A 144179-nucleotide genomic window follows, 5' to 3' on the forward strand; every position below is an offset into this window, starting at 1 on the left:
ATCCTGGGGTAGGTTTGGGAATCTGCCCTGAGCCACGGACCTAGCGGGGTGGGGGCTGGGCAGACAGCAGCGCACCCGTCTGCACCCGGCCAGGCGCTGGGGTGGGGGCCTGGCGTGCGCTGGGCCTGGGAGGAGCACCTGGTGCCCGGCAGGGGCCACCACACCCACCTCCTCCGCCTTCCACGGCCCGCCAGGCCACAGGGCCACCTGAAGCCTTAAACGCGGAGGAGGGAAAGGCCCCGCCTCCCACTTTCCAGCGCTGCCTGGGCTTTCCCAGGTGGGCCCGGCGCCCCCAGCTGCACGCCCGGCTGCGGCTTCGGGAGCCTCTGCCCGCGGCCCGGGGCGGGGCAGCCTTGGCAGGAGCTCCCGAGACCCCGCACCCCTTCCAGGGGGCCGTGGGGCCCAGCGCACCCCCAGCCCTGGCAGGGAAAGGCCGCGGGGCTGAAGGCTCCGCTCCCAGGGACCCCTCAGGCCTTCTCCCCAAGTTTCGCCCGAGGCCCGACCTCCTGGGCCCGCCTCCCGCCCCATCCCCCACCTGCCCGTCCACCCACCTCCCCTCCAACCCCCCACCTGCCCCTCCACACGCCAGACCCCGGCCTCTCCAGCGCCCCCCCTTCCCCGCCCCTCTCCGTCCTCTCCCCATCCCGGTCCTCCCGCCCCGCCCCGCCCTCGCCCGCTGTCCGGCTGCGCCCCCTTGTGGCCGCGGGGGGACGAGCGGAGCCGCGGCGCGGGGCCGGGGGTTGGGGGCGGACGGGAGGGGCGGGGCCGGGCTGACAGGGGAGAGGAGTGGGGGCGGGGACGGGGCGGAGAGGGGAGGGGAGTGGGGGGCGGGGCGTGGCGGGGGCGGACAGGGGAGGGGAGAGGGGTCGGGGCCGGGGCACCCCGCGGTCCCGGGCGGGCCGAGCCTGACACTTCCCGCGAGCAGCATCGTGAGGGTCCTTGTCATGAGTCGCTGAACGTGGCTGGCGGAAACAGATCATGCAGCGCGTGCTCGTGGTCCGCGGGGACAGCGCTAACACGCACTAGCTATGCTGGTCGTCCTCGTGGGGAAACTGAGGCACACAAAGCAGTGAAAAGGCCAAAGCAGGCCTGGGACTCAAACCCTGGACAGCACAAACCAGAGCCGGGCCTGAGCCCTCGTCTGGCCTGAATGTCGGCTTAGACCCACCTAAATGTGACACAGCAGTAACTACTGTTGACGACTGAACTGACAGACGCTTTGAATGTCAAAGTCTCAGGTAACAGTAAAGGCAGACACGTTTTTAAATGCAATTACTGTCAGTTTAGCCAACGTTGAGGGGACTCAGAGTGGTGAGCAAGTTCCTGATTTTAGGTAAATTTCCTAGTGACGGGGGCTCGGCCTGCTCAGGGTCAGCCAAGTCCCCCCAGAACTTGAGACTGAGCCCGGGCTTTGGGTGCCTTGGACGGGTCTGGCGAGAGCTTCGATCACAGCTTCTGTCGCTGCTGGGGACAAGAGCCAGTGCAGCCCTAAATGGCCACGTGTGTGCCCGTTGCAGGGCTGGAGTCAGGGCCAGGTTGGTACCCCTGTACCCTGGGGATGGGATCCGCGCTGGCCCTGCGGTCCTTCAGGTGGGGAGGCAGGCACTGGCCTGGGACAGTGCCCTCCCCTCCCGGGAACATGCAGCCCTCCCTGGTTGGCAGAGGCTGCTCCATTTGCAGCGTTCGGTGAGAGGGCAGAGGCCAAATAAGTCCGTGCGGGCAGCGGGGTGGGCAGAGCCTTGGCCTGATCCCTGCCACAGGCTGGCTGGAGGTCCCTTGCCTAAGAGACCTGAGGGTCACACCCCCTGGGCCAGAGGCCTGGCTGCAGGGGAGGTGCAGGGATTTCCTTCCCCAGGCTGCTTGGGGCCCGGAGACCAACAGGGGCCGGGACCTCGGGCGCCCGCAGCCTGCTTCCCTGGTCTTGGAGCAGTGTCTCCGTCTGTTATGGCAACTGTCCCAGTTTGCCCGGGACCTTTGGTGCTAAACTGGGGGCTTTCCCCTTTTCCCCCAAGTTCTGCAACACGCTTAGAAGCAGGTCCTTACTCACCTCCCACACTTGACTACAGATGTAACTGTAGGTGACAATTTTAGTATTTTGCCACTATTTGCCAGTCCTGTGGGCAAGGAGCACCCAGGACCTCGGGAAGCAGGGTGTGAATGCCCTGCAGGTCGGAGCAGAGAACCTTTTCCAGACACCCAGAGATGATTCAGAGAGCCTGTGCCTGGGGTCCTGCCCCGGGACCGGCCCTGGGTGTGTCCAGGTGCAGTCAGGGAGCGCAGAGAGGGCTGTGGATGTGGGGTTGGCACAGGACTTCCGCCCACAGGGCGGGGCAACTGCAGCCTTTACAGAAGGCTGGGGTTGCTGGGGTCACCAAGTCCTAACCAGGCCTGACCCTGCTTAGCGTCCGAGATCAGCCAAGACCGGGCGCGTTCAGGGTGGTACCGCCGTAGACAAGGAAGAAAAGGTGGTGCAGAGCTGGGGAGAGTGAGGGCACGCTGGGGCCCACATCTGAGAACAAAAGGCCGTCACCGCTCTTCTGCCCGAGGTGGCCTTGGTGGGGGCAAGTGGAAAATGACTTTTTCGCGCCCAGTTCTAACCCAAGCTGGTTTCCAGACCCAGAGCCCACCCAGGGAAGGGGGACCAGGGTCCCGCAGCAGTTTCTGCAAGGAGAGCGCGGGGTGACTGGCAGACCCGGCCCCTGGCTCACCTGCGGACCCCCGTGGGCCCTGGGCGAGTCTCTCTGCAGGAGAGCGGTGGGAGGGGTGCAGCTCTGCCGTGGGGGCTCCTCTCACGGGTAGTTTTTAAAATAGCAAATGGGCCATGAGCACGGGCACCCACGCCGCCTCCCCACGCCTGAAGGACCTGCCACCCCTTGTGAAGGCCCTGGCAGCCTCCTGGTGGGGGTGACACAGTCTTAATAATGTATCGGGGTGTTGACAGCCTGCTGTCTGATCCCCCAAGTAAAAGGAGTTTGGAAATAAGATGCCTTCCCCCAATTGTCTGACCCTGTCATCCTGGACACCTATGGCAGACCGTGTCCTGCAGTCCCAGGAGTCCCCATCATGTGCTCTGTGACACTGGAAGGATGACTCGCCTGTTCACCTGTGGTTTCATGTGTCTGCTCCTTTCCTGTGCAGCCTCGGGCACATAGGAAGGAAGGTCAGGGTATGGCAGGGCCCTCCCGAGGCCTCCCCAGAGCCCGCCTGGCTGCTGATGCCTGAGCCAGGTGCGCAGAGGCCACCCTGGTCGGCGGCACTGCGGGTCCCTACCCCTCCCGGGGGGCAGGGGGGGCGCCCTCCACACCATGATGGGGTTCCAGGCAGACGGCAGCCAGGGCTGGACAGAGCACCTGGACAGAGCAGCTGAGTCCTGATTGGTCAGTGCAGTTGTGTACTGGTTAGTCAGTGCGGCTGAGTTCTGATTGGTCAGTGCGGCTGCGTCCTGATAGGTCAGCGGAGATGAGCCCTCATTGGTCAGTGCGGCTGAATTCTCATTGGTCAGTGCAGCCGCTTCCTGATTGGTCAGAGCAGCTGTGTCCTGATTGGTCAGTGCAGCTGAGTTCTGATTGGTCAGTATAGCCAAGTTCTGATTGGTCAGTGCGGCTGAGTCCTGATTGGTCAATACAGCAGCGTCCTGATTGGTCAGTACACTTGTGTCCTGATTGGTCAGAGCAGCTGTGTCCTGATTGGTCAGTGCAGCTGAGTTCTGATTGGTCACTAGAGCCGAGTTCTGATTGGTCAGTGCAGCTGAGTCCTGATTGGTCAGTAGAGCTGAGTTCTGATTGGTCAATGCGGCTGAGTCCTGATTGGTCAATACAGCTTCGTCCTGATTGGTCAGTACACTTGTGTCCTGATTGGTCAGTGCGGCTGAGTTCTGATTGGACGGTGCAGCTGAGTCCTGATTGGTCAGTGAAGCAGAGCTCTGATTGGTCAGTGCAGGTGAGTCCTGATTGGTCAGTAAAGCTGAGTTCTGATTGGTCAGTGCAAGCCAAGTCCTCATTGGTCAATACGGCTGAGTTTGATTGGTCAGTGCAGCTGCGTTCTGATTGGTCAGTGCAGTTGTGTCCTGATTGGTCAGGGCGACTGAGTTCTGATTGGTCAGTGCAGCTGAGTCCTGATTGGTCAATACGACTGAGTCTGATTGGTCAGTGCAGCAGAGTTCTGATTGGTCAGTGCTGCTGATTCCTGATTGGTCAGTGCAGCGGAGTCCTGATTGGTCAGTGGAGTCATGTCCTGATTGGTCAATGCGGCTGAGTTCTGATTGGTCAGTGTAGCTGAGGCCTGATTGGTCAATACGGCTGAGTCTGATTGGTCAGCGCAGCTGAGTCCTGATTGGTCAGTGCGGCTGAGTCTGGTTGGTCAGTGCAGCTGAGTCCTGATTGGTCAGTGCTTCTCAGTCTGATTGGACAGTGCAGTTGTGTCCTGATTGGTCAGTGTGGCTGAGTTCTGATTGATCAGTGCTGCTGCATCCTGATTGGTCAATACTGTTGAGTCTGATTGGTCAGTGCAGCCGAGTTCTGATTGGTCAGTGCAGCTGAATCTTGATTGGTTGGTGCAGGTCAGTCCTGATTGCTCAGTACAGCTAATTCCTGATTGGTCAGTGTGGCTGAGTCCTTATTGGTCAGTGAGGCTGTGTCCTGATTGGTCAGTGAGTCTGGGTCGTGACTGGTCAGTGATGCTGTGTCCTGGTTGTTCAATGTGGCTGTGTCCTGATTGATCAGTGCAGCTGAGTCCTGATTCTTGCGTGAGTCTGAGTCCTGGTTGGTCACTCACACTGAGTCCTGATTGGTCAGTGATGCTGAGTCTTGATTGGTCATTGAGGCTTAGTCCTGATTGGTCAGTGAGTCTGAGTCCTGATTGGTCAATGTGTCTGCATCTGATTTGTCAATGTGGCTGAGTCTGATTGGTTAGTGGGGCTGAGTGCTGATTAGTCAGTGAGGCTGAGTTATGATCGTTCAGTGATGCTGAGTCCTGATTGGTTAATGTAGCAGAATCCTGATTGGTCAGTTCAGCTGAGTTCTGATTGGTCAATGCGGCTGAGTCTGATTGGTTAGTGTGGCTGAGTGATTGGTCAGTGGTGCTGAGTCCTGATTGGTCAGTGTGGCTGACTACGATTGGTCAGTGACACTGAGTTCTGATTGGTCAATGCGGCTGTATCTGATTGGCTATTGCGACTGAGTGCTGACTGGTTAGTGCAGCTGGGTCCTGATTGGTCGGTGGGGCTGTATCGTGATTGGGCTGTGCAGTGGTGTCCTGATTCGTCAGTGCAGCTCGATCCTGATTGGTCAGTGCGGCTTAGGCCTGATTGGTCAGTACAGCTTAGGCCTGATTGGCCAATGCGATTGAGTCTGATTGGAGTGCAGCTGAGTCCTGATTAGTGAATGTGGCTGAGTCCGGCTCTCGAGCCGGCCCTGGGCATTCACGCAGGATGCCTGAGCCCACTCAGAGATCAGGCTTCAGGACAAAGTGAGGCGTGAGGACCGAGCGCAGGTGCAAGTCCTGCCCTTCATGAGGATTGCCTTCTGGTGGGAGCACAGGTGCGAACACACAGGTAAGCGATATCACACTCTGGGGGATCAAGTGCCCTCCCACAGTGCCACAGGCCTGGACACTGCTGCCTTCATCCCCACTGGGCTCAGACACCTGAACTGGCCTTGCCCACCAGCTCACGGGCCTTCCCTGCTCAGAATAGGCCCCATGGAACCCACAGCCCAAAATGAATCTCCCTGGACCTTCTTGGCCACTCGCCTGCCTGAAACAAAACCTGTAGAAATGTGATCCAACATGTCACAGGCAGAGGGACAGCTGCCATGGCAGCATCAGAGCAGAGACACCAACAAAAGGACTGGAAATTGGGACGCCAGTGAGGTGACAGCAACCTGGGCAAGGAGCCTGTGAGCAGGGTCAGGTCCTGTCCCTAGGACCACGTTCCTGTCACCAGCTCCAAGGGCCTGTCACTATGACCAGGGGCCTTTCACTAGGACCAGGGACCTGTCACCATGACCAAGGGCCTATCACTAGGACCAGGTTCCTGTCATTAGATCTGAGTTCCTGTCACTAGGACAAAGTCTTGTCACTAGGACCAGGTCTCTGTCACTAGGACCACGTCCCTGTCCCTAGGACCAGGGGCCTGTCACCAGCACCAGGGTCTGTCACTATGACCAGGGGCCTTTCACTAGGACGAGGGACCTGTCACTAGGACAAAGTCTTGTCACTAGAACCAGGGATCTGTCACTAGGACCAGGTCTCTGTTACTAGGATCATGTCCCTGTCACTAGGACCAAGTCCTTGTCACTAGGACAAGGTTTCTGTCAGTAGGACCACGTTCCTGTCCCTAGGGCCATGTTCTTGTCCCTAGGACCAGAGGACTGTCACCACGACCAGGTTCCTGTCACTAGGACAAAGTCTTGTCACTAGGACCAGGGGCCTGTCACTAGGACCAGGTTTTCCCATGGGGATAACCCTTCCCTGTGGATGAAGACACTCTGTGACCTTGGCATCATGACCTTTACCCCTAAATCTTCATAACTCAGGTTCTCGGCTCACCCTGCGTGTCTCTGCCTGGCAGCAACCAGCACCCTGTGTGTGGGTGCCCTGGCCTGGGCCCCTCTCACCGACCTCTTCCATCTACGGGCAAAGCGTCAAGCACCTCGAGGGTGCCGTAGCCCAGGGAGCTGTGCGGGCTGAGCTGTGTTGCCAGACCATTGAGAAACGGCTGGGCGGCTGCTGTGCTTGGCAGGAGCTTGTGTCTCCCGGCTGGTGACAGCCCCAGGCCCTGCAGGTGGGCAGGGCTTCTTAAAGCGGGTCTTCCTGAGCCACTGCTGGGCGCCCCCCCTCCAGGGGCTGCCGGGTCCTACGCCCATCCGTGGTTCTCCCCTCAATGCTCCAGCCTCCGCAGGGCTGGCTTGGGGGCTGTGGTGCCGCCGGGACCCTTCCGATCTCTATCCCAAGCCCTGTCCAGGGTAGTGCCCTCCACCCAGAGGGGCAGCAGCCTGCGGCCCTCCCGGAGTCCCTGGACCCTTCCTGGGCCACCTCACATCGTGTCCTCACCTCGGAGCACACCTTGAGCCCATGCTGCTCACCATGACCAGGTGTGGCCGCAGACCGAGGGAGGACCTGCTGAGACAGACCCCACTCCTGGGCAGGCAACACCAGGCATCTTGCCACCGCTGCAGGCAGGGATGGCCTGTGCGTCCTGGAGACGAGGCGTCCCGAGGATCGGACGAGGCCTGGCTCTGCACAGACCGTGGGTTCACCCAGGCCCTGGGGACAGGGCCCCTCCAGCCATCGCCCTCGGACTTAGAGCCGAGTGAAGGACATGCCTGTGGAGGCCCTGCGCCTGGCAGGACGTGACTGGATTCTCAGAGGCAGCCTCCCCAGCCCAGAGTGGGCAGAAGGAAAAGAAGAAGGGAAGGAGCTCCGGCTCCTCCGAGTCTCCAGGGAGGCAAGTCCTCCCAGGGCCCCAGACAGCCTCTCCAGAACATGCCCTGGGCTCCATGATGGCCTGGTCCCTGGAAGCTGACAGGGGGCGGGGGAGAGGAGACGGGGACAGGAGGGGAACAGCCCCCAGCTAAGTCCAAAGCCAGCTGCAGCACCCGAGAGGGAGGCCGGGCCCTGGGGCAAGGGGAGGCACCTGCCTGCCGCGCTTGAGCCACGGCTGCTCGGGGCTCTTGAGACCCCTGGTGGTCACAGTGAGGCCTGGGGACAGTGAAATGGAAAGACCACAGCAGTCTGGAGTCGGAGGAGGGAGGCTCCCTACTGCCCTTGGTGGGAGCAAGTGGCCGGCACCCCTGAAGAACTCACCTCCCTGTGCTGCGTCCCTGAGCCCTGCACTTCCCGGGTCCCCAGGGCCCGAGTGAACAGGCCCAGGGGAACAAAGACCGTTCAGAGGCTGTGGACGCCCCAGACGGCACCAAGCTCCCACCCTGGGCGTTCTCAGCTCTTCTGTCACAGTCCAGTCGAGCGCAGGGGCCCTGGGGCGGTTGTCCATGTTTCCAGTCACAGCAGGGCAATCCTCCGCCTCTCCTCGGGACACTCCATGTGAGTGGCCACTTGTGGCTGCGGCCGCTGCCCCAGATAGGGAGAGCTTCCCCGGGCGGCACAGAGCAGCACTGGCTGTCTGTGCCTCCCCCGCACACCCAGCAGGAGCCACAGAAGCTGGAGCCACTGTGAGCCACAGTGCTGTCCCCGCACCCTGCGGGCACAGGCCACCCAGGGACCAGGCACGGCCGGGCTGCTGAGCTCTAGCCCAGCCCAGGTGCCCGGCCTCAGGCTGCTCACTGGCCCAGAAGGTCGCTGGGACGAGGTCTCTGACTCCAGTGACGCCCCAGCCCCTTGAGGGTGCCAGGTGTGCCTGCCCTTCCTTCGGGCAACCTGGAGGCTGGAAAGGACGAAGCCCGGCAGGTCTCCTTCACTGTTCCCAAGGAAGTGAGAGGAAAAGGGCGGAGCTGGTGTCCGGAGCAGGTGTCCCCAGGACATCTGCATACTCCCAATGACAGCCCTCGTCAGGGAGCACACCCTGCGACCCCACTGCTTGCCAGAACCAGGTGATGCGCGGGAGCCAGGCAGCCTCTGCCGGGCACCACGACCATGCAGCCCACTGCCAAGCGAGCGAGGTCCGTGCCCTCAGGGGCTCCAGTAGCTCCCGTGCAGCCCCAGCAGGGATGAGCTGCAGCCTGAGCGGGAGGTCTGGGGAGGGTGCATGGCGGGGCCGGGCTGGCCACGGGTATGGACAGCTGGGGGAAGGTCTGCTGGACGCGTGCCTGCCGGGAACAGAAGTTGTCTAAAAAGGAGTCTGAAGGAAAGAGACTCATTCCAGAGACCCCGCCTTCCGTGTGATAGGGGGGTTGTTCCAGAGAGCACAGGGAAGGCTCAGGTCACACAGCGGAAGTTCTCGCCCAGGCTCCGGTCAGGTTCATTATACAAATGAGGGATTCACTGGCTTGGTCCAATTGGTCAGTGAGGCTGAGTCCTGATTGGTCAATGAGGCTGAGTCAGATTGGTCAGTGCAGCTGAGTCTGATTGGTCAGTGAGGCTGAGTCCTGATTGGTCAGTGCAGCTGACTGTGGTTGGTCAGTGAGGCTGAGTCCTGATTGGTCAATGAGGCTGACTCCTTATTGGTCAATGCGGCTGAGTCCCGATTGGTCAGGGAAGTTGAGTCCTGATTGGTCAATGTGGCTGAGTCTCATTGGTCAGTGAGACTGAGTTCTGATTGGTCAATGTGGCTCAGTGAGTCTGATTGGTTAGTGAGACTGAGTCCTGATTGGTCAATGTGGCTGAATCCTGATTGGTTGGTGTGACTTAGTCCTGACTGGTCAGTGCAGCTGCGTCCTGATTGGTCAGTGAGGCTGAGTCCTGATTGGTCAATGCAGCTCAGTGTGAATTGTCAATGTGGCTGAGTCTGATTGGTCAGTTAGACTGAGCCCTGATTGGTCAATGCGGCTCAATCTCATTGGTTGGTGCGGCTGAGTCTTGTTTGATCAGTGCAGCTGAGTCCTGAGTGGTCAGTACGGCTGTGTCCTGATTCGTCAGTGCATCTGACTCTGATATGTCAGTAAGGGTGAGTCCTGAATGGTCAGTGAGGCTGAGTCCTAATTGGTCAATGTGGTTGAGTCTGATTGGTCAGTGAGGCTTAGTCCTTATTGGTGAGTGAGGCTGAGTCCTGATTGGTCAATGCGGCTGAGTCTGCTTGGTCAGTGAGGCTGAGTTTGATTGGTCAATGCAGCTGAGACTTGATTTGTCCATGCAGCTGAGTCCTGATTGGTCAATGCAGCTGCATCTGATTGGTCAGTCCAGCTGAGTCCTGTTTGGTCAATGGAGCTGAGTCCGATTGGTTAATGCCGTTGAGTGTGATTGGTCGGTGTGGCTGAGACTGATTGGTCAGTGCATCTCAGTTCTAATTGCTTAATGCATGTGAGCTCCAGACGTGCTAAAGCTGAGTCTGATTGGTCAGTGCAGCTGAGTCCTGATTGGTTAGTGTGGCTGAGTCTGATTGGTCTGTGGGACTGATTCCTGATTGGTCAATGTGGCTGAGTCTGATTGGAGTGTGGCTGAGTCCTGATTGGTCAATACGGCTGAATCTGAATGGGTGGTGCAGCTGAGTCCTGATTGGCCAGTGAGGCTGAGTCTGATTGGTCAGTGAGGCTGAGTCCTGATTGGTCAATGCGAATTGGTCAATGCTTTCCAAGAAGCCCAGGTGCATCCCAGAGCAAAACTCAAGAGTATTCGTAGCCTCATAAGAACACTTGGCACCCAACAAGGTAAAATCCACAAGGTCTGGCATCCAACGAAATGTCCGAGCAAGCAGAAAAATATGACCCCCATACTAAGGAGCAGTCAATAAATTGAAAGCAAACCAGAACTGATACAGATGTCAGCAGAGAACAAGGGCATTAAAACAGCTGTCATAACTGCATCAACATGTTCAAAGCAGAGGTATAGAAGATGTAAATAAAGAAGACCCAAATGAAACTTACATAAATGAAAACTACCTTGTCTGAGCTGAAAAATACTTGGGAAGCAGGAGGGATGGCCTGGCCGCTGCACAGCCTCCAGCTCTCCCAGGTTGGGGTTTGCCCTTGCTGTGTCCTCACAAGGACAACGCTTGGATTTACTTCCTCTTTGACAGAACCACGAAGCAGGCAGCGTCTGCACTGTGGGGAGGGCACTGTGGGGGAGGCACGGCTGGGGCTCCGGGTCAGGTTCCCGGCTGGGGCTCTGCCCTGCCCTGGGCTCCTGCATGGTCGGTGCTGAATCGTCCCGATGCGGGCCTGGTCTGGCCCTGCCTGTCCCTGGGGCTTGGACAGCTCCAGTGCCAGGGGCTTCTCCCAGCCATGTGCTGACCACACAGCAGCTTCTGGTGTCTGTCGGCTCCCGCCTGGGCCGCGGATGGGGAGGACGCAGCAGGGACTCGCACCCACGTCTGAGCAGCCTGTGGGGGAACTCCTGGGTCACCTGGTGAGCTTCTCGCCAGGTGTGCGCAAACTCCTCTGGCGCCTGAGCAGGTGAACCTCTCCCTGGCCTTTGAAGGTAACAGCACAGCAAACCCGCAGCTCAGCTGAGAGGCCGCTTTCTGGTCTGGAGGCGTCAGGCACAGGCAGCACCGTGGGCTCGTGGGAAAGCTGAGTGTGACTGGCCGGCAGGGGCTGCTGAGAGGCTGTGGTCTCCTCTGTGCTCCTTGCAGTGCGGGTAACGTCTGCCCGATGGCGGGAAGTGGGGGGGCGGATGCCCCGGCCTGGCCATGAGGTGGCAGATGGCGCCAGGGTGGGGGGCAGAGGGCGTTGCCGCTGGGGCCTCAGCTGCTGGACCACCGGGTCCCTGCCCTGGAGCTGTCCCCTGTGGCTGAGTGACCAGGGGCGAGCAGGGCCCTCCTTGGCTTCTGACTCAGTCTCTCTGCATGGGGTGGGGGGGAGCAGTGGCCGGACGGTGCTCCGCTCTCGCGCTCTGCACACGGCAGGTGCCGGTGTTCCCTTCCTAGATGGCTGCAGCGACAGCATCCCGGGAGGAGGCGGCCACAGCTCAGCTGGCGTTGCCCTCCGGCCCCGCGGGGGTGGGGACTCACCGTGAAGCCCTGACTCCCCCTGGGCTCCGGGGAGGTCGTGTTCTCTTGACCCGTGGGAAGGGCTGAGGCGCCCAGGCAGAGCTGTCGCCCCTGCCTTGACCCGCCACTGCCGAGTCTGTGTCGGCCCCGTCGTGGGGGACCCGGTGGAGCCGTCACCGAGGTTAGCGTTTGCGCGCGTGGGTGAGACGGTCCCTCCCTCTGGGACTCTGCGAGTTGGTCTGAAAACGCAGGATCGTTGTATGGGGACAGGGCATCGTTCTTGTCATCCTCGTTGTTTTGTGCAGATCCACCTTTCCAGCTGGTTAATGTTTTTTTGCTTGAAGAATTTCTTTTAGTTTTTTTTTTTTTTTTTTGGTAATGAGAATCTGGTGGTGATAATTTCTTTCATTTTTTGGTCTGAAAAAGTTATTTTATTTTCTGTTTTGATGGTATGTCAGATATACCATCTGTTTGCTCCTGCCCTCTGGCATCACGCCCTGTGTGAGAGGATGCGGCTGCCAGTGAGTGAGGCCTTTCCATGCCCAGACCTGAGACCCCGAGGGTGAGTGCGACCTTCCAGTCCCAGCCCTGGGGACACTGCCTTGCTGTCCCCAGCCGCCTGCTAAGGGGCGGCCGGTCCTCAGAGACCCGGGAGGGGCTCGGTGTGGACATTTGGAAATGGGGAACCACAGTTTCCACCACACTGAGGTCCCTCACACCCAGGACGTGGTGGCCACGGGTGTGACTTCCACCCGGTGGCCTCTCTACCCTAATGGGGTATCAGCCTCTGAGCTGGACGTGGGTCTGGCTTAGCCTCTGGGAGGAAGTTCGTTGTCATCTCTGTTTCACTGGCAGGGTGTGCAGGTGGTTGTTCATAAACGTAGTTTCCTTACAGTAATTTCGTCCTTCCAGGGAACGTGCCGTCGCAGCACAAAGTCCTCTGTATCCCGCCTTCAGAGTCTCCAGCGTCATTGCTGTGTGAGGTCTGCGACTGCACGGTAGGTACTCCCATGTGTTTCACCGTGTGTTTTGCAGCAGCCACACGCTCCCCGGTCATCACCGTTAACCCCAAATCAGGAAACACACCTTTCTCCCTGACAGTCCAATCCACCAGGCCCACTTCACCGCCTTCCTCAACTGGGAGAAAAATGTGTCTTTCCCTTCGGTTCCAGTTTTCTTTTTCTGGAACTGTTTCTGAGACTGACCCTCAGTTTCCCAGCCTTGGCAGATCTAAAGAGCAGAGATGACTCCAAGGCTGGTCTGGGCAGTGCTTCCTCCTGAGCAGACGCAGACCCCACATTCCGGGCAGGAACACCCTGTGTTTATGCCATGCTCTCTCAGTGCAGCCCCCCAGGGGGAGTGCAGATCCCCCCCACACACACTGGTGGTCTCAACCTGACAAAGGCAAACAGCGCTTTACAGACTCAAGTCTCGTCATGTCGCTCTCCTGGTTTATAACTTTGCCAGTGGTTTCCTACTGGCCTTGGAGAAACAACGCAGGACTGGCCATGGCCTCCAGACCCTGAGCGGTCCTGCCTGCTCCCCTCTCCCACACAGTCTACCCCAGCTGCCTGCAGTCTACTCTGCTTTCACTTTCAGGGACACAGCCGGTTTTTGGTGTCTCAGGGTTTTTATTCAGGTTCCCTCAACGCATCCACCCAGTGGACACCCTTAGCAAATTTTCCAAGGGTTTGCCCAGCTAGAGCCTTAAAGTCACAGCAGTTTGTGGTATCTAACAGTAGAAAAGTTGATAATGTGATTTTTCAAAAGACAAAAAAATTCACTATTTAGTGTATCATTTGTGAGACTCAGCTTCAATTTATATATAGACCAAGGAAACAGTTTATATTTTAGATAACTAGTGAAGAAAAATTAAATCTCACTGCCAAATGAAAGGCAAATGGCCTAATTGAACATGGAAATTTCATAAGAATTTACTGAACCCCATGTTACCTTGCTGTGTTCTGTAGCCGTGTGTGTGCACACGTGTGTCCACCAGTTGTGAGGTATCTCAGGTTTGCACACTTATGTTTACATCACCAATCAATATGACAAAGTCCTAGTCCATACTATGACAATGTATATAAATATTGGAAAGCAACTTTTAAAATTTCACCATTTTTACCACTTGTGAATATATAATTCAATGGAGTGTCATACATTGGCCGTGTTGTGCAACCATGTATGTATTAATAGTTCCAGATGTTTTTTTTCTGCCTCTGAAGGAAACTCAGAGCCCATTACAAAGTCACTTTCCTTTCCCTGTCCCCAAGTCCCTGGCAAGCACTAATCTATTTTTCATCACCGTGGATTTGCCTGCTCTGGACATTTCATACAAATGGACTCATATAATATGTGGCCTTTTGTGTCTGATTTCCTTCACTTAGGACATTTTCGAGGTTCATCCATGTTGCGATATACATCAGTACTTCATTCCTTTTTTCTGTATGATTAAATACATATAGCATTCACCATTTTCACCATTTTCACCATGTTTAAGTGGTGACCGTGTGCTTCTGAATGGGAGATTCAAAGCCAGTCTTTGTTAAACTAGGGAGTGTACTCTTAGACAAAGACCAAAACCATTGGTTACTTTTGTATGTTGCCAGCTTATTTTGAATTTGTATCTTTTTTTATACCAGCAGCACTACTAAGAAGATGTTATTCACTTCTAAAATGGATGAATTATCATTATTCTGTGTGAGGAGACTATCTTCTGTAGGGTTTATGGCTCTTGCCATAAATCTTCAATGTACAAAGACCTCTATAATATATCTTACAATAAGGGGTACTTCTTTGTGACAATATCAAATGTTAATTTGATTAACATTCATTTTATTTGAGTACATACTATGATTTTTGATACCTTGTAATGGCACTGGTTCTGAAAGTAATCAAATGTTTTGGGTGAATTTGAGGAGTTTACATGATACTTATGGTTTCCTCAGTTTAATGTTTATTTTACCATTATTTTGTCACTGGGATAAAGAATAAGGGTGTTTCGGCTCAGTTTCATGCAAAGACTTCACTTTTAAACATTATTTTGCCTAAAATTAGCATAATGATGCTTTCTAAAGAAATGTTTTGTAGACCGTATTTCACAGCAAAATTTCTAAATTTGTAAAGGAATTATTACAAAAGTGGACAAGGATTGGCAATTCTTTGTAAAGAATTTGTGAATTATATATAAATCTCTTCTAACATTTAATAAAAGTTTATTTTAACCTAAAAAAAAAACACTTTAAGTGTGACCGTCATCACATATATAACATGCCTCTGTGGGTTGTCATCTTACTTCTTGGTGGTGTGTTTGGATTCCCAAAAGTTTTTAATTTTGAGGAAATATTTTCTTTACTTGCTGTGCTTATGGTGTCAGATCTAAGAAGCCATTGTTAAACCCAATGGTATGAAGGTTTGTCTCCGTGTTTTCTTCTAGAGTTTATGTTTTTATCTCTTACATTTAGGGCTTTGGAGCATTTTTAGTTAAATTTTTCTGTGTGATGTGATGTAAGGGTACAGTTTCCTTCCTGTGCATGTGGATAGTTCTCTAACGTCACTTGTTGAATTTAGTGACCTCGGACCTTGTTTACAATCAATTGACCGTAAAGGTATGGAATTATTTCTGGACTGTCAGTTCAGTTCCATTGATCTATATGTGTACCCTCATGCAGGTATCATCCTGTTTTGATTGCTGTTGCTTTGCAGTAAGGTTTAAGATTTAAAATTGAGGAGTGTGAGCCTCCAAGTGTGTCTTTCTGTTTCAAGAAGATTTTAGTTATTTGTGTTCCCTTAAAATTCCATCTGAATGTTAGGATCAGTTTGCCCATTTCTGCCAAAAGGCCGTTTTGGTTTTTTGTAGGAATTGCATTGAATTTGAGATCACTTTGTGTAGTATGGCCATCTTCAAACACATTCAGTCTCCAGTCCATGAGCATGGACTGTCTTTACATTTATTTAGATATTCTTTAATTTTTTCAGTAGCATTTTGTAATTTTCGAAATACAGGTTTGCACCTTGGTTAAGTTTTTTCCTAACTGGATTATTGTTGTTGATGTTATTCAAATGGAATTTATTTCTTAATTTTATTTCCCCGTTGTTGATTACTAGTGTAAAGAAATAAAATAGATTTCTGTGCATTGATATGTTGTTCTGTGACTAAGCTGTATTTGTTTGCTAGCTCAAATAATTTTTTTTAATTCCTTAGGATTTTCTATACTTAAGATCATGTGATTTGGAATCTGTGAATAGTTTTACTTTCCTTTCACATATGGATGCCTTTTATTTCCTGTTCTTATGTAAATATTCTGGACAGAACTTTCAGTACAATGTTATTTTTTATTTCAAAATGCTAATTAAGGTGGTACAAGTGATTTTTTTACATGGATGTCTTGTATGATGCTGAAGTCAGGGGTTTCAGTGTGTCCATCGCCAGAATAGTGTTCATTGTGGGCAAGTTTTTATCTTACAACAACTCTCCCTCTCTCCCCCCTTATAGGTTTTTCATGTCCTTTATATCACTTTGTGCCCATGTATATCCATCTAGTAGCTCCCACTTATTAGTGAGAACATACGGTTTTTGGTTTTTCATTCCTGAGATAGTTCACTTAGGATAATGGTTTCTAGTTCCCTCCACATTGCTGCAAATGACATTACTTCAGTCCTTTTTTTTTTTTAGACAGGGTCTTGCTCTGTTTCCTGGGATAGAAGGCAATGGCATGATCATAGCTCACTGCAACCTCATACTCTGGGGCTGAAGTGATCCTCATGTCTCAGCCTCCTGAGTAGCTGGGACTACGGGGACATGACAACATGCCTGTGTTATTTTTCTTTTTTCTTTTCTTTTTTTTTTTTTTAGAGACTGGGTCTCACTCTTGCTCTGGCTGGTGTTTCCCTCCGTTTTATGGCTGAATAGTACTTCATGATTTATATACATATATATATATTTATATACATATATATATGTATACATACACACACACACACACATACACACACACATATATACACACATTTTTGTCCCCTCATGAATTGAAGGGCACTTACGTTGATTCCACATCTTTGCAATTGTGAATTGTTCTGCTATAAACATTGGAGCGCAGGATAAAAATGACTTCATTTCCCTTGAGTAGATACCCAGGAGTGGGATTGCTAGATCGAATGGTAGGTCTACATTTGTTTCTTTGAGGACTCTCCATTCTGTTTTCCATAGAGTTTCTACTAATTTTCAGTCCCACCAGTGTATCAGCATTCCTTTCTCTCTGCATCTGTGGCAGCATCTATTGTTTTTGGACTTTTTAATAATGACTATTCTGATTGGGGTAAGGTGGTATGTTATTGTAATTTTAATTTGCATTTCTCTGATGATTAGTGATGTTGAGCAGTTTTTCATATGTTTCTTGGCCATTTGTCTATCTTCTTTCCCAGAATGTCTGTTTCAGTCTTTTGCCCATTCTCGGATGAGGGTGTTCATTTTGTTCTTGCTTATTTGTTTGAGTCCTTTGTAGATTCTGGATATGAGTCTTTTGTCAGATGTATAGTTTATGAGTGTTTCTCCCATCGTGTAGGTTGTCTATTCAGGGTGTTGGTTATTTCCTTTGCTATGTACAAATTTTCTAATTTAATTAAGTTCCATTTATTTATTTTTGTTTTTGCTATTTGTCTTTGGGGTCTTGGTCATAAATTCTTTGACTTGGCTGAAGTCTCAAAAGTTTTTCCTACTTTTTTTCTAGAATTTTTATGGTTTCATGCTTTTCATTTAAATCTTTAATCCATCTTGAATTGATTTTTGTATATAGTGACAGAGGGATCCTGTTTCCTTCTTCTGCATATGGATATCCAATTTTCCCAGTACTATTTATTGAATAGGGCTTCCTTTCCTCAGTGTATGTTTTCTGCTTTGTCAAAAATCAGTTGGTGCTAGGTAGATGGTTTTATGTCTGGGTTCTCTATTTTGTTCCCTTGGATTAGTCTCAGTTTTTTACACCAGTACCATGGTGTTTGGGTTCCTGTAGCCTTGTAGTATAATTTGATGTCACGTAATGTCATACCTCCAGATTTGTTGTTCAGTATAATGTTGCATGCAGAGGTGAAAGTGAGCATCTTTGCTTTGTCCCTGATCTTAGCGGTAAAAGCTCTCAGTCCCCACTATTGAGATAATGTTCACTGTGTGTTTTCCATAAATGCTTTGTATCATGCTAATAAAATTGCATTCTATACCTAGCTTGTTTGTTTTTTAGATAAAAAAATGGTGTTGTATTTTGTTTAAAGCTCCTTCTGTAAGAATGGATATGATGATGTGATATTTTTCCTTCATTATGCTAATATGGTGTAGTACATAGGAGATAGTAGAAAAAAACTTTGTGATACAATATCTGAATAACAAAAAATGAAGTCTATTTAAAAAATCCAGGGCCAGGCATGGTGGCTCATGCCTGTAATCTTAGCACTCTTGGAGGCTGAGGCAGGGGGATCACTTGAGGTCAGGAGTTCGAGACCAACCTGAGCAAGAGTGAGACCCAGTCTCGACAAAAACTAGAAAGGAAAATTAGCCAGGTGTGGTGGCCTGTGCCTGTAGTCCCAGCTACTCAGGAGGCTGAGGCAGGAGGATCCCTGGAGCCCAGGAGTTGGAGGTTGCAGATAGCTATTATGACACCACTGCACTCTAGCCCAGGTGACAGAACAAGACGCTGTCTCAAAGAAAGAAACAAACCAACAAACAAAAAAATCCAAACTGTATTGTATAATCTGTGGCTTTAAATTGTTTTGTTTTAAATCTTAAAGGCTAAATTAAATATGTAAAGAGAGTGTTATGAATATAATATTGACCAAATTAACTGATAGAAATGGAAACCAAGAGGAAATTTAAAATACAAAACGGGTCATTTTTTGTTGCTTTACACTTTTTATTATCTCAGGGAATTTAAAAATTTTTCATCTGAGCCCTGAGAACAGCCATGTTAGAGGCCCCAGGGGGAAAAAAAAATTCATTTATTCTAGGCACTTGGGATACATCAGTTGAACAAAACAGACGAAAATCCCAGCTTCTACCAGTGAAGACAAGAGAGACACTAAAGGATAAACATACAAAATAAATACAGTCATACCTCAGTATCTTTAGGGTATTGGTTCCAGGATCCCCACCGATACCAAAATCTGTGGATGCTGAAGTCCCTTATATAAAATGGCATAATATTTGTGCATAACTTATATATATCCTCCTGTATACTTTAAATGATCTCTAGATTACTTACAATAGCAAATGCAATGTAAATGCTATACAAATAGTTGTTATACTGTATTTTTTGTGTTATTTACATTTTTTTCCCCGAATATTTTTGATCTGCATTTAGTTGAATCTGTCAATCCCTAACCATAGATCCAGAAAGCTGACCATAGAGATTGCTGCCAGGTGTGAAGTGTCATGGGAAGAAAAGAAAAAGAATGAGGTGGGGGGATGGAGAGTTGGTGTCTGGCGGTTGCAATTTTAAATACCTGGCTCAGGCTAAGTATCAACGCTAAGTGACATTTCCTTGTGAGAGGATATTCCAGCTGCTGTTTCGACAATGAACAGAGTAGATGATGGGGAGGGAGGCCCTGTAGTTTAGTAGGCCACTGAGGTATAATCGAGATGCTGGAAGTAGCGCAGGTGAGAACCAGTCTGATTTATTTTGGAAGTACAAGCAATGAGCTTTCTTGGCAGATTGGAAGTGAAAATGAGAGTGTGAGAGGAACCAAGGATGACGCCAAAGTCTGTGGCCTGAGCAGCTGGAAGGATGCCCTGACACCAGCACCTGGCTCTCTCTGTCCTTTTGACCACAGGCAGAGTTTTGCGGGTACTTTGGTGGAGTACTGGCCGCTAGACTGGGACGCTGTCACGTGTCCCGACTTCTGGGACATATGGGATCCGGCCAGAGGAGTCACAGAGGTCTGGGGCTCCAACAGTTTTCGCATTGCAAATGCCAGCTGGGGCTGGGCCTGAAGCCAGTGAATGACAAAACGATTCTGTTACATTGAAAAAAACAGTAGTTGGAGGGTTTCAGGACCTCGAGGTCTCACCTGCCACTGACAGACACCTCGCCCCCCGCCAACCCGGCACCCCACTTCCTCGTCAGGGCGCGGCCGACGCCATCCGCAGTCGCCTGCAGGCCGGGCGGGGAAGAGGCTCCCGCGCGCTCCCGCCCAGGGTCGGTCGCCATCTTCCGCGCGCTCTTTCCCGCGCCGGCTCCACCCCCTGCTGCCGGCGGGCGGCTCCCCTCAGAAGCGGCTGGGCGTCGCGGGGGTGGGGGAGCCGCTGCCGCCCATCCCGAGGCGGGGCCCGGCAGGGGCGGGTCCGGGGCGGGTCCTGGCCGGGGCGGGGCCGTCATGGCGGCCGCGGCGGTTGCGTCACGAAGCCCCGCCCTCCCGCTGCTCTCGGGGCGCGCGACGCCTCTGGCTGCGCCTGCGCACGAGTCTGGGCGGGGTGGAGGGAGCCGGGAAGCCGAAGCGGCGAGCGCGCAGGGAGCGCAGCTGCGGGCGTGGGGGCGGCGGGAGCCGTGAAGCCGGCCCGAGAGCGGGGCTGCCGGAGCGGGCGGCGGAGGCAAACGCGACGGTGAGTGCAGCGCCGGCCCCGTGCCTCGCCCTCTCGGGCCCTTGCGTGGTGGCCTGAAGCCCCGAACCCCGGTCCCCGAGGGCTCCGCGGTGAGGTGGCCCGGCCCTGCCAGCCACGCGCTGCGGGCTGCGCCTGCGGCTCCGCTTCCAGGTTTGGGCGAGGTCTCCTTCCCGAGGACCGCCCTTTGGGTTTCGTCCGTTCTCTCTGAGGAATGGACGCGAGCTCAGCTCGGAATTCAGGCAGGCGGGCACTGAGGTGGCCGAGCGCCCGCCGCGGGGACACGGGAATGCGCACCCCTCCCCCACTTGGCGGGTCTGGCGGTCGCGAGGGTGGTGCGAGGGGCGGGCGGGGACGCCGGGGTCCCCAGGTGCGGGTTGGCGGGGCGGGGACCCGGCTCCGGAGCCCCGACTGTCGCCCGAGGTGCCCGGCGCGTCCCGCTCGCCGGTCCCGCCGCGGAGCTCGGTGGGCTCGGAGCGAAAGTCCCGCCGCCTCGTCGGAGGAGCGCGGGCGACTCCCGCAGGTGGTTTCACCGGCTGTGGCTGCGGGTTGTGACTTTGGTCCCGGGCGTGGTGGGTAGCGGCTCGCTCTGCCACTTTAACAGCTGAAAAAGCGCCCCAATCCACTGACTTAAATATGTGCAAGAAACAGTGTTAAGATTCCTTATTACCTTGCAATTATTTTAAATGATGAGGCTTCGTAGAGGAATTTGGTGGTGGTGTGCAGCTTAAAAAATTTAAACGTTAAAGGGCTTGGAATACAGTAGATGCTCCTTAAAATATTCATTGAACGAATGAATCTGGAAACATCAGACAAGGCGGGTCTCACATCTAGTAAAATTTAGGCACATACCCTTTTGCCTAAGATTAAGGAAAAAACGTTGGCAAAAAACATGTAGTTTTGTTTATATGCTTGTTTTTGATTTTTACCCAATATATGCATACTTTGGAACAATCAGTTGTTACTCTCAGTGCTACTAAGATAGAAAATAAGTTTGAAATGTGAATTTTTTATTTTGAGAAAAGTTGGTATACATTGTCTATTTCTTAAAAACAGGCTTTATATCTCATTTTCTTTAAAAATAATGGAGAACATAAAGAGGCACTGGGATTGTATTTTGAGACCCGGCTTTATTTTTCATTGTGAATAAAGTTGTTTGTGTGTTTTTGAGGGACTGCTATGGTCTTGAGTTTCTTTTCCAACAAGGGAGAACTGTAAATTGAAGGAGAGAAAAAAAAACCCTAATGTTGCACTAATACAGTTAAACATTACCATTTACTCAACTGATATTCATTAAACATCTATTATGTGCTGAGATCTGTTTTGAGTGCTGTTTCTGGGGATGAACAAAACTCACAATAATCCTTTTTTTAAATGAGCATAAAGTTCTTTCTTATAATCGATGTTGCAAGTGGAGACTGTGTTAAACCCCTAGTGCCTGCTTTAGGTTGGGAGAGATGGCAGGTGAACTGCAGGAACTGTAAATTCCTAACAGTCTATTTAAAAGTTAATAAGTAGCTTAATAGGACTAAGATTATTGGGTTACACTTCCATATTGTCTGTTTAGTAAAATCTATCTACATTTTAAAAAGAAGGGAGAAAGATTTAACAGACTAGTGTTTTTATTATCTCTGTCTTACAAGAAGATTTTAGTACAGCATATTTATTGAAAGGTACTTCTGGTTCTGTGTTCTGTAAATAATCTTTGCAACAACAATATTTTCTATGTTTAAATATCAGTGATGATAAACATCGGATTCCTTTTCCATAAGAAACGTTTTTAAGTAAAGCACCATTTCAAGAATTTTATTTTGTCCTTTTCTTTACTATTTACAAACAAATACAGTATTAACTTGATAGTGCTGAAATTGGAAGGATTATTAATAATAACTTGTGGTTCCATATATGGACTTTACCTGTAGTTTTACAACTGATAAAACTGCTTATTAAAAGGAGGATGAAATTTTTAGTATTGCATTTATTCTAAGGTTGCATTGCCTATTTTTTATCTTATTTATGTATGTTTAAAAACAATATTTGGCCTCTTCAGAAGTCTGAGTTAATGCACTCCAAAGCCAATGTTGATCTTTACAAAATAATGTAGATTTCAAAAGCTAATGCAAAAAAAATTAGTATTTAGGTGGACCCTTTTGACTTGTCAATGCTTATAATAGTTTATACATTGTTGAAAATAATGTATACATTCAAATAGAACTTTTAGATTTTAGACTTACTGGCTATTAGTGTTTTATGATGTTCCTAGGAATAATAAGGAAAGGAATCCCTCAAATTTTAGTGGTAGAGGGTTGTGATAGTTCTTCTTTAAATGTGTATTCCTTGGAGGAAGAAATGGATATTTCTTGACAATTTACCACTGTCAGTCTGGTGTTGATAAGAAATCTAATAGTGATGATAAAGAACAATGTAAGCAGGCTGTTATATGTTAAATAAAAAGTGCCTGGCATGTTTTTTTTGGATAAGCACATCGTCAGAATTCTTGACAATCAATAGCATTGAGACATGTTAAAATAAGTTTTCCAAGAAATCAGAATTCATAATGAATATTTTTTGTACTTTAGAAAACTGTAAATGTTTTTAAAGTATTGTTCCTGTGTTGGAGTAGTTCATAATGTTTTGAGGCTAAGTAAATTCCAGGATTAACCTATTTTATAATTGTTGGAATATTTGAAATGTTGGTGTTTTCTTCATCGAGGTAGATGTGTCTGCTGGGGGGGGGGTGGTTCGTTTTTTTGTTAAGACCCTTCAGAGTGATCTAGAAGGAATTTCTTTTCTCTCAGATGTAATTAATCTAGTGATTAAGAATGATGCTAATGTGGCATTTGCAGCTGTGCCCATGTTTGCCTGTGTAGATTTTGAGAGTTTATCAATTAGCATTTATAGAAAACATTTTTGAATTTTAAAATTTTTATTTAAATGGTATATAACAAATTTCTCACGTTTATTCTCTAGGTTGCTATTACATTTTTAATTCCCAGTTGTCTTTTTAAAAAACATGAAAATGTTTAGGTTTCTCATCTGTTTTAGGATGAATCTGGGATTTTTTAAGGTTTTATAAGATTTTTCGCTCAGGGTGAAACATGCTTATTGGTTTTGATTTGTTGTACTTTTTTTTTTTTTTTAATTTTAGAGACAGGGTCTCACTCTGTCACCCATGCTGGAGTGCAGTGGCATGACTATCACTCACTGCAACCTCAGACACCTGGGCTCAAGGGATCCTCCTACCTCAGCCTCCCGAGTAGCTGGGACTACAAGCTTGCACTGCCATGCCCAGCTAATTTTCAAATTTTTTGTAGAGCCAAGGTGTTGCTATGTTGCCGACACTGGTCTGGAACTCCTAGCCTCTGCATCCCAAACTGCTGGGATTACAGGTATGAGCCATCCCACCTGGTCTGTTTTAGTGTTTTTTTATCTCAGTTTTTATGAAACAAGTATTTTAACATTTTGTTGAATGTTAAATGTTAGTAATGTTTTAGGTCTATGTCAGAATGGGACACGGTAGGTTCCCTGTGTATTCTTGAGAGGAAGTGAGTAAAACATGTGCTTATCCTTAATGCTTAATTGCTAGTTAGGTGACAGCATTTTTTCTGATTGTTTCTTTCATACTACCTGGAAAAACTTGGAATTTAGCATATTAAATATTAACTTGCTGCCTCAATTCAAAGCTTAAGTATGCTTGAATCTTTCTGTAATACTACCAAATTATGAATGGACTAGAATTTAGTTGAGACTGCTCTGTGACTGCATCCAAATGGGGTTTCTGAATTAAAATGCCAAGAAGACTTGGTAATAAATTGTCTTTATTGTCTTTATCTTGACAAAAAGTTATTACATTCTAAAAAGAAGCCCTTTTGATGTCATTTTACCCTTTGAGAAATAATAGAGTGACAAATTGACATCTAGGTTTCTTTTTTTATGCAGTGTCAAATAACGAGGAGACTCTCCTTACAATCTTATTGAACATGTTTCGTGTTTTTCTTAAAAATTTCATTAATACAGGAAAATATTATCACTATTTTTATGAGTAATTCTGAGTTCTTTGAAAAACAAGCAATTAAATCTCAGATTTTAGGAAGTTATGCTTCCTGATAAGGTGGGTTAGGGTAATGTGCTTTCATTAAGCTACTGTCCAGTTATATTTAAAATATTTCATGAATTTAGGTGTTGTAGACTCTTAGAATTGATTTGGACCTTCGATACTGTCTAATGTGACATTTGCCCAAATATAGAAATCCTTTTAGTGTTCCTGATACTTAAAAACCTCTAGTGATTATGAATTCACCACTTTTCTAGGCATCCCATTATCTTTTGGGGGATGGTTAGACTTTCAGGTGGTTCTTCCTTTTTTTCAAACCAAAAATTGCCTTCCTTAAACTTCTACATAGTAGCTTTGGTTCCACCTTCTTTGGCAACTCATAAGAAGTCTGCTTCCTGTTTCTTGTACTATGCTGAGGCCTACAAATATTTGAAGGGTGTCCTTTTTTCCCCTGTGCTTTTTGGTAGCCTAAATCTCTCTTGTTTCCTTATATCTTGCTTATGTGACGTAATTGTCAGACTCTTCCATCTGCTTTCTCTTCTCTGGATACATTCTAATGAATAATGTCTCTTAAAAAATGACACCCAGGCCGGGCGTAGTGGCTCACGCCTGTAATCCTAGCACTCTGGGAGGCCGAGGTTGGGGGATCGCTTGAGGTCAGGAGTTTGAGACTAGCCTGATCCAGAGCGAGACCCCATCTCTACTAAAAAATAAGAAAGAAATTAACCAGACAATTAAAACTACATATAGAAAAATTTAGCTGGGCATGGTGGCACATGCCTGTAGTCCCAGCTACTCAGGAGGGTGAGGCAGTAGGATTGCTTGAGCCCAAGAGTTGGAGGTTGCTGTGAGCTAGGCTGACACCACGGCACTCTAGCCCGGGCAACAGAGTTGAGACTCTGTCTCAAAAAAAAAAAGAAAAAACAAAAACCACCCAGAACTGGGTGCCATATTCTTGAATTTCTGAATCTGAAATTCTGGGGCTAAGTTCCCACCATGATTTGGAGGTGTAGCCAGGAGTGATAACCTCTGTAATGTAAGTGCCCTGGAGGGAAGGTACAAGATATGTTGGAAGAGTGCCTGGACAGATTTGGGGATTTGGGGAAAGCTTCCTGAAGGTGATGGCCATATCAAGTTTTGAAGAGTAAGCCAGGCAGAAGGGAACAGTAAGTGTGATGTCCTATAGGCAAGAGAGAGAGAGCCTGGTGTATCTGAAGAACAGAAGGAAATTGGGAACGATTGAATGACACAATTATGGGGCATCAAGTGGTAGAGCCAGTAAATGAAAAGTGGGGATCAAATGATAAAGGCGCTTAGAAGTCATATGAGGCCAATGAACTTTTCCTGAGGACATTAGTCAGGAGTAACACGATCTGACATTCATTTTAGAAGTATCATTCTAGCCAAAATGGGAACAAATTGGAGGAGCAAGGATTAGTTAGCACATATTATGGGTTTTTTTTGTTTGTTTTTTGATAAAAAGATGAAGGTGGTACCTAGAACTTGATTAGTGGCTTGTAGGGTTGGCAAGAAACAGATTGGAAAAATAGTTGAGATAATGTAGTTGTTTGGCTGTAGGTTAAGGCAGAAATTAAGGATAACATCTTGTTTCTGCCTTGGAAAATGGGGTAGATGAGAAGGAATTTATTGAAAACAAACGATTGAATTAATAATGTTGAAATCCACTAAGTCTCCTTTTTGTCTATGCTAAATTATACTAGGTTTAGAGTGCTATTTTTGCAATATCCTTTCTTTGTGATCTGTAGTCATGTTTCTGATCCTTAGCATTGAGATATTATACTTTTGGAAGAGTTATTTTCTGAAGAGAAATATTGTGGCCATAGTTTTCAAACTTAAAGCATTGAAAGGAGGGTCCAGCTTTTCATATAAATCAGACTTGTTACCACTTATTAATATGTAGTCAGTTACTTTGTTTTAAACATAAAATTATACATTTAAAGAGCTCAGTTTGATAAATTTTGACATATGTACACATCTGTGCATTCATCACCACATTCAAGATATCGAAAATGTCTGTCACCCCCAAAAGTTTCTTTTCAGCCCTTCGTAGGTCCTCCTTTTGTTCACCCACCCACATTCCCAGGCAATTAAGCTGATCTGCTTCTGTCACTAGAGATTAGTTTCCATTTTCTAGAATTTTATATAAATGGATTCTACGGTATATATTCTTTATGTAGCTTCTAGATTATCAGATTGAAAAAACAGTAGGTATGGGGTTCAATACTATGCACTGGAGATCTTGGAATGTATTGCCCTTGGATAAGGGGAGACTACTGTATTGAAGAGATTGTCCTTGCTCTATTTTGTGTTCTCGGCAACGTTTTTGAAAATTAGTTGACCATAAAGTTGTGGGTTTATTGCTAGGTTCTGTGTCCTGTTCTATCGGTCACTGTGTTTGTTTTTATGCCAGTACCATACTGTTTTAATTATTATAGCTTTGTAATAGATTTTGAAGTCAGGTAGTTTGATGCCTCCAGCTTTGTTTTGCTCTGGATTGGTTTGGCTACTTGAGGTCTTTTTCTTTCTTTTTCTTCTTCTTTTTTTTTTTTGTTGAGACAGAGTCTCACTCTGTTGCCCGGGCTAGAGTGCCATGGCGTCAGCCTAGCTTGCAGCAACCTCAAACTCCTGGGCTTAAGCAATCCTCCTGCCTTAGCCTCCCGAGTAGCTGGGACTATAGGCATGTGCTACCATGCCTGGGTAATTTTTTATATATATATATATTTTAGTTGTCCATATAATTTCTTTCTATTTTAGTAGAGATGGGGTCTCGCTCTTGCTAAGGCTGGTCTTTAACTCCTAAGCTCAAATGATCCACTGGCCTTGGCCTCCCAAAGTGCTAGGGTTACAGGTGTGAGCCACCATGCCCGGCCCCTCCTTCACTCTTCAACAAAGCACATGTTGAGAGAAATAACCAAATGAAGCCATCTGCATCTCTTCAGGATTGTTCACTTTGTGCAAGTTTAAATTTGCTATCAGGTATGATGAGGCACAAAATATGAGGGGTCCCTCCAGCTGAGGCCCTGTCAGGTGAGGTCTTTTCAGGTGAGGCCCCTCTCAGCTGAGGCCCCTTTAGGTGAGGCCAGTTTCAGTCCTTTTTCAGGAAAGGCCCCTTCAACTGAGGCCGCTTTCAGGTGAGGCCCCTCGCAGCTGAGGCCCCCCCCTAAGGTGAAGCTCCTCTCAGGTGAGACCCTCTTACCTGAGAACACTCAGCACAGGTCCCTGTCAGGTGAGTCCCCTTTAGGTGAGGGAAGTCCTTCCAGCTGAGGGCCCTTTCAGCAGAGGCCCCTTTTACATGAGGCTCCTTTCTGATGAGACCCTTAAAGGTGAGCCCCGCCCCGGGTAAGATCCCTCTTAGGTGGGGCCCTTTCAGCTCAGGAAACTCCCAGGGGCCTCCCCGATTTTCTGAAAGACACAGGACAGTGAGCCCATCTGAGTTTGAATTTCCAGATCCTGCTCTGAAGACGCTGAACTTGCAGTTTAACTGGTTCCCCAGCAAGGCCAGGAGGGAGTGCTCGTCACGTCACCCCCCATGAGCACCGAGGGCTGCAGGGCCGGTGGGGGCCGGCAGGGGGGCGGAGCACCTTCATGTCCCACAGCATTGCTCCCGGCTTTGCACTGGGCGGGAGAGGACGAGGTGCCGCCATGTTAGCATCGCCCACAGGTGCCACCTCCCTGCTGCCTGCCGGCCTAGCCTCAGACCCAAAGCGTGTGCGACCTCCTTGTCCTCACTCAGACGTGAGGCCCCAAGGGTGAGTTCAACCTTCCTGTCCCAGCCCCACGGGCACCGCCTTCCTGTCCGCAGCCCTCAGAGACCTGGGAGGGGCTCCGTGTGGACATTTGGAAACGGGGAACCCACAGTTTCCACCACACTGGGGTCCCCACACCCAGGACATGGTGGCCACGGGTGTGACGTCCACGCGGTGGCCTCTCCACCCTAATGGGGTATCAGACTCTGAGTGGGACGTGGCTCTGGCTCAGTCTCTGGGAGGAAGTTCGTTGTCATCTGTGTTTCACTGGCAGGGTGTGCAGGTGGTTGTTCATAAACGTAGTTTCCTTACAGTAATTTTCTCCTTCCAGGGAACATGCCATCGCAGTGCAAAGTCCTCTGTGTCCTGCCTTCAGAGTCTCCAGCATCATTGCTGTGTGAGGTCTGCTACTTCACGGTAAGTACTCCTGTGTGTTTTACCGTGTGTTTTGCAGCAGCCACACGCTCCCAGATCATCCCCGTTAACCCCAAATCAGGAAATACACCTTTCTCCCTGACAGTCCCATCCACCAGGCCCACTTCACCGCCATCCCCAACTGGGAGAACAATGTGTCTTTCCCTTTGGTTCCAGTTTTTTTTCTGGAACTGTTTCTGAGACTGTCCCTCAGTTTCCCAGCCTTGGCAGATCTAAAGAGCAGAGATTGCTCCAGGGGGGCTGTGGGCAGCGCTTCCTCCTGAGCAGCACAGGACTGGCCATGGCCTGCAGACCCTGAGCGGTCCTGCCTGCTCCCCTCTCCCTTGCAGTCTACCCCAGCTGCCTGCAGTCTACTCTGCTTTCATTTTTAGGTGCACAGCAGGCTTTTGGTGTCTCAGGGCTTTTATTCGAGTTCCATCAACCTGTCCACACAGTAAACACCCTTAACAAACTTTCTAAGGCTTTGCCCAGCTAGACCCTTAAAGTCACAGCAGTTTGTAATATCTAACAGTAGAAAAGGTGGGTGATGTGATTTTTCAAAAGACAAAAAAATTTCTTTTTTTCTTTCTTTCTTTTTCTTTTTTTTTAGACAGAGTCTTGCTGTGTTGCCTGGGCTAGGGTGCCGTGGCACCAGCCTGGCTCACAGCAACCTCAAACTCCTGGGGTCAAGCTGTCCTTCTGCCTCAGCCTCCCAAGTATCTGGGAATACAGGCATGTGCCACCATGCCTGGCTCATTTTTTCTATATATTTTTAGTTGTCCAGCTACTCTCTTTCTATTTTTAGTAGAGATGGGGTCTCCCTCTTGCTCAGGCTGGTCTCTAGCTCCTGAGCTCAAACGATCCACCCTCCTTGGCCTCCCAGAGTGCTAAGATTACAGGCGTGAGCCACCGCACCTGGCCCCCCCAAAAATATATATATTATTTGATATATGTAAGAATCACCTTCGATTTATATATAAATCAAGGAAATATAGCTAAACAGTTCATAATTGGGATAATCAGTAAAGAAAAATCTCACTGCCAAATGAAAGGCAAATGGCCCAGTTGATCACGGAAATTTCATAAGAATTTACTGAGCCATGTATTACCTTACTGTAATTCTCTAGCTGTGTGTGTGCGCATGTACGTGCACACCAGTTGCAAGGTATCTCAGGTTTGCACACTTACGTTTGTCTCCCTTTGGTTCCAGTTTTCTTTTTCTGGAACTGTTCCTGAGACTGTCCCTCAGTTTCCCAGCCTTGGCAGATCTAAAGAGCAGAGATGACTCCAAGGCTGGTCTGGGTAGCGCTTCCTCCTGAGCAGACGCAGACCCCACATTCCGGGTAGAAACACCCTGTGTTTATGCCATGCTCTCTCAGTGCAGCCCCCCAGGGGGAGCGCAGATCCCCCCCACAACACACTGGTGGTCTCAACCTGACAAAGGCAAACAGCGCTTTACAGACTCAAGTCCCGTCATGTCGCTCTCCTGATTTATAACTTTGCCAGTGGTTTCCTACTGGCCTTGGAGAAACAACGCAGGACTGGCCATGGCCTCCAGACCCTGAGCGGTCCTGCCGGCTCCCCATTCCCACACAGTCTACCCCAGCTGCCTGCAGTCTACTCTGCTCTCACTTTCAGGGACACAGCCGGTTTTTGGTGTCTCAGGGTTTTTATTCAGGTTCCCTCAACGCATCCACCCAGTGGACACCCTTAGCAAATTTTCCAAGGGTTTGCCCAGCTAGAGCCTTAAAGTCACAGCAGTTTGTGGTATGTAACAGTAGAAAAGTTGATAATGTGATTTTTCAAAAGACAAAAAAAATTCACTATTTAGTGTATCATTTGTGAGACTCAGCTTCGATTTATATATAGACCAAGGAAATAGTAGCCAAAAACAGTTTATATTTTAGATAATTAGTAAAGAAAAATTAAATCTCACTGCCAAATGAAAGGCAAATGGCCTAATTGATCATGGAAATTTCATAAGAATTTACTGAACCCCATGTTACCTTGCTGTGTTCTGTAGCCGTGTGTGTGCACACGTGTGTCCACCAGTTGTGAGGTATCTCAGGTTTCACACTTATGTTTACATCACCAATCAATATGACAAAGTCCTAGTCCATACTATGACAATGTATATAAATATTGGAAAGCAACTTTTAAAATTTCACCGTTTTTACCATTTGTAAATGTATAATTCAATGGAATGTCATCCATTGGCTGTGTTGTGCAACCATGTATTTATTAATAGTACCAGATATTTTTTTTCTTCCTCTGAAGGAAACTCAGAGCGCATTACAAAGTCACTTTACTTTCCCTGTCCCCCAAGTCCTTGGCAAGCACTAATCTATTTTTCATCGCCGTGGATTTGCCTGCTCTGGACATTTCATACAAATGGACTCATATAATATATGGCCTTTTGTGTCTGATTTCCTTCACTTAGGATGTTTTCGAGGTTCATCCATGTTGCGATATACATCAGTACTTCATTCCTTTTTTCTGTATGATTAAATACATACACCATTCACCATTTTCACCATTTTTAAGTGCACTCTTCAGTGGCATGAACCACGTGCACACTGTTGTGTAACCATCTCCACCATCCGTCTCCAGAAGTTCTTTCATGTTCCCCAAGTGGAACCCTGTACTCCTTAAACACCTACTTCCTATTTCCTCTCCCCCAGCCCCTGGGAACTACTCCATCTACCTCATAACTAGAGCATACTCTGTTTGTCCATGTGTGCCTGGGTTGTTTCACTTAGCACGATGATCACTCAAGATTCATCTGTGTTGTTACATATGTCGGAATTTACTCATTTTTAAAGCTGAATTATGTTTCACTGTGTGGATGGACCACATTTTATCTGCTCATCTGTCAGTGGACACTTATATTGCCCTTTTGGCACAGTGAATAATGCTGCCATGAACGTGGGTGTGCAAGTCCCTGTTTTCAGTTCTTTTCAGTATATACCCAGAAGTGGAATCACCGTGTTGTAAGTTAATTCCATCCTTAATTTTTGAGGTACTGCCATATTGTGTTCCATAACAACTGCTCCACTTCAGTTTTCTCTTTCCCTTTGATGGCTGAATAATAAGCATATTAGGTTATGATTTATCTACTTTTGCTTATCCATCCATCTGTTGATGGACGTTTGGGTTGTTTGCACCTTTCGGCTATTGTGAACAGAACTGCTATAAATATTCACGTACAAGTTCTTGTTTGAACACTTGTTTTCTAATCTTTGTGGTGTATACTTCGGAATGGAATTGTTGAGCCATGGTAATTCTACTTATAAATTTTTGAGGGGAACATTCAACTATTTTACACACAGGCTGTACCATTTTATATTTCTGCAAGCAGTGTTTAAGGGGATCCAGTTTTTCTGCATCCTTGCCAACACATATCTTTAATGTTTTTTAACAGTAGCCTTTCTAGTGTGTGTGAGTGGGTATCTCATTGTGGTTGGAATGTGAATTTCCATAATAACTCATAATGTGTACTATCTTCTTACGTGCTTGTTGGCCATTTGCTTGTCTTTTTCTGTGCAGTGTGTATTTTAAGCTCTTTGTCTGTTTTGTAATTGGGTTGTTTGTCTTTTTGCTGTTGAGTCTTAAAAGTTACTTATATACTCTTTATAATGGACCCTCATCACATATATAACATGCCTCTGTGGGTTGTCATCTTACTTCTTGGTGGTGTGTTTGGATTCCCAAAAGTTTTTAATTTTGAGGAAATATTTTCTTTACTTGCTGTGCTTATGGTGTCAGATCTAAGAAGCCATTGTTAAACCCAATGTTATGAAGGTTTATCTCTGTGTTTCTTCTAGAGTTTATGTTTTTATCTCTTACATTTAGGGCTTTGGAGCATTTTTAGTTAAATTTTTCTGTGTGATGTGATGTAAGGGTACAGTCCTTCCTGTGCATGTGGATAGTTCTCTAACGTCACTTGTTGAATTTAGTGACCTCGGACCTTGTTTACAATCAATTGACCGTAAAGGTATGGAATTATTTCTGGACTGTCAGTTCAGTTCCATTGATCTATATGTGTACCCTCATGCAGGTATCATCCTGTTTTGATTGCTGTTGCTTTGCAGTAAGGTTTAAGATTTAAAATTGAGAAGTGTGAGCCTCCAAGTGTGTCTTTCTGTTTCAAGAAGATTTTGGTTATTTGTGTTCCCTTAAAATTCCATCTGAATGTTAGGATCAGTTTGCCCATTTCTGCCAAAAGGCCGTTTTGGGTTTTTGTAGGAATTGCATTGAATTTGAGATCACTTTGTGTAGTATGGCCATCTTCAAACACATTCAGTCTCCAGTCCATGAGCATGGACTGTCTTTACATTTATTTAGATATTCTTTAATTTTTTCAGTAGCATTTTGTAATTTTCGAAATATAGGTTTGCACCTTGGTTAAGTTTTTTCCTAACTGGATTATTGTTGTTGATGTTATTCAAATGGAATTTATTTCTTAATTTTATTTCCCCGTTGTTGATTACTAGTGTAAAGAAATAAAATAGATTTCTGTGCATTGATATGTTGTTCTGTGACTAAGCTGTATTTGTTTGCTAGCTCAAATAATTTTTTTTAATTCCTTAGGATTTTCTATACTTAAGATCATGTGATTTGGAATCTGTGAATAGTTTTACTTTCCTTTCACATATGGATGCCTTTTATTTCCTGTTCTTATGTAAATATTCTGGACAGAACTTTCAGTACAATGTTATTTTTTATTTCAAAATGCTAATTAAGGTGGTACAAGTGATTTTTTTACATGGATGTCTTGTATGATGCTGAAGTCAGGGGTTTCAGTGTGTCCATCGCCAGAATAGTGTTCATTGTGGGCAAGTTTTTATCTTACAACAACTCTCCCTCTCTCCCCCCTTATAGGTTTTTCATGTCCTTTATATCGCTTTGTGCCCATGTATATCCATCTAGTAGCTCCCACTTATTAGTGAGAACATACGGTTTTTGGTTTTTCATTCCTGAGATAGTTCACTTAGGATAATGGTTTCTAGTTCCCTCCACATTGCTGCAAATGACATTACTTCAGTCCTTTTTTTTTTTAGACAGGGTCTTGCTCTGTTTCCTGGGATAGAAGGCAATGGCATGATCATAGCTCACTGCAACCTCATACTCTGGGGCTGAAGTGATCCTCATGTCTCAGCCTCCTGAGTAGCTGGGACTACGGGGACATGACAACATGCCTGTGTTATTTTTCTTTTTTCTTTTCTTTTTTTTTTTTTTAGAGACTGGATCTCACTCTTGCTCTGGCTGGTGTTTCCCTCCGTTTTATGGCTGAATAGTACTTCATGATTTATATACATACATGTATATATACACACACACACACACATACACGCACACATATATACACACATTTTTGTCCCCTCATGAATTGAAGGGCACTTACGTTGATTCCACATCTTTGCAATTGTGAATTGTTCTGCTATAAACATTGGAGCGCAGGATAAAAATGACTTCATTTCCCTTGAGTAGATAAACAGGAGTGGCATTGCTGGATCCAATGGTAGGTCTACATTTGTTTCTTTGAGGACTCTCCATTATGTTTTCCATAGAGTTTCTACTAATTTCAGTCCCACCAGTGTGTCAGCGTTCTTTTCTCTCTGCATTTGTGGCAGCATCTATTGTTTTTTGACTTTTTTTTTTTTTTTTTTTTTTTTGAGACAGAGTCTCGCTTTGTTGCCCAGGTTAGAGTGAGTGCTGTGGCGTCAGCCTAGCTCACAGCAACCTCAAACTCCTGGGCTTAAGCGATCCTCCTGCCTCAGCCTCCTGAGTAGCTGGGAGTACAGGCATGCGCTACCATGCCCGGCTAATTTTTTCTATATATATATATTTTTAGTTGTCCAGATAATTTCTTTCTATTCTTAGTAGAGACGGGGTCTCGCTCTTGCTCAGGGTGGTCTTGAACTCCTGAGCTCAAACAGTCCACCCGCCTTGGCCTCCCAGAGTGCTAGGATTAGAGGCGTAAGCCACCGTGCCCGGCCCTGTTTTTTGAGTTTTTAATAATGGCTATTCTGATTGGGGTAAGGTGGTACATTATTGTAATTTTAATTTGCATTTCTCTGATGATTAGTGATGTTGAGCAGTTTTTCATATGTTTCTTGGCCATTTCTCTATCTTCTTTCCAAGAATGTCTATTTCAGTCTTTTGCCCATTCTCGGATGAGGGTGTTCATTTTGCTCTTGCTTATTTGTTTGAGTTCTTTGTAGATTCTGGATATGAGTCTTTTGTCAGATGTATAGTTTATGAGTATTTCTCCCATCGTGTAGGTTGTCTATTCAGGGTGTTGGTTATTTCCTTTGCTGTGTACAAATTTTCTAATTTAATTAAGTCCCATTTATTTATTTTTGTTTTTGCTATTTGTCTTTGGGGTCTTGGTCATAAATTCTTTGACTTGGCTGAAGTCTCAAAAGTTTTTCCTACTTTTTTTCTAGAATTTTTATGGTTTCGTGCTTTTCATTTAAGTCTTTAATCCATCTTGAATTGAGTTTTGTATGTAGTGAGAGAGGGATCCTGTTCCCTTCTTCTGCGTATGGATATCTAATTTTCCCAGCACTATTTATTAAATAGGGCTTCCTTTCCTGAGTGTATGCTTTCTGCTTTGTCAAAAATCAGTTGGTGCTAGGTAGATGGTTTTATGTCTGGGTTCTCTATTTTGTTCCCTTGGATTAGTCTCAGTTTTTTACACCAGTACCATGGTGTTTGGGTTCCTGTAGCCTTGTAGTATAATTTGATGTCACGTAATGTCATACCTCCAGACTTGTTGTTCAGTATAATGTTGCATGCAGAGGTGAAAGTGAGCATCTTTGCTTTGTCCCTGATCTTAGCGGTAAAAGCTGTCAGTCCCCACTATTGAGATAATGTTCACTGTGTGTTTTCCATAAATGCTTTTCATCATACTAATAAAATTGCATTCTATACCTAGCTTGTTTGGTTTTTAGATAAAAAAATGGCGTTGTATTTTGTTTAAAGCTCCTTCTGTAAGAATGGATATGATGATGTGATATTTTTCCTTCATTATGCTAATATGGTGTAGTACATAGGAGATAATAGAAAAAAATTTGTGATACAATATCTGAATAACAAAAAATGAAGTCTATTTAAAAAATCCAGGGCCAGGCATGGTGGCTCATGCCTGTAATCCTAGCACTCTGGGAGGCCGAGGCGGGTGGATCACTCAAGGTCAAGAGTTTGAGACCAGCCTGAGCAAGAGTGAGACCTGGTCTCTACTAAAAATAGAAAGAAATTATCTGGCCAACTAAAATATATATATAGAAAAAATTAGCCGGGCATGGTGGCGCATGCCTGTAGTCCCAGGTACTCGGGAAGCTGAGGCAGGAGGATCGCTTAAGCCCAGGAGTGTGAGGTTGCTGTGAGCTATGATGATGCCAAGGCACTCACTCTAGCCTGAGCAACAAAGCGACACACTGTTTCAAAAAAAAAAAAAAAAAACAAAGGCATCTGGATGTCCTTGGCCTGAAGCCAGTGAATGACAAAACGATTCTGACTGATACATTGTAAAAAACAGTGGTCCGAGGGTTTCTGGACCTTTAGGTCTCACTTGCCACTGACAGACACCTCGCCCCCCGCCACCCTGGCACTCCATTTCCTCGTCAGGGCGCGGCCCACACCGCGCGCAGATGCCATCCGCAGTCGCCTGCAGGCCGGGCGGGGAAGAGGCTCCCGCGCGCTCCCGCCCAGGGTCGGTCGCCATCTTCCGCGCGCTCTTTCCCGCGCAGGCTCCACCCCCTGCTGCCGGCGGGCGGCTCCCCTCAGAAGCGGCTGGGCGTCGCGGGGGTGGGGGAGCCGCTGCCGCCCATCCCGAGGCGGGGCCCGGCAGGGGCGGGTCCCGGGCGGGTCCTGGCCGGGGCGGGGCCGTCATGGCGGCCGCGGCGGTTGCGTCACGAAGCCCCGCCCTCCCGCCGCTCTCGGGGCGCGCGACGCCTCTGGCTGCGCCTGCGCACGAGTCTGGGCGGGGTGGAGGGAGCCGGGAAGCCGAAGCGGCGAGCGCGCAGGGAGCGCAGCTGCGGGCGTGGGGGCGACGGGAGCCGCGGAGCCGTCCCGGGAGCGGGGCTGCCGGAGCGGGCGGCGGAGGCAAACGCGACGGTGAGTGCAGCGCCGGCCCCGCGCCTCACCCTCTCGGGCCCTTGCGTGGTGGCCTGAAGCCCCGAACCCCGGTCCCCGAGGGCTCCGCGGTGAGGTGGCCCGGCCCTGCCAGCCGTGCGCTGTGGGTTGCGGGCTGCGCCTGCGGCTCCGCTTCCAGGTTTGGGCGAGGTCTCCTCCCCGAGGACCGCCCTTTGGGTTTCGTGCATTCTCTCTGAGGAACGGACGCGAGCTCAGCTCGGAATTCAGGCAGGCGGGCACTGAGGTGGCCGAGCGCCCGCCGCGGGGACACGGGAATGCGGACCCCTCCCCCACTTGGCGGGTCTGGCGGTCGCGAGGGTGGTGCGAGGGGCGGGTGGGGACGCCGGGGTCCCCAGGTGCGGGTTGGCGGGGCGGGGACCCGGCTCCGGAGCCCCGACTGTCGCCCGAGGCGCCCGGCGCGTCCCGTCCGCCGGTCCCGCTGCGGAGCTCGCTGGGCTCGGAGCGAAAGTCCCGCCGCCTCATTGGAGGAGCGCGGGCGACTCCCGCAGGTGGTTTCACCGGCTGTGGCTGCGGGTTGTGACTTTGGTCCCGGGCGTGGTGGGTAGCGGCTCGCTCTGCCACTTTAACAGCTGAAAAAGCGCCCCAATCCACTGACTTAAATATGTGCAATAAACAGTGTTGAGATTCCTTATTACCTTGCAATTATTTTAAATGATGAGGCTTCGTAGAGGAATTCGGTGGTGGTGTGCAGCTTAAAAAATTTAAACGTTAAAGGGCTTGGAATACAGTAGATGCTCCTTAAAATATTCATTGAACAAATGAATCTGGAAACATCAGACAAGGCGGGTCTCACATCTAGTAAAATTTAGGCACATACCCTTTTGCCTAAGATTAAGGAAAAAACGTTGGCAAAAAACATGTAGTTTTGTTTATATGCTTGTTTTTGATTTTTACCCAATATATGCATACTTTGGAAAATCAGTTGTTACTCTCAGTGCTACTAAGATAGAAAATAAGTTTGAAATGTGAATTTTTTATTTTGAGAAAAGTTGGTATACATTGTCTATTTCTTAAAAACAGGCTTTATATCTCATTTTCTTTAAAAATAATGGAGAACATAAAGAGGCACTGGGATTGTATTTTGAGACCCGGCTTTATTTTTCATTGTGAGTAAAGTTGTTTATATGTTTTTGAGGGACTGCTATGGTCTTGAGTTTCTTTTTCTACAAGGGAGAACTGTAAATTGAAGGAGAGAAAAAAAAAAACGTAATGTTGCACTAATACAATTAAACATTACCATTTACTGAACAGATATTCATTAAACATCTATTATGTGCTGAGATCTGTTTTGAGGGCTGTTTCTAGGGATGAACAAAACTCACAATAATCCTTTTTTAAAATGAGCATAAAGTTCTTATAATGGATGTTGCAAGTGGAGGCTGTCTTAAACACCTAGTGCCTGCTTTAAGTTGGGAAAGATGGAAGGTGAACTGCAGGAACTGTAAATTTCTAACAGTCTATTTAAAAGTTAATAAGTAACTTAAAATGGCTAAGATCATTGGGTTACACTTTCCTATTGTCTGTTTAGTAAAATCTATCTACATTTTAAAAAGAAGGGAGGAAGAGATTTAACAAACTGGTGTTTTTATTATCTGCGCCTTACAAGAAGATTTTAGGACAGCATATTTATTGAATGGTCTTGTACTTCTGGTTCTGTGTTCTGTAAATAATCTTTGCAACAACAATATTTTCTGTGTTTAAAAATCAGTGACGATAAACATTGGATTCCTTTTCCATAAGGAACGTTTTTAATTAAAGCACTATTTCAGGAATTTTATTTTGTCCTTTTCTTTACTATTTACAAACACAGGATTAGCTTGATAATGCTCAAATTAGAAGGATTATTAGTAATAATTTGTGGTTCCATATATGGACTTTATCTATAGTTTTACAACTGATAGAACTGCTTATTAAAAAGACGATGAAATTTTTAGTATTCCATTTATTCTAAGGTTGCATTGCCTATTATTATTTTATTTATATATGTTTAAAAACAATATTTGGCTTCTTCAGAAGTCTGAGTTAATGCACTCCAAAGCCAATCTTGATCTTTACAAAATAATGTAGATTACTATTTTTTTTGCAGTTAGCTTTTGAATTTTGGTGGACCCTTTTGACTTGTCAATGCTTATAATAGTTGCTGGATCGTTTCTGTCAGCGTATAGATAATATATGCAGCATATAGATACTGCTATCTCCCATCTTTAAAAAACCTTGTTCACATCTTTCTTTAGTTACTACTCTCCAGAAAAGTTGACATTTGTGGTCTTCAGTACTCCCTCTCTCTCTTGGATCCACTACAGTGAGGTTTTTTTTCTCTTCCATTCTACCATAGCAGCTCTTTTTTGAGGTTACTAGTGACCTCTTTGGTGAATTCTAATGTCAGTGAATATAGCAGCAATAACAGCATTTGATGTGGTTGATAATGTTCTCTTGTTTGAAACCTTCTTCCCTTTGCTTCTGTGATATTACTGCTTATTTTCAGTTTCTTTTGCTGGTTCCTTTTCATCACTCCAACTTCTAAAAAATGAGGCAGTGTTCCAGGTATATATATTTAGACCTCTTCTGTATTTATATTTAGTCCCTTTTGATCTCATCTAGCTAGAATTATATATTTCTAACTAAAAATTTTATCTTTAGTCTGAATTTCTTTCCTAATCTCCAGACTTGTATGTTCGTCTGTGTACTCAACATTTTCAGCTAGATGTCTAATTTAACTAGACATCTGGATCCCAAATTTAACATGTCACAACTGAACAACTCGTCGCCTCCTTCTTCTCTCCCACCCCCTCCAATAATAGTTTCCATTCCATTCTTCCTCATCTTTTAAATGTCCACTCGCTCTTGCAGTATCTCTGGCCCCAAACCTCATAGACATCTTGACTGCTTTCCTTCTGATACTCCCATGTCTAATTCAAATAATTATCATGAAAGTACATTCTTTGTGTACTTTAAATGCTGCCATAACTATAAATGGAACCACAATTTGCTGCCACCCCTGTAAGCAACCATAATCTCTTGCTTGTGTTATTTTCATAGTCACTAGTCTCCCCACTGCTTCTGTACTTTCCTATTCTCAACCCAGCAACCAGGGTGATCCTTTTAACATGAAAGTCTGATTATTTTACTCTTGTGTTCAAACTGTTCAGTCGCTTTCTATATCCTTGAGAGTAAAAGCCAGAATATTTGCTGTGCCTATGAGAGCCTCTGTTGATCTATACCTCCTGCCTTTCTGGTTTTGTGTCCTACACAATCAGGTTTCTCCCTGGCTTCCTCTACTCTGGCCCCCAGGCATCCTCCAGGTTTCTTGAACCTGCCAAGCGCAGGCTTGCTTTCATGCCCTCAGGGATAGAGCATTGTTTTATTCACTGCAGAGTCCCCAGGACCGTGGCCTCTTGATGGGCACTCACAGTTCCTGAATGAATGGCTGCTTGTCTTGTTACTCATGATTCTGGTTACAGCCTATATGCATGTTTCCGTAACAAAAGTATTTGAACTTCACCTAAAACTGTATAGTCCTGTAAGAATTAAGTAGAAACAAATTTAGATACAAGAATATAAAGTAAGTTTCAAGTCAATTTTTGTGTATGGGAAGTGAAAATACACAGTGAAATGGTAAGGAACAGAGGAGATGGGAAAGGAATGAAGAGAGCTAAGGCAAATGAAATAAAGAAGAGGAAAACCTGGTTTGGAAATAGGGTGACAACATGTAAAAAATGTATTTTGGGCTTGCCCCATATTTCTTTTAAGTTACATTTCTTGAGTTCTGAGTGTTGGTGATTTTCATGGACTAGACACTTCAAGTTGGACTATATGATACCCTTCTTTTTATCAGGGATGTAGGCTCAGGTGAGATCAGAAGCCAAAACTTCATTGTTCTTCTGTGTTTTGCTCAACTCTTTTTGTTAAAGAAAAGGAGAAATTACTGAGAAAGCCTAATGGTATTCTTAGCAGTTTTTATTTTTTTTGTAGAAACCTCCAATAGAAGTCTCATAGTTTTAGGGAAAGATTTTCAGTGTACACAAATGTATTGGTATGCCTGTCCTCTTGGTACTGGACCGTCTATTTAGTCCCCCCTTAAAAAAGGAGAGGAATATAAGTACCTTTATTGTTTTGCACGGTAAACTAGCAGCTAGCTACAATAATCACAAGTTTATTGAGTAGCATTAAATGCATATACTTATTTGTGCTCTTAAATGAAAAAAAAGAAAAATGTCTTTTCACCTTTTTCCCTGAGCTGTAGGTCTCATTTCCTGTTGGTTGATTAAAAAAAAAAAAATCTTTTACATAAATTGTTGAAATGAGTAGCTCAGTAGTTCCTGAATGAATAAATAATTTTATGTGCAAGTATAAATTCTCCTTAAACCAGTCTCCACAGTTTCCTATTTTTGTGTAATATGCAAAAATTTGTCTTTATTGACTTGGGGGACTTTTATGCGGCCATAATGTGGACTTGGTTTTCATGGCTATAGGGAGTGTGGGTGTGTATGTGTGTATTTCTTTACAGTTTTTGTAATATGAACATGTAATTTAGACTGATATGCTGATGTTTTACTTTAACTCCTGAGCACTAATTTGAACAAAAATTGGATTTGGTGTTATATTTTTCTTTCACTTTAAAATAAACATGACCTTTATAATTCTTAAAAAGTCTATTTACATACCAAATAAAATGATTTTGGATGATACACTAGAAGTGTTTGCCTATGGTTTTGAAATAATCCTAGCGTGAACAACATAGTGAATTTATTTTATAGACTAATTAGGTCATCTTCATTAGAATTCAACATTGATGTACTTGAATTCATATGTTAGCATTTCACGTATGAAGTAACCATCTTGGGTTAGTAAGATCCTTATTTCTGAGCTGGTGTGTAGTCCTACCACTAAGTTTATTTCAGCTGTAGTCACAGGTTTTTTTTTTTTTTTTTTTTTTTTTTAAAGAGACATAGTTTTGCTCTGTTGCCCAGGCTGGAGTGTAGTGGTGTGATCATAACTCCTGGGATTGTTGTAGCTAGCTACTAATTTGCCATGCAGAACAATAAATGTACTTATATTCCTCTCCTTTTTTAAGGGGGGACTAAATAGGCAGTACAGTACCAAGAGGACAGGTATACCAATACATTTTTGTACACTGAAAATCCCTCCCTAAAACTATGAGACTTCTATTGGAGGTTTTTACATTGGCAATCTCCTGCCATTGCCTCTTGAGTAGCTGGGACTACAGGCGTGTACCACCGTGCCCAGCTGAGCAGAATTTTTTTTTTTTTTTTTTTTTTTAGAGATGGGGTCTTGCTGTGTTGCCCAGGCTGGTCTTGAATTCCTGGGCTCAGGAGATCTTCCTGCCTCTGACAACCTCTCAGACAATCTCACCTTTGCTCATTACACTCTATCCAAGTTAGTCTGTTCAATTTCTCAAACATGCCATGCTTGGTCTTGCCTTAGGACTTTTACACTAGTCCTTTCCTTTGTCTGAATGGTCTTTCCCAGATCTGGAGCCTGGCCCCTTAACTTTAAGGTCTCAGCTTAAATATCACCTAAGTCACCACTCAGTTTAAAATAGCTTCCCCATTACTGTTAATTTCTTCATGGCATTTCTCAGTCCTTGAAATTATGTATTTTTATATATATTTCTTATGAGAGCAGGGACCTCCTTTGTCTTGTTCCCTGCTGTCCACAATGCCCAGAACGCTACCTGGCACCAAACAGGTGTGCAGTAAAGTGTTGAATGTATGAAACCGGGTACCAGTCTCAGCTGTTCTGTTATGAATGATTTTAGTGTACTAGTATTTTAAACTGTCAACAGCACATTTCTTCTGACCTGGGGAAGACAGAAACTGGATCAATCAGACAAAAGCTTGGTTTTAGAAAAGCGTGAGACAGTCTGGGACCTGCTCTGGTCCTCAGCGTGTCCCGTGGAGCCAGTGGTGCTGGCGTCGGTGGGTGCCTGTGCCTCTCGCTCGACTCTGCACCCGGTGCCTCGTCTGCAGCTTGGACTGCCCGTGGGGGGACAGTTACAACACGGGAGTGGGCAAAATCTGCAGATCAGGGCTCTTTCTTTCAAAAGAGGTGGTGGTTCAGTATTTATCAGGAGACCACTGGGTGGGCCCATGTGAAATTGCTGGTTTTTGCTTGAATATTGGCAATTTCTTATGTTTTAACCCAGTAGCGTTAGTTGATTTGGTTTAAAGATAATTTCTTCATAGGAGTTAGTGAAATTACCTCAGTGCTTTACCTTCTTTCTTTTTCAAAATTATGTTCCCTTCACATCTGATGATTACTTGAGATTCATTTAATGCATAAAATTAGCTATTTATATGTTTGTATGTTATTTAACTGTATATCTAATAGCTTAGCTTATTCCAAAGCAGGCACGAAAGATCTTCAGATTCCTCTGAGAATGTTCTTGGTTTTGCTACTGAGCAGTAACTAAGCCTTTTGAAAGGTGTTCCTTTTCTAGTCAAGAAAGCAGATCCGATTCAGTTAGTGATACGGCATTATCTACCCTTTTTTCCCCCCCCCCAGAATGATTTACATAAATATGTCTGAGTTCAGTTCTTTGGTTTTTTTTTTCTGGCTTTTTTCTTCTTTTGCCCATTATTACTCTTGAAGCGCTTGCTTACATTTTCTGATCATTTACTTTTGCTACTCCATGATTTCTTCTACAAATAAATGTCACTAAATCAATGAAATGATTTTGTCTTGTTTCTCAAGTGTTTTCCTGTTATCTTTCCTGTGGTAACCTGGATATTCCAGCCCATTTCCAACCCTCCCCCCAGCTCTCCAGTAAAGAGACATGAAATTACAGGCATCATTTTCTTATCTGAGGAAGTTTATTGTTTAAAAATTGAACTTTGTTGGCTCAGGGGAATTTATTGGTATTTCTTGAGCAACATTTGCTTTATGTTAATTCTGAATAAGTGGATTTGAACTGGTGGTATTGAATTATTATAAAATATGACACCCATGTTTCCTATCCTTTAACTCAAATTGTTCTCTTACGTGCATATGAAAAAAAGTGTTTAATATAGAGCATCAGAAAGTACATATAAGGTAAAGAAGAAACCTTTACGCCTACCACCGCAAGATAACCAACCGCTAGTAATATTTTGCTGAGTGTCCTTCCAGATAAATCAGTGAATATATGCTTTTTCACAAAAGTAGGATCTTATTATACATACTATTCTATAACATTTTGCTTTAGCAAATGTTATGATCATATAAGCATTGCTTTTTATTACTTCAGTTTGAAAGGGTCTTATTGGAAAGTGAAAATTTTGTTTGACAAGGGTAAAGCTGTCAGTAAAGTTGTGATTAAAAACAATGGTGTTTATAGAGAGCAGAATGTGGCAGAGTCAACTGGAGACAAGAATTACTTAAGCAGTAATTTTTTTCTTAGGAGCTCTCTCACCATTGTACAATAGCCTGATTGTTTTATACTAGCTAACAAAAACCATTCCTGACTCTATGTAAAGTAGAATTATTTTAAATAGCCGTGTGGTGAAATATGGGCCTGTAAATATGTTCATATTTTTTAGACTGCCCAAGTCCTACTGATGTCTTAATATTAAAAACTTCTAGAAGAAAAATGTATTTTTTTGACATCCTTCATCTATGTGTAGTATGACAGTTTTATTAGATATTGCTGCCCTTTCTATGTGTCAGAGTGAGGGAGTTTTTAGAAAAAGAAAATTTAGCATGTAAGAATTCTTATGTTAATGTTTGATTTGACTTTTGTTTTATGACTGTGAAAATTCTTGTGGAAGAATTGCTGATGTGTATTGGTGTATTGCATTCTTGGAAATTACCAGTCCCAATCTTGTCAAGTAATTGTTTAGGTCTTAAGGTAGCAATTTTTTTTTTTTCTTGAGACAGAGTCTTACTCTGTTGCCTGGGCTGGAGTGCCGTGGTGTCAACCTTGCTCACAGCAACCTCAGACTCCTGGGCTCAGGCAATCCTCCTGCCTCAGCCTCCTGAGTAGCTGGGACTACAGGCATGCACCACCATGCTCGGCTAATTTTTCTATATATATTTTTAGCTGTCCTTATAAGTTCTTTCTATGTTTAGTAGAGACGGGGTCTTGCTCTTGCTCAGGCTGGTCTCGAACTCCTGAGCTCAAACGATCCGTGCGCCTCAGCCTCCCAGAGTGCTAGGATTACAGGCATGAGCCACCGTGCCCTGCCAGCAATTTTTTCTTTGAGACAGCTCTTACTCAGTTGCTGGGGCTAGAGTGCTGGTGGAGTCGTCATATCTCTCTGCAACCTCCTACTTCTTGGCTCAAGTGATCCTCCTGCCGCAGCCTCCCAAGTAGTTGGGACTACAGGCATGCGCCACCATGCCCGGCTAATTTTTTCTGTTTGTGGTAGAGAAGAGGTCTCACTCTTGCTCAAGCTGGTCTTGAACTCCTGAGCTGAAGGGATCCTCCCCCTTCGGCCTCCCAGAGTGCTAGGCTTACAGGCGCCAGCCACTGTGCTGGGCCTAAAGTAGCAATTTTTAAAGCCAATCAAATATCCTTTAAGGGTTTTATAATTTAAATGTTTTTTCCTTTGCCACAGGAAAGGTACCTGTTACCTAGTGTAGAAGTAGGCTGTTGATGTTTTGCCTTGTTTTTAGCTATGTCGTTTTCTGTGTTGTATTACTGATTGCTCGCAAGCTCTTATAGTCATTTTCTGTTCAGTAGCCATTTCTCTTACCCCGCAATGCTACATCCTGGACGGTGCATGTGTTGTGGAAAGCACTTCTCACATGGTAAAGAAAAATAAAAAGCAGTGTAGTCAATGTGGACTTTTTTACTGAGAAATGATGTATTTCTTGTTTAGAGACTGGCAGTGTAGTCACTAAAAAATGTTTTTCATCCACATTATATGTTTGTGAATGGATATGCAGGTGTCTCTGTTTGTTGGAAGGTAAAGTGAATCTTGAGATAAATTCAAGAAAAGTGTTTAGAATTATTCCATACACTTTGCTGTTTTAAAAAAGTGTTATTTTTTAAAAAGTTTCATTCCACAGTGAGTTTTTAGCCTCCTCTTTTTACATTTATTTTGTTTTTGTAAACTGTTCTAAAGAAGCTTAGAAACTAGTCACACAGTAAGTGGCAGAACTCACATTTGAAGTCTTTTCTGATTTTTCAGAGTCAGTAAGCTTGGGAAGTCATGTACAGTGGCAGAAAGAATATGGACTTTGGAGTTAGACACACCTCAGTTTGGTTCCTAACTCTGGCACATATTTGCTGCATGGCAAGTTCTTACCCTTGGTGATTTTTATTTTTCTTTTCATTTAAGTGAGGGTAATAGGCTTATTAAGATTAAATGAAGTAATACACATAAAGCACTTGGCTTGTAGAAGATGCCGATAAATGTTTCATTTCCTTTCTGCTACACCTTATGGTTTTAAAATATCTTGGGAGCCACTTGGACATTTCACTTGAAAGTGAATTGCAGCCAGGAAACTGGAAATAGACATAACCCAGGTGGACTCATATTGTAGTGACCCTCTTAATTTCCCTGTCTGAGAAGCAGAGTGGTTCTTATAACTGTTCAAAATATTTGACTTCAAGTCAGGTTTTATTGTTAAAAGCTGAAATGGAACCCATTGGGATGAGTTAATTATTGCTGACCAAAATGGCAAGAAAGTAACTATTTCTACATTTCCTGAGAAATTGAAGCATTTGTGCTGTATGCATAAAGATGGTAAATTTTAAAGGCTAAGAACTGACCCTTTGAAAAGAAATATATGACGAAAATAGGAGAAGAAAGTGTTTAACCAATAATAAAATTTTTTTTATCAGATTTAAGAGATGGTGCTGATTCAGACGTGCGCACAGTGACACAGGTGCTAAATGCAGTGCTGGAGGGAGTACAAATCTGTGGAACCTGTTGCAGAAGCACTTTGGCAATGTCACAGAGCAGAACTTAGTACTTCTGAGAGTACATCCTAAGTAACCAATTTTTCTGTTTTGTGGGAGTGAGGGGAGAAATAATTTTTTTACCGTAACAGCCTTATTGAGATTATTCACATAACATAAACACCTTTTTAAAGTACATAAGTCAGAGTTATACAGCCCTTGCCACTATCTAATTTTACAATATTTTCATCACCCCCCCCAAAAAAAAGAAATTAGTAGTCGTTCCCCGTTCTTCCCTCTCCTCAGCCCCTGGCAACCACTAACATATTTCATCTTTCTAGATTCGCCTCTTTGGACATGTGATATAAATGGAATTATATGCTGTGTGGCCAACTGGCTTTTTTTCATTTTGCATAATGTTTCAAGTGTGATCTGGACAGTGTATATCAATAGTACATCATTCTCTTTTATGGCTAAATATTATTCCATTGTAGGATATACAACATTTGACTTATGTATTCACTAATGAATAGATAGTGAGTGAGTGAACCCAAACAACTATGATGAACAACGCTGCTATGAAAATTCATGTACGGGTTTTTTTGTGTGGATATGTTTTTTTTTTTTTTTTTTGAGACAGTGTCTTACTCTGTTGCCCAGCCTAGAGTGAGTGCCATGGTGTCAGCCTACCTCACAGCAACCTCAAACTCCTGGGGTCAAGCAATCCTTCTGCCTCAGCCTCCCGAATAGCTGGGACTACAGGCATGTGCCACCATGCCCGGCTAATTTTTTTCCATATAGATTTTTAGCTGCCCAAGTCATTTCTTTCTGTTTTTAGTAGAGACGGGGTCTTTCTCTTCCTCAGGCTGCTCTCAAACTCCTGAGCTCAAACAATCTGCCCTCCTCGGCCTCCCAGAGTGCTAGGATTACAGGCATGAGCCACCGCGCCCGGCCATCAAATCTCAATTTACTGAATCTTTTTTGATTTCAGACCAGGTTCCCTTCACAATATTGACTATGAGATTGCAGTCTAAGAATTTTCAATTTTTTTTGTCAAGCAAGAAAAAAATTATCTATAATCCTCGTATTTGTGGTTTCCAAAATCATACTAACTCAAGTTATTTGTCTCTTTTTTGTATGTGCTCTTAACATTATCACAAGCTATATAATACCTGCTGTTGATATTTGTCTGATTGAAAGGTTTTCTTGGTGTGCTATTTCCCCAGCAAAGGAATGTGTGTAAAGAGGTCTCTGAAACCACTAGCTCTAGCCAGTGCTGACACTAAGGAGTTAAGATCCTGTGTACATCCAGTGTTCTCATAGCACTTCTCTGAACCAAGGACAAATGACAGACTTTTTTAGTCGTGATGTACAGTCAGCCCATGGGTTCTGTATTCATGGATTCAACCAACTTTCTTGTCATTATTTGCTAAACAATGCAGCATAACAATTATTTACATAGAATTTACATTGTATTAGGTAGTATAAATAATCTAGAGATGATTTAAAGTATACAGGAAGATGGGTGTGGATTATATGCAAATACTATGCTATTTTATATAAGGGATTTGAGCATCCTCAGATCTTGGTATCTGCAGGGAGTCCTAGAACCAGTCCTCCAGGGATACCAAGGGACAGGTGTAACTGATTACTCCTTTTAGATGTAATTTATTCATTTGAGCTATGAGAGACTTAATATTAACTAATCCAACCCATTTATTTTTTAAGATATGATTAAGACCCAGAAATCTTAGCACTGTACTCCAGGCTTTTGGTCTTTAGTCTGGTCTTGCTGATATTTGCTGATAACTTTATAATAAGCTTTGTGATAGTAAAAAGAAACCATGAAATATTTAGCAATTTTTCATTTTCTCTTAAACTTCTCAATACAATAATGATCATTTCTGTGGTATATTGTGTTTTTCTACAAGCAGAAATGAATGCCGAACCCTTACGAAGAGATAAAGGTTATTTGGTACATATTGGTGGTCTCTGTCCTTCAGTATCTGAGGTATGCCAAGATTTCTTTTTTGAACTTCATTTTTAAGTTTGTTAATTGTTCATATTATGATCATTTGTTGTGTTTCTACTTTTCACAAAGTTATTTCTCTTTTTTTATGCTGATTGAAGGTCTCATTTCCAGAAATACCAAGTTTCTGAAATTTCAATTTATGATTCTTCTACTAATTACAGGTGTGTTTCCCAAATTCAGTCAAATGTGCATTACTGTGTGCCTGCTGTTCACTAGAGGTTCTGTAGCAGACATCAGCCACAGTGGTGATAAAGTCAAAGGCCATTCCCACAGGAGTGTCCCAGGCTAGTATAGGGGGACACGTAGACAAATAGTTGCAGTCATTATAGACAAATAGCTGCAGTCATTAGTTTGTGCTGTTCTTAATCAGATCTTTCTTTGATTATACTTTGTAGCTTGTCATTAGAGTGCCTTAGTTAAGGAGAATGGGCTCCAGAAATAGATAACTTTGGCTCAATTCCCAGGTCTGTTAGCAACTTTATGAATAAATTTGGGCAATTTACTTAATCTTTTTGTACCTCAGCCTCCTCTTTGTCTATAAAGTGAGGTTAATAGTACTGTCATAGCGTTGTTGTGAAACTGTGAGTTAAGTATGTAAAGCACTAGGAGTAAAGCCTGGCACATAGTAGATGCGCAGAAAATTGTATTCTATTATTTCTAATTTTAATTGCTTTTTAGATGACACTTTTATACTTTTTAGGTAGATAGCTACATCATCTATATATAATCTCTTCCAATATATACATTGGTACTTTCTATTTTGTGACATTCTCAGATCATTCAAATCACAGTGGTGATGGAAATACCTTTACTATCTTCTGATAAAAAGTGCTGGCTGTTCATTTCAAATATGAAAATCTTTATCAATTAAGAGAATCCTGTTTGTAGTTGGGGTTGAAATTTGTTAAAAAATAGGTGTTTAATTTTATTTAATGGAGTCACCTAAGAGTATGTGCTTTTTAAATTTTACTCATTAATGTGGTATTAATACATTTCATTATAGTAAAGTAGTATTATAATTCTAGTATTACCTGATGTGAAAGATTCTTTCAATATCTTGTTGAATCCTTAAAACAAACTGTGGGTTTTTTTATCTTAATTATTATACATACTGTGTGGAAATTTAGGAAATACAATTAAATGCAAAAATACAAGGAGGTTATAAAAAATTATCCATAGTCGCATCATTTGAAAACAACCACTTTTCAGATTTGGTACGTATCCTGCCACTGTCTAGGTCTGTGCTTTTATAGGAATAGCTCTTGCTTGACTGCCTCAATTATATGGCTAAAATTCTGATTAGATGTTCCAGCTCTTTTTTTGGTCTAGAGATTTCCCCACAACAAGGCCATAAAGATATTCTCTTAAATATTCTGGTAAATGTTTTAAATTTTGACTTTCACATTGCAGGCCTTTGGGTCATCTGGAGGTTATGTTTGAACATAGGAATTAATTTTAATTTTTTTAGTATAAATAGTCCCCATATTGCTAGTCTCTGCAACTTTATCATACATCAGCTTTGCAAATGTTTTATGTTAAATTTTAATATAAAATTAATAGGAGATAATTCATGAGAAATGCTTACTATCTTTTATTTGTCATCTTTAATTTGGTTTTTATTTAGTTATCCTAAATAAACATTCTTCCTGATTTCAAGCTAAGTATATCAACCATTTTTTTTTTTGGGAGACAGAGTCTCACTCTGTTGCCCGGGCTAGAGTGCCCTGGAATCAGTCTAGCTCACAGCAACCTCAAACTCCTGGGCTTAAGCAATCCTACTGCCTCAGCCTTCCGAGTAGCTGGGATTACAGGCGTGTGCCACCATGCCTGGCTAATTTTTTCTACATATATTTTTAGTTGGGCAGATAATTTCTTTCTATTTTTAGTAGAAACAGGTCTCGCTCTTGCTCAGGCTGGTCTCGAACTCCTGACCTTGAACGATCCACCCGCCTTGGCCTCCCACAGTGCTAGGATTACAGGCGTGAGCCACCCTGCCCGGCTTAGTATATCATCCTTTATAAGAGCATTTATTATTTTGAAAACTATATTTGAGCCAGTGGTTACAAAATTAAGTTTGAGGTAATTTAAAGTCATTAATGAAAAATCTTTTGGTTTTCTGCTTTTGTATTTTAGATATGCATCTCTTGCTTTCCAAAAAAAAAAAAAACAGTGATGTAAAGATGGCTGTGAAAGGAATGATGCCAAAAAGGTGGGGGACTGCTGCTTTAACAGTCTTTTTTTAATTCTTTATTCTTGAATAGTGCTACTCTATAAGTGACTAATTATTATACTTTCATCACTTTTTGTAGCTAATGTTATCTCATAATTGTTGAAACCATAAAATGCAGTCATTTTATTTTTTTATGCCCTCATCTTTACCTCACTGAAGTTTTAAACACAATGTGGAAAATGATGGAAGTTTGCTTTGTTCGCTCTTTCCACTTCTCAGCAAAATGCCTGGGATCCCATAGGCATCCACAGACCTTTCTTTTCAATGTACATGTAGTAAAATGCACATTTTGGTGTCCATGACTTTAGATGAAGGCATACGGGCAAGTAACCTCCACCATAATCAAGATACAGAACAGTTTCCTCATTCCAGAAAATTCTCTCATGCTCTGATATATTTCCTATTCTTAAAATTTTACCTATTTCAGAATGTCAGGTCAATGAAACCATACTATGTATCCCCAGTAGTCTGGCTTCTTTTACTTAGCTTAATGCACTTGACGTTGATCCATGCTGTTGTGTGTGTAAGTACTTCATTCCTGTTCAAGTATTCCTCATTTTTATTCAGTTATTTTCTTACTGACTTTTGAATTCTTTATCAGATAGATATGTGATTTGCAAATAATTCTTCTCAGCTTGTGCCTTGTCTTTTCATCTTAACAGTGTCTTTCTTAGCAGGGGTTTTTAATTTTCATAAAGTATAAACTATCAATTTTGCTTTTGTAACTTTTTAGTGTTGTAGCTAAGAGCTCTTAGCATAATTCAAGGTCACAAAGGTTTTGAGTTAATTTTTATAAATTGTTTGAGGTTGAATTGTGGTGGTTTTGATTCTTTGTATTTGTTTCTATTTTGCGTATGGAATTGTGCCAGTGTCATTTGTTGAGAAGACTGTCTAATGTCCATTGAATTACCTTTGCACCTTGGCCAAATATCAGTTGCCCCATTTGTGTGGATCTATTTCTAGACTGTGACAGTTCCATTTAACTCTATCTATTTTTCCACCCATACTACATGGCCTTGATTACTGTAGCTTTATAGTAACTCTTGAAATCAGGTGGAATGAGTCCTCTAACTTTATTATTTTTTAAAATTGTGGCTGTTCTAGTCTGTTTTGTCTTGCTATATAAATTTTATAATTCAACTTGTCTATCTACAACAAAAATCTTACTTGGATTTTTACTGGAGTTACTTTGAATTTACAGATCAGCACAAATCCCTTTTTAATAAATGGATGAAAGAAAAATATTCGTTGAATAAATGAATCTAAATTTTTCCCTTAGTAAGATTAAAGGGATCTCTTTCAACTCTGTCTGTTTTCCAATCCTTTCCTAATTCCTGGAGTTATCACATTCCTTTTCTATAGCATTACCGTTTCCATTCACAGACCTTTGTCTCTACTCTCAGTCAGGCATAGCCCTTCTTTATCCCGACAGGATTTTCACTTGACTTTGCATTCCTTTGACGTTACTATCCTTGTCTGTCTTGTGTTCTTATTGCCAGACTTTTCAATGAAGTGATTTATATCCAATGTCTCAATTTCTTTGGTTGCTTCTGTCGTTTGTCCTAATAATCTGTCCTCAGTCTTTACAATTTCACTTGAACTCCTCTTTCCATTGTCACGGGTGACGTTTTCAATGGTCTTTCCCCATCTGCCTTCGTGACTCCTTGGCCTCTTTAAATTAGTCATTTCTTTCTGGAAACTCTTTTCCTCTCATCTCAGTGACACTTCACATGGAGGGTGAATTTTTTGTTTCCTTCCACAGTAGGAAGGAAGGAAACAAAGTACAATTAGGTTACATGGGGACCTAAACAGAAGGTTTGGGAACTGTGGCTTCTCCTCTCCCTTCTCATGTACCAGTTAATATGGTTTCTTGCCTCTGCATCTCTGTGTGTTCATTCTCCTCCTCCTCTCTGCACATGACAGTTTTCTGCCCGCATTTGGCTTTGTGTTACTGAATTCTGACTCTACAGTATTTTCAGTTTGACAGATTAATTTGCTTGAGGAACACGAAAGGAGCACCCCGAACGTGGTGCCGGGTACCGGCACGGCCCCTTTGGGCCCTCCGACTCGGAGCTTCTTTGGTAGGACTGGTGGGTCGTCCCGAGTGCCGTTTTTGGTTGATGGTCTTGGTTTACTCTGATCTGGTTCTTTTCCTAGGAATTGTTGTTTGGGATCCTAACTTAGATTTGGAGGTGCATCCTAAAGGGTCTTCTCCCTTGTCTTTTTATCCTAAAATTAATCTCAGTTGGCTTTGCTGTGCATTTTTGAAAGAGGAAACTGAACTGTCTTGTTGCTAGATAAATGAGAGACTGAGTTCCTCAGCTCTGAAGAGAAGGGGCAACCTTACTCCTCCCAGCCTTGGGAGCCCCGGGTGACCGGGGCCCTGGGTGGGAGTTGCCTGGGGCGATTCCCTGAGGCGTGAGTGGCCCCATAGGGAACCCCCCACACACATTAATTAAAAGAAGGCTCTTCCAGGAAACGCATATAAGAGCTGATCACTCGGCGTTTGGAGCCCTCTCGGAGGTGCTAGACCTCCGAGAGAGAAACCTGAGACACCTAAGAGGGTGGGAGCGACTCACTCAGTGGTGAGACCTTGAGGAGCCCCACCCACAAGCAGCACACTCTGATCCACGACACCCAACCCCGTGTTACAGTTCGGTTGCTTCTTTTAAAGAAAAAATGGGACATCCTTTAAAATGGAGGAAAGACAAGGGAGAATGACCCCCATGGGGCACCGCAGTTGGTGTGTGGTACCTCTACTTGCAAGTAGTTCCGGAAATGAAAAGAGTGGAAGGCATGCCAGGTGTTGGTAGGGCTCCAGCTGGTTATAGCTAATGCTTGTGCACAAGTTTTTACGAAAGGGCAAATTACATCCAGGAAAATTCAGAGTTGAAACGGTCTACCTACCGCCTATAGAGTTGAAGTGTCTTGAGCTATTTCTCTCTCTTCTTTTCTGGCTACTCTAAACCCTGCTAAGTTTTTCTGTTGATGTCCAGATAACTCATTCTTTACGGCATTTACAATGGAAAGGCTACGTGGAGATCCTGATGCCAGTTATTGGTCAAAGGGGTATGAAAATATTTCCATTTTGGTCTCTTAACCCTAAAGGCAGACAGAGTTTACCTCCACTGATTCAGTGTGTATAGAGAGGTACACAGGAGGTGTTTCTAAACGCACTGTCATGTAATGTTAACCGGAGTGTCAGGGACTCAGAGTTGTCCTAGAAGTTGTGGTTAGAAGAGCTTAAGGTGAAAGCTTCGGTTTTCCCTTCGTCTCGTCCATTTTTGTCCCACTCTTTACAAGCGAGCAGGTTATGTGTGCATTATGTGGGTGTGACAAAGTTTGTGCCTGGGGAAAATGTTTGTAAATTATTAATTTTTGTGTAGTAATTTATTTTAAGCTGAAAAGTGAATGATGATTACAATCCAGAGAATCTGAAAACAGTCTTACTCTTTATGAATATTGCGTGTACTCAAGTGTACAGCCCCCCCCAAAAAAAATTGTTCTGAGAACATTTAGATTGTTTCCAGACAGCTTAATCTTGATCCTCACGGAGAAAGCATGCTACTTTTTCATGTCATTGTTTGAGTTGCTGAGGACTGGCGCTTAGAGTTGTTTTTTTTTCTTTTTCCTTTCTCTGTCTCTCTCTCTCTGAGCCTACACTCAGGTGATCTTATGTTGATATCAGATTCAGAAAACTTAACTTAAAACGAAGGCTTCAGGAGCAAAAATGTTCTGACCTTGCCTCGTCTGCCTGCATCTTGTACCAACCCCTCCCTGAAGCCAGCCATAAAAACCAGAATCCCTCTACCCAAGGCAGGTTGTACAGCCCAGAACCCCTGTTTTTCTGAAAGCTAGCCTCAAAACCCAAACTTAGTCTATGTAAAATGGCCATGAAGTAATTATCTGACCTGCTTTGTTCTTACTTTGTTTTACTGTAAAACCCCATGCCAGAAAGGGCCTTGCCGCCCTGCGGCCCAGAAGGGAGGAAGGCACACTGGAGAGAGGCCAAGCAGAATCTAAATGTAAAACCCTTGCTGGTTCTGCCACTTGGCCTGTTAGAGTGAACGCACCCCCTTTTGGGCCAGTCATTTCTACTGCACTGGCCATGCTTTCAACATAAATAATGGGCAGTTTCCCCTGCACCTTTGAGTGTACGTTCTGAAGGTGTCCATGCATAAGTTTTATTCCTTTTTCCTAGTAACCTTCTCAGCAGTAAATTCTCAACAGGTCTTCACGGGGACCTTTTTGGGCCTTTGCTCCCCGACGTTGGGGACCAGAGAGACTTTCATCCCTGTGATGTCAATAAATTCTATTTTGGGACGTGACATTTTGGAAGGATCTAACGAACTGATGGGATGTTATAAAATGTCTACTACGTTTATAACATTTAAAAGTGATGTCATATTTGCTGACTAAGTCTTACTGAAGGACTTACTTGCTTTTCTCGGTAAAATTTACGAGTTTAACATTGAAAAGCCAGTAACTTAAACGATATTTTAATCCCTGTTCCATGTTACAGATCTAATTTACAGGGTACAAAAATGGCAAACAGAAAAGTAACTTAAACGAATAGCTGGAATCTACGTAAACTGCTAAGGTAAATGAATAGATAAGATAAAGTAGGTAAATACAAATGAATAAAATTTTCCTATATTTTAAAATCTTGAAGTCATTATGTTAATTTAAAAGAGATACTCATAAAATGTTTGGATCATTTATAAGGTAAAAGACTACAACATTGGTTCTTAAACATAAGGTTAAAGCTTATACCTTGTTATCTTTGTATTTAGGAATGCCAATAAAATGGGCGACTAACAGTTCAAAGTTACTTTACCTTCTTAGGTTTTTGTAAGAGTTGACGTGATCATCTGTATATGTGTGTAATTAAAACTTGTAGATGAAAGGAAAATAATTCCATACAAAATTTTTTAATGAAAAGATCATAAGATATAAGTATTTTGTGAAAAGATGATTTTGTCTAATTCACTGATCTTTGAAAGTAAACTTCAGTATGTCAATGGTCATTAAAAATTAAGTGGATGTGAAAGTTAAAGGTCATAAAAGTTTGGCCATAGATGCCGTCTCTCTGACATATCTTGGCCAAAAGGGGGGACTTGCGAACTAAAGTAAAATTTTGAGGCTCACCCTCCCCCAATAGTGCCGCAGCTGCCTATAACCTGCAAGCCGCTGCTTCCAGATGGCCCACCTCTTCAGGCCAAAGGGATGTGTACCTGCCACGTATTGATTTATGACTTTACCTAGAGGCCTCTTGGGCGTGGTTCGAGGTCATGAGTCTCAAATTTGGCTCAGATTAAATCTCTTTCAAGTTATGTTACGGAGTTTGGTTTCTTTTCCATTGACAAGATTGACGCCTGGGCGTGGCGCTCGGGGAAGACTCAGGACCACTGAAGGAGCAGCCCGAACGTGGCCCCGGGTACCGGCATGGCCCCTTTGGGCCCTCCGACACCGAGCTTCTCCTTTGGTGGGACTGGTGGTTCGTCCCGAGCGCCGTTTTTGGTTGATGTTCTTGGTTTACTCTGAGCCGGTTCTTTTCCTAGGAATTGTTGTTTGGGATCCTAACTTAGATTTGGAGGTGCATCCTAAAGGGTCTTCTCCCTTGTCTTTTTATCCTAAAATTAATCTCAATTGGCTTTGCTGTGCATTTTTGAAAGAGGAAACTGAACTGTCTTGTTGGTAGATAAATGAGAGACTGAGTTCCTCAGCTCCAAAGAGAAGGGGCAACCTTACTCCTCCCAGTTTGGGAGACCCGGCGACCGGGGTCCCAGGTGGGAGTTGCCTGGGGCGATTCCCTGAGGCACGAGTGGCCCCATAGGGAACCCCCACACACGTTAATTAAAAGAAGGCTCTTCCAGGAAACGCATATAAGAGCTGATCACTCGGCGTTTGGAGCCCTCTCGGAGGTGCTAGACCTCCGAGAGAGAAACCTGAGACACCTAAGAGGGTGGGAGCGACTCACTCAGTGGTGAGACCTTGAGGAGCCCCACCCACAAGCAGCACACTCTGATCCACGACACCCAACCCCGTGTTACAGTTCGGTTGCTTCTTTTAAAGAAAAAATGGGACATCCTTTAAAATGGAGGAAAGACAAGGGAGAATGACCCCCATGGGGCACCGCAGTTGGTGTGTGGTGCCTCTACTTGCAAGTAGTTCTGGAAATGAAAAGAGTGGAAGGCATGCCAGGTGTTGCTAGGGCTCCAGCTGGTTATAGCTAATGCTTGTGCACAAGTTTTTACGAAAGGGCAAATGACATCCAGGAAAATTCAGAGCCGAAACGGTTGACCTACCGCGCTATAGAGTTGAAGTGTCTTGAGCTATTTCTCTCTCTTCTTTTCTGGCTACTCTAAACCCTGCTAACTTTTTCTGTTGATGTCCAGATAACTCATTCTTTACGGCATTTACAATGGAAAGGCTACATGGAGATCCTGATGCCAGTTATTGGTCAAAGGGGTATGAAAATATTTCCGTTTTGGTCTTTCAATCCTAAAGGCAGATAGAGTTTACCTCCACTGATTCAGTGTGTATAGAGAGGTACACAGAAGGTGTTTCTAAACACACTGTCATGTAATGTTAACCAGAGTGTCAGGGACTCAGAGTTGTCCTGGAAGTTGTGGTTAGAAGAGCTTAAGTTGAAAGCTTTGGTTTTCCCTTGGTCTTGTCCATTTTTGTCCCACTCTTTACAAGCGATCCAGTTATGTGTACATTATGTGGCTGTGACAAAGTTTGTGCCTGGGAAAAACATTTGTAAATTATTAATTTTTGTGTAGTAATTTATGTTAAGATGAAAAGTGAATGATGATTATAATCCAGAGAATCTCAAAACAGTCTTACTCTTTATGAATATTGCATGTACTCAAGTGTACAGCCCCCCCCCCAAATTGTTCTGAGAACATTTAGATTCTTTTCCAGACAGCTTAGTCTTGATCCTCACGGAAAAAGCATGCTACTTCTTTGTATCATTGTTTGAGGTGCTGAGGAGTGGCGCTGAGAGTTTTTTTTTTTTTCTTCTGTCTCTCTGTCTCTCTCTCTCTGTCTAAGTGTACACTCAGGTGATCTTATGTTGATATGGGATTCAGAAAACTTAAAAGGAAGGCTTCAGTAGCAAAAATGTTCTTGCCTTGTCTGCCTGCCTCTTGTACCAATCCCTCCCTGAAGCCGGCCATAAAAATCAGAATCCTTCTACCCAAGGCAGGCTGTGCAGCTCAGAACCCCTTTTTTTCTGAAAGCTAGCCTTAAAACCCAAACTTAGTCTATGTAAAATGGCCATGAAGTAATTATCTGACCTACTTTGTTCTTACTTTGTTTTACCGTAAAACCCCGTGCCAGAAAGGGCCTTGCTGCCCTGTGGCCCAGAAGGGAGGAAGGCACACTGGAGAGAGTCCGAGCAGAATCTCAATGTAAAGGCCTTGCTGGTTCTGCCACTTGGCCTGTTAGAATGAGCGCACCCCCTTTTGGGACAGTCATTTCTACTGCCCTGTCCATGCTTTCAACATAAATAATGGACAGTTTCCGCTGCACCTTTGAGTGTTTGTTCTGAAGGTGTGCATGCATAAGTTGTAATCATTTCTCCTAGTAATGTCCACGGCAGTAAATTCTCAACAGGTCTTCATGGGAACCTTTTGGGGGCCTTTGCTCCCAGAGTTTGGGGACCAGAAACACTTTGATCCCTGTGATGTCAATAAATTCTGTTTTGGGACGTGACATCTTGGAAGGATCTAACGAACTAATGGGATGTTCTAAAACGTCAACTACATTTATAACATTTAAAAGTGATGTCATATTTGTTTACTAAGTCTTACTGCAGTACTTACTTGGTTTTCTCGGTAAGATTTATGAGTTTAAGAATGAAAAGCCAATAACATAAAGTATATTTTAATCCCTGTTCCGTGTTACAGATCTAATTTACAGGGTACAAAAATGGCAAACAGAAAAGTAACTTAAACGAGTAGGTGGAATCTAAGTAAACCGCTAAGGTAAATGAATAGATAAGATAAAGTAGGTAAATACAAATGAATAAAATTTTCCTATAATTGAAAATCTTAAAGTCATTATGTTAATTTAAAAGAGAGAATTATAAAACGTTTCGCTCGTTTGTAAGGTAAAAGACTACAACATTGGTTCTTAAACATAAGGTTAAAGCTTATACCTTGTTATCTTTGTATTTAGGAATGCCAATAAAATGGGCGACTAACAAACACTTCAAAGTTACTTTAACTTCCTAGGTTTTTCTAAGAGTTGACGTGATTGTCCGTATATGTGTGTAAGTAAAACTTGTAGATGAAAGAAAAATAATTCCATACAAAATTTTTTAATGAAAATATCATAAGATATCAGTATTTTGTGAAAAGATGATTTTGTCTAATTCACTGATCTTTGAAACTAAACTTCAGTATGTCAATGGTCATTAGAAATTAAGTGGATATAAAAGTTAAAGCTCATAAAAGTTTGGCCATAGATGCCGTCTCTCTGACATATCTTGGCCAAAAGCGGGGACTTGCGAACTAAAATAAAATTTTGAGGCTCACCCCCCCCACACACACACCGCCGCTGCCTATAACCTGCGAGCCCCTGCCCACTTCGAGAGGGCCCACCTCTTCAGGCGAAACCAATGTGTGCCTCTTACGTATTGATTTATGACTTTACCTATGACCCCTGTCTCCCTGAAATGCATAAAACCAAGCTATAACATACCAGCCACAGGGAGTCCACTTCCTCAAGGCCTCTTGCTCGTGGCTTGGAGTCATGAGCCTCAAATTTGGCTCAGATTAAATCTTCAAATTATGTTATGGAGTTCGGTTTCTTTTCCGTTGACGAGATTGACGCCCAGGCGTGGGGCTCGGGGAAGACTCAGGACCACCGAAGGAGCAGGCCGAACGCGGTGCCTGGTACTGGCACGGCCCCTTTGGGCCCTCCGACTCCGAGCTTCTCCTTTGGTGGGACTGGTGGGTCGTCCCGAGCGCCATTTTTGGTTGATGGTCTTGGTTTACTCTTAGCCGGTTCTTTTCCTAGGAATTGTTGTTTGGGATCCTAACTTAGATTTGGAGGTGCATCCTAAAGGGTCTTCTCGCTTGTCTTTTTATCCTAAAATTAATCTCAATTGGCTTTGCTGTGCATTTTTGAAAGAGGAAACTGAACTGTCTTGTTGGTAGATAAATGAGAGACTGAGTTCCTCAGCTCCGAAGAGAAGGGGCAACCTCACTCCTCCCAGCCTTGGGAGCCCCGGGTGACCGGGGTCCCAGGTGGGAGTTGCCTGCGGCGATTCCCCAAGGCACGAGTGGCCCCATAGGGAACCCGCCCCACACATGTTAATTAAAAGAAGGCTCTTCCAGGAAACGCATATAAGAGCTGATCACTCGGCGTTTGGAGCCCTCTCGGAGGTGCTAGACCTCCGAGAGAGAAACCTGAGACACCTAAGAGGGTGGGAGCCACTCAGTGGTGAGACCTTGAGGAGCCCCACCCACAAGCAGCACACTCTGATCCACGACACCAAACCCCGTGTAACAGTTCGGTTGCTTCTTTTAAAGAAAAAATGGGACATCCTTTAAAATGGAGGAAAGACAAGGGAGAATGACCCCCATGGGGCACCACAGTTGGTGTGTGGTGCCTCAACTTGCAAGTAGTTCTGGAAATGAAAAGAGTGGAAGGCATGCCAGGTGTTGCTAGGGTTCCAGCTGGTTACAGCTAATGCTTGTGCACAAGTTTTTACGAAAGGGCAAATTACATCCAGGAAAATTCAGAGCCGAAACGGTTGACCTACCATGCTATAGAGTTGAAGTGTCTCGAGCTATTTCTCTCTCTTCTTTTCTGGCTACTCTAAACCCTGCTAACTTTTTCTGTTGATGTCCAGATAACTCACTGTTTATGGCATTTACAATGGAAAGGCTACCTGGAGATCCTGATGCCAGTTATTGGTCAAAGGGGTAGGAAAATATTTCGGTTTTGGTCTTTTAACCCTAAAGGCAGATAGAGTTTACCTCCACTGATTCAGTGTGTATAGAGAGGTACACAGAAGGTGTTTCTAAACACACTGTCAGGTAATGTTAACCAGAGTGTCAGGGACTCAGAGTTGTCCTGGAAGTTGTGGTTAGAAGAGCTTAAGTTGAAAGCTTCGGTTTTCCCTTGCTCTCCACCATTTTTGTCCCACCCTTTACAAGCGAGCCGGTTATGTGTACATTATGTGGCTGTAACAAAGTTTGTGCCTAGGGAAAAACTTTCTAAATTATTAATTTTTGTGTAGTCATTTAAGATGAAAAGTGAATGATGTTTACAATCCAGAGGATCAAAAAACAGTCTTACTCTTTATAATATTGCGTGTACTCAAGTGTATACCCCCCCCAAACAAAAAATTGTTCTGAGACCATTTAGATTGTTTTCCAGACAGCTTAATCTTGATCCTCACGGAGAAAGCATGCTGCTTCTTTTCATCATTGTTTGAGGTGCTGAGGACTGGCGCTGAGAGGTTATGTTTTGTTTTTTTCCCTCTCTCTCTGTCTCTCTCTCTCTCAGTCTACACTCAGGTTATCTTATGTTGATATGGTATTCAGAAAACTTAAAACCATGGCTTCAGTAGCAAAAACGTTCTGACCTTGCCTCGTCTGCCTGCCTCTTGTACCAACCCCTCCCTGAAGCCGGCCATAAAAACCAGAATCCCTCTACCCAAGGCAGGTCATACAGCCCAGAACCCCTTTTTTTCTGAAAGTTAGCCTTAAAACCCAAACTTAGTCTGTGTAAAATGGCCATAAAGTAATTATCTGACCTGCTTTGTTCTTACTTTGTTTTACCCTAAAACCCCATGCCAGAAAGGGCCTTGCCGCCCTGCAGCCCGGAAGGGAGGAAGGCACACTGGAGAGAGGCCAAGCAGAATTTCAGTGTAAAAGCCTTGCTGGTTCTGCCACTCGGCCTGTTAGAATGAGTGCACCCCCTTTTGGGCCAGTCATTTCTACTGCACTGTCCATGGTTTCAACATAAATAGTGGACAGTTTTCCCTGCACCTTTGAGTGTTTGTTCTGAAGGTGTGCATGCATAAGTTTTAATCATTTCTCCTAGTTTATCTTCACGGCAGTAAATTCTCAACAGGTCTTCACGGGGACCTTTTGGGGGCCTTTGCTCCCAGACTTTGGGAACCAGAGACACTTTGATCCCTGTGATATCAATAAATTCTGTTTTGGGACATGACGTTTTGGAAGGATCTAACAAAATGATGGGATGTTCTAAAAAGTCTACTATGTTCATAACATTTAAAGGTTATGTCTTATTTGTTTACTAAGTCTTACTGAAGTACTTACTTGCTTTTCTCAGTAAGGTTTACGAGTTTAAGATTGAAAAGCCAAGGCCGGGCGTGGTGGCTCATGCCTGTAATCCTCGCCCTCTGGGAGGCCGAGGTGGGTGGATCGCTCGAGGTCAGGAGTTCCAGACCAGCCTGAGCGAGACCCCCTCTCTACTAAAAATAGAAATAAATTATCTGGACAACTAAAAATATATATAGAAAAAATTAGCTGGGCATGGTGGCACATGGCTGTAGTCCCAGCTACTTGGGAGGCTGAGGCAGTAGGATCACTTAAGCCCAGGAGTTTGAGGTTGCTGTGAGCTAGGCTGATGCCATGACACTCACTCTAGCCCAGGCAACAAAGTGAGACTCTGTCTCAAAAAAAAAAAAGATTGAAAAGCCAGTAACTTAAACTATATTTTAATCCCTGTTCCGTGTTACAGATCTAATTTACAGGTACAAAAATGGCAAACAGAAATGTAACTTAAACGAATAGCTGGAATCTAAGTAAACTGCTAAGGTAAATGAATAGATAAAGTAGGTAAATACAAATGAATAAAATTTTCCTATAATTGAAAATCTTAAAGTCATTATGTTAATTTAAAAGAGATAATCATAAAATGTTTGGCTCGTTTGTAAGGTAAAATACTACAACATTGGTTCTTAAACATAAGTTTAAAGCTTATGCCTTGCTTTCTTTGTATTTAGGAATGCCAATGAAATGGGCGACTAACGCTTCAAAGTTACTTTAACTTCCTAGGTTTTTCTAAGAGTTGAGGTGATCATCTGTATTTGTGTGTAATTAAAACTTGTAGACAAAAGGAAAATAATTCCATACAAAACTTTTTAATGAAAATACTATAAGATATAAGTATTTTGTGAAAAGATGATTTTGTCTAATTCACTGATCTTTGAAACTAAACTTCAGTATGTCAATGGTCATTAAAAATTAAGTGGATGTGAAAGTTAAAGGTCATAAAAGTTTGGCCATAGATGCCATCTCTCTGACATATCTTGGCCAAAGGGGGGCACTTGCGAACTAAAATAAAATTTTGAGGCTCACCCTCCCCCAATAGTGCCACCGCTGCCTATAACCTGCAAGCCCCTGCTTCCAGAAGGCCCACCTCTTCAGGCCAAAGGGATGTGTACCTGCCACGTATTGATTTATGACTTTACCTAGAGGCCTCTTGGGCGTGGTTCGAGGTCATGAGTCTCAAATTTGGCTCAGATTAAATCTCTTTCAAATTATGTTACGGAGTTTGGTTTCTTTTCCATTGACAAGATTGATGCCCGGGCGTGGGGCTCGGGGAAGACTCAGGACCACCGAAGGAGCAGGCTGAACACGGCGCCAGGTACCAGCATGGCCCCTTTGGGCCCTCTGACTCCGAGCTTCTCCTTTGGTGGGACTGGTGGGTCGTCCCGAGCGCCGTTTTTGGTTGATGGTCTTGGTTTACTCTTAGCCGGTTCTTTTCCTAGGAATTGTTGTTTGGGATCCTAACTTAGATTTGGAGGTGCATCCTAAAGGGTCTTCTCGCTTGTCTTTTTATCCTAAAATTAATCTCAATTGGCTTTGCTGTGCATTTTTGAAAGAGGAAACTGAACTGTCTTGTTGGTAGATAAATGAGAGACTGAGTTCCTCAGCTCCGAAGAGAAGGGGCAACCTCACTCCTCCCAGCCTTGGGAGCCCCGGGCGACTGGGGTCCCGGGTGGGAGTTGCCTGGGGCGATTCCCCGAGGCACGAGTGGCCCCATAGGGAACCCCCCCCACACATGTTAATTAAAAGAAGGCTCTTCCAGGAAACGCATATAAGAGCTGATCACTCGGCGTTTGGAGCCCTCTCGGAGGTGCTAGACCTCCGAGAGAGAAACCTGAGACACCTAAGAGGGTGGGAGCCACTCAGTGGTGAGACCTTGAGGAGCCCCACCCACAAGCAGCACACTCTGATCCACGACACCAAACCCCGTGTAACAGTTCGGTTGCTTCTTTTAAAGAAAAAATGGGACATCCTTTAAAATGGAGGAAAGACAAGGGAGAATGACCCCCATGGGGCACCACAGTTGGTGTGTGGTGCCTCAACTTGCAAGTAGTTCTGGAAATGAAAAGAGTGGAAGGCATGCCAGGTGTTGCTAGGGCTCCAGCTGGTTACAGCTAATGCTTGTGCACAAATTTTTACGAAAGGGCAAATTACATCCAGAAAAATTCGGAGCCGAAACGGTCGACATACTGCGCTATAGAGTTGAACTGTCTGGAGCTATTTCTCTCTCGTCTCTTCTGGGTACTCTAAACCCTGCTAACTTTTTCTGTTGATGTCCAGATAACTCACTGTTTATGGCATTTACAATGGAAAGGCCACCTGAAGATCCTGATGCCAGTTATTGGTCAAAGGGGTATAAAAACATTTCGGTTTTGGTCTTTTAACCCTAAAGGCAGATAGAGTTTACCTCCACTGATTCAGTGTGTATAGAGAGGTACACAGAAGGTGTTTCTAAACACACTGTCATGTAATGTTAACCGGAGTGTCAGGGACTCAGAGTTGTCCTGGAAGTTGTGGTTAGAAGAGCTTAAGTTGAAAGCTTCAGTTTTCCCTTGGTCTTGTCCATTTTTGTCCCACTCTTTACAAGCGATCTGGTTATGTGTGCATTATGTGGGTGTAACAAAGTTTGTGCCTGGGGAAACGTTTGTAAATTATTAATTTTTGTGTAGTAATTTATTTTAAGATGAAAAGTGAATGATGATTACAATCCAGAGAATCTGAAAACAGTCTTACTCTTTATGAATATTTCATGTACTCAAGTGTACAGTCCACCCCCCCCCCCCAAAAATTGTTCTGAAACCATTTAGATTGTTTTCTAGACAGCTTAATCTTGATCCTCACGGAAAAAGCATGCTACTTCTTTGTAGCATTGTTTGAGGTGCTGAGGACTGGCACTGAGATTTTTTTTTTCTCTCTCTCTGTCTCTTCCTCTCAGTCTACACTCAGGTGATCTTATGTTGATATGGGATTCAGAAAACTTAACTTAAAATGAATGCTTCAGGAACAAAAATGTTCTGACCTTGCCTCATCTGCTTGCGTCTTATACCAATCCGTCCCTGAAGCCGGCCATAAAAACCAGAATCCCTGTACCCAAGGCAGGTCGTACAACCCAGAACCCCTTTTTTGTGAAAGTGTTAAAGCTGGTTCCCCCCGTCCCCAGGAACAGAAAGACAGAGTCACTGAGGCTGCAAAAAGGCAAAGGAGTTTTATTGACTAGCTTGAGCTGGGGTCCAAGCCCGGAGCACCAATGCAGTGGTCTCTTTCCATGGGCAGGGATCCTGCACAGCGGGGGGTGAATTTCTTTTATACTTTTCAGCAGATTACATGCACGGGGTATGCCATCCCCCCTCCCTCCCTTAATTCATTCGCTCCTTCAAAAGTGGCTGATTGTCTTGGCTCCTGATTGGTTGGTTTTCAAGCCGTGGGACTGCCTTTTGATTGGTTGGTTTTTAAGTTGCAGGACAGGCTTCTGATTACCCCTTGCTCTTCTTATCTGGTTAATTGGTTGGAAGGCCCAGGGACTCTCCAGCCCTTTATCAGGAAGTAACTTGTGGTTATGTCCCCCCGGCCTGTCAAGTCCATCTCGGCTTCACTTAAGGTAGGTCAGCAAGCCATATTTACAGAATCAATTAGCATCCGTTAGAATCAAGGAGAGCACACTTTTTTTTTTTAAACAACTCCTGTTCTTCAAAAGCTAGACTTAAAACCCAAACTTAGTCTATGTAAAATGGCCATGAAGTAATTATCTGACCTGCTTTGTTCTTTGTTTTACTGTAAAACCCCGTGCCAGAAAGGGCCTTGCTGCCCTGCGGCCCAGAAGGGAGGAAGGCACACTCGAGAGAGGGCAAGCAGAATCTCAATGTAAAAGCCTTGCTGGTTCTGCCACTCGGCCTGTTAGAATGAGCACACCCCCTTTTGGGCCAGTCATTTCTACTGCCCTGTCCATGCTTTCCACATAAATAGTGGACAGTTTCCCCTGCACCTTTGAGTGTTCGTTCTGAAGATATCCATACATAAGTGTTAATCCTTTCTCCTAGTAACCTTCACGGCAGTAAATTCTCAACAGGTCTTCACGGGGACCTTTTGGGGGCATTTGCTCCCAGACTTAGGGGACCAGAGACACTTTTATCCCTATGATGTCAATAAATTCTATTTCAGGACGTTACGTTTTGGAAGGATCTAATGATCTAATGGGATGTTCTAAAATGTCTACTACGTTTATAGCATTTAAAAGTGATGTCATATTTGTTTACTAAGTCTTACTGAAAGACTTATTTGCTTTTCTCGGTAAGATTTATGAGTTTAAGATTGAAAAGCCAGTAACTTAAACTATATTTTAATCCCTGTTCCATGTTACAGATCTAATTTACAGGGTACAAAAATGGCAAACAGAAAAGTAATTTAAATCAATAGCTGGAATCTACGTAAACTGCTAAGGTAAATGAATAGATAAGATAAAGTAGGTAAATATAAATGAATAACATTTTCCTATAATTGAAAATCTTAAAGTCATTATGTTAATTTAAAAGAGATAATCATAAAATATTTGGATCATTTATAAGGTAAAATACTACAACATTGGTTCTTAAACATAAGTTTAAAGCTTATACCTTGTTATTTTTGTATTTAGGAATGCCAATAAAATGGGCGACTAACAGTTCAAAGTTACTTTAACTTTCTAGGTTTTTCTAAGAGTTGATGTGATCATCTGTGTATGTATGTAATTAAAACTTGTGGATGAAAGGAAAATAATTCCATACAAAATTTTTTAATGAAAATATCATAAGATATAAGTATTTTGTGAAAGATGATTTTGTCTAATTCATTGATCTTTGAAACTAAACTTCAGTATGTCAATGGTCATTAAAAGTTAAGTGGATGTGAAAGTTAAAGGTCATAAAAGTTTGGCCATAGATGCCATCTCTCTGACATATCTTGGCCAAAAGGGGGGGACTTGCCAACTAAAATAAAATTTTGAGGCTCACCCCCCCCACACACTGTTGCCGCCGCCTATAACCTGTGAGCTCCAGTTTCCTAAAGAACCAGATGGAGGGAGAATAGGAAACGACTAACATTCTATGAGAATATGATTATTGGGATTTAGTTTTGACTAGAATGTCTGTCCCTCTAGGAGACCAACATTTAGCTTGTTGCATATTATGGAGCAATGTTTTTAATAAATGTACTGCAAACCATGTGTAATCCAACTCAATGAAAAAAACCAACTGAAATCTCAAGCTATTTTGAAACAGGAAGGAGAAAATTTGCAAATATAAGGTTTTCCCAACTAAAGCAGAGAAGGCAAAACATATGAACCCTTTGGAAGGTATTAAAGAGGCTGTCTCAATCTGACTGCGAAGCAAGGTCATTGTCAGTCCTCAAATGCCCTTGGTCTCTGCCTCCAAAAGAAAAAAAAAAATCATTTTTTTTTCTAAGTTACAATAGTCAAGCCTGTAAATAAATATTTTTAAATTTCCGAAGCTGTATCTCCCCACTAAAAGATGCTCAAAATTAAAAAAAATATAAATCAAAATATTTTTTTAGCTACTTTCGTCAAAAAGCTAAATATTTTGTAAGGTCTCAGTATGCATGTCCGCCCTGTCTTTATCACGCTGTAACACACCATCTCTTGGGTTTTGCCATAACAGTAGGTAACAAGGCTTCCAGGCTCTCTTCAACGCCTCCAAGCTCCCCTTTCTCCAAACACAAAAGGAAGACGAAAACTACAAATCCCCATCTGCCCACCCTGCAGTTCCTGGGAAGAGACAGTCCTCAAATTGTTCCTGCCTAGACCCCTGAAGCCTGGAGAAGGAGATGGGGACAGGTGTGGCAGCGGGCGAGGAAGGACGTCCAATGAGGGGACAGACGGGAGAAGGGACATGGAGAGGAGGGGTCAGCGGAGATAAAACAGTGAGGGGGATGAGAAGGAAGAGCAAAAAAACTGGGAGAAAGGAGTGAGGATCACAGAAGAGAGAGAAAGATAAAATAGGTGAATGGGCTGCACGGGGAAGGGGGAACTGGAAACCGAGCGGGTGGTAGCAAGGGGCTCTGGGCAAAGGCAGGAGCCTGAGGGGGACACCTGAGCCAGGGAGCAACAGGCACGTGGGGGACGCGGCGGCGGCGGCGGCTGTGGCTTGGGTGGGCCCCGCTCCCTCACCGTGGCTGAGCCGGCCTGATCCTCGGGCGCAGCTTCTGCCCCGGGTGCGCCGGTGGCTGGACCGGAGCCCGCCCCCAGGCTGATCCAGCGCTGGGGCTCCGGGCTCGGCCCCAGCCTTGGCCTCTTTCTCTCAGAAGTCGGAAGTGCCGCGACCACAGCCGGCCGTGGAGCGCAGACTCCACCTCGCTAGAGCCGCGCCTGCGCGTTCCTGTTTCTGTTGCTGGGTCCTGGGGTCTGTGTCACTGAGCAGCCGGCAGAGGGCAGGCTTCTAATTGTTGAAAGCCCTGGAGTGTCTGAGCGTGTCCAAGGGGGTTGTTGGGGACCTGTCACCTGGGTGCTGCTGGGTGAAGCCTGGGGGACTCCAGGGGACTGCCACAGTGGGTATGGGGAGCAGCCCTGCTCCGATGGCCAAGAAGCTGAGGAGTCTGATCTAAGATCAGGAGGGAACACTGGGCACCGACTCCCAGCCCAGGCATCTTCCATCCCATCCCTCCATCCCCCTCGCCTGTGAGAAACTGGAACCCGCATATATTGCTGCTGAGAGTGAAAAATGGTGCAGCTATTGTTGAAACACTTTGGTGGTTCCTCAAAAGGTTAAGCATAGAATTACCGTATGACCCAGCAAGTCCACTTACAGGTGTGTAACCAAAAGAATTCAGAACAGAGATTCAAACTTACATTTGCATACTAATGTTCATAGCAACTGTATTCACGCTAACCAAAAGGCAGAAACAACCCCAATGTCCATCAACAGATGATAAATGGATAAAGAAAATGTGGCAAGTACACAAAGAGGAATATTACTCAGCCATGAAAAGGAATGGAGTTATATGACACCTGCTACAGCATGGGTGAATCTTGGAAACATCATGATAAATGAAATAAGCCAGGCACAAAAGGACAAATACCATATGATTCCACTTCTGTGAAATATCTAGAATAGGCAGATTCATACAGACAAAGTATGTTAGAGGTTACCCGGGGCTGAGGGCAGGGGAAATGGGAGTTATCGCCTAATGGTTACAGAGCTTCCAGTTGGTATGATGAGAAAATTGGAAATATATAATGATGATGGTTGCACAGCATTGTGAATTTACTTAACGCCAGTGAACTACACTTACAAATGGTTACAGTGGCAAATTGTGTATATCAGAAGAAAAATAGGTTTAAAGTGAAATACTTTTTAAGATACATAAAAGCTGAAAGAATCAATCAGCAACACACTCTTAAAATGCAAGAAATGTTAGACGTACTTTAGGCAGGAGAAAAATGATACCAGATGAGATTATGTTTAGAGATCTGCCCATGGTAACCAAATGGGTAGTATGTGACTTGTTTTCTTTTTAAAACGTCTTTAAAAGATAATTGACTCTTTAAACAAAAATAACAATATATTGGGGTGTATAACACATGTGTAAGTAACATATATGACAATACCATAGAGACCCGAGGGGAAGCGATGGAAGTGTGGAGCATTCTGTATGGCTCTTACGCAGCACAGAAAGTGGTGTCATATCACTGGAAGGTAGAAACCAACGGTACTGTTTCGTATCCTATGCTGCACAGGACAGGTGCCCACACAGAGAACTATCCAACCCAAAATGTAAGGTTGAGAAACCATGCCCTAAAGCTAAATAACTAAAACAGTAAAACAAAAAGTTATAGCTAATGGGCCACAAAGGAAATAAGAATGAAAAAATACTCAATGCAAATGAAGTCATAAAAGAAAACAAAGAGCTGATGAGATGAAGAGAAAATATACAGGACGTCTTTGGTGAATGGAACATGGTGGAAATGACATGGTATCAGCTTCCAGGCCCAGGACTCATGAAACAAGCAGCTTCCACTGTCTGTCTCTTGGAACATTTGCTCTGGAGGAAGCCATCGCTCACATTGCCACCTGGGCTCCACCTCTTGTCATACCACTGGTGGCATTAGATTGTCATAGCATTTAAAAAGAAATATTTACAGGTAAATCTGACAAAACTACAAAAGACCTGTACTACAAAAACTGTAAACATTGCAGAGTAAAAATAAAGGAGACCTTAGCAAAGGGAGAGATACTCTTTCTTCGCAGGTCAGAAAAACACTCAGACATCAGTTCTGACCAAATTGATCTGCAGATTCAGCACAAGCCCAGTCAACATCTAAGTGTTCTCTGTTATAGAAATTGTCAAGCTGATTCTAATATTCATGTGGACATGCAAATGACATAGAATAAGTCCTCCAGAAAAAAAAAAAAACAAAATTCAAGGACTAATACCACTCAATTTCAAGATTAATAAAGCTATGGTAATCAAGACAGTGGTATAAAGACAAATAGATCAATAGAACGAAATAGAGAGTTCAGAAACAGACTCACGGCCGGGTGCAGTGGCTCACTCCTGCAATCCTGGCACTCTGGGAGGCCAAGGAGGGAGGATCACTCGGGGTCAGGAGTTTGAGACCAGCCTAAGCAAGAGTGAGACCCCGTCTCTACTAAAAATAGAAAAAAAAAAATTAGCCAGGTGTGGTGGTGGCACCCGCAGTCCCAGCTACTCAGGAGGCTGAGGCAGGAGGATCACTCAAGCCCAGGAGCTAGAGGCTGCAGGGAGCTAGGCGGACACCATGTCACTCTAGCCCAGCGACTTGAACAAGCCTCTGTCTCAAAAAAAAAAAAAAAAGGAAAATAGACTCACTCAAGCATGGAAAACAGATGTGTTACAGATGAGCAAAGGCCATGCAGTGGAAAAAGGATTGTCTTTTCAATAAAGTGTGCAGGAAAATGTGGCTACTCGTGTATCAAAAAAAAAAAATTTAACTCATTCCACATCTCATACATATACGAAAAGTAACTTAAAATGGGCCATAAATATAAATGTAAAACTATAAACTTCCAGAAGAAAATAGAAAATGTTTGTGATCTTGGGCTAGGCAAAGACGTCTTAAATATAACACCTGAAGCATGGTTTTCTGAAAGAGCATGCAGAATTTTATCAAGATTTTATTTTATTTTTTTTTTTTGAGACAGAGTCTCACTTTGTTGCCTGGGCTAGAGTGAGTGCCGTGGCATCAGCCTAGCTCACAGCAACCTCAGACTCCTGGGCTTAAGCGATCCTACTGCCTCAGCCTCCCGAGTAGCTGGGAGTACAGGCATGAGCCACCATGCCCGGCTAATTTTTTTGTATATATATTTTTAGTTGGCCAGATAATTTCTTTCTATTTTTAGTAGAGACGGGGGTCTCACTCTTGCTCAGGCTGGTCTCGAACTCCTGACCTCGAGCGATCCACCCGCCTCGGCCTCCCAGAGCTAGGATTACAGGCGTGAGCCACCGCGCCCGGCCTAAGATTTTAAACTTATATTCTTCCAAAGACACTGTTAGAGTGAAAATACCAACCATAGACTGGCAGGAAATATTTGCAAAGCCTGTACCTGATAAAGGACTTATATCCAGAATATGTAAATAGGTCTCAAACTCAGTAATAAAAAATAAATAACCCAATAACAAAATAAGCAAAAAATCTGGCTAGATACTTCACCAAAGAAGATGCTCAGAAGACAAGTAAGTATGCTCAATGTCATTAGTTGTGGGGGAACTGCGACTTGCACCACAGTGAGAATTGCTGCCCACCTGCCCGAGTGGCTGAAAGAAAGAGACTGGCGGGCCACGCAGGGCTGACTTCACGGGCCTGTGACCTGTGCAGTGACACAGAACCCCTGCACAGAGGGCCCTGCGCCTTGTTTCATGCCCTCCTGTTTTCATCTTGAAATCCTTAATGATCTTAGAACAGGGAGCCCGGCGTTTTCATTTTGCCCAAGACCCAGCAAATTATATAGCCAGTCTCAACTCCACATGTTAGCAAGGATGGGGGAAAGTGGGGCTCTCATACACCGCTGGTAGGAATGTAAAATGGAACCACCACTTTGGAAAACAGTTGGGCAATGTCTTAAGTGTTTACCTCCCGTAGGACCCAGCATTCCCACGCTTAGGTGTATACCCAAGAGAAATAAAAATATATGTGAAAGATTATGTAGATTTTATGGGGATTAACTAACCAATAAAATCCCTTTTCTTTCCATTATATCTTTCATGAATAGTGAAGGCATTACAAATACTTTCTCTTTAAAAAGTTTCTCTATTATGATTGTCCCAAAGGTTACACTGCAAATAATTACATTAGATTTTGACCTCTTATTTATGCAGTGACATTAATTAAAAGTAGAAAAGTAAAACATTTATTTATCTTAAAGCTAGTAGAGACTTAACTATCCCTTCCATAACAGGCAGAGTTTTCATTTGGGAGAAATAAACCGTTTTTACTGTGACACATACACTACTTACATTATTAACATTGGTTCCATTTTATAAAAAATATTTTAAATTCTAAGTTGTGATTTCAGTAATGATGAATTGTACATTTTATAGCTTGCTCTAATCTTTTTACACAATTAAATTGGACCTATCCCCAAGTTTTACCAACTTTTTAAAAACTTACCAGTCTATAACAATGACACAACTGATGAAAATGACATATCTGTGTAACAATGCAAAACTCACCATAGGTTCAAGAATAATGTACTTGTTTCATATCTGAAGATTAAACATATTGTAAATTTGGAGGGGGAGGTGTCTTTTTCTTTTTTTGGAGACAAGGTCTCGCTCTGTTACCTGGGATACAGTACAGTGTTACTACCACAGCTCACTGCAACTTCAAACTCCTAGGCTCAAGTGATCCTTCTGCCTCAGGCACTCCAGTAGCTGGGACTACAGGCACATGCCACCACACCTGGCTTCTCTCCCCCCCTCCCATTTTAGTAGAGATGGGGTCTCGCTCTTGCTCAGACTGGTCTTGAACTCCTGGCCTCAATCAGTCCTCCCTCCTTGGCCTCCCAAAGTGTTAGGATTATAGGCACGAGCCACTGCACCAGGCCTAAAATATACTGTAAGTTGTACAGTCCATTTCCTTGGTAGTTGGGAAAAAGAGCACAGGCAACAGCAGAGGACTGTCCTGGGACACTCTTCATCACACAACCAGTGACAGTTTAGTCAAAATCGCACCCGAAAGCCCAACCTTGACTACTCAAGACACAGGGCTATGCTCTGCCATCAATTAGAAAATGGTTACCTTTCTGAAAACCCTCAGGATAAATTTCCTTCTGGTTTTAGCATTGTGAATAAAAGCTACGGTTCACCTGGGCAACAAATTTGCTTTATGACCATCACTAAAATGTTGAGCTTGCCCTTTATACCAAAAGCCAAATTTGTGACACATCCTTAACAAGCTGTAGGAATTCATGGAAGACTTTCTCGTATTAGGTTTCCTCCTGGCTCTATTTTAGATCCTAAACTTCATTTCTCTTTTCCTCATCCTTCTCATCCCCTTCTAATATATATAGCCTTACTCTGTATCTTCTTTTCTAATTGTCCTCAAAATATTTTTGGAACAAAAGCTCTAGTAAAATATACCGTGTATACTGATTGATACACATGAGGACAATGTGCACACACGCACACACATGGATTAAAAGCCAACCGAATTTTATTTTTCCTTCAGGATGATGGGGACCCTGCTTCCTGCACTGTGTGGCTTGCGTCTTGCACCGACAGCACTGGTGACAGCGCCAGTCTCACTCTTGGCCAGTGGCAAACATTCCCATCTCTTTTGTTTCTCCACTCCTCAGCAGTTGAGAATAGGAATTAATCAATGTCTCATAATGAAATGGGATGTTTCAAAATGTTACATTAAAGCTCAATTCCACCATTGAAAATATTTGTTATATGTTTTTCTTATTATATACATTTACTAGCCCTAAACCAAATCTAACTGTATTTTGTACAACACTTAGTACACAATCTATTTTAACAGAACTCTAAGACAAACTTTCAATGATTAGCAAACTTTATGATGTATAACCTACTAATTTTATTGAATGGATTTTCTTTCAAAATAAATTATGTAATTAAAAATTAGAAAATTACATCTTTCTAAATCATATACATTTTTAAAACTTCTATTTTCATTTTAAACTCAATTATAAAATATTATCATAATAATGTACATTGTACCTGAAAAGCCCTAACCTCACCATGATATAACTCATCCATGTAACCCAAAATACTTGCACCCCCTAAATCTATTGAAATAAAAAAAAAAAAACTAAAAAAAAGGTCACAATAAAATTATATGCTTTGTCCATTTGTCAGAGAAAAATAATTAATGGTAAATACTAGGCCTTCTTTTTCAATTCTGTATGAAATTTCTCTTGATAACACTTGATAGAATTCTACTCACAACAACACTCAGCCAAATACACTTCTTTCTATAGTGCCAAGTGTTCAAAAACACACAGCATTCAAATAATGTAGTTTCCATGTAATTAGGATATCATTTTCAGTTTGATAATCTGGAATAGAAAACTCTTCAGTGGAAGAAAAGAGAAATACCTAAAAAGAAACAGTTGACTTAAATGATGATGATTACTACTGAATGAACCGGTTCCCTAAAACATAGTGGAATAGGCTGTCAATGCCTGAATGTGACTGAGATGTGCACATCTGGGAACAGAAGGAAAGCTCTGCTGGCAACACAACAGTGATCCGACCAGGCAGGATAATCAATCCTTTCATTACATATCCCACCTCCTGACCCCTGTTTATCATCCACGTTCCCCAACAGGCTTCTGTGCCATCCACTTACTCCTTCTTTAAGATTTTTCATTTAGAAATTACTCATACAAGGAAGTATTTTAAAATATGTGCAGTTTGAAGAATAAAAGAAACGCCAGAGAAACCACCACCTCACCTCAGAAAGAGCAGAAGCTCCTTGGATAGGCCCCCTCCTGCTGGCTCCTGCCCCCACCACCAGTGTCCTTAATTCTGTGTTAACCATCTCCCTGTTTTTGTCTTCATACCGTTGGGTCCTGTGTATGTGCATCCCTTAAAAACACGTTGCTCTGTGCTGCCGGTTTTTGAGCTTTACAGAAATGGAGTCATTCTCCAAGTATTCTTTTGTAATTTGATTCCTTTCTTTCACATTATATTTTTGCAATTAATCCATGTTGATGTGTGAGGCAACAGTTTATTTTTATTGTAGTGTAATAGCCTGTTATATAAACATATGACTATCCGTTCTGCAGCTAATGATCCTTTGTTGTTTCTATATTCTGCTGCTGGTGTTACAGTTGCTCTGGCCTAAATATTTTTCACAAATGGAATGTTATATTTTATAGTTCATGCTTTAATTTTAACCACATTTATCAACTTTGCTCTTTATTCATTCTTACATTTCAGAACTTTCATTTGGGATCATTTTTTTTCCTACCTAATGTAAACCATTAAGAATTTCTTTTCTCTCAGACTTTGTCTAAAAAAGCCTTTATTTCAATTTCTTACTTGAAAGGTAAGTAATTCTAGGCTGAGAGTTAATATCTCTCAAGACATATTGAAGCTATTGTTCCAGTCATTTGAATTCCAGTGCTACAGTTAAGAAGTCAGTCATGAGTCTAACTACCACACCTTTATAAATGATGTCTTTTCAAAAATCTATTGTCTGTATTTAAGGTTTTCTCTTTCCCTCTAGTAAATTCTGCAGTTTTCACTATAATATGGCTAAATGTGGATATCCTTTTGATTTGTTCTGCACTGGGCTTCCTGGATTTAGTACTAGTATCTTTTACCCAATATCTCTATAAATAGTGATTCTTCCTCATTTCCTCTATCATCTCCTTCTAGAACCATAGATATGTAGATCTGTCAGTGAACTCGTATCCAGCACATATGAAGAACTCTATAACACTTCAGTAAGAATGCTGAAATAAACCAACTCACTAGGAAATGGGCAAAGGAACTGAACAGACACTTTGTGAAAGAAGATATCATTGGTCAATAGGCACATTAAAAGGTGCTTACATCAGGAAAATGCAAACTTAAACTTTGTGAGATGCCACTAACAAACCCACTGGAATGACACAAATTTTATAAGATGGACAATACCAGGTGTGGGAAACTTGGAATTCTCATATACTGCTGGTGGAAATGTAAACTCTTCACTTTGGATAACAGTTGTGCTGTTTCTAATAAAGTTAAACATACATTTATCATATGGCCTAGTGATTCCACTCTTAGATATTTATCCCAATACACGCCTACACCTGTACATAAAAGCACACTCTATCTTATGTCATAATAACCCCCAAATGTCCCTTCAGCAGATAAATGGATTTAAAAAATCATGGTGTATATATATATGCACACAATGGACTACTACTCAGCAATGAAAAAGAATGAACCACCAACATCCTTAAGCAGATGAATCTCAAAACATGTTGATAAAAAAAGCCGATCATGGAAAGTAATATACTGTATAATTCCACTTATATAAAATTCCAAAGCAGGCAAAGCTCATCACTGTGACAGAAAGCCAATCAGTGATGGAGTGGGGCTGGAGGGCAGGGTGGGCTGGCCACCCAGGAGCACAGAGAACCTGTATCTTGAATGAGATGGTGGAGACACACAGGCACCGATTTACAGACAAAGTAAGAAAAACGACTTCCTCGAGAAAACAGCCAGTTAATAGTAGAGCAATATTAGCATTAGTCTTGGTCTATTAACATTTTCAAGCTTTCTCTCAGAAGGACAAACTGGCTGCAGGAAAAGAGCTCACGTGCACCCAGCATGTAACAAACACTGCTGGAGACAGCTGGGTGAGGGCCACATGCCAGCCACATGCGACAGAGACCCCGACCTCACAGAGACCACACACCGGTGGGAAGAGGTTTCACGGCAGAGGGCAAAGAACACTATGGCACTGCCAACAAGCAATTTAACCATATGGTCGGCTACAGGGGCCCCTAAAGTATCTCCCACAAGAGTTTTTAAGGCTTTTATGTTTAAAGTATAAAGAACAAGGTAGACTCACAACAAACAATAAAGTAAGGTAGATCCTTACCTAACACATAAAAAGATAACTACAGATGGTTTAAAGACCTAACTATGAAAGGTAAAACTATAAAGTTAGTAAAGGAAAATGTAGGGAATATTCTTGTTGCCTTAAGGACTTCTTAAATAAAATTTCAAAAGCATAAAACAGTAGGCAAACTAGACTGAATTTGATCACATCCAAATTAGAATTTTCTGTTCAGTAAACTATGGAAAAAATTAACAGATGACAGAGAAAAGATTTACAAACCATAAAACCTATAAAGGAATTATTGTCCAGTGTAACAAGAGCTTCTGCAAGTCAACAGGAAAAGACAGCAATCTCAGTGGGAAATGGGCAGAAGGCAGTAACAGGCACCCGCAGCAAAGGAAGCCCAGAACCATATAAGAACACCAAGAGCTGCCTAAACCAAATACAGAAATGCAAATTAAAACATCCCTCTGAATGACAAAATTTGGGCAAGTGAACGTCAAGTATATGCAGATGTACAGGAAAACAAAACTCAATGTGCACAGCGCTACCAAACTTGTAGACTGAGGCATCCTTTCTTAAGAGCTTAGTCAAATTAAGTACCCATATGCACATGGCATCACCACGGAGGAATTCTTTCTGGACGTACATCGCAGTGAGTGGCCGTGAAGAGCTGGGGCAATGCACAGTCATCTGGGCTGGAGGGAAGCCAGAGACACTCGCCTGCGTGTCCATGGTAGGGAAATAATTCAAAGCACGAGGCAAGGGTGTGATGCGAGGGGACACAGAGCATGGTGAAAACACCCAGGTTATCCTAGCATGCGATGGTGACAGCACGGTGATGAAAAAGGCAGAGGACACTCACCTCAGGGTTGTAGACAGAGCCAGACGAGGTAATGCACGTAAAGTGCCCAGTCCCTTGCCCTTAGTCCTACGAAAGTAATTTCTGCTCCTTGGTATAGGTTACCCCTCTGAGCTTTCACCCCACTATTTATTTGTGCAGCTGGAGCACGGAGCTTTGTTACGAGAACTTAATAGAAGATGCAGTGGCCACGTGAGTGCCCAGGGGAGGCGAGGCCTCTGGAGTCTGCGGGTCCCCTGTGCACAGCAGCCGCTGTATGGCAGGACAAGCCCTCATCCCGCCCGCATCTCCAGCTACGCACCTAGAGAATCATTAAAGCCAGTGCCATGTGGCTGTGTTGCGGGTAAATGAGATAATGCAAACCTCATAACAAGTGCTCGTTCACCTCGCTTCTCCTCCCTCCCAGGTATGGGGAGGCGCCGTCTTACCAGGGGGAGCCCCGTGCCACCATCACATGTTGCGGTGGCCACGCGACAACATGGAGGACAACTCAGCCATGCTGAGACAACACATACATATACAGAAAATGACTAGAAAGAACAACATCAAAATGAGTACCTTAGTTGAATTTGGGTAGAGAAATTATAGGTGGTTATTTTTCTGTTTTTGTATTTTCCGAGTATCCTATTATATGGTTATGTTACTTTTAGAAATGTAATATTTCATGGCAAACAAGTATTTTACTTTAAAATTGCATTGAACAAAAAGTGCTAAACTTCAAAACCTAAACAGCATCTTTATAGATTCTCTATCAAATGGAGTTAATTTTAAAATTCTAGAATATATTCTGAAGCACTAGGTTCTTCTTAATTCTAACACTTAACCTGGGAGAAGTAATTTACTCTGAGAGCTGCATTCTTCACCTATGAAGTGGGGCTAGTTTTAACTCACAGTTGTGAGGATGAAATGAGATAATGTGTAAGTACCATGGAGATGGATCATGTTTTGAAAACTTCAAAGTTTGCAAAGATATAAATATAAACCCCTTAAATACCAGAAGAAAAAATTTTAAATGTTTAGTAGCTTGAACTCCAACATTAGATAGACCTATATTCAAATTTTAGCTCTGCCACCGACAACCTGGATGACTTTGGGCAACTACTTCACCTTCTCACTACAGTACCTTCTCAGCAGTGTGAGGGTAATGACCACATGCCTGTGTTGCTGTGAAAATTAAATGAGATAAGTAACTTATGTATAGCACAGTGCTTGTCACAAAATAATGGCTCATTTAATGTTACCAATTATTATAATCCTCCTTAAAACCACTTCTGCAGTTAATGAAACTGAATATTATTATTAACGTCTCAATCACTGTTTCACATTAAGATACAAAAATAGAAAAGACATTCCCTACCCTTAAGGTTCTCACAGTCAATAAAAGAAATGGAAATATATTTCAAAGATCATAGGAGACTACAATAACTAATAAAATCAAATTTTATATCTATTACTATGAGAATAAAGACAAAGGGGAACAGGATTGGTTACAATGAGGAATGTATCAAAATCTCAAAGGAGATGATATTTTAGTTGGATCTTGAAAGACTGGGTATGATTTTGTCCATTAATGAAGGAAAAATACAAAATTAAAAATCCAAGCCAGGCATGATGGCACATGCTTGTAATCCCAGCTACTCAGGAGGGTAAGGTGGGAGGATCATTTGAATCCAAGAGTTCGAGTCCAGGCTGGTCAACCTAGCGAGATCCCATCTCTTAAAAAAAAAAAATCTATAGAGTGCTCAGGCCATTGAGACTTGTCTCATCAGATGGAACACTGAGAGGGGAAAGGCTGGCTGTAAAAAGAAGAAATATTATGATCTAATTGTGAAGAGCTTTATAAAAATGCCCTGCCCCATTATTTGGACTTTATGCACAATAGGGAAATCAAAAGAGGATTAAAGAACGCAATCAGACCTAAAATTTAGAAAAATAACTGGTAAAATTAGGTTGACTTAACAGTGCCAGGAAAGACTTCCCAGGGATGACATTTGGAAGAAGAGTCTGGGAAGGTCATCCCAGGTGGCGTGTGGGAGACACAGACCTGAGGACCTGCCAAGCGCATCTCCGGCTTCTGGAGCATAGCAGAGTGGGGGCAGCGGAGGTGATGTGGAAGACACGGGCCAAGACAGCGACACCTTTGCCCAGGAATGTGGGCTTCAAGGGCAAGAGAGAAAGGCCTGCGATGGTAGAGCGATCTGAGAAGATGACGTTGTGGAAAAACAGGGGCTGGAGGAACAGGCAGGAAATCACAAGAGTGAAAACTCAGCCCAGAAGAGGGAAGAGCAGATGGACTCAAGAGACATTTGAGGGGACCATTCAGTCTAGCCTGGGAGGGAAAAAAAATGAGTATGTTCTATTTTTTACCATTTTTCTATTCAAAAAGCACTCACTATTCCCCTCTACCTATGGATTAAAATGTCAATGCTAGCATTCAAGGCCTTCCTAGTCTGACCTCTCTGCCTTTTTATCCACTTTCCTTACACCCCACGGTCCCTCTACTTGGACTGTCCTCTCTGCCATGTCAAACCCCATCTGACGATTGAGGCCTGACTAATTCCATGCCACCCACAAGGCCTTCCGAGCTCTCCTGGTGCCTCTCCCCTCAAACAAAGCCTCCAGTGTTGTAAATTAATAAACCCTCATCATGTGGTAACGACCCTCTCCTATTACTAGGTACTACTGTATGATTCTTTAACAGCTGTTTACATTTCTATGTGCCTTGTCTGTATGTTTCCTTCATAGAACTGCAAAGAAATGTCAAGTACATGACCGCAGCTAGACAATCCAAGGCAAGATGAATGTCAGAAGATTTTGGCTTCCTGGAAAAAACTCACCATGGACTTTGGTTATTCAGAATTAGCTACTTCTTCTGTAAGGCTATCAGGTAAAATAAAATAGTAATGATAAGAGTGGTAAAGTATACCTGCCAATCCACTTTCACAATAAGATATGTAAGAAGAATAAATCAATATAGGTTGAAAGGAGAATACAATGAGTAATTCCATGAAGAATCCTTGGAATTACATAAGCAGCATAATAACAAGTAGTTTTTCAAACTAACTTATTTACAAAGAAGTAATTTAGGAGTGGCCATTCTCCTCCTCTCTAATAATTTTAAGAGAGAGAGACATAGCAAACTTTAACTTAAATAAACAGTTTCTGGAAATTGGGCTTCAACAAGTGAAATTATAATACATAAAAAAAGAAATAATATGTACCTAGTTGCAACTTCAAAGTCAAGCTACACACGAAGAGGACTTACAGTTTGGGCTTATATATATCTGTAGCAACAGGAAGAACTCCAGGAGAACTCAGAAATTTCAATGCCAAACATGTCACAAGAGGTCAGAGGTCACATTTTCTAACTTGGGTTTTACCCTAAAGTAAGCAATACATGTAATTAATTGATGCCCTGTTCTGAAACATTAACTTGAATGGGACTAGTCTACCAATCCGCTGTTAGTCTAATCATGCTAGTCACAATGTGATCACCTCTAAAAACACAAAGTCAAAGTTACTCAAGACAGAAAGGAAACACCGAGGTTGACTATTTTGATTGCTTTTTCCCAGTAGTCAATAAAAAATAAGTTAACCTCCCCAATCACACTGCCTAGCTAATAATGCCAGCAGAGACTAGTAAAAAATCCATATCTGTTTCAAAAGCATGTCTTTAAACTAGAACTATTACTTAAAATAATTATAAACTTCTAATGCCATGTTATAATTACCCAAATTAGATGTGCATAATTTGTTTGGTTTAAAGAAAAGCAAGTGATATATGTAACTTGATTTTATTGGACATTAAACTATACATGGCATTTAGAGAAATAACATGACAATGAGTTATGAATCATATTAGGAATCTGCATGACTGAAGGCTTAAATTTCACTTGTTACTGATTCTTTGTTCTTTGATTCTTCACCCTTTACATCTTGATTGGAAATCTGTAAAACAAGGGCATCATCTGAAGCATAAAAATATTTTATAAATATTTAATAGAAATGTTAAGTAACTGAGTATTTCAAAGCTTTAATGACACCTATCCAAATTACATAAAAGTGATGAATTCATGTGACAACTATAGTGTTTACAGACATTTAAACTGAAAAGAGGACTACTATTATCATGCGTATCTTCATACAACCCTCAACTGACTACTGTATTTCCTTTTTTAATAATAAAATGACTCAATTGTTTCAATTTTACGATGATTAAACATTAGAAGACATCCTTCCATTTCTAGAAATGTAAAACGTTTTTACTGAGAGGCCAAAATTCATGCTTATTTAGTTCCCAAATGAAGTCATCTATAGAATTTATGTTATCATTAATTTATAAACATGAGCTGTAAATCAGAGGGACAGCTTCACCATTAATCAAAACATCAGACTTAATCCCAGATATGTATTTTGAGCTCAGATTGATCTTTTTAGTAAAAATACTTTCCATAGCAAAATAATAAAACTTGTGAAAGAAGTTTCCCTTAGGTATATATTTTTAGAGATTTGAATTATTGAATAAATCTCAGCAGTGATTCTGTAACTTTACAGCACCTTTCCTACTTTCTTGGATACAGCACTAGCAGTTCTTTTAAAAAAGGAAAATTAAAAGAAAATGGTAAAAAGGACTCAGAACACTCTTTCCTGGGGAGGTATCATGGACAGGTACTGCTATGAACTCTGAATGTTGGATATCATCATACTTAGGTGGAATAAACATCTAGAATGAACACAGATACATTCTCCTATTTTTTTATTGAGATAAGAAGATTATTATTAGTTCCAATTAGCCGGGCATGGTGGCGCATGTCTGTAGTCCCAGCTACTCGGGAAGCTGAGGCAGTAGGATTGCTTAAGCCCAGGAGTTTGAGGTTGCTGTGAGCTAGGCTGATACCACGGCACTCACTCTAGCCCAGGCAACACAGTGAGACTCTGTCTTAAAAAAAAAAAAACAAAAAGATTATTATTAGTTCCTAAGAGTTCAATCAATTATGAGGATCTGAGGCTTAACTACTTTAAAAGGCCACAAATTCTACTCATGGAATTTCCTTTTAAAATTGCAATGTAAGTCTTACAACATTCAGGATCCTGTATTTGATGATGAGATTGCTGTGGATTTTGAGGTGTCCAGTGTTATATACAAACATGAAGAACATGCCTTGGGTTTGTTTCTGCTAAAAGGGATTTTTTTTTTATTGCTTTTAGCTCTGCTTTTGAACTTCAGAAAATATCCAGTGCCTTTAGCAACAAATTTTTTTTTTTTTTTAAAGATAAATCACAAGATTGTTGTCAGCTGGGAAGATGGTGGAGGTAACAGTTTTAAACTCGCCCCTGAACCTCCTAGACAGAGTTACTGGAAGAGAAGCAAACAAAACAAAGCAAAAGGCCCTGGGACAACATATACAGTACCAAAAAAATTAAGTGATAAGGAGTCCTGTGAATCCCAAGATTTGAGCAGTCAGGACAAATCTGCAAGAGCTACTGATCTGCAATCAGTACTGACAGCTATGGAGGACAAGGAGGGACACAGTGGGGAATCTAGGGGAGCTGAGTACGGGAGGACCAACCTTGCAGCTGCAATGGACAGGGTGAGACATCCTCACGTGAGACAATTCACAGTAATGCACGGATCCATGGTAAAGTCCTCAGGAGCTGGAGCACGACAGTCCTGTGAACACCCAAAATTAGGCAAAGCTCCCTTCCAGGACAAAGCCCCACATTATAGATAAGTGTGAGGAATTAAAATATCAAATACTACTGGAGTCAGTTAAAAAGACCTTTACTATAAGAAAGGGTGGTTCAAGGAAAAATGGGGGAAAGATAGAGAAAAACCTAGGAAATCTCAAGAAATATGAGGCCATATTTTTAGCACTTCACAAAACTGGCATAAGAAGAGCATTAGAGCCATAAATCTAGTAAAAGGATTCAGACCCACTTCTACCTGCTACAAGTTTGGGAAAACAGATTTTCACACCAGAATGACAACAGGAAGGACTGCAGCTCACAGGACAGAGTGACACCCTTAGATGAAGGCATGTCAGAAAGATATGCCTGCAAAACAGAAGAAAACCAGGATCCACTGTTTCAAGAAATGAGAAAAGACATTAAGAAAATGATATAATAGGAATGCTGTAAATCAGAATTAGAAAAACTCAGGAATGGGTTAAACATTTGAAGTAAATGGAAAAGAAATCACTTCAGAAGTGAAGTCTAAACTAGAAGCTACACAAGAGTGATTATACAGCAGATAATATCAGATAAACATAAGTTGCAAAGAATGAAAAAATTAAAAATCAAAAAGAAAAAAGATGAAAAGAATTCAATTGAAAATTACAAACAGAAGACAGGAAAAGAAGACTGAACACACTAAGACAGGCCTCAAATAATATAAACTAAATATATATAATAGTAATATAATCTTAACTATATATAATATAATTTTGTTTCTTATTCTCAGATAGCTGTGTATATAATGTTGCATAAAATATTGACTAATTATATGATATTCTAAAATTTTATTGTTCATGATATCCACAATTCTCACCATGTCAGAGAGGAGGTAAGATTTTAGATAGAAGAGATACATAAAACCCAGTAGCCATAAATTTCAATGGAAAATATCAGTATGAATTAATGAGGTGTTTTTATCTTTTAAAAGTATATTGATTCCCTAACTCTGTCCATTCCAAGGCCTAGAGAGACAACACAGTAGCAACTCGGAGTGGCCAGAAAGTACTCTTGAAATACAATTTCAAACTAAAAGAAACCGGAGCCCTTGGAAGAAAGCAGTGGTTTAGGATGTGTACAAAATGGGCCTTAAACCCTGTCACCCGAGAAAGCAGGAACAAACTTTGGGATCCAACACAGAGGCCCCCACTGGTCAAAGATGGGAAAACCTCAGCATCAGAAAGGATTTTGTCAAAAAATGACAACTAAAAGAAAAAACCTAGCTGGTTACCACTGAAGGATGCTATTTTGAAAACTGGTAAGTACATAAAGAGAAGGAATTAAACACTTCTCCTACTTTTCCCATGTGAACCATACCACAGCATAACCAAATAGCAGATAATGGGAAGCCTATGTCCTTACAGAAGCATTCCAGTTAGCAAAGGAAAGAAAATTAGATTACCACCATTTTGCAATTCTTAATGAATTACTGGATCTAGCATCAATAGCTACATATATCACAAAACGAGATAACTGACACGTGTGCCTCCTGAAAACACAACTTTCCGCAGCCTGTGCAACAGCCTCGACCCACCCCACAGCCTCTGGACCAACCATCAATTTCCGGGAAATACAGAGGACTGAGCAGCAGGTCAAACTGGACCACAGAGCTGCGATCCTCAAAAGCCAGACTATGAGAAACCAAATGACCCAGTTTCCCCAATCAATAAATCCCAAATGAAAGCCACAACAAAAAAGATGGATGAGAAATCCACAGATCAAAACAGAAACAAGCAGAATGAAGCCATTATACCAAAGTAAATGATAATGTTTAGGATGCAGGATAGCCTAAGAGGGAGTCACACCAACTCCCATAACTTTGAATGCATGACTAAAACTATGTAGCTTTCAATTTTTTTAAAATGGAGTCACCAGTCAAAATAAAGAGTGAAACTTAATGACTACATATGCAATCCTAACAATAATTCTTCTGCAGCCTTCTGTAACTTCAGCCATTTCTAAAGTTTAAAAGACACCTCTATGTTGAGACTTACCTGTAAATAAGCAGAACAACCTGACCTAAAATGAATCCAAGGCTTGAGAGTGCAGAATAGGCATATCAGGCTTTACAGCAAAAGATCAGAGTGCCTGTCCTCGTCCCACGCCACTTCCTAACTGACCTCAGGCAAGCACAACAGGCAAGAAAGTTGACGTTAACCAAGAAGCAAAGGCACTGGGTCAGGCAGTTCTCTGCACAGTCCCCCCTGGAGCCAACTGTCCAGCAGGGAAATAGTTACGACTGTGACTGATGTTGGGAAAAAAGCACAGAACGCTGAGACGTGAGCCACTGCGATGGGGGGAAATATGACACAGCTCTCAGAGGGGACGAGGCAGAGGACACACGGGGAACCCCTCCTGAGCACTTAACCTCCGATTTTCTTCCTTTCTTTTCATCTATCTTTAGATGACACTAATAAAACTAAGACTATTTACTAGGTAAAATAAATTTATTGATATTTAATTAGGAACTATGGACCTCACAACATGAAGGAAAATAAGCCTTGGCATCATTTAAGGCTATACCGATGAAGCAAGGAGAGAAAGGAACACTTAACGACAAGCCGCAATACAAAAGGAGAAGGTGTGTGCAATCCTGTTTAACAACCTTCGCATCTTTTGTCACAGTTTAACTTGCGCACACACGTACACACATAAGTGTTGCGATAATCCAACAGACGTCTGCACCCGGCACTGTGGGGTTAATTCTCTGACTCCCACACAGCAGGTGGTCACAATCTAACAGCAATATTTACTAGGAGAGTCTGACAGCTTCCTAGGGAACATCCCTAGAGCTTCTAGAAGGATGCTACACGTGAGATCTAGAAAGATGCTACACGTGAGAAAAACAAATAGTCTGAAAAACTGAAATGTTTCAGTCAAGCTTACATGATTTTAATTTTTAAAAACAAATCCAAAGAACAGTATTTTATTTCAGCGGTCTTCTATGAGCAATTTGATATACAAAAACTGTTTTCTTAAAAGTCTCAACCATAAGAAAATACTTTTTATTCTTTGAGATTTCTTTAAATGTTTTTATTATCAACATCACCTCTCTGTAATTTGTATTTAGCTACCACACCTCAAATTATTTGCTTTAATTAAAACTATAATAATTAAAACAATGTACTATTTATTTTATTCTTACTTTTCATACAGTATTATTTTGTTCCTTCCACTAACCTACAGGAGCTAAGAGTTGAACATGGTCAGCGTCAAAGTATTCTGAGGGTGAGTGTAGAGTCAGAGCCACACAGAGCCTGAACACTTTCTCCATCTTCTGTTCCTTCCCTTGCAGGTAATTTTATGATCTTCTTCACCAGAATACAGGGAAGGGACAAAAATATATGGAATTCAATTTTGTTACTTATTAACAAAAGCCAACAAAAAGTGTTTAAGTGAGCTTTTGTAAATTATCTGTTTCCATTTTTACAAATAGCATTTAAAGAACATGGAGAAATAGGTATAAAGAAATTTTATCTAAATTAACAGCAACAACAAAAAAACCAACCTCCAAACATTTAAAAAGATAAATTTGACTTTTTTTTTTTGGAGACAGAGTCTCACTCTGCTGCCCGGGCTAGAGTGCCATGGCATCAGCCTAGCTCACAGCAACCTCAAACTCCTGGGCTCAAACAATCCTCCTGCCTCAGCCTCCCGTGTAGCTGGGACTACAGGCATGCGCCGCCGTGTCCGGCTAATTTTTTCTATATATATATTTAGCTGTCCATATAATTTCTTTCTATTTTTAGTAGAGACAGGTCTTGCTCTTGCTGAGGCTGGTCTCAAACTCCTGAGCTCAAACAATCTGCCCACCTCGGCCTCCCAGAGTGCTAGGATAAATTTGGCTTTATTCCTTTAAAAATACCCAGAGAAACAAAATAAAACCAAGTTCTTATTTTAAGACATCCTTATAATTAGTATATAACAAGTAAATAGAAGAGTCATGAATTAGTTTGATTTTTTTTTTTTTGTATCCTGAATCTTTGTGTACCAATATAAATAGCATTACAAACTGGGGTGGGGAGGAAATTTCTTTTTAAAAACTGAGTGGTTTGGCCAGGCGCAGTGGCTCATGCCTGTAATCCCAGCACTCTGGGAGGCCAAGGCGAGTGGATTGTTTGAGCTCAGGAGTTCGAGACCAGCCTGAGCAAGAGCGAGACCCGTCTCTACTAAAATAGAAGGAAATCATATGGACAGCTAAAAATATATATAGAAAAATTAGCCGGGCATGGTGGGGCATGCCTGTAGTCCCAGCTACTTGGGAGGCTGAGGCAGAAGGATTGCTTTGAGCCCAGGAGTTTGAGGTTGCTGTGAGCTAGGCTGATGCCACGGCACTCTAGCCTGGGCAGCAGAGTGAGACTCTGTCTCAAAAAACAAAGAAACCAAAACCGAGTGGTTTATTTAATAATTTCTAAAATATAGAATGAAATTGTTAAAAATGCTGTCAGTGGGCTATGACCTAATACAATTTTGCTTTGTTTTCTTTTGAGGGTCTTTGAGGGGCTCTGTGGCCCCGGTTAGAGTACAGTGCCATCATCATAGCTCACTGCAGCCTCCAACTCCTGGGCTAAGGTGATATCCTCCTGCCTCAGCCTCCCAAAGTGCTAGTATTACAAGCGTGAGCACACAGCCAAGATGTTATTTACTTACTGCACATACCATGCTTGTCCTGTATTACAATGAGTAATGAACAGTATACTATTTTTAGACAGCTTCACTACATAAAAGCAAATGATTAACTAAAATCCATTTTAATAAAAGACCTAAATAAAGTTACCAAGAGTTAAAAATTCTGATAACTGCAAAACTATTATAAATAGTACATACTGATATTTTACTTATCTAATATTTATTTTATAAACACAAGTTGCTTGTGTATGTTTCTATATTTGTTTTTCTAACAACTATATACTCCTGCAAAGAAAGTGACTTCAGTCCTTTGTAATATATGTTGATTAGCATAATAAAGTATTTTTGGACTTTTCCCCCAAGATCTCACATGAAATTTTACAAGGATTTTTTTTTTTGTTTGTTTAAATTTACTTACTTGGTAATACGGTCAATGTTGGCAATTTGCTTCTGGTTCCGTATAATCTCAATGGCTGCCCAAAGATGCTGGATAGCTTTTGTATCCGCCTGTCATCTTTTTGTTAAATGTGCCATGAGCTGTTTACTTCTTTAGCTGTAGTAATACATAAAAACATAAGGGAAAAAAAGATTACAAATTGAATTATTATTAACACAAGCGAGTAACATCATCAGTGCCTCTTGACTACTGATCATACCAAGGTAGCAGGTAGCTCTGCCAACTTTCTGCCTCATTCCCTACCATCCACCTCACCACTTTCTTCATACAAGTTACCATTTGCTTCGTTACTTCATAAAAAGTGAGAGTCTAAAAATGAAAGGGTTAAGGTTTTCCCAAGGAGAACAAATGGCTACCTTATGCCAACATGTTTTTTTAAATAAATTTAAGTTTTATTCTAATGCACAGAAATATTACAAGACAACATTTATCAATAATGCATTGTTTGTAATTTGATCAATAGAAAATGGAATTTAAATGCCCTAATTGTTTGTACTTTGGTTTATTATAATCATGGCTTAAAACACCCAATTGTATATGCATATATTGATAAATGAAAGCATTTCAATAAAATAAAACCATGAACAGAAAATGCAAAGAGTATTAATAGTTACTTCTGGGGTAAGATGGGAAAAGCTGGCAAACAGGATACCAGAGGGCCACAAATTATTAGGAACAATCATATTCTTGAATAGATGTTAGTTTCAGGGGTATTTATTACATTATTAAGAAACAACATTGCTATTTTATTCAAATTTCAGTATTCTGGATTAACAGAAGAACATAGTCACCCGACCTCCAGATGATTTTCCACCTGTGTCTGGCAAGACTTGGGAAAACCCTGAGGCTACACTCGGGTGTCTGATGACTGAGGGTTTCACAGAAGAGGCCTCTCCTGACTCAGCTTGGAGGGACTCGTCTGTTAGGAACAGCATGAGCCTAGGAAACCTTCATCACGAACCTTGTGTTAGATCATGAGCCCCAGCATTTGGGAACAACTGAAACATATCTCTAAATCTTACAGATTATAATACTGTTTAAATTCTAGGCCTTAAAAATACAGTAAACATTAAAGCTTCTGGGATTCCTAAAATCTCCTTGCCCGGACCTTTCCCGTCCCATAAGGGAAGAAAATGAGCGAGGGAAGCTCATTCTCAGCACTTCACTGTATTCCATGATTGCAACTGAGCCCTGTGAATCTCCTCTTTCCCCACCTCCACACTTCCTTTCACAGCCCCCTCAGTCCTCCCTTTCCTTGACAAACCCAAGTAAACCCCACAGTTCAACCAACTGTAGATCAAAAATATTTGAGAAAAAAATTGTATCTGTACTGGACATGTACAGACTTTCTTCTCTTGTCATTATTCCCTAAACCATGTAACAACTATTTGCATAACATTTACATTGCATTAGGTATTATAGGTATTATAAGTAATCTAGATATGATTTAAAGTAGATAAGAGGATGTGCATAGGTTATATGCAAATACTACACCATTTTATATCAGGGACTTGAGCATCCATGGATTTTGGTACCTATAGGAGGTCCTGGACCGAATCCCCCACTAAGGAACAAGGGACAAATGTATATGTATGTATGTATGTATACATGCACACACATACATACATATACACATAAACACAAAGATGAGTATACCAGCAGCAATGAGCATACCAGACATCCAGACTTTGGTTTCTAAATACTATTCTCCTCAAAAGGAACCAGAGAAATGGCTAATTTCAGGGCTCAGGCAGGGAAAGTATTGAATAAGCCTAGAACATCATGTGCCATAAAGTATGGAAATTCCCAAAAGATCATGGAGATATGTCAAAATGACACTGGAGCTAACCAAGGGGCTCCCACTGGCTAAATCTGGGACAATTTGAACATCAAAGAAATGATATAATGAGAGCAATTGTCTATAACCCATTGAATAAAATAGGAACCTAGGAGCCCATACTGATATCAATTAATAAATAAATGGGGGGTGGATACAGAGGCAGGAAAGCTTTCCCTTACAATACAAGGTCAACTAATAAATGTAGAACGATGATTGAAGGGATGATTACCATTTGGTAACCCTTATAATAATTGTTTTGGTCAAGGAGCAAAACTGGATACTAATATAAATGGGTGATAGTGTGATCAGGAACAGGATTTTTACATAGTCTCAAAATATCTCCAGACAATATTTATTCATTAACTTTCCATTGCAAAGTCTGGCAGATATCATCTTACCAAATGATAAAAGTAAATGTCATCAGCAATGGGACAAATCAACATCATGTGCCTTCTGATAGGATGCATTGAGAAGAACACAGCATCACTTCTGTGGTATTCCTGCCAAAAATGTATGTCCTGAGTACATTGGTGGTATAGTGGTGAGCACAGCTGCCTTTCAAAATGCATGTCCTAAATCCAGTCATGAGGAAACATCAGGCAAACACATACTGATAGACATTCTGCAAAGTAATTGGCCTGTCCTCTCCAAAATATCAAGGTCATGAAAGGAAGGAGAGACTCAGAACTGTTCAAGATAGAAGGAAACTAATGAGACATGACAGTTAAATGCAACATGTGATCCTATATTGGATCCTGGATCTATAAAAGACTTTATTGGAGAAAATCAGTAAAATTTGAATGAGGTTTGTGGATTAGAATGTGCTATTGTATTAATTTCCTGATTTTGATGGGCATAATGTGATTCATGTAGAAAAGTGTCTCTATTTTTTAGGAAACAGACATTGAAGTATTGAGGGGTCCTGTGACATCATATCTGTGACTTACTGTCAAATGGTTCCAAAAAAAATGACTTGTATCTACAGAGAAAGAGAGACTGATAAGGCAGATATGGTAAATTTCTAACAACTGGGAAATCAGGCTGAGGGAACACAGGATATCTTTGTACTGTTCTTGAAACTGTTTTGAAGAGTTTAATTATTTCCACTTTAACAGTTTTGAAATATTTTTAATAACCCTATTGTAACATCCCCTTCAGCAATTTAATTCAAGATCAGTATAAAATAAGAGCATGAAGCTAATAAGAAATAAGTCATGCACAAAGGAAGAGAATTTATAAAGATAAATAGATAAGAGTTACTAAATATATTAAGACCTATGAATCTTGGATGCTATTTTTTAATTACATACTAAATTTTACTGTTAAAGAGCCATGGGGGGCCAGAAAAGTCCTAAGAGGTCTTTTCTTCATATATTTTTATATTAGGATCAAGAATAAAGTACAATGATCCCAAGAGGATTATGTATCAGAGAGTTCTTCTGGAGTTAACTCATATAAGGTTTTTATTTTATTTCATCATAAAACAAGTCAAGCAAAAAAAAGCCTAGCTCTCTTTTTCTGCTGTGACAATGTGTCTGGTTGTCATCTGTGGCATATGTATCACACTCTGTAAACCTGTATCTTGCTCTTGCCCTATAATCCTATCTTTCTCTCCTCAATAAACCTCATTTCCATGCTTGCCTTACAAAAAAAAAAAAAAAAGCCTAGAGAAAACATCACCAGGACTTAATTTTGGACGGGGAACGAGGGAGAGGCAAGTCTCAAGGACAAAGCTTCCATTTCTGGCTTACACGGGGTACTGAAGTAAGGACTGTGGGATGAAGACTAAGTTTGCAGAAGGCAGTGGTGTGTGCGTGTGTGTGCTGAGTTCAGTTTGGGGCAGACCAAGTTCAGATGCCTTTTAGAAATCCAAGGGAAGATGCCAAGCAGCTATGTGGAGATACAGCTGGGGAGTTCAGGAGAGCACATGCTGAAGATCTGTGAGACACCCAAGAATAGTAACCAAAACCATAACTGCAGATTTGACTTCCCTAGGATAGAATATGGCAGAAAGAGACCTAGGCCCCAAGAACTAAGAGGAAATCCAGGAGAGCTATCCTATAGAAATCCAGTGAAGATAGGGTTTCAAAAAGTGCAGAGTATCACTGAAAAGTCAAAAAGCAAAAGGAACTGAAAAGTCCACTAGATTTAGCAAACTGTTGGTCACTGGTGACTTTAGCAAGAGTAATATTATTTTGTTGAAATAATATTGTTCCAAATCAGATCAGGGTGGGTGAAGTAGTGAGTGACAGGTGGCGAAACTGAAACAGAAATAGAGCTCTTCCCAGAAGACAGGCTGAACAAAGGGAGGAGGCAGATGGGAAAGGACCTGGAAAGAGATGAGAAGGCACAGGAACGTCTATGGTTATGCAAATTTTATCCTCATTTTAATTCAAATACGTACATATGATTTTTCAAAAATCAAACAATCCCAAACCCTGTACCTCTATTGCTGCTACCCTACGGCAATCCCTGCCCTCTATTTTAGTTTTGTTTTTTGGTACTTACCTCTGTATTTATAAGCCCTACCCTTACCTACTGACGTCCTACCTCAAGTCAATTAATCTCTTCCACATACACCCACCCCCAACAAAAATGCACATACACTATCCTTCCTCTTATCTTCTCAATAAAGTCATACCCGACTTTCTAATTAAACCAGCATTCACTGTTTTTATTTATCATTTATTTATTTATTTATTTATTGACAGAGTCTCGCTTTGTTGCCCGGGCTAGAGTGAGTGCCCTGGCGTCAGCCTAGCTCACAGCAATCTCTAACTCCTGGGCTTAAGCGATCCTACTGCCTCAGCCTCCCGAGCAGATGGGACTACAGGCATGCGCCACCATGCCCAGCTAATTTTTATATATATACTTTTAGTTGGCCAGATCATTTATTTCTATTTTTAGTAGAGATGGGGGGTCTCGCTCTTGCTCAGGCCGGTCTCGAACTCCTGACCTTGAGTGATCCACCTGCCTCGGCCTCCCAGAGGGCTGGGATTACAGGCGTGAGCCACCGCGCCCGGCCCAGCATTCACTGTTTTAATTACCAGGACTACGTGCTGACACTCACAACTGCTCTGAACCCTTATCGCATCTCCAGTGCTCCAAGACCCAGTCAAGACATTTCCCCAGACACAGAGCAGGGCAACTGTGGGCTCATCTCCTCTATTTACTTCCTCTCGGGACTGCAGTCTTATACTGCCTATTGCCCAGTGCCAGAAAACAATAGCCTCGTGTATTTTACCCAGTTTCATCATGGAGGGTGGGAATGTAAGTCCATTAGCAGTTGCTCTGCCATGGCCAGAAGTAGAAGTCTAGACTGTCTCCTAGTACCCCTGTTTCTAGAAGGGCATCACCCACTTTCAAGACAGTCTAAATGAGAACTGTTCTCATTTGCCCTTTTCAGAAAACACACCTCAAGGCTTTTGCAGTATAGAAAAAGGTAGCGAGCTGGCTGCAGGTGCTAGGGAAGGACTCTGCGCATGTAACTACCACAGACTGGGAGAAATCACCCAATTCTCAGCCCCTTCACTTCCCCACCCCCAGAGGGACCTGGTGCCTCTAATTCTTGAGATTTCCATGGTTTTGAGGCTCAAACTGGCATGTTCCTTGACCTTCCCTCTCAGGCACTTACCTTTCCTGCTAAATCAAAAGACACTTCCACCACTTTCTTTCCAGTTTCCAAAATGTCATCTTTTCTACACTCTAGTCTATCTCATTCTTTTTGTCTCTATATGTGGATTCACACACACACACACACACACACACACACACACACACACACACACCAACACTCATTTCAATAGAGTTTCAGGAAAGAATGCACATTCAGTTAATCATGTTTCAACAAAGGATTCATTTCAAATACTAAAGGCTTCAAAATGCTTGAGATCCTATAAAAAGATTCAGTTGAGAGGATGAGGTTGACTATATAAGAGAGGAAAGACATACATAAACTTTTTTTAAAGCCAGAAGATCAAATTCAAGCCAGAGAAAACATAGTTTTTAATAAGAACAAAAAAAGTATATCACATGCAAATTAATAACTTTGGCCATATTTGAAAAAATTTATTAATATTTATAAATCTAAAGAATCCTAAGGAAAATAATTATCTTCTCCTAAATAGAAATTCAGGAATATGCCATAAAATTATTGAAATCAATATAAAAGAATAGTGAAAAGAAAGTATTCAATTTTCTCCTGCTTAATCATAAAGAGTGGAGAACTATAAAGGGCTTCTCTGTTAGCCTCAAGTATTTGATGCATAAAAATGTCCTCTGTACCTATACAACCTGCACTGTACCTGCCAGAGCACAGCACAGTTCCCATAAGAGTTAGTTTGTTTTGACACTTTCTTTACATTCTGTGGGACAGAGACCCTACACCATTCAGCATGGGATCCAAGCTTAACATGGAAAAGTCTGAATTTAATAATTCCAAAACACTGTACAACACTGTATCCTGGGGAAGCAAATAAATCTATATAAACAGAAATTTTGGGTGCAGATTGCATAATTCAAATTTTTGCTTTCTTTCTTTTTTTTTGAAACAGAGTCTCACTATGTGGCCTGGGCCAGTGTACAGTGGTGTCATCACAGCCCACTGCAACCTCAGACTACTGGCCTCCAGCGATTCTCCTGCCCCAGCCTCCTGAGTCGCTGGGACTACAGGCGTGTACCACTACACCTGGCTAATTTTTCTATTTTTTGTAGAGACAGGATCTCGCTCTTTCTCAGGATGGTCTTGAACTCCTGGCCTCAAACAATTCTTCCACCTCAGCCTCCCAGAATGCAAAGATTACAGGTGTGAGCCAAATTTTTGCATTCTGAACATGTCAAAAACACTATCACATACAAAAATGACCTAAAGCAGTTTGCTGTCTACACATTTCTCCATAAAAATGGAAGTCTACAAAAAATCATAAATTATGGAAGAGATTTGAGTTGTAATAGCTTATCAACAATTTACTACATTAAAAAGATGAGTATATCACGTTAATCTAAAAATTTTAGAACTACATTATGAAACCTAGGCTGTTAGTTTCTCTACTTGCTATAAATTATTTTGGTTTTATCCAAAGTGGGTTATGTGTCCAAACCTAACAAATATTAAGTTACAAACTTCCTCCATTAAAAACTCTAATATTTTACACTTCTAATAGAAAGCAGCCTATAAGTATATAAAGCTAAAATTTCAAAATGTAAAAAATTCTTTATTCACAGGAAGGAAAAACTCTTTCATAAGGAAGAATGTCATTTACAAGCAAAAGGGAGTAATAATTATTAGTGACTATTCATTTCTGCAGGGACAGAAAGAACTAGAAGGAAGTTAAAAGGTGTTTTTTTTTTTACATCTTGTCATGTAAAATTATGATTAAATATAACATAAATATCTCCCTATTCAGCAAAGATAAACAAGTATTCTCATAAAAATATAGCTAAGAGCTGAAAATATTTGCTGTTAGACAACACTACTAATTTTGCATCATTTTGCACTCCACGTTGTTGGGCCAGCGAAGTTTTTTACCAGTGATCTAAATCAATACTGCAATTGGAAGTTTATGGAATTATAAGCATAATACATTGCATTTTTGCGATAACTTTCTGGTTTGTATTGATTAATGATGGTCATTTCTAAAGACTTTTCCTAAAATGTTTTTGAATACTTAAAAAATAACTATTACTATCAAAGAAAATTACTCTCAGTTGTCTATAGCAATTCATAACAAAAGCACACCTAATTTTGTTTAATGGACATTAAAGAAAATAGGAAAAGGGCCCAGTTCTATTAAAGTGCGTATTCCCGTTAGTGGGAAGTGTAAAATTTTGCTTATTTCAAAAATTAACCTAGAATCATTCATCCAATGTTTTTGAGCACCTACTATTTGCTAAGCACTGCTCTAGGTACTCAGGATATAGTGGTGAATGATTCAGAAAGGTTCCTATACTTATATGGCTTAGTGTTAATATTTGAGGCTATTGGGGGAACAGACAATAAATGTGAAAACAAAAAGATGATTTCAGATAGTGACAAGTGCTGTGAAAAAAAGAAAAGAAAAGGAAAAAAACAGCAGGCAATGGGGAGTGCCACTTTAGATTGGGTGGTCAAGGTTGCTGTGGTGGTCATCAGTGTTGTTCACTAAATACTTCTAGTTGTCCTAAGCAACAGCAGTATTGCACTTGTAAAGGAAAATCAAAACCTCAGGACCCTCCAACTCCTTATGCCAAAAGGGAAGGTCAAGCCCAGATGCTGAGTCATGCAACGCCCTCTTGCAAATGAATAGCTGTTACTAACACTGCTGGCCAGATTGCCACAGAAAGGTAAAGGGCTTCAGGCATCTACATGGACAGTTCCCACAGATCATCCATAAGGACACTGTTTGCTGGCCGCCCATCAATGAGGACATGCAAATTGTAACTTCCAGGTCTGCAGGCTAACTCTAGCTCCTAAAACTAAAGTCCACTTTGATTCCACACTAATAATGTGGATTACAAGTTTATCTTCCCAAGTGCAGAACAGAGACAAGACCATTCTTTCTTCCAGCTACCCAGGGACATCTGCATAACTGATTCTTCCTTTACTCCCTTTTCTCTTCAAACATTTACCTAATCTTGTGTAAAATGAAGATTTCCTGGCACTAACACAAGAATGTCACCATTTGCATCATGGCCCACCCTCTCCCCTTTTTTCTTTCTATATGCCCTCACTCTTTAAATACTGAGTTTCCAAATCCCTCTTCAGATAGCACAGGTGCTTCTGTGGTTTGTCCTTGAACTTTGGCTTCGTAACCCTCCACTGATTGAGATCTTTGCCTGGCCACCTATTTGGGTTGTCACACTTCCCCACAACCCTAAAAAAGTGATTTATGACACTTGGCATTTGAAGATTCATGAATCTTACTCTGATTTGCTACGCTTTTTCTATATACCATGGGCAATGGCAATGCCCCAATGGTGGCTGCTGTCAGCCTCCTACCAGAATGAGGACCATTCGAGGCAGAGCTCCCACTAACCCATGATGGATGGGTAGAATGAGCATGACCCATTTTTTGAACCACTGAGGTTTGAGGTTGCTTGTTTTGGAGCACAACCTAACCAATCCTGCCTATCATAGAAAGTTAGGGAGATCATAAATGAAGTAAAACTTAAATGATGAAAAAGAGCTAGACACACCAAGGGGAAAACACATGCAAAGACATAACTGAGAAAGGACAGTGGCGGGAGTGTGGCGAATAAGGAGAATCAGTATGAAGGAGGTGGAGAACTGTACTCAGATCAGGCCATGCAGGATTGAAGGCAGACTGTGGGCAGCTTGGGCTTAATACCATTTTGATAGGTGAGCAAGGTGGGGATTTTAAGCTGGAGTGGGTGGGATGGGCATCGGGGGGCTTTTAAGGGAAAAGCTACCTAATGAATCATGAACAGGTAAAGTCCCTTTCTACCACCAAATTCCAGTTGCCTGATCTCAGGCGCAGACAAGAGACCAAACAGCACCTTTCTGGAGAAATTAAATGATCCCAGAGAAAGAATTTTCAGACACTGACATTTGAAGGAACCTAAAGAAAAAGCCATCTGACCACCTGACATCCCAACAGTAAAACCCACACAAAGAATGTCCAACTAGCTTCCCAATGTCTCACTCATAAATACAAACAGACAGCCAGGAATCACCAGACATTTGAGACCAGCTTCTCCACAAAAGAGAGAAAGAGGCCACATGGAGCAAACAGAATACATATAATTGATATCATGGAAAAGTAAGAAATGGAATTGCACGTATAAACCATAAATAGGATACTCTAAATAGAAATATTCAAAAAACTTTAAATATGATAAACAAATTCAGTAAAAGGGTTAGAAAATAAAATTGAGGCAATCTTACACAAAGTAGAAACAAAAGACAAGAAATACACAAATAGGAGATAAGAGAAAAAAACTTTGCGATACAATATCTGAATAACAAGAGTTACAGAATGAAAACGGGAAAAATTATTCAAGAAAAGTACCTACCAATGAAAAATAGGCATCTGCAAATGGACAAAGACCATGAAATGCCCAGCATATGAATGGAAGGAAGCGCAAAGCACATCCACCTGGAAAGTCAAACACTGGTGGTACGAAGAGGAGGTGAAAGGCTCCGCAGGGTGGGTGACAGGAGAGGTCATAAAACAAACTGGTATCAGATTTCTCAGTAGCAACCTGGAAGCTAGAAAATCATGGAGAATGCCTTTTAAATTAAAAAAAAAAAAAAAAACAGAAGTGGAAGATGAAGATGTGACTCAATTGCCACAATCACAGGATAAAACTTTAACACATGAGAAGTTGCTTCTTATGAATGAGCAAAGAAAGTGGTTTCTTGAAATAGAATCTACTCCTGGTGAAGATACAGTGAACATCATTTAAATGACAACAAAGGATTTAACAAATTTAATTGATAAAGCAGTAGCAGGGCTTGAGAAGACAGACTCCAGTTTTTTTTTTTTGGAGACAGGGTCTTGCACTCTTTCCTGAGCTAGAGTGTAGCAACATCATCATAGCTCACTGCAACCTCAAACTCCTGGGCTCAAGCCATCCTCCTGCCTTAGCCTGTTAAGTAGCTTATACTACAGGCACATGCCACCCCACCCAGATAATTTTTCCATTTTTTATAGAGACAGGGTCTTGCTATGTGGCTGAGGCTGGTCTTAAACTCCTGACCTCAAGAGATCCTCCTGCTTCACCCTTTCCTATGACTCAAAATCCAGAAACAAAGCAAGCAAAAGGCTGAAAAATGGGACTACCACCACATACACACAAAAACACAAAAAAACCCCACAAAACCTAAAAACAAACAAGCAAAATTAAAACCTTTTACATGTCCAAAATACACCATAAACAAGGTAAAAATATGCATGACAAATGGGATAGGTAAAAGTAAAAGAAATTTTTGCAAATTAAATTATGAATTAAGGGTTAGTATCCTTGGTATGTTAAAAAAAAAAAAAAAAAAAGAAAGAAACCTCTAAAATTTCAGAAAAAGCCCCAAAAACCCAATGAAAAAAATGAGCAAAAGATACGGACAAACAGAAAACACAACATGAAAGGTCAAGTTATGGAAAGACAATTTCTCTTAGAGAAGACCAATTTCTAAACTACATCTAATATAGCATTTCTATTTAATACCTATCAGACTAGCAAAACTATAAACAGGGATTCTCATATAGCAGTGGTGGGAACAGAAAATGTCCCAATGTTTATGGAGGGGAATGTGGCAATAACCACCAAAATTACATATGCATTTTCTCTTTGACCCAGCAATCCCACTGGCAAAATCACAAAATGATATACATACACATTCATGTCTTATGGCAGTATTTGTAATAGTAAATCCACAAGGAACTGGTGGAATACAGTGCAAGGCATCTACACAGTGGAATGCAAACAAACTAGAAAAAAGAGATCATATCATGTCAAAAGGCAACCAAAGAAAAAATTTAATGGATAAAATGGGCTACGTCAATATTAAAAACTTTTGTGCTTCAAAGGACACCATCAAGAAAGTGACAGCCACAGAATGGTCAAAAAGACCTGCAAATCCTACATCTGATAAAAGACTTCTACTCAAAACACATAAAAGGTTTTTACAATTCAATATAAAGACAACCCAACTAAAACATGGACAAACGATGTGAACAGACATTTATTCAAAGAAGATCAACAAACAGCCAATAAGCACAAGGATGCTCAACATCATTAGTCATTAGAGAAATGCAAATGAAAATCACAATGAGATGCCATTCCCAACCACCAGGGTAGCTATAGTCAGGAAATCCGGACAATAACAAGTGCTGACAAAGATGAGGAGAAACTGGTATTCTCATACATTGCTGGTAGGAATGTAAAATGGTACAGCTGCTTTCAAAAGCAGTTCAGCAGTTCCTCAAAAAGAAAACAGAGTTGACACGTGACCACAGCAATTCCACTTCTATATATATGCCCAAAAGAACTGAAAATATATGTCCACACAGAAACAGGTACATGTATATTCACAGCATTATTATTCATAATAGCCAAAAAGTGGGAAAAACTCAAATGTCCATCAACTGATGAATGGATAAACAAAATGTGTTACATCAGATGGAATATTATTGACACAATGAAACATTATTCGGCCATAAAAATGAAATAGTGATACATGCTACAACATGGATGAACCTTGAAAACGTTCTAAGTAAAAGAAACCAGACACAAAAGGCCATATATTATATGATTTCACACATATAAAATGTCCAGAATAGACAAATCCAGAGACAAATAGTAGAATAGTGAGTGCCAGGGGCTGGGGTGAGAAGAGAATGGGAGACGACTGATATTGCATCTGGGGTTTCTTTTGGGGGCAGTGAAAATGTTCTAAAATCAGATACTAGTAACAGCTGCAAAACCTTGTAAATATACTAGAAACCACTGAACTGTATATTTAAAGAAAAAAGTCACTGGAGCCAATTTACATGTCACTTTGTTCAAGTGGGGAGTCAGCAGAGGATTATTTTTGTAGCTTCTATTTAAAATTATCAATTTACAAAGAATTTTCAATGATTCGTGATTTTTCCATGTGTCTCCCCTTCCTTTGAGACTTTCCCCCACCCTCTAGGAAAGTTTTCATCATTGTTACTGTTACTATCAACTTTTAAAAGTATCTGTTATGGACATTTTTCAAGCATACAAAAGTAGAGAGAATTATATAAGCCTTTTGTGCTACAATAGTTCATTAACATGTGCCATGTATTTTAAATCTAAATTATTTTCCTGAAATTGCCAAGACCCAGGCCATAGCCTGAGGCATGGCTAATCACTCAAACCTGCCAGGATGGTGCTGGGCCAGTCATGTAACACTTTCAGGCTAACTTTGGGTGAATTCTGGCAAACTATTTCCTTCACTCACAATGACATTTCTCAAATTTCCCCTTCACTATCTTTGAAGATAGGATGGGCAAGGTAACTAGTGACCATTACATCACCTAAGGAGCAGGGTTCCATAAAAAAGGAAGTGAAAGAGTGAAAACAATGCATGTCGTTAGACTGTTTCAGCTTTTGTCCTTTCTCACAATAAAGTGCCATTCTCCTAAGTGATATAATGTCTAGTTAAAGGGTAAGGCTTGATAAAGTATAAAATCCATCCCCATATACACTAAAACATACCCAGAATGTAGAGTACAAATATTTAAAATGCAAGGTAACTGAATATATTTAGTTATACTTTACTAGTGTGTTGCTCTTCCAAATGTAAACTATATTTTTAAAATAATAACCAGTTTACTGCCTTGAAGCAGTTCTCAGGCCACAGTGCAGGGACAGAGAATCCAAAAGGAGTCTGAGGACTGAGTTGCAGAGACAGAGACCAGAGACTGAAGTGGCCAATTTTCAGTTTAGCCTTTTTTCAGAGAATTCAGATTTTTCAAAGCCAATTATTTTCTATGATTAATACTTCAGAGTCTTTTGCTTTCCTATTATTTACAATATTTAGGATAATTCTATGAAATGGTACCTACTTAAGAATACTGACTCACAATAGTATAGCCACCTAACATTTTCTACTCTGTTCAAGATCAAATTTTATAAAAATATTCTCTTTAAAATGTAATTCTAACAGCAGCAATTAAGAATATAATTCTTGACTGTATCTGATAATCTGAGACTGAGAAAATGATGTGTATTTAGAAAATTTGACTGAACACACTTTAAAAACACAGAACTTTGTGTGTTATCCCCGAGGCAAACTGAGAAGACAGAACACTAACACCACTGGGAATCCAGCCACCTGGGGAAGGGCCATGTCATGCAGTGGGAGAAGCAAATAAAGAACACGGCCCAGACTCTGCTGAACACCCTGTCAACAGTGCCAGCCCAGGGAGGCTTCCCTGTCACTTCCCAGATGTCCCTCCTCCTTTAAAACCCATCTGCCATGCACCTTGACTTTGTGAAACTGGTGGAGAATTATGAACCTATATTAAAGAGGAATTAAAGAAACCTGTGGAAATTATCACAACTGTCTAGGTCCTAGGATCACTATGAAGCCTCAAAATGCTTGTATGAGAAATACAGTTAGCGAGGAGTGAACACAGATATTGTCCAGTAGTGGCTGAAGCCACAGTAAGTCTTGCAGCTCAAGGACTTCTTCCCAGGGCAAAGGAAGTAAGTAATAATCTTCTAGAGCTCAGCTGAAAGACTTTGAGTCTCCTCCTCTGGATGGCCATACCCACTGAACCACCTGTAGGTGGAAATGCCACCCCCAATCTGAAGGGACAGGAAGAATCATCTGAAACCCAGACAAAGGCCAGGGAAAAGAGGGGGCTAGCCAGAGAGCAGGGCAGAGCCTGGAAAACTTTCTGAGGTTGTCTCATCATGGACTGCAGATGTGACCCCAAGACGGCTGGTCTGACTGCCCTAGGGAAAGGCTTTCAAGCTTTTCTGATTTTCGTACAGGATTATGAGGAATCCAGAGCACTGAGGGCAGAAGGGGCAGGAACACCACACTGCTGCTTTTCAGTCCAATTACTGGAATGCCCAGACATTCAAACTGGATGTCAGCCTATCTCCTGAATATTGCCTACCTCAAGATATGGTACGTATTTACCTGTGATTATAGCTATATCTGAGCCCATCAGGGAACATCAGTCAATGATACTTTTGCTATCCATCTTACCTAGCAACACAGTAGCATTTCCGAGGAAGCTGAAAAGACTTAAGGCTTTCTTCCAGGATGCACTTATTTTTCAGGTTGTGTTTTTTTCCCCCAGGTTGCTTTGATTATCGTCTTTTTTTCCCTAGGAAACTTAATTGATCTGATTCTTGAAAGAGAATTTCTGAGATTTAGAACTAAAGGTCCCAGGGTACACCATTTTCTATAATCTATTCCAAAAAGAAATATTTAAAAAGAAAGCATGAATACCACTTAGAAAAATAAAAAATTTGAAATGTAAACATTTAAAAAAGTGTAACTTTTTTTTTTTTTGAGACAGAGTGTCACTTTGTTGCCCAGGCTAGAGTGAGTGCCGTGGCGTCAGCCTAGCTCACAGCAACCTCAAACTCCTGGGCTTAAGCGATCCTACTGCCTCAGCCTCCCGAGTAGCTGGGACTACAGGCATGTGCCACCATGCCCGGCTAATTTTTTCTATATATATTTTTAGTTGTCCAGATAGTTTATTTCTATTTTTAGTAGAGACGGGGTCTCACTCAGGCTGGTCTCGAACTCCTGACCTCGAGCGATCCACCCGCCTCGGCCTCCCAGAGGGCTAGGATTACAGGCGTGAGCCACCGCGCCCGGCCTAAAAAAGTGTAACTTTTAAAACTTAGAGCTTAGATCCATCCCCAGAGATTCTGGTTTAATGTTTTTATAAAACAAAATTTAAAAAGCAATTTAGATGCTTACTCATGATTGAGAACCAGCATGCTAAATATTGTTTCTTCCTAATGTGACTTGTGTAGCACTGTCACCTAAAATCCCAAAGAATTCATTTAAAACAATACGGTACAAATACTACTGTAACTAAGGCTTACAATAGTACATTTTTAATCAGCATTTGTCTAAAAATACAGATGAACCAAGAGAAAGTCCAACTTTATGTTAGAGTGCTGGTCGTTTGGCTTTTAAGTCACTTGAAAGTAACTGGGACTGGCCGGGCGTGGTGGCTCACACCTGTAATCCTAGGCCTCTGGGAGGCCGAGGTGGGTGGATTGTTCAAGGTCAGGAGTTCGAGACCAGCCTGAGTGAGACCTCGTCTCTACTAAGAATAGAAATAAAAATTATCTGGAAAACTAAAAATATATATAGAAAAAAAATTAGCCTGGCATGATGGCACATGCCTGTAGTCCCAGCTACTCAGGAGGCTGAGGCAGTAGGATCGCTTAAGCCCAGGAGTTTGAGGTTGCTGTGAGCTAGGCTGACGCCAGGGCACAAAGTGAGACTTTGTCTCAAAAACAAAACAAAACAAAACAAAAAAACAAAATAACTAGGACTAAAACTAATTTTATTTGAATAGTCCTTAAAAAAAATAAAATTTAACTTTCAGATGATTCAAATGGCAGTTTCTTGCCTGAAACAAACCAACATGAATATTAATCACAAGTAAGAGGCTTCTTAAGATTGTGTAGAACATGTATGTGAAGAGTGGTAAATAAGTAGGTATTTCAAGAGAAACATTTCAGGTATGTTGATATTAAGTGATATTAAACTTGGTATATCCAAACATATAAGAGAAATGATAAATTATAAGTACAGTAGAAAAAAATTACTTTAGACTTTATATTGTCTATAATTTAAAAAGACAACATCTCTAATGGTAAATACACCTCCTCCCAAAACGTATTAAATTTGCCATCAATGGAAACCCCAAATAAATTATTCTTATTTTTTGACTGGACAGTTAAAACAGGCATATTTTATATTAATTGGGGAAGTGCCCCATGTCAAAATTCATTTGAAAATTAAGGACTTGCTCTCTCAAACAGCATTTTTCAGATGCACTTTTGAGATACAAAAAACAAACAATAAGTAAATCAAGAATCTACAAAAAGAGAAAAGTAAAAAATTCATAATAGCTTTCAAGTTCAGAGAGCTTCTCTATACTTAGCCTTTGTTAAAAAATTTCTTTTTAAAAATCTTTCCATAGCTATCAAATATGAGAAAATCATTTAATAACCCACTGGAACATTGCTATTGATGGCTGTCAGGATGCTCTGGATCTGTGGATGCTATAACTCACTTGGTCTGTTACTCTCTTCACCACATGCTTCTCATGAAAGGGTATTTTATTTTAGATGACAGTGCACACCTAATGGAATTCTGAAGCCTTAGCATTTACCGCAGCTTTCAAGAAATTAGCTATTTCAATCTAAATTGAACTTATCCAGTAGAAGGTATGTTAAAAGATTCCTCAAGACAATGACTTCCCCTTTGAAGACAAGAATGCTTTAATGTTGGAGTTAATTCCAAGTGTTTTCAAACATTTTTCTCCATTACATAAGTATTAAAATAAAGATCATAGGTCTCCCCACCTCCACTGCTCCTGCCTCAAGTTATCTTTATAACGTGAGCTACCATAGTGACAGCAAGAAAATGAGCCAATTACCCACACTTGTTCTTAGATTGCCAGCTATCATCACCAGTGAAACTGGAATTAACCAGAATTTTATGTGTGGAATGTTTTGATTACCAGGAGTTTCCTAATATCCCTGCCTTTCCACTTTCTGCTTCTGTAGGTAGAATGAGCATAGTTTTTACATTTTGTTAATATTACATACTTTTGCAGACTTATAAAGATACATTGGGAAGATGAAGGCATATCAGTACAAAGACCCAAGAGGTTGAGGGATTTTAGGGAGACAGACTAACATACTACAGCTTTGGTAGTCATCATACACATGGATTGAAACCAATTTGATTAACTCTGTGTGAACTTGGGTACCAGCAATTTAACTGTGTCTCTTCCCTTATTGTAAAATCGTTATAACAACATTCCCCTCATGATGCTGTTGTGAAGACTAAATGGAAAATATACATTGCCTAGTATGGAAGATGCTCAATGATGGACATCTTAAAAAAAAGACGGTAGTGCCACAGGCACTGTTTGTGATAAAACCTAGCTTGCTAGAAACTGCTTGCAAAGTGGACTTGCAAAGTGATCTGCATAGTCTAATGTGCATAGTCAAATTAAAATGTATATAAGTCAGATTCTCTTGCTATAAACCATAGTATCTAAGTGAATTTTTTAAATAGTATTTTTAATCCCACTTATGAGAATTAATGTGACAAGCTCTCAACAGAAATCCATTGAAAAATATTTGTATATCTTGCTTTTATGTCCATATGATAAATGCTTAAACTAAGAAAGAAGATCCTACATTCTTTGAATTATATTTTAAATTTATTTAACATACAAGCTGACCAAACTGGAAAAAAAAAACACTAAAACTTTTAAATGGGTGTATGTTTCACTTAAATGCTCAGATAATATCTGGAGAACATAATATATGTTTGATATTTAATACAGGTCTACTTTTTAACAGAGTACTGTAAAAAATTAACATAAGAAAGTTGCTTTTAGGCTGGGAGTGGTGGCTCATGCCTGTAATCCTAGCACTCTGGGAGGCTGAGATAGGTGGATTGCTAGAGGTCAGGAGTTTGAGACCAGCCTGAGCAAGAGCGAGACCCTGGGTCTACTAAAAATAGAAAGAAATGATCTGGATAACTGAAAATATATAGAAAAAATTAGCCGGGCATGGTGGCACATGTCTGTAGCCCCAGCTCCTCGGGAGGCTAAAGCAGTAAGTTTGCTTGAGCCCAGGAGTTTGAGGTTGCTGTGAGCTAGGCTGATGCCAGGACACTGTAGCCAGGGCAACAGAGTGAGACTCTGTCTCAAAAAAAAAAGAAAGAAAGTTGCTTTTAAAAACCCGCAGGTGGTTAATACGGTAAAATCTCAAAGTTACAAATTAGAATAAATTTTAAATCATCAGTGGTAACACCTCACAAGTAATCTTAACTCAAATACAATGTATCTTACTTCAGATTCTGTTCCACAGTACCCTGGACTTACTCTCTTCTGTTACACTTTATTGTGCTTCCTTCAGTAATTGTGTTACTCTGAACTATAAACTCTGCAATGGCTAGAACTCTCTTATCTTGTTCACCTCAGCACCTAGCAAGTGTATGGCACATAGCAGAGTTCCAATAAATAACAATGTATTAATAAATGAAGTTAAGACATTAAAATTGCATATATTCTACTTGTACAAAAATGCAATTTTTAATATGATTTTATGAAACAGATTTAATTATGAAGCAACTTGAACTATAAAAGCATTTATTTAAAATAAAACTAGCTTACCTACTATACTTATTATTCAGTTTAAAAAATAAAACTTTGTGTACAAGTTTTCAGCAACACATTTTCCAACTAATGTATAAGATAATGTGATCTGGAAATATATCACTCTCATCCCTGAAGAACATATAGATAAGAGTCTATATGACTCCTTTAAAACTCTGATGCAACAGTATTCTATTACCCTCATCATTTCTCTTTTTAATTTTACACAAAGGTAGACAAACTTTTAGCCATTTATGGAGCAAACACTCTGGACAATTGCTGATGTTACCAACTTTAAGTGAAATCTGCCACATACCCAGTACAAATGTAACTTTCCAATGACTTAATAGTGTGAATAAATTACTTCAGTGTTTGCACATAAGGGTATTTCTACTGCTATCTGACCAAACACATTTAAAAGATCTTACCCTGCACCTTAATTGTGAAAATACATTCCAAGATGCTAAATTTCCCTTAAAAGAAACCTCAGTTAAAAATCAGAATACTACTCTGAAATAGAAAATATACAAAAAAGATTAACTAAATATCTAAATAATTTGTTGAATTGAGTTAAATATCTAATTTGCTAAATTTCCCTCCTAAAATATGAAATAGATTATACAAATACTAAAAAAATTCCAAATATTTGTTTTATAGACTATTTCTTTCCATTTGTAACTAATTTTGATATTAAACCTTGTATAGCATTTTCACAATACAAACTAAATAACTTTTTATGAATTTCCTACAGAAAAAACGTAACAGCAGGTACCTACACACACATAAGCTCTTTCTTGAAAGCAATAATTCATTTCTGTATATGTTTTAAAAATTAAAGTTAAGCCGTGATTACTCAAAAAGACTACTTTATTGAGGATTTAGATTTAGAGTCTTATCTCCCTCCCATTATCTTCATTTCTATCATTTACCTCTTATTCCAGGGATTCTCAAACTTTCATGTGACATGGATCACATTCTCTCTCAAAACATCTGATTCACCCACTTCTCTTCTGTGTGTGTGTTTTTCTGTTTGTCATGCGATGGGAGGGGATGAGGGGTGTGCTACTAGGAGGTGAACCTTCCATAACTTAAAGGAGGACTGCTATGCTTTTAAGATGATAATACGTAAGGGTTTTAAGTGAGATAATGTATGTAAATAATTGCACAGTGGCTGACATACAGTAGATGGACAATACATGATATTAATATATATCATTATAACTCATCTGTGTTATAAAATTGTAGACACCAAAACATTTCAAAAACCAAGACTACTGGGGGGCAAAACACTGATAACCTGCAGTGCAACCTCTGCACAGAGTCTCTGCACCAAAGCAGATTCACACTTGTTTTGAAATGTGACAGTGGTACTGCAAGTAACTAACTCAAAGTTATTACGTGACAGATACAGGTAGACAGTGAACTCAAATAAGTTACTTTTTACTTCTTGTGAAAATTCCTAGTAAAAATGTTGGTAAGGGATTAAGGATGATCAAATGAAGAGGTGACAAAGATTTTCTTTATTCAAAAAGTCTGTTTCAAACAAATATAAAACATATAACCTGAAACAATTACAGACAGGGTGACAGATGTGGGGGGAAATATGAATTTAAAACTAATGGTTAAAATAAGAACTCTCACAATGTGTATTTCAGATATTTGTATTATTCGTCAAAGATTGAGTCATGATAAAAAACATTAAAATTGCTTCAGGTAAACAAGCCCTCAGGAGTGTAAGGAATGCTTATTTTCCAACATTCTGAGATAACTACTGTGCAAAAGCAGAGATTCAGATGTATGCTATGAGAGTTAAATACAAATTAATAAGACAAGGCATATCGTATGTGAATATGTCACACCATAATTTCAGATCTCATCCCTTTCCACACTAGTTTAATTACTATTTTCCTGAATTAGATTTGACTCATAAACCAATTTGAGTACCTTCTATGTATATGACAGTCCATTTTCTTCTTCCTTCTATTCTTAATATGACTTATTAAAAAATAATAAGAGCACACTGGGAAAAGCAAAGCAGAAACAAAGCAAACTAAACACAGAAACTGTCTAACTTCTATCATAGGAAACAACAGTCAAGATCAATGATGAGGGCCGGGCGTGGTGGCTCACGCCTGTAATCCTAGCACTCTGGGAGGCCGAGGCGGGTGGATCGCTCGAGGTCAGGAGTTCGAGACCAGCCTGAGCGAGACCCCCGTCTCTACTAAAAATAGAAATAAAAATTATCTGGACAACTAAAAATATATATACAAAAAATTAGCCGGGCATGGTGGCGCATGCCTGTAGTCCCAGCTACTTGGGAGGCTGAGGCAGTAGGATTGCTTAAGCCCAGGAGTTTGAGGTTGCTGTGAGCTAGGCTGACACCATGGCAGTCACTCTAGCCTGGGCAACAGAACAAGACTCTGTCTCAAAAAAAAAAAAAAAAGATCAATGATGAATGAGGTTTTAGATTATTTATGAATTTCATTTAAATCCATGCTGTGGGTACATGAGGTTTCAAAACCTAAGGTATATGGTACTTGAGCTCCAAATACTAAAACTACCATTTCTAATAGGCAACTTTTATACTGGCAGCTTTTAAAAAATAGTGATGGGCATGCATTACACATGTTCCTTCTCCTACTAGAATGAAGAAAAAACAAATAAATTTAGAAAGAATTCTTAAGGTTAGACTGTCACTGGGAACACAAGACAGCCTATATCAGAACACAGTACAGAAATACCTTTATTGAGACTACAGGTTGAGGATCTGTGTTTCCTAAATCAACTTGAAAATAATGTATTGTAAGAAGGAGCTCAACTTGTGTTTACCTATCTTTGCTGTGCTCATTATGAGCCAGGCACTGTTTCAAGTGCTTTAAAAATGGTACCTCATCTAATCTTCACAATAACCCTATGAGTTTGCTGCAATTACTATCCCCCTTGTTTTTCATATAAGGAAACTGAGACAAGGCATGGCAAGTTAAAGTGATTTGCCCAAGGTCACTGTGCTAGTAAAGGACAGAGGAGAGATTCAAACCTGAGCTGTTGTGTCTCAAAATCTGTGCTCTTCATCATTTTGCCATGCTACCTCTAATGACAAAGGAAAAATTAAAAAAGCCAAATGAACAAAAAAACCCTTATCACCCTGTAAAAAAAATTAAATAGTAAATCCAAGTTAAGGTTTGCAAACAGTGAAAAGTTTTTAACTATCAAGGATAAGACTATTTTCTCCATTTTTTTTTTTTAAGACACAGCCTCTTTGCTTAAATGTAATGATGGTCTCTGTGTAGAATTCAATTGAAGGACAAGGAAGACAAAGACAATCTGACATCAGAGCATCAGGGCTTTAAGTAAGCAAGTTAGAGCAGCATTTCATACTTCCATTACAAATGTTAAAATTCTTAGTTCGGTCCAATTAGTGTCTCAGTTAAGGTATGCCAAAGGGTATGAATGCCCGTATTATACATTATCTGAGCAACCCTAAAAAGAAAAAAGGGGGGGTTACAAAAGGGTAAGAGTTCAAACAAACATATGTCATTTACTGAAGCATGCAAGATGATATCTATTCAAAGCACCAACATAACCACATCCGAGGAATGTTTAGTATGAACTAAAGAGCTAAATTTTAACATTTTAATTGATTTTTCTTTGTAAAGCTGGAAGGACATGTGTGCTTATTTAAATACCTCACACATGGTAATTGCAAAAATAAGGCGCCCAATTTAGAGAATGTAAAAGGGAGATTCAGTTTTCACATCAGCAATTTCTACAGAAAACAAAGACATTGTAAAATACAGAAATCCTCATAATCACATACTTAAATAAGAAAAATATTTTGATTCTGTCATAATTACAAACTATATCTTCTGATCTGATTCTGTATCCTGTTCATCTTATAAAGATGAGTCAACCAAAAATAACGACTGTAATGTAATCTGCATCAATTAGTCAAAGACAAGTAAAATAATATGCCTGTACAGAAAATCATATTTTATCTCCTGCCTGTACAAATCAGACATTCAGAAGAATTACAAATATGACCTTGCCTACCAGAAAGCACTCAAACCTTTAAACTTTTAAAGTACAACCAACATTCTCTCTCTGATAACTTCAAACCATTAATTAGAACCAATGACCCCAAAATCTGAAAAGTTTAAACGTTCCATTATTAGTAAGCTGATACTACTCTGCTTCTCAGTTTAAAAGTAAACAAGTAAACATTAATTTTCTGCCTGTGGAACTTCGTATACACTGTATGAGACAACCGGTAGCGCTTGCATACACAGCGTGACAAGGACAGTGTGTACACACAGTACAGAACGCTAGGTACTATGTACACACTGTATATGGCATTGGGTACTGTGTAATACTCTATATGACACTCCGTACTGCATACACAGCTTAAGGACAAGGATGCCATGTACACACAGCATGACTCTGAGTACACACCACATACAACCCCGCGTAGGACGCCGTGTAAAACACCAGGTGCTGTGCACACACCGCAAAGCGCCTCCACAGCCTGGCTCTGAAGAAAACCGCGAGGGAGAACAGAGCAAAGGATAGTTCGCGGCCCGGCCTCCCCCAAGGAGCCCCCTCATCCCAGCGCGGCCCGGCAGCTTCTCCCCAGAGCTCCGGCGGGAGGAGGGCGGCGGACCCCACGGGACAGTCCCGGAGGCCCGCGAGGACCGGTTGAGGCAGCGGCGGCCTCATCTCCGGGGTCGCCCGCAGCCCCCGGGACAGGCACGGACCCCCGCCTGGCCTCGGCCCGACCCTGCACCGCGGCTCCCACCGCCCACGGCGCCCGGAGACTGCGAAGCGTCCTCTCCTCTCCGCCGTCCACACGCCGGGCCCGCGCTGCCACCAGCCCCACCGCACACGGTCCGAGGCCTGGCCGGGCAGGCGGTGCGGGGCCCGGCGGGCGTGCTCACGCGACTCCACGGCTTCCCGGCCTGACCAGGCCCCGCGCCGTCCTCCCGGGCCTCCGCCCCACGCCGCCGAGCTTTCCCCACCATTATCCTCCGGCTCCGCCACCGCCACGCCCGGCCCTCCCTCCGGAGCCGCCGGTTCCCGCCGCCCGGCGCCTCTGGGGCCTGAGCCGGCGCCGGGCGGGCGCGGGGGGCGCCATGTTGGCTGCGCGCCCGCACTTCCTGTGTGTCTTCGCGAGCGGCGGCCGCGGCCAGGCGGGAAGTTCGGAGCTGTCGCCGGGAAAGTTGGCGTCCCCGCGGGCCGCCCGTCCCTGCCGCCCAGACGGGCTGTGCCCGCCGGAGCCCCGCGTGCTGCTCCTACCTCTGCTCCGTCCCGGCTCCCGCGCGCTGCCCGCAGCGCTTCAGCGCGTTCCTGCGCAGCCGCAGGTGCCCTCCGTCCGCACGCGCGCCGAGGGGCAGCCGGCTCCGCGGTCCCAGCGCCGCTGGTTCTGCGGCCTCAAAACCGGCCACCTGCTTCTAGCATCTTTTTAATCCATCGTCAGGAGGAATTGCAGACAGGTGCTGCACTCCCGTTCTGTGCACAGGCAAACAGCACCTCGACAAGAACAGGACCAGCCCTTGCCAATTTGGCAAGAGCACCGCAAATTTGCGTTCCAAGTAGGTTGTCTATCAGTCAGTCAGTCTGCATCTGACATCTAACGGGAGGAGATCCCGCACACCTGTGGTTTAAGAAAGTATCAGCGATAGGCATACTTTTATAATGCTCGCATATTTTCCCTCTTGTCTTTTCTCCCAGGAGTTTGGAAGGAAGACGTTTCGGCTAAGACGTCTTGCTCTCGTCATCAGTGGGCACGTGCACCTATACTTAGTTTCAGTTACCAGCAGTCAAGTGAGGTCTGAAAATAGGCGAGTACAGTACAGTAAGATATTTTGAGAGAGACCAAAGTCACATAACTTTTGCTATAGTATTTTGTTATAACTCTTCCATTTTATTATTATTGTTGTAAATCTCTTATTGTGCCTAACCTATGAATTAAACTTTATCATAAACATGTATGTGTAGGAAAAAATCATAGTATAAGTAACGTTTGATAGTATCCTGGTTTCAGGCGTCCACAGGGGGTCTTGGAACCCCCACAGCTTAAGGGGGGACCACTATACCTGAGAATCATCAGAAAGAGACTGTTCTAGAAATTTTGGGAATCTAATCCAATTTATCAATTAGCTTTCATTGCTGGTCTCTAAGATTAAGTTAGAACTTAGAAACAGGTGGTACTTGAATAAGTCTATGATGTACATCAGTCAAACATGATCTTTCAAACCATTCACAGCCCTTTTTCTCATACATCCCAGAGTTTTTGTCTATCTCAAAGACCATTACAAAATAATTTTAACTTATTTTGATTTTAAGGATAAATATATGCCATTAAAATTTAGTAGAGAGGTTAAAGAATGTGAGAAGAAAAGCAAGCCATAACTGGTTTGAACATTGGACTTCCAACAATGAAAAGCTTTAAGTGAATTGCCTTTTTTTTTTAAGTCTGGTATTTAATTTATAAAATAGAGGACTGTATGGTTCTATATATTAATATTTCACAGAGACCACTCGAGTAAGACAGCATCATATATGTGTAGGAAAGTAGTGGCTGCATAACTGCACATTTTTCTCCTCTTATACTTTGTGGGCATCATTTCAATTTTTGTACCCACATACCATCTCTCATTCAACCTAATGTAAATTAGGTAACTTATCTATGAATTTCTAAATGGTTTTGCCTAGCATTTAACCCTTGGTTCTGTTTTCCCTTTACAATGGTTCTATTTATCTCTTTTGTCCTTCAGCTGAGTGAATGTGTGTGTGGGTCAGGTGGCCAGTGGCTGGAGGTTGGGGGGAAGTCCAGAAGACCAAAAGAGTTATTTCCATGCAGCCTAATTCGGATTAGGTTGAATTTATGAATTTATCTACTAGATTGTGAAGAGAGGGCAAGGGACTACGGTGGTGAGGGGAAGGAAGGGAAAGGGAGAGTAATGGGGCATGAGGTGTGGTTTTTCATCAACTAGTTTCAGAGCTGGGACCACCTAGGGAAGGACCCCCAGGCATGGCCCTCCAAATTCTTCCTTGCCCCAATGAACACTCTCTCTGTTTCATAACACCTGACCAGTATACCACTTCTCCAGATTCTGCATTGAGAAATGTTATATAAATAGAGAAAGCATGGATTAGTCAACAAACTGGAGTGGAAAATTTGTCTCTGTAAAAATTAAATATATCCTTACATTACACTACACTCTTTTTACAAAGTCCAAATCACTTAAGTAATACAACTGTAAAAACGCAAGATTTTTTTCAAAAGCTATAACAAAATATAGGCACCTGTTTGTAAGATTGAGCATGGAGAAGAATATCCAAAGCCCTAAAGCAATGGAGAAAAAAATCACACACACACAGAGACTGATAAATTTGAGTATGTAAAACTTTATAAATCCTATATGTGAAAAACAAGTATAGTCCTACTCTAAAATATGTCCATAAGAAGTTTCTTGTAATACCCTTTCTCCTACTTTCTTTGTATAATAAAGACCAACTCAAATTTCTTAGGACTTGCTAATGAGCCACGTGGGCAACTTGAGACCAAGATGGATAATGACGAGCTAAAAGTTGTAGTGGAAACGAATGAATCTCAATGGATGCGTGAATGAGCCAGCAGCAAGGTTTGCTGTTACTGTTCCAGTGGCATTGGATCATTTGAAACAAATCGGCAAGGTAAAGAAGCTCGATAAATGGGTTCTGCATGAATTAAATGAGTGTCAGGAGAGAAATCATCCCAAAGCTTGCTTTTCTTTACTGTCACAACATAAAGATGAGCCATTTTTACACCATATTGTTATGTGTGATGAAAAATGTATTATTTTTGACAATTGCAAGCATTTGGCACAATGGTTGGATAAAGATGCAGTGCCAAAACACAGTCCAAAACTGAATATTCATCAAAAAAAGCTAATGGTGCCTGTTTGGTGTCCAGCGCTGGTATTATCCACTACAGCTTCATGAAGCCTGGTCAGTGGATTACAGTGGATGTCTACTGCAGCCAATTGGATGAAATGATGAGGATGCTTGAAATTAAGCAGTGATATTGGTTGATAGAGGACAGGCCAGTCCTCTTGCAAGACAATGCTCAACCACACATTGCACAGACAACACTGCTGTAACTACAGAGGCTGGACTTGGAAACTCTGTCATCCACCATATTCACCAGACCTTGTACCAACTGACTACCACTTCCAGGGTTTAGACCACATCTTGCGAGGAAAAATACTCAATTCTCAACAAGCTATGGAAAACACCTTTTGAGATTTCATTGCCATTCGCTCCCCAGGCTTCTTCGTTGCTGGCATAAAGAAGCTACCATTAAGATGGCAAAACTTTGTCAGTAGTTTAGGCACATACTTTGATTAATTGTACTACTTCTTGTTTAAGATATAATAAACAATACTTTTGATTAAAAAGTCAGACATTTCATATTGAATGACTTAAATATATCTGATAAGGGATTGATACTCAGAATGTGTAAAGAACTACAACTCAACAAGAAAATCACCGAATTAAAAAATGGGCAAAGGATCTGAGTAGATATTTCTCCAAAGAAGATACACAAATTGCCAATAAGCACACAAAAAGGTGTTCAATATTACTACTTATTAGGGAAAAGCAGTCAAAACCACAATGAGGACCGGGCGCCGTGGCTTACGCCTGTAATCCTAGCCCTCTGGGAGGCCGAGGCAGGTGGATCGCTCGAGGTCAGGAGTTCAAGACCAGCCTGAGCGAGACCCCATCTCTACTAAAAATAGAAATAAATGATCTGGACAACTAAAAGTATATATACAAAAAAAATTAGCCGGGCATGGTGGCACATGCCTTTAGTCCCAGCTACTCGGGAGGCTGAGGCAGTAGGATCGCTTAAGCCCAGGAGTTTGAGGTTGCTGTGAGCTAGGCTAACGCCACAGCACTCACTCTAGCCTGGGCAACAAAATGAGACTCTGTCTCAAAAAAAAAAAAAAAAACAAAAATCAAAACCACAATGAGAAGCCAGGCGCTGTGGCGTGCTCCTATAGTCCTAGCTACTCAGGAGGATTGCTTGAGCCCAGGAATTCAAGACCAGCGTAGATAACATACCAAGACCCCATCTCAAAACACACACACACACACATGCACACACACACACATATGCACACACACACATGCACACACACACACACACACACACACACTATGAGATACCACTTCATACGCATTAGGATGGCTATTACCCAAAAAAGAGAAGATAATAATGTTATGGAGAAACTGGAAGCTTTGTGCATTGCTGGTGGTAATGTGAGATAGCACCACTGCTGTGGAAAATAATATGGCAGTAGCTCAAAACATTAACATGGCATTAATATATAATCCAACAATTCTACTTCTGAGTATATACCCAAAAGAAGTGAAAGCAAGAACTCTAACAAGTATTTGTACTCCCATGCCGGGATCCCAGCAATGTGGGGGCAAAGTTTCCAGGCTGCCCTTCCCTGCCAATCGATCGGTGTCTGCCAGTCAATTTTTGTGCAGTGCTCTCAGCTGGGAAAAATGCCACCAGCCTGCAGGAAAGGCGAGGGGAGGGCCATCGGAGGGTGCAGCCTTCCCAGTGCTCAGGAAAAGACAGGGGCAGGTCCCAGGGCCCGCGGGGTCCTTCCTTCTCCTGGGGAGACTTTGGCGGGGGGCTGTGCTGCCAGTTCCCCAGGAACAGGCTGTGTCCCTGCCCCAGCGTGCGGGCTTCCTGGAGTGCCTCTGCATTGGGCCCACAGGGGTCTGCTGAGTCCAAGGTGTGGGGATGGGTGTAGGGTTGGTTCCCGAAGACACTGGAAGCCCTGCCTGGCCGGACAGTGCTGGTCCCTCTGTCCTCACCCATGGGGGAGGGGAGGATGACCTCAGAGCCTGGCAGCGGGTGAATAAGCTGTGCCCCCACCCCCTGGGGGCCACGCTGGGTTCCACTCGGTGTCCCTGCAATGCCAAGACTTCCCAGTAGGACTCAGGCCTGGTGTGTCTTGGGGTCCTGGCACCCTGTCCTGCCTGGACTCTGGGCAGCCTGTGCCCCTCCAGGGCTGGAGCCATAAGGGGCCTGTGGTCCTTCAATAGGGGACAGCACAGCAGCCACAAGCCAACTCAGTCTGGGAAGGGTGACTGCGGGCCTTGAGCAGCCCTGGAGGGACCCCCACTCTCTCCTGCAGACCCATAGGCCAACAGCACCCCCAGGTCCCCGGCAGCACCTACGCAGAGAAATCCCCTGGAGCAGTAGGTGCCGGGGGGCCCTGGGGTCTGAAGTCATCCTCAGAGGCCTGGTGGGCAGCTCAGAGCCCACCTGTGAGCAGGGGTCCGCGCCAGCTGAGATTCTGCCCTGTGTCGGGAGCCCCCCACTCCTGTTGGGAGCTGGGTTCTTATGCAGATGGGGGGCAGATGGAGGGATCTCCCGGCAGGCCCCCGGGGCCTTTTCCCCTTTGTTCCTTGCACTGCAGTGTGTGTGTGTGTGTAGGGCCTTGTCACCCTCCCTGGAAACTACACCCCCTCCTCATTGTCATGTGGGGGCTGAGCCTAGAGACCAGCTGCCCCCCAAGTGGATGGGACGTGGGGACATCTACATGGGACATGCACACCGGGGGTGTGATGGTGGGGTCCCACCAAGGCACTCGCCCTCTCCTGGGAGGATCTCTGTGCCCCCCTACCCCACTCCATGGTCAGCCTGTCACCCTTGACGGTTTTCAAGGGCCAGAGACCTCTCCTGGGAGGCTATAGCCCTCACCCGCAGGGAGCCACTACTGTGGTGGGTGGGGGTGGACCTGCCCAGTGCTAAGTCCCTGGGGGCTTTAGGGGGCACCTGTGGCAGCATGAGCTCACCCCCAGCCCCCAGCCCCCAGCCCAGAAGAACCCTCAGCCCTCAAGAGCCTCTGCTGCTTCAGGGGCTCATCCCAACAGGCCTGGGTGATCTGACTAGCTGGGCCCAGTATACGCTGTTGGGCTGATGGGCACGTGTGCGCCTTGGATGTAGGCATGGGGCCAGCGGGACAATCATGGGTGTGTGCAGATGCCCATTTGGGGCAGTGATGACCAGCGAGGGGATGCCCAGGGCCGAGGGTGGGGTGGATGGGCTGCAGTCAGGGAGGGCTTCCCGGAGGCAGTGTCCAAAGTGCCCTATGAAGGCTGTGCTGAGGAATGACCCTACTAAGCCCCAGGCACAGGCATAGGAGATGGCCCAAGATGTGGTCCTCCAGCTAGAACAATGAGAAATAAGGCTACAGGCACCTCCCTGGGATCAGGCAGGGCCGACATGGGGAGAAAGCAGGAGAGGTCGCCCAGGCCCCTTGGGCGGGGCCTGGGGGTTCCAGGTGCATCTTGAGGAACAGTTTCCCTTTGCCCTGGGCCAGGGCTATCCTATGAGCCCAGGGCCACAGGAAAGCTGCAGCCCCCAGTCCTGGGCTAGTGGGGCCTCCCAGCTTGGCTCAGCACTAGAAGGGCCCATTTGCCAGTCTGTCTCCCCCCAGGGCTCTGATGGCAGCACTGGGTCCCAACTTGCTTCATTCCACCTGGCCCAGGACTCAGTGGCTGGGGGCCAGTCAGTGGGTGACAGGACAGAGCCCGTCCTGGGACAGCACTGACTGTCAGATGTTCTGGGGGCTGGACTTGCTTGGTGGTGGGGGCACTGTCTGGCCACCTGTCCTGGCCAGACATCATGCTGTGGGGACACTGGAATGTGTTTGTGTCTCCACCTTGGCCAGGCCTACTGCCTGGGACCTCCCCCAGTGAGCCCTGTCTGCAGCCACAGAGCCTGAAGGATCAGTGTGACCCCGAGCTTCCGGCCAATGCACCCCAGACTCGGGAGGGGGTTTCTCAGAGGGCTGGTAACTATCTTCATCACTGTCCACAGTGCAGGCCTGTCCCCTGGGTCCTTCTGCCCCTGGCAGGCAAATCCACATATGCCCCTGTGGGGCACCTGTGTCTTGCATCACCTGCTGTGGCCCTCCCGATTGGCAGGGGCACCTTGACATCCTCGGTCCCCACAGGTTTTCCACGTGGCCTATGTGCTCATCAAGTTTGCAAACTTGGGCAGCAGGGCTGCTGTGACCATGGCTTCTTGAGGTCTCGGTCACCAGCCCGGCCCTCATGCCCAATCCCTGTGTGGTTCAGGACCATCTGTGTGAAGACCGAGAGGCAAAGGGGAATTCATCAGGTCACCCCCGACTTTCAGCACAGCTAGGCCCAGGGGCTGGTGGTGGCAGGAATCTCGGTGCCATCTCCTGGCTCCCTCTGCGCTGCCTTCATGTTTGACAGCTCCCTGTGGTGGTGACACAGGTCCCTGGTGGCTCCCAGCTGGCTTCCTCCCAGCTCAGCTGCCTGTGTCAGGAGAGCTGGGTCCTGGAACTCACTCACCGGCTGCCTTTGGCCACCTGCCACCCTGACGGGTCAGGTTGGCAGGATGCGGATGCTCCAGTTTGGCGGCCTGGTCACGTGTCCCCCAAAACTCCCTGGCCCGAGAGTGGAGGAGGGGCAGTTCTCTGACAGGCAGTGGGGGACTGCCCCAAGGAAGGACATGAAGACAGTCCTCCAAGGGGAGCGGGAGACACCTGCTCTCTAGACATGTCCCAGGGAGAGGGGTGCAGGGGTGTGGGTGGTGAGCTGGTGCAGCTGTGCACATCCAGCATGGCTGGTGGGGCAGGAGCTCCTCCCTCCGCAGGGTTCAGTGACCTCTTCCCCAAGTCCTGCTGGCTGGTGGAGCCTTGGCTGGGTGACCCGTCGAGGGCAGAGCATTCCCACCTCAAGATGAGGTGGCCGGGCTCAGGCTCAGGTGACCAGCCCAAGAGGCAGCCTTCCAGGTGGTAAGGCTCAGGGAAGTCAGGGAGCCCAGAAGCCCCGCCTCTGGGCCTGCGGGCTTTTCTGGTGGCCTCAGCACTCCCTTTCCAGCCCTTTCCTGCAGCCTCCAAGAGGGGCTTCCTGGAGCAGTTTGGGCTGCGGTCACGTGGGATGACGACACCATCTGCACCACTGAGTACTCACGCATAGTGTCCCTGGAGAACGGCGAGGTGAGTCCGAGGACAGCGTGGTGGTGGGTTCTGCAGGTCTGCTCCTGGCGGCCACACCTGGCCTCACCGTCCACACCTTCTGCAGATCGTGGTGTTCCTGGTGAATGGGCGCCCAGGGGCCATGAACTACTCCTACTTCGCCACTGCTGCGCAACTTCACCAAAGCCACCAACATCCGCCTACGTTTCCTGCGCACCAACACACTGCTGGGTCACCTCATGGGCAAGGCCCTGCGGGACCCCACAGTCATGCACCAGGTGATCCCACCCTGTCTAGCATGTGGGGCAGCCAGGACCTGAGGCCCTGGCGCTCAGGGGCCTGCAGTGCAGTATTATTACAGCACCAAGGACATCAGCATCGGCGGCTGCTGCGTCTGCCATGGCCACGCGGGCGTCTGCCATGGCCACACGGATGTCTGCGATGCCAAGGACCCTTCGGACCGTCTCAGGAAAGGCCGTTTCAGGTGAGGCCCTACAGCTGAGGTCCCCCCAGGTGAGGCTGCTCTCAGCTGGGGCCCCGTCCGGTGAAGTCCTTTTCAGGTGAGGCCCTGTAAGCTAGGTCCCGCCAGCTGAGGCCCTGTCAGGTGAGGCCCCTTTCAGTCCTTTTCAGGTAAGGCCCCTTCAACTTTGGCCTCTTTCAGGTGAGTCACCTCTCCGATGAGGCTCCTTTAGGTGAGGCCTCTCAGTGAGGCCTGCTCAGGTGAGGTCCTCTCAGTAGCTATGTCAGCTACGTCAGTAGCACTCACAGCTGAGGCTGCTTTCAGCTGAGGGGCCTCTCAGGTGAGGGGCCTCTGAGAAGAGAAGAGGCCCCTTACAGGTGAGGCCCTTTCAGCTGAGGACCCCCCCCAGGTGAGGCTCCTCTCAGGTGAGACCCGCTTACCTGAGAACACTTTCAGTGCAGGTCCCTGTACGGTGAGTCCTCGTTAGGTGAGGCCCTTTCAGCACAGGCCCCTTTTACATGAGGCTCCTTTCTGATGAGACCCTTAAAGGTGAGCCCCCTCCCAGGTGAGACCCCTCTTAGGTGGGGCCCTTTCAGCACAGGCCCCTCCCAGGGGCCTCCCCGATTTTCTAAAAGACACAGGACAGTGAGCCCATCTGAGTTTGAATTTCCAGATCCTGGCTCCGAAGACGCTGAACTCGGAATTTAACTGGTTCCCCAGCAAGGCCAGGAGGGAGTGCTCTCCACCGTCCCCCCCCCCATGAGCACCCAGGGCTGCAGGGCCGGTGCGGGCTGGCAGGGGGCGGAGCTCCCGTCATGCCCCGCAGCTTTGCATGCGGGGTTGCACGTGGCATGAGAGGACGCAATGCCGCCATGTTAGCCTCGCCCAGCAGGCGCCGGTTCCCTGCTGCCTGCCGGCCTGGCCTCAGACCAGAGCCAGTGCGACCTCCTTGTCCTCACTCAGACGTGAGGCCACCAGGGTGAGTTCAACCTTCCTGTCCGAGCCCCACGGGCACTGCCTTCCTGTCCGCAGCCACCTGCTGAGGGGCGGCCAGTCCTCAGAGACCCGGAGGGGCTCCGTGTGGACATTTGGAAACGGGGAACCCACAGTATCCACCGCACTGGGGTCCCCACACCCAGTACGCGGTGGCCACGGGTGTGACGTCCACGCGGTGGCCTCTCCACCCTAATGGGGTATCAAACTCTGAGCTGGACGTGGGTCTGGCTCAGCCTCTGTGAGGGACTTCGTTGTCATCTCTGTTTCACTGGCAGGGTGTTCAGGTGGTTGTTCATAAATGTAGTTTCCTTATGGGAATTTCATCCTTTCAGGGAACGTGCCGTCACAGCACAAAGTCCTCTGTGTCCTGCCTTCAGAGTCTCCAGCGTCATTGCTGTGTGAGGTCTGCTACATCAAGGTAAGTACTCCCATGTGTTTTACCGTGTTTTTTGCAGCAGCCACAAGCTCCCAGGTCATCACTGTTAACCCCGAATCAGGAATACACCCTTCTCCCTGACAGTCCAATCCACCAGGCCCACTTCACCGCCTTCCCCAACTGGGAGAAAAATGTGTCTTTCCCTTCGGTTCCAGTTTTCTTTTTCTGGAACTGTTTCTGAGACTGTCCCTCAGTTTCCCAGCCTTGGCAGATCTAAAGAGCAGAGATAACTCCAAGGTGGGTGTGGGCAGCACTTCCTCCTGAGCAGCACAGGACTGCCATGGCCTACAGACCCTGGGCGGTCCTGCCTGCTACCCTCTCCCATGCAGTCTACCCCAGCTGCCTGCAGTCTACTCTGCTTTCATTTTTAGGTGCACAGAAGGCTTTTGGTGTCTCAGGGATTTTATTCGTGTTCCATCAACTTGTCCACACAGTGGATACCCTTAGCAAATTTTCTAAGGCTTGGCTCAGCTAGACCATTAAAGTCACAGCAGTTTGTGGTATCTAACAGTAGAAAAAGTGGATAATGTGATTTTTCAAAGGACAAAAGAATTTCTTTTTTTCTTTTTTTCTTTCTTTCTTTTGAGACAGAGTCTTGCTGTGATGCCCAGGCTGGAGTGCCATGGCATCAGCCTAGCTCATGGCAACCTCAAACTCCTGGGCTCAAGCTGTCCTTCTGCCTCAGCCTCCCAAGTATCTGGGACTACAGGCATGCGCTACCATACCCCGCTAATTTTTTCTATATACTTTTAGTTGTCCAGCTAGTCTCGTTCTATTTTTAGTAGAGATGGGGTCTTGCTCTTGCTCAGGCTGGTCCCGAACTCCTGAGCTCAAACGATCCGCCCACCTCACCCTCCCAGAGTGCTAGGGTTATAGGTGTGAGCCACCGCTCCCAGCCGCCCCCCCAAAATTATTATTTGATATATGGTGTGTAAGAATCACCTTTGATTTATATATAAACCAAGGAAATAGTACCTAAACACAGAGTTTATATTTGGGATAATTAGTAAAGAAGAATTAAATCTCCCTGCGAAATGAAAGGCAAATGACCCAATTGATCATGGAAATTTCATAAGAGTTTACTGAACCACATATTACCATACTGTAATTCTCTAGCCGTGTGTGTGTGTGTGTGCATGTGTGTGCCCACCAGTTGCAAGGTATCTCAGGTTTACACACTTATGTTTACATCACCAATCAATACAGTTAAGTGATAAAGTCCTAGTCTATATTAGGACAATGTATATAAATATTGGAAAGCACCTTTTAAAATTTCACCATTTTTACCACTTGTGAATATATAATTCAATGGAGTGTCATACATTGCCCATGTTGTGCAACCATCTATTTATTAATAGTTACAGATTTTTTTTTCTTCCTCTGAAGGAAACTCAAAGCCCATTACGAAGTAACTTTCCTTTCCCTGTCCCCCAAGTCCCTGGCAAGCACTAATCTATTTTTCATCACCATGGATTTGCCTGCTCTGGACATTTCATACAAATGGACTCATATAATATGTGGCCTTTTGTGTCTGATTTCTTTCACTTAGGATGCTTTTGAGGTTCATCCATGTTGTGATATACATCAGTACTTCATTCCTTTTTTCTGTATGATTAAATACCTATAGCATTCACCATTCTTAAGTGCACACTTCAGTGGCTTGAACCATGTGCACATTGTTGCGTAACCATCACCACCATCCATGTCCAGAATTTCTTTCATTTGCCCCAAGTGGAACCCTGTACTCGTTAAACACTCACTTTGTATTTTCACTTCCCCCAGCCCCTGGGAACTACTCCAGCTACTTCATAAGTAGAGCATACTCTATTTGTCGTTGTGTGCCTGGGTTGTTTCACTTAGCATGATGTCATTACATAAGTCAGAATTTCCTCATTTTTAAGGCTGAGTTATATTTCATTGTGTGGATGGACCACATTTTATTTTTCTACTCATCTGTCAGTGGACACTTGTATTGCTTCCACCTTTTGGCACAGTGAATAATGCTGCCATGACCGTGGGTGTTCAAGTCCCTGTTTTCAGTTCTTTTCAGTATATACCCAGAAGTGGAATCACTGTGTTGTAAGTGAATTCCATGCTTAATTTTTGAGGTACTGTCATACTGTGTTCCATACAGCTGCTCCCTTTCAGTTTTCTCTTTCCTTTTTATGGCTGAATAATATATCAGGTTATGATATACCTAATTTTGCTTATCCATCCATCTGTTGACGGACGTTTGGGTTGTTTGCACCTTTCAGCTATTGTGAACAGGGCTGTTATAAATATTCATGTACAAGTTCTTGTTTGAACACTTGTTTTCTAATCTTTGGAGTATGTACCTTGGAATGGAATTGTTGAGCTATGGTAATTCTGCATGTAAATTTTTGAGGGAAGATTCAACTAGTTTACACACTGCCTGTACCATTTTATATTTCTCCAAGTAGTGTTTAAGGGTATCCAGGTTTTCTATATCCTTGCCAACAGATATCTTCAATTTTTTTTAACAATAGCCTTTCAAACGTGTGTGAGTAGGTATGTCATTGTGGTTGGAATTTGAGTTTCGGATGACCTGTGACCTGGGCATGGACTCTGAACAGGGCCCATTGCTTCTGTCAGGATGACCTGTGACCCTGGCCTGGACTCTGAGCAGTCACAGTTGGTGGAGTCTGTGAGGACAATCTGTGACCTGTGACCTTGGTGCAGAGTCTGCACAGGCATGGTTGCTGGTGTCTGTCAGGGAGTGACCATGAGGCGGGGGGGCCCCACTCTCAACCATGGAGTGCACACCCTTGCACATCCCAGGCTGCTCCCTTGCCCAGGGCACCTGCAGCGACACAGGACTGTGTGAGGTGATGGGCCTGGGGCTGCGTGCAGGTTGCTCTTCTGAATTCAAGTGTAGTTTGGGGAAGACACTTTGCTACAAAACATGAGAGGAGCTGTTTTACCTACCGTTTTTGAAGTTTTTTTTTTTTTTTTTTTTTTTTTTGGAGACAGAGTGTCACTTTGTTGCCCTGGCTAGAGTGAGTGCCGTGGCGTCAGCCTAGCTCACAGCAACCTCAAACTCCTGAGCTTAAGCAATCCTACTGCCTCAGGCTCCTGAGTAGCTGGGACTACAGGCATGCACCACCATGCCCGGCTAATTTTTTCTATATATATTTTAGTTGGCCAGCTAATTTGTTTCTATTTTTAGTAGAGACGGGGTCTAACTCTTGCTCAGGCTGGTCTCGAACTCCTGACCTGAAGCGATGCACCTGCCTTGGCCTCCCAGAGTGCTAGGATTACCAGCATGAGCCACCGCGCCCGGCCCAGTTTTTGAGGTTTTTAATGCAACTCGCCTACCTCAGTACAGCACATAGGGTAGATGTAGCCACATTACGGATGGGCGAGCTCCGGGGAGCTCAGAGGAGGGAAACTTCAGGGTGGGAGACAGAAGCCTGTATGTGTCCAGAAATGACTGAGGTACCCTGTGTGGGCAGAGAGAGCCAACCCTCGTTTCCTACCACCTTCCTCCTGCCTCCCACAGCTCCCGCTGGAACAGCCTCCTGGCCCACAGCAGCAGGGGCTCTGGCTATCACACATGCTCCACACCTGATAACGACAAAGAGATGTGGAATGGCTGCTCCTCCCTTCCAGGTGAGCCCAGGAAATCCAGTGGCCCTCTGCTAATCACTTAGTCCTGTCCCCACCCTGGGATGTCCAGGAGCCAATGAGAAAAAGCCTTCTTAGATGCCCTGCCAAGCAAGATCCCGATGTCTTACAGAAAAGGAAGAAAGACATGCATTAAGGTAACCTAAGTGGCTGTCATAGTCGACCACAAATTGGGACTCCTGAGAGAGTCCCCAGAAGATCTGTGGTCTGTAGCCCAGGCACCTCAGGTATTTAGGCAACCTGGGACATCCCACACGTGAACCCTGGTCCATGGGCCAGTTCTGCCAAGGTGATTTAGGAAACCTGATACATCCCACAGATAAGCCCTGGTCTGTTGGCCAGTCTCCCCAGGGATATAGGGAATCTGGGAGAGCTCTGGTCTGTGTGCCAGTCTGCCCAGGGATTTATGAACCTGGGACATCCCACAGATGAGCCCTGGTCTGTAGGCCAGCCCCTCCCAGGGATTTAGGGAATCCCATTCCCCCCTCTGATTTAGAAAACCTGAGACATACTACTGATGAGCTCTGGTGTGTAGGCCAGTCCTCCTTGGGATGTAGAGAACTTGGGATATCCCACAGATGAGCCCTGGTCTGTAGGCCAGTCCCACCAGGGATTTAAAGAATGTGGGACAGCTCTGTTCTTTAGGCTAGTCCCGCAGGATTTAGGGAACCTGGGACATCCCACACATTAGTCCTGATCTGTGGGCCAGACTCCCAAGGGATTTAGTGATCCTGGGACATACCACAGATAAGCTCTGGTCTGTAGGCTAGAACCCCAGGGATATAGGGAACCTGGTACAGCCCGCAGATGAGCCCTGGTCTGCAGACCAGTACTCCCCAGGGACTTAGGGTACCTGTGAGAGCCCATAGATGTGCCCTTGTCTGTAGAATAGACCCCCTGGGATTTAGAAAACCTGGGACATCCCACTGATGAGCCCCGGTGTGTAGACCAGTCTCCCCTGGGATTCAGGGAACCTGGAACATCCCACATATCAGCCATGGTCTATAAACAGTGCCTCCAGGGATTTAGGGAACTGGGGACATCCCACAAATGATCCCTGGTCTATAAACTGTCCCCCCAGGGATTTAAGGAACCTGGGACAGCCCAGAGATTAGCTCTAGTGTGTAGCTCAGTCCACTGCCAAGGATTTACGGAAACTGGGACAGCCCACAGATGAGCCCTGGTCTTTAGACCAGTCCCTCAAGGGATTTAGGGAACATGGGACATCCCACAGATGACACCTGGTTTGTAGGGCAGTCCCCCCAGGGATTTAGGGAAATTGGGATAGCCCTGAGTTGAGCCCTGCTCTGTAGACAGTCCCCTGAGGGATTTGGGGAAGCTCAGACACCCCACAGATGAGCTCTAGTGTGTTGGTCAGACACTCCAAGTATTTAGGGAACCTAGGACAGCCCATAGATGAGCCTTGGTCTGTAGGCCGGTGTCCCCTGGGATTTAGGGAACCTGAAACAGCCCACAGATGAGCCCTGGTCTGTAGGCCATTAACCCCCCTGCAATTTAGGGAACCTGGGACAGCACACAGAGGAGCCCTGCTCTTAGGCCAGTCCACCACAGGGATTTATGGAACCTGGGACATCCCACAGATAAGATCTGGTCTGTAGGCCAGTATCCCCAGGGATTTAGGGAAAATGATACAGCCCAGAGATGAGCCCTGGTCTGTAGGACAGTCCCTTCCTGGGACTTAGGGATCCTCGGACAGCCCACAGATGAGCCCTAGTCTGTAGACCAGTCACCCAGGGACTTAGGGAACCTGGGACAGCTCATAGAGGAGCCTTTCTTTGTAGACCAGTTACTCCAGGTATTTTTTGAACCTTGAACCATCCCACAGATGATCCCTTGTCTTTAGGTCAGTCCCTCCAGTGATTTGGGGAACCTGGGACATCCCATAAATGAGCCCTGGTCTATAAACAGTCCCCTCAGGGATTTGGGGAACCTAGGACAGCCCACAGATGAGCTCTGGTGTGTAGGTCAGACTCCCTAAGTATTTAGGGAATCTTGGACAGCCCATAGATGAGCCTTGGTATATAGGCCAGTTCTCCTTGGGATGTAGTGAACCTGGGACATCCAATAGATGAGCCCTGGTCTGTAGACCAGTCCCTTCAGGGATTCAGGGACCCTGGGATATCCCACAGATGAGCCCTGGTTTGGAGGCCAGTCCCCCCTGGGATTTAGGGAACAGATGAGCCATGTTCTTTAGGTCTGTGCCCCCAGGGATTCAGGGAACCTGGCACATCACACAGATGAGCCTTGGTGTGTAGGCCAGTCCCCCCAGGGATTTAGGGAACCTGGCACATCCCACAAATGAGCCCATGTCTGTAGGCCAGTCCTCCTGAGGATTGAGGGAACCTGGGACAGCGTACAGATAAGCCCTGGTCTGTAGACCAGGTGCCCCTTGGATTTAGGGAGCCTGGGACATCCCACAGATGAGCTCTGTTCTATAGGCTAGACCACCCACAGGGATTTAGGGAACCTGGTACAGCCCAGACATGAGCCCTGGTCTGTAGGACAGTCCCTTCCATGGATGTGCGGAACCTGGGACAGCCCATAGATGAGCCCTGCTCTGTAGGCCAGTCCCCACCCCTGGGATATAGGGAACATTGGACAGACCACAGATGAGCTCTGGTCTATAGCCCAGGGCCCTTAAGGGATTCAGGGAACCTGGGACAGTCCACAGTTGAGCCCGGGTCTGTAGACCAGTCCCTCAAGGGATTTAGTGAACATGGGACATCCCACAGATGATCCCTGGTTTGTAGGCCCATCCCTCCATGGATTTAGGCAACTTGGGAGAGCCCACAGAAGAGTTGTGGCCTGTAGACAGTCCCCCAGCGATTGCAGGAACCTGGGACACCACACAGATGAGCTCTGGTCTGTAGACCAGTCAACCCAGGGACTTAGGGAACCTGTGACAGGCCTCAGATGAGCCCTGGTTTGTAGGCCAGTCCCCCCCAGGGATTTAAGGAACCTCGGAGAGCCTACAGATTAGCCCTTGTTTCTAGACCAGTACCCTAAGGGATTTTGGGACCTGGGACAGCCCACAGATGAGCCCTGGTCTGTAGGCCAGGCCCCTCCAGGGATTTAGGGAACCTGGGTCATCCCACAGATAAGCCCTTATGTAGGTCAGTCCCCTGAGGGATTTAAGGGACATGGAACATCCCACTGTTGAGCCCTGGTCTGTTTGCCTGTACCAAAAGGATTGAGGGAACCTAGGACATCCCAATAGATGAGCACTGGTTTGTAGACCAGTCTCCCCTGGGATTTAGGGAACCTGGAACATCCCATATATCAGCCGTGGTCTATAAAAAGTCCCACCATGGATTTAGGGAACCTGGGACAGCCCACAGCTGAGCTCTGGTCTGTAGATCAGTCACCCCTGGAACTTAGGGAACCTCCTACAGGCCACAGAGGAGCCTTGGTCTATAGACAGTCTCCCCAGGGATTTAGGGAACCTGGGACATCCCACAGAGGAGCCCTAGTTTGTCGTTCAGTTTCCCCAGCTATTTAGGGAATGTTGGACATCCCACAGATGAGCCCTGGTCTGTAGACCAGTCCCCCCAGTGATTTAGGGAACCTGGGTCATCCCACAACTCAGCCCTGGTCTATAGACAGTCTCCCCAGGGATTTAGGGAACCTGGGACAGCCCACAGATGAGCCCTGGTCTGTAGGCCAGTCCCCCTTGGGATATGGATAATCTGGGACATCCCACAGATGAGCCGTGGTCTGTAGGCCAGACCCCCAGGGATTCTGGGGACCTGGGACAGCCCACAGATGAGCCCTGGTCTGCTGACAGTCCCACAGTGATATCAGCAACCTGGGACACCCCGCATTTGAGCCCTGGTCTGTAGACCAGTCACCCCCAGGGATTTAGGGAACCCCTGGCATCGCACAGCTGAGCCCTGGTATGTAAGCCAGTCCCACAAGGGATTTAGGGAACCTGGGACATCCCAGAGTTAAGCCCTGGTGTGTAGACCAGGCCCCCCTGGGATTTAGGGAAACTGGGACAGCCTACATATTAGCCCTGGTCTGTACACCACATCTCCTGGGATTTAGGGAACCTAGGACAGCCCACAGATGAGCTCTGACTGTAGGCCAGTCCCCCTCTTGGATTTAGGGAACCTGGTACAGTGCACAAATGAGCCCTTGTCTGTAGGCCAGTTCCCCCCAGGGACTTAGTGTCATGGGACATCTCGCAGATGAGACGTGGTCTGTAGGCCCAACTCCCAGGGATTTAGGGAACCTGGGACATCTAAGAATTAATCCCTGGTGTGTAGGTAAGTACCCCAGGGATTCAGGGAACCTGGGACTTCTCACAGATGAGCCCTGGTCTGTAGGTTATTTTCCCCCAGGGATTTAGGAAACCTGGGACCACCCACAAAGGAGCTCTGCTCTGTAAGCCAGTACCCCCCCCCCCAGTGATTTAGGGAACTTGGGGAATCCCACAGATGAGACCTGGTCTGTAGCCCAGTCCCCCCAGGGATTTAGGGAACCTGGGACATCCCTCAGATGAGCCCTGCTCTGTAGCCCAGTCTTTCCCAGGGATTTATGGCACTGGGACAGCCCACAGGAGAGCCCTGGTATGTAAATCAGTTCCCCAAGGATTTAGGCAACCTGGGACATCCCACAATTGAGCCTTGGTCTGTACACCTGTCTCCCCCTGTGATTTGGGAATCTGGGACATCACACAGATGAGCCCTGGTTTATAGGCCTGTCCTCCTCTGGGATTTAGGGAACCAGGGACAGACCACACATGAGCCTGCTCTGTAGGCCAGTTCCCCCCCAGGGATTTAGGGATTCTGAGAGAGCCCACAGATGAGCCCTCATGTTTAGGCCAGTCCCCTCAGTCATTTAGGGAACTTGGTACAGCCCACAGAAGAGCCCTGGTTTGTAGGCCACTCCCCAACAGGGATTTAGGGAACCTGAGACAGCCCACATATGAGCCCTGGTCTGTAGACAGTCTCACAGTGATTTCAGCAACTTGGGACACCTGACAGATAAGCTTTGGTATGTAGACAAGTCACCCCCAGGGATGTAGGGAACCTGGGACATCCCAAAGAGGAGCCCTGGTTGTAGGCCAGGCCCCCAGGTATTTTGGGAACCTGGAATAGCTGTAGTCTGTAGGCTAGTCCCCCAAGAGATTTAGGGAACCTGGGACATCACTCAGGTGAGCCCTGGTTAGTAGCCCAGTCTTCCCCAGGGATTTAGGGCACTGGGCCAGCCCACAGATGAGCCCTGGTCTGTAAATCAGTCCCCAAGGTCTTTGGGCAACCTGGGACATCCCACAGTTGAGCCTTTGTCTGTACGCCAGTCCCCCCCTGTGATTTAGGTAACCTGGGACATCCCACAAATGAGCCCTGGTTTATAGGCCTGTCCTCCCTAGATGTTTAGGGAATCAGGGATGTCCCACAGATGAGCCCTGGGCTGTAGGCCAGTCCCCTGAGCGATATAGGGAACCTGGGACAGCCCACAGGGGAGCCCTGCTCTGTAGATCAGTCTTCCCAGGTATTTAAAGACCTAGGAAATCCCAAAGATGAGCCCTGGTCTGTACGCCAGTCCCCCCAGGGGTTTAGGGAACCTGGGACATCTCAGAGTTAAGCCCTGGTGTGTAGGCCAGTACCCAAGGGATTCAGGGAACCTAGGACATACCACAGATGAGCCCTGGTGTGTTGGCCTGTGCCCCCAGTGATTTAGGGCACCTGGGACAGCTCTGGTCTTTGGGACAGTCCCCCCAGGGATTCAGGTAAACTTGGGCATCCCACAGATGAGCCCTGGTCTGTAGGCCAGTCTGCCCCAGGGAATTAGGGAAATTGGATAGCCCACAGATGAACCCTGGTGTGTAAATCAGTCCTCAAGTGGTTTGCACTAGCTGGGACAGGCCACACCTGAGACCTGGCCTGTAGGCCTGTCCCCCTTGAATTTAGGCAACCTGGGACAGCCCACAAATGACCCTGGTCTGTAGGCCTGTCCCCCACAGTAATTTAGGGAACCTGGAGCAGCCCACAGAGGATCCCTGGTTGTAGGCCAGGCCCCCAGGGATTTTGGGAACCTGGGAGTGCCCAGAGATGAACCCTGGTGTGTATACCAGTCCCTTCCAGGGACATAGGGAACCTCAGAGAGTGCACAGATGAGCCCTGTTTCGTAGCCCAGTGAACACCCCCCCTGGGGATTTAGGAAACGTGGGACAGCCATCAGATGAGGCCTGGTCTGTAGGCCAGTCCCCCCAAGGGTTTAGGGAACCTGGGACAGCATACAGATGAGCCCTGTTCTATTGGCCAGGCCCCCCTGGGATTTAGGGAACCTGGGACATACCACAGATGAACCCTGGTCTGGAGGCCTGTGCCCCCCCCCAAGGAATTAAGGGAATCTGGGACATCCCAACAGTTGAGCCCTGGTCTGTAGGCCAGACCCCAAGGGATTTAGGGAACCTGACACAGCCCACAGATGAGCCCTGCTGTGTAGGCCGGTCCCCATCCCTGGAATTTAGACAATGTTGGACAGCCAACAGATGAGCCTTGGTTGGGCTGCCATGTCCTGCATGAGAAGTGGGGACCCTTTCCCTGCATGAGGGCAGATTGGGCTAACGCATGCCACCCACTGTTAGAAGAGGCAGGTCCACAACGCGCTGCTTGAGAGGAGACAGGGACCCTTGCCCAGAGGGAGAGGCGTTTTCGGCAATGCACTCTCAACACTGTTAGAGCAGGTGGGGCTGTCGTGCCCTGCCTGGGGGAAGTGGGATGGCCACACCCTATGGGAGAGGAGCCAGGGTTCCTGAGCCAATCCTGGGAGTAAGTGGGGCCCCCATTCCCCGCGGAAGAGGAGGTGGAGCCCCATACCCTGCATGAGAGGAGGTGAGGGCCCGAATCTTGTGTGAGAGGTGGGGGGTGGCCTGTGCCCTGCGTGAGGGTGGAAGGGGCCAACACATCCCACCCACTGTTAGAATAGGTGGGTCACAATGCCCTGCTTGAGACGAGCCGTGCCTCTTGCCCTGATTGAGAGGTTTAGCCAATGCACTCTCAACACCGTTGGAGCAGGTGGGGCTGCCGCGTCCTGCATGGGGGGAGGTGTGATAGTCACGCCCTATGTGGGAGGAGCCGGGGCTCCTGAGCCATGCCTAGGAGGAATTGGGGCCCCCATTCCCGACGGGAGAGGAGGTGGTTTCCCGTATCCTGCATGAGGATGTGGGGACCCGAATCATGTGTGAGAGGAGGGCAAGCCATGTGCCCTGCATCAGAGGAGGCACGGCACCTGCGAACTGGTTAATATGAGGCGGCCCTCCCTGTCCTGCGTGAGAGGAGGAGGGGTTGCTGTGTCCTGCATGAGGAGAGGAGGGGCCAATGCGCCCTCCCCCACAGAAGAGGAGGGGCCCCATGCCCTGCATCGAAGGAGGCGGTGTCGCCATGCCCTGCGTGACAGGAGGCTGGACACCTGCGCTGTGCTTGACAGGAGGCGACCCTCCGTGCCCTGCGTGAGAGGAGGTTGGGTGGTTTTGTCCTGTGTGACAGGAGGAGGGGCCAATGCACCCCCACCCCACAGAAGAGGAGAGGCCCCATGCCTGCATCACAGGAGGCGGTGCTGCCATGCCCTGCCTGAGAGCAGAGGACGCACCTGCGCCCTGCTTGACAGGAGGCGGCCCTCTGTGCCCTGCGTGAGAGGAGCAGGGGCCAATGCGTCCCACCCACTGTTAGAAGGGGCGGGGTCACAACGCCTTGCTTGAGAGGGGGCAGGGCCCCTTGACCAGAGTGATAGGAGGTTTAACCTATGCACCCCTTCACCATTAGAGCAGGTAGGGCTGTCGTGCCCTGCATGCGGGGAGATGGGATGGCCACGCCCTATGGGGGAGGAGCCAGGACTCCTTAGCCAATCGTGGGAGGAAGTGGGGCCCCCATAGCCCACGGAAGAGGAGGTGGGGCCCAGTACCCTGCATGGGAGGATGTGGGGGCCCTAATCCATAGGGGAAGGAGGTGGGGCCAATGAGTCTCACCCACTGTTAGAGGAGATGGGGCCACAACGCCCTGCTTGAGAGGAGGCATGGCTCCTTGCCCAGCGTGAGAGGAGGTTTACCTAATGCACCCCCCCACCATCGTTAGAGCAGGCGGGGCTGTCGCGCCCTGCATGAGGGGAGGTGTGATGGCCACGCCCTATGTGGGAGGAGTTAGGGCTCCTGAGCCATGCCTGGGAGAAGTTGGGGCCCCCATGCCGAACAGGAGAGGAGGTGGTTCCCTGTACCCTACATGTGAGGAGGTAGGGGCTCGAGTCATGTGTGAGATGAAGGGGAGCTCTGTGCGTGCATCAAAGGGGGTGCGTCACCTTCGAACTGGTTGGTATGAGGCGGCCCACCGTGTCCTGCGTGAGTGAAGGTGGGGTTGCTGTGTCCTGCGTGGGGAGAGGAGGGGCCAATGAGCCTGCCCCCACAGAAGAGCAGGGGCCTGGTGCCCTGCATCGGCGGAGGCAGTGCCGCCAATCCCTGCGTGACAGGAGGAAGGATTGTGTGCCCTGCTTGACAGGACTCGGGGCACCTGCGCCGTGCTTGACAGCAGGCGGCTCTCTGTGCCCTGCGTGAGAGGAGATGGGGTGGTTGTGCCCTGCGTGAGAGGAGGAGGGGTCAAGGCACACCCTCTGCACGGAAGAGGAGGGGACCCATGCCCTGTGTCAGAGGAGATGACGACGCATCAACGCCCTCCTTGACAGGAGTTGGCCCCCTGTGCCCTGCGTGGGAGGAGGTGAGGGCAACGCGTCCCACCCACTGTTAGAAAGGACGAGGTCACAATGCCTTGCTTGAGAGGAGGTGGGGCCCTTTGCCCAGAGGGAGAGGAGGTTTAGACCACGCAACACTGGCAGCATTAGCGCAGGAGGGGCTGTTGCACCCCGCATGAGGGAGGTGGGATGGCCATGCCCTATGGGGGAGAAGCCGGGACTCCTAAGGTAGTCCTATGAGGAAGTGAGGCCCCCAAGCCCCACGGAAGAGGAGGTGGGGCTCCATACCCCAGATGAGATGAGGTGGGGGCCAGAATCCACAGTGAGAGGAGTTGGGCTGCCGTACCCTGCGTGAGATCAGGCGGGGGCCCTTGCCAAGAGTGAGAGGAGGTTTAGCCAATGCATCCTACAACCATTAGAGCAGGCGGGGCTGCCGCACGCTGCCTGAGGGAAGGTGGGATGACCATGCCCTAGGGGGAGGAGCCGGGACTCCTGAGCCAGTACTGGGAGGAAGTGCGGCCCTCATGCCCCACGGAAGAGGAGGTGCGGCTCCCTACCATACATGACAGGATGTGGGGGCCCGAATCCAGCCTGAGAGGAGGTGGGCCTGTCATGCCCTGCGTGAGAGGAGGCTGGGCCCCTTGCCCAGAGTTAGAGGAGGTTTAGGCATGCTCCTCCTGCCATTAGAGCAGGCGGGGCTGCAGCGCCCTGTATAAGCAAAGGTGGGATGGCCATGCCCCATGGGGGAGGAGTCTGGACTCCTGAGCCAATCCTTGGAGGCAGTGGAGACCCATGCCCCACGGAAGAGGAGGTGGGGGCCCAAATGCAGCGTGAGAGGAGATGGGCCTGCAGTGGCCTCCATTAGAGGACACAGGGCCCCTTGCCCAGAGTGAGAGGAGGTTTAGCCCATGCACCCCCCACCCCGTACCGTTAGAGCAGGCAGGGCTGCCCGGCCCTGCATGAGGGGAGGCGGGATGGCCACGCCCTATGGGGGAGGAGCCGGGACTCCTGAGCCAATCCTGGGAGGAAGTGGGGCCCCCATGCCCGACAAAAGGGAAGGTGGAGCCTCATACCCTACATAACCGGAGGTGGGGGCCCGAATGCAGCGTGAGAGGAGGTGGGGCTGCTGTGCCCTGCGTAAGAGGGGGAGGGGCTTATGCGTGCCACCCACTATTAGAGCAGCTGGGGCCCCTTGCCCACAGAAGTTTAGCCAATGCATCCCCCTACCGTTAGTGCAGGCGAGGATGCCGCGCTGTGCGTGAGGGGAGGTGGGATGGCCACCCCCTATGGGGGAGGAGCCGAGACTCTTGAGCCAATCCTGGGAGACAGTGCGACCCATGCCCCACGGAAGAGGAGGTGGGGGCCCAAATGCAGCATGAGAGGAGGTGGGTCAGCTATGCCCTGCGTAAGAGGAGGTGGGGCCCCTTGCCCAGAGTGAGAGGAGGTTTAGGCCAAGAACCACTCCACCCTTAGAGCAGGCGGGGCTCTCGTGCCCTGCATGATGGGTGGTGGGATGGCCACGCCCTATGGGAGTGGAGCCGGGACTCCTGAGCCAATCCTGGGAGGAAGTGGCAACCCAGGGCCCACGGAAATGGAGGTGGAGTCAGGTATGGGATACGAGAGGAAGTAGGGGACCAAATCCAGCCTGAGAAGAGTTGGACCTGCCGTGCCCTGCATGAGAGGAGGCGTGGCCCCTTGCCCAGAGTGACAGGAGATTTAGCCAATGTCCGTCCCTACTGTAAGAGCAGGTGGGAGTGTGGGTCCCTGTTGAGAGGATGTGGGATGGCCACTCCCTCTGGGGCAGGAGCCGGGACTCCTGAGCAATCCTGAGAGGAAGTCTAACTCCCATGACCTGTGGAAGAGGAGGTGGGGCCCCAAACCTACATGAGAGGATGTTGCCACAAATGCAGAATAAGAGGACGTGGGTCTGCTGTGCCCTGCGTGACAGGAGGCCGGGGCCCTTGCCAGAGTGAGAGGAGGTTTAGCCAATACAGCCCCCGCTCAGGGGCTGGCTGCATGAGGGCAGTTGGGATGGCCATGCCCTATGGGGGAGCACCCAGGACCCCTTATCCAATCCTGGGAAGCACCGGGCCCCTATTCCCTGTGGAGGAAGAGGTGGGGCCTTGTACCCTATATTAGGGGAGGTGGGCGCCCGAATCCAACTTGAGAGCAGGTTTGGCTGCCATGCCCTGCGTGAGAGGAGGAGGGGCCATTGCCTCCCACCCACTGTTAAAGGAGGTGGGGCCACTACGACCTGTTTGAGAGAAGGCAGGGAGGGCCCTTTGCGCAGAGGGAGAGGCAGTATACCCAATCCACCCCTCTAGCGTTACAGTAGGCGGGGCTGCTGCACCCTGCATGAGGGGAGGTGAAATGGCCACGCCTATGTGGGAGGCACAGGGACCCCTAAGCCAAGTGGGAAAAGGTGGGGCCCCCATACCCCGCCCCTGGAAGAGGAGGTGGGGCCCCTTGCCCTACGTGAGAGGAGGTGGGGGCTCAAATGCAGCGTGAGAGGAGGTGGGGCTTCCGTGCCCTACCTGATAGGATGGGAGGCCTCTTGCCCATAGTGAGAGGAGGTTAAGCCAATGCACTCGTCCCACTTCTAGAGCAGACAATTCTGTTGCACCCTGCACGACTGGAGCTGGGATGGCTATGCCCTATGAGGGACCACCCAGTCATGTGAGCTGTGGACTTATCACAAGGCTAGTCACGTGGGCCCTGGGCTGGTCACGTGGTCAAGTGATGGTCAAATAATGGTCCTGTGGTAGTCACCTGGCTGCTAATGTGACGGTCACACGGGAGTCACATGATTGTCAGGTGAAGGTTACGTGATCATCACATGGCTGCTCACATGGGCTACTTACGTGGTCAAGTGATGGTCATGTGGCTGGTCCCGTGGAGATCACGTGGCTGGTCCTGTGGCAGTCACATGATAATCGCGTCATGGTTACGTGGCCGGTCACGTGGCAGTCACGTGACAAGCCCACGTGACCATCCCACAATGCCTCTGACCAGCCAAGAGCCCACGTGACCAGCCACGTGACCACCACACATGACTGGGTGGTCCCTCATAGGGCATAGCCATCCCAGCTCCAGTCATGCAGGGTGTGACAGCACTGTCTGCTCTAGCAGTGGGGGGGGGGTGCATTGGCTTAACCTCCTCTCACTGTAGGCAAGGGGCCTCTCATCCTCTCACGGAGGGCATGGCGGCTCCCCCTCCTGTCACACTGGATTTGAGCCCCCACCTCCTCTCATGTAGGGCAAGGGGCCCCATCTCCTCTTTCGGGGGAGGGGGTCACGTTGGCTGCAGGTTAGGGTTACAGTTACGGTTGGGGCAAAATCATTGGCTCTGGAATTGTCACGTGGGCAGTCACCTGGTCAAGTGAAGGTGACGTTTTGGTCACGTGGCATGCTTACGGGGACTGGTTACCGGGTCACGTTATGGTCACTTGGCAGTCAAGGCAAGGGGCCCCGCTGCCTCTCACACAGGGCTCGGCAGCCCCAACTCCACTCAGGCTGGATTCAGGCCCCCACGTCCTCTCATATAGGGTACAGGGCTGCACCTCCTGTTCCATGCAAAGGCATGGGGGCCTCACCTCCTCCCAGGATTGGCTCAGGAGTCCCGGCTCCTCCCCCATAGAACCTGGCCATTTCACCTCCCCTCATGCAGGGCCCAGCAGCCCCACCTGCTCTAACGCTGGTGGCGTGCTTTGAACAAACCTCCTCTCACTCTGGTCAACGGGCCCTGCCTCTTCTCAAGTAGGGTGTTCTGGCACCAGCTCCTGTAACAGTGGGTGGGAGGCGTTGGCCCTCCTCCTCTCAGGCAGGGCATGGCAGCCCCACCTCCTCTCATGCTGGATTCCGGCCCCCACCTCCTCTCATATAGGCTATGGGGCCCCACCTCTTCTTCCGCGGGGCAAGGGGGGCCACATGTCCTCCCAGGATTGGCTACGGGTTCCCGAGTGCTCCCCCATAGGGTGTGGCAATCCCACCTCCCTTCATGCAAGGAGCAAAAGCCCCGCTGGCTATAACGGTGGGGGGGTGCATTGGCTAAACCTCCTCTCACTCTGGACAAGAGGCCCCGCTTCCTCTCTCGCAGGGCACAGGAGGCCCAACTCCTCTCATGCTGCATTTGTGCCCGCACCTCCTCTTCCGTGGGGCATGGGGGCCCCACTTTCTCCCAGGATTCACTAAGGAGTCCAGGCTCCTCCCCCATAGGGCGTGGCCATCCCACCCACCCCCCCCCATGCAGGGTGCAACAGCCCCACTTGCTCTAATGGTGGAGGGAGTGGATGGGTTAAACCTCCTGTCACTCTGGACAAGAGGCCCCACCTCCTCCCATGCTGCATTTCGGCCCCCACCTACTCTCATGTAGGGTACGGGGCCCTACCTCCTCTTCCGTGGGGTATGGGTGCCCCACTTCCTCCCAGGCTTGGCTCAGGGCTCCCAGCGCCTCCACCATAGGGCATGCCATGCCACCTCCTTTCCTGCAGGGTGTGACAGCCCCACGTGCTCTAATGGTGAGGGGGTGCATTGACTAAACCTCCTCTCCCTCTGGCCAAGGGGCCCTGCCCCCTCTCAAGCAGGGATTTGTGGCCCCACATACTCCAACAGTGGCTGGGAAGCGTTGGCCCTTCCTCCTCTCACGCAAGAAACGGCAACCCTACCTGCTCTCATATAGGATACGGGGCCTAACCTCTTCTTCGGCGGGGCAAGGGGGCCACACTTCCTCCCAAGATTGGCTCAGGAGTCCCAGCGCCTCCCACATAGGGCGTGGCCATCCCACCTCCCCTCATGCAGGGCGCGAAAACTGCACCTATTCTAATGGTGGGAGTGTGCATTGCCTAAAACTTCTCTCACTCTGGGCAAGGGGCCCGGCCTCCTCTCATGCAGTGCAAAGCAGCCCCACCTCCTTTTACGCTGGATTTCGGTCCTCATGTCCTCTCATGTAGGGGACGGGGCCCCACTTGCTCCCAAAACTTGGTCAGGAGTCCTGGTGTATTCCCCCAAAGGGCACGGCCATATCACCTCCCCTCATGCAGGGTGCAAAAGCCCCAGCTGCTCTAACGCTTGGGGCGGTGCATTGGCTAAACCTCCTCTCACTCTGGGAAAGGGGCCCGGCCTCCTCTCACCCAGGGCACAGCAGGCCCACCTCTTGTTATGCTGCATTTGTACCTGCACCTCCTCTCAGGTACAGTTCGGGCCCCAGCTCCTCTTCTGTGGGGTATGGGGGCCCCACTTCCTCCCAGGGTTGGCTCAGGAGTTCTGGCCTCTCCCGCATAGGGCGTGTCCACCCCACCTTTCCTCATGCAGGGCGCGACAGCACCGCCTGCTCTAACATTGGGGAGGTGCACTGGCTGAACCTCCTCTCCCTCTGGGCAAGGGGCCTGGCCTCCTCTCAAGCAGGGCGTTGTGACCCCACATCCTCTCACAGTGGGTGGGAAGCGTTGGCCCTTCCTCCACTCACGCAGGAAACAGCAGCCCCAGCTCCTCTTCCGCTGGGCATGAAGGTTCCACCTCCTCCCAGCATTGGCTCAGGAGTCCCGGCTTCTCCCCCATATGACCTGGCCATCCCACCTCCCCTCATGTAGGGCCTGGCAGCCCCACCTGCTCTAATAGTGGAGGTGGTGCATAGGCTAAACCACCTCTCCCTCTGGGCAAGGAGCCCTGCCTCCTCTCAAACAGGGCGTTGAGGCCCCACGTCCTCTAACAGTGGGTGGGACGCAATGGCCCCTTTTCCTCTCATGCATTACACGGCACCCACTAGTCGTCTCATGCAGGATTCTGGCCCCCACCTCCTCTCATATAGGGTACGGGGCCCCACCTATTCTTCCACGGAGCATGGGGGCCCCACTTCCTCCCAGGATTGGTTCAGGAGTTTCTGCGCCTCCCCCATAGGGCGTGGCCATCCCACTTCCCCTCATGCAGGGCGTGACAGCACCATCTGCTCTAGCAATGGGGGGAGGGTGCATTGGCTTAACCTCCTCTCATTGTAAGCAAGGGGCGTCCCATCCTCTTACGGAGGGCACAGCAGCCGCACGTCCTGTCACGCTGGATTTGAGCCCCCACTCATGTAGGGCAAGGGGCACCCCCACTCCTCTTCCGGGGGGGACATGGAGGCCACACTTCCTCCCAGGATTGCTAAGGATTCCCTGCACCTCCCACATAGGGTGTGGACATCCCACCTCCCCTCATGCACAGCGGGGCATCCCCACCTGCTCTAATGGTGGTGGTGGGGGACGCATGGGCTAAGCCTCCTCTCACTCCGGGCAAGGGGCCCCGCCTCCTCTCATGCAGGGAACGGCAGGCCCACTTCCTCTCAGGCTACATTTGGGACCACACCACCTCTCATGTAGGGTACAGGGCCCCACCTCCTCTTCCTTGGAGCATGGGGGCCCCACTTCCTCCAAGGATTGGCTCAGGAGTCTCGGCTCCTCCTCCACAGTGTGTAGCCATCCCACCTCCCATCAAGCAGGGAACAACAACCCCCTCTCCTCTAACAGTGGGGGTGTTGCATGGCATAAACCTCCTGTCACTCTGGGCAAGGGGCCCCGCCTCCTCCAATAGTGGGTGGGACGCATTAGTCCCGCCTCCTCCCACACAGGGCACGGCAGGCCCACCTCCTCTCAGACTGCATTTGGTCCCCCACCTCCTCATCCGTGGGGCATGGGTCCACACTGCCTACCAGGATTGACTTAGGAGTCCCGGCTCCTCCCCCATAGGTCGTGGCCATCCCAACTCCCCTCATGCACAGCGGGGCATCCCCGCCTGCTCTAATGGTTGTGGTGGGGGGGTGCATTGGCAAAACCTCCTCTCACTTTTGACAAGGGGCCCCACCTCCTCTCAAGCAAGGCGTTACGACCCCGCCCTTTCTAACAGTGGGTGGGACGCGTTGGCCCCACCTCCTCCCACGCAGGACACAGGGGGCCGACTCCTGTCAAGCAGGGCGTTGGTGCGTCATCGTCTCCTTTCACAGAGGGCAGAGTCCCCGCCCTCCTCTGATGCAGGGCACGGGGCCCCTCCTCTTCTGTGGGGGGGGCGCCTTGGCCCCTCCTCCTCTCACGCAGGGCACAACCACCCCACCTCCTCTCACGCAGGGCATGGAGAGCTGCCTTCAGTCAAGCATGGCCCAGGTGCCCCGCATCCTGTCATGCAGGGCTTGGCGGCACCGCCTCCTCGTTGCAGGGCACGAGGCCCCTCCTCTTCTCTGGGGGAGGGCGCATTGGCCCCTCCTCTCCTCACGCCGGACACAGCAACTCTACCTTCTCTCACGCAGGACACGGTGGGCCGCCTCATATCAACCAGTTTGCAGGTGCCACAACCCCTCTGATGCAGGCACAGGGCTCCCCAACCTCTCACACATGATTCGAGTGCTCACCTCCTCTCCCGTCGGGCATAGGGGTCCCAATTCCTCCCAGGCATGGCTCAGGAGCCCTGGCTCCACTCCCACAGGGTGTGGACATCACACCTCCCCTCACGCAGGGTGTGACAGCCTGGTCTGCTCTAACAAAGCGGGAGTGCATTAGGTAAACCTCCTGTCACTCTGGGCAAGGGCCCATGCCTCCTCTCAAGCAGGGCATTGTGGCCCCACCTCCTCTAACAGTGGGTGGGATGCATTGGCCCCACCACCTCTCCCGCTGGATGAGGGCCCCGAACTCCTCCCATTTAGGGTACGGGGCACTACCTCCTCTTCCGTGGGCCATGGGGGCCCCACTTCCTCCCACGATTGGCTGAGGAGTCCTGGATCCTCCCCCATAGGGAGTGGCCATCCCACCTCCCCTCATGCAGGTAGCAATAGCCCTGCCTGCTCTAATGGCCGGGGTGGGGGGGTCGGGGGGTGCATTGGATAAACCTCCTATCACTCTGGGCAAGGGGCCCCGCCTCCTCTCAAGCAAGGCCTTGTGACCCCGCCCCTTCTAACAGTGGGTGGGATGCATTGGCCCCCGCTCTTCTCATGCAGGGCACAGAGGGCCGCCTCCTGTCAAGCAGGGCGCAGGTGCATGGCCTCCTCTCAGGCAGGACATGGCAGCACCGCCTCTGATGCAGGGCACGGGGGCCCTCCTCTTCTGTGGGGGGAAGTGCATTGGCCCCTCCTCTCCTCATGCAGGACACAGCAACCCCACCTCCTCTCACACAGGGCAGGGAGGGCCACCTCATATCAACCAGTTCGAAGGTGCCACACCCCCTCGAATGCAGGCACAGGGCTCCCCCTCCTGTCACATATGATACGGGTCCCTACATGCTAATGCAAGGTACGAGGAACCATGTCCTCTCTGGTCGGGCATAGGGGCTCGAATTCCTCCCAGGCATGGCTCAGGAGCCCCAGCTCCTCCCCCATAGGGCGTGGCCATCACACCTCCCCCCATGCAGGGCGCGGCAGCCCCGCCTGCTCTAACGATGGGGGAGTGCATTACATAAACCGCCTCTCACTGAGGCCAAGAGGCCCCTGCTCCTCTCAAGCAGGGCGTTGTGTCCCTGCCTCTTCTAACAGTGGGTGGGATGTGTTGGCCCCTTCCACCCTCATGCAGGACACAGGCTCCCCCTCCTCTCACACACTATTCCGGCCCTCACCTCCTCTCATGCAGGATATGGGGCCCCACCTCCTCTTCCACTGGGAATCCCTGCCCCACTTACTCCCAGGATTGGCTCAGGAGCCCTGGCTCCTCCCCCATAGGGCGTGGCCATCCCATCTCCCCCATGCAGGGTGCGACAGCCCTGCCCGTTCTAAGGGTGTTGAGAGTGCCTTGGCTAAACCTCCTATCACTCTGGGCAAGGGTCCCTGTCTCCTCTCAAGCACCGTGTTGTGGCCCCACCTCTTCTATCAGTAGGTGGGATGTGTTAGCCCCTCCTTCCCTCAAGCAGGGAATGAGTCCCCATTCCTCACGGAGGACACGGCAGCCCCGCCAAGGCTCATCTGTTGGCTGTCCAACGTTCTCTAAATCCCAGAGGTGGGAACTGACCTACAGAGCAGGGCTCATCTGTGGGCTGTGTCAGGTTCCCTAAGTCCCTGGAAGGGACCGGCTGAAGACCAAGGCTCATCTCTGGTCTATATCAGGTTCCCTAAATCCCTTGGGGTCTGGCATACAGACCAGGGCTCAACTGTTGGGATGTCCCAGATTCCCTAAATCCCTGGGGGGGCACAGGCCTCCAGACCAGGGTTCATCTGTGGTGTGTCCCAGGTTCCCTAAATCCCAGGAAGGCCTGGCCAATAGAACAGGGCTCATCTGTACACAGTCTCAGGTTCCCTAAATGTTGGGGGGACTGGCGTACAGACCAGGGCTCATCCATGGGATATCCCAGGTTCCCTAAATCCCTGGGGGGCTGGCCTACAGACCAGACCTCATCTGTTGGCTGTCCCACATTTTGTAAATCCCAAGGGGGGAGGACTGGCCTACAAAGCAGGGCTCATTGCGGCAGTCCCACATTCCCTAAATCCCTGGAGGCCTGGCCTACCACCAGGGATCCTCTGTGGGTTATCCCAGGTTACCTAAATTACTGGGGGGACAGGGATAGAGACCAGGGTCATTTGTGGGCTGTCCCAGGTTGCCTAAATTCAAGGGGGGACAGTCC

The 144179-nt window shown here is 45.2% G+C and overlaps 4 long non-coding RNA genes across 17 annotated transcripts; 3 read left to right on the plus strand and 1 right to left on the minus strand.

Moving 5' to 3' along the window:
* The first annotated feature begins 11668 nt into the window (after positions 1-11668).
* Positions 11669-14634, plus strand: LOC123641927. 2 transcript variants are annotated; one of them, XR_006736374.1, is made up of 4 exons: positions 11669-11720; positions 11998-12101; positions 12452-12537; positions 14182-14634. It is a non-coding gene; the product is annotated as an uncharacterized LOC123641927 (long non-coding RNA). The 2 variants fall into 2 exon arrangements; XR_006736373.1 differs by having other exon boundaries at positions 14185-14634.
* Positions 14635-20000: 5366 nt separating this feature from the next.
* On the plus strand, positions 20001-86702 carry LOC123642996. 7 transcript variants are annotated; one of them, XR_006736579.1, is made up of 7 exons: positions 20001-20126; positions 28276-28361; positions 48297-48373; positions 48493-48555; positions 50528-50603; positions 80599-80740; positions 84547-86702. It is a non-coding gene; the product is annotated as an uncharacterized LOC123642996 (long non-coding RNA). The 7 variants fall into 7 exon arrangements; XR_006736578.1 differs by lacking the exon at positions 48493-48555; XR_006736582.1 differs by lacking the exons at positions 20001-20126; positions 48493-48555 and adding an exon at positions 23468-23512.
* On the plus strand, positions 65350-73851 carry LOC123642999. Of its 3 annotated transcripts, none has more exons than XR_006736589.1 (3): positions 65350-65543; positions 67594-67934; positions 73638-73851. It is a non-coding gene; the product is annotated as an uncharacterized LOC123642999 (long non-coding RNA). The 3 variants fall into 3 exon arrangements; XR_006736590.1 differs by lacking the exon at positions 65350-65543 and adding an exon at positions 66342-66382; XR_006736588.1 differs by lacking the exon at positions 65350-65543 and having other exon boundaries at positions 67443-67934.
* Positions 81629-110409, minus strand: LOC123642995. 5 transcript variants are annotated; one of them, XR_006736574.1, is made up of 4 exons: positions 110391-110409; positions 98520-98715; positions 88631-88765; positions 81629-81801 (listed from the first exon to the last, which is right to left on the minus strand). It is a non-coding gene; the product is annotated as an uncharacterized LOC123642995 (long non-coding RNA). The 5 variants fall into 5 exon arrangements; XR_006736575.1 differs by lacking the exons at positions 98520-98715; positions 110391-110409 and adding an exon at positions 99841-99956; XR_006736573.1 differs by lacking the exon at positions 110391-110409 and having other exon boundaries at positions 98520-98737.
* Positions 110410-144179: the final 33770 nt, after the last annotated feature.

This window comes from Lemur catta, chromosome 7 (genome assembly GCF_020740605.2).
Source record: "Lemur catta isolate mLemCat1 chromosome 7, mLemCat1.pri, whole genome shotgun sequence".
Taxonomy (NCBI): domain Eukaryota; kingdom Metazoa; phylum Chordata; class Mammalia; order Primates; family Lemuridae; genus Lemur; species Lemur catta.